This window comes from Rhinolophus hipposideros, assembly GCF_964194185.1.
Source record: "Rhinolophus hipposideros genome assembly, chromosome: 3".
Taxonomy (NCBI): Eukaryota; Metazoa; Chordata; class Mammalia; order Chiroptera; family Rhinolophidae; genus Rhinolophus; species Rhinolophus hipposideros.
Genome location: NC_138049.1, coordinates 92,382,306 through 92,523,912, shown reverse-complemented (window position 1 = coordinate 92,523,912; position 141,607 = coordinate 92,382,306). Strand labels below are relative to the sequence as shown.

The 141,607-nt window shown below is 39.4% G+C and overlaps 3 protein-coding genes and 2 pseudogenes across 5 annotated transcripts in view; 4 read left to right on the top strand and 1 right to left on the bottom strand.

Annotated features, from left to right (window-relative positions):
* Positions 1 to 4,430: 4,430 nt before the first annotated feature.
* LOC308494520 (kallikrein-1-like) lies at positions 4,431 to 5,039 on the bottom strand (annotated as a pseudogene). The gene has a single exon. The product of its transcript is annotated as a kallikrein-1-like (transcript).
* Positions 5,040 to 34,499: 29,460 nt separating this feature from the next.
* LOC308494074 (putative adhesion G protein-coupled receptor F2P) lies at positions 34,500 to 55,416 on the top strand (the record flags this gene model as incomplete). The annotated part of the gene is made up of 8 exons (XM_081041318.1): positions 34,500 to 34,571; positions 39,260 to 39,302; positions 40,005 to 40,156; positions 42,081 to 42,314; positions 43,287 to 44,648; positions 49,608 to 49,649; positions 52,878 to 52,937; positions 55,366 to 55,416. 8 exons carry the CDS (start codon positions 34,500 to 34,502, stop codon positions 55,414 to 55,416), a joined length of 2,016 nt encoding a protein of 671 aa, XP_080897444.1.
* A 12,847-nt stretch (positions 55,417 to 68,263) lies between these two features.
* On the top strand, positions 68,264 to 80,678 carry LOC308495887 (adhesion G protein-coupled receptor F4-like; the record flags this gene model as incomplete). Its single annotated transcript, XM_081044384.1, has 8 exons — positions 68,264 to 68,350; positions 70,348 to 70,402; positions 72,815 to 72,966; positions 74,169 to 74,420; positions 75,511 to 76,890; positions 79,112 to 79,153; positions 79,541 to 79,600; positions 80,631 to 80,678. 8 exons carry the CDS (start codon positions 68,264 to 68,266, stop codon positions 80,676 to 80,678), a joined length of 2,076 nt encoding a protein of 691 aa, XP_080900510.1.
* Positions 80,679 to 120,992: 40,314 nt separating this feature from the next.
* LOC308492126 (malate dehydrogenase, cytoplasmic-like) lies at positions 120,993 to 121,785 on the top strand (annotated as a pseudogene). The gene is made up of 2 exons: positions 120,993 to 121,496; positions 121,586 to 121,785. The product of its transcript is annotated as a malate dehydrogenase, cytoplasmic-like (transcript).
* A 14,215-nt stretch (positions 121,786 to 136,000) lies between these two features.
* OPN5 (opsin 5) overlaps positions 136,001 to 141,607 on the top strand; it is a gene marked incomplete at both ends in the record, with an annotated part of 27,475 nt that continues 21,868 nt past the window's right edge. The window contains 2 exons of the mRNA XM_081042281.1: positions 136,001 to 136,130; positions 140,082 to 140,201. Coding sequence (XP_080898407.1) covers positions 136,001 to 136,130; positions 140,082 to 140,201 — 250 coding nt within the window. The remainder of the gene's footprint in view (positions 136,131 to 140,081; positions 140,202 to 141,607) is intronic.

The following is a 141,607-nucleotide window of genomic DNA, read 5'->3' as shown; positions in this document are numbered from 1 at the left end:
TAAGCCCCTATTTGAAACCTGGAAACCAGGGGGAGGGAGGGAGACATGCCCCTAGGAAAGGCAAGAGATGCAGTGTGGGTGTTTTAGATAATATGAATTAAAGCTCTAGTCACCTCCCTCCTGCTCCTTCATGCCCTCATTAGCAAATTGCTGACACCCTTCAAAGGTGAGTAATCAGACATCACACACTCATCTTTACAGATGCGCAGGTGCATGTGCTATATTCAAATGCACAGTATTAAAAAAATGTCCTGAAATGCTTAATTCTACAAATAGAAATCCCTGTCTCGGGGGAATTTTTTAACACATAACACCAAGACACATATTTGTTAAATTAGGGAACTTTAGGATAAAGAATAATGGCCAAAAAAGAAAACGAGAGTTTTAATTGACATCACACCACAAATAATTAGGAAATGTAATTAAAACTACCACTGAGCAGGTAAGGCCAGAAGAGATCATAGCTGTTGTTTCAACTGCTTTAAATTACTCAGTGCTTTAGAAAACTGGAGAATTCCCCAATTAGTTTTATGAGTCCAATATGACTTTATACCTGATGACCACAGGGCGACCTCACTTGTGATTTGGTATCAGGAGATTTATCAGCCTTAATGCATTATATGAAATGATGAGGAAAAAAATGATCGTGTTGACAGGGCAGAGCCAAGCATTTCCTTTACTGGGAATGTGCTGAAGAAATCAAGGACAGTTTGGCCTTGATTCATGGGGACACCAACAAGTCTACCCACTATTGCACTGACACCATCAGTGCAAATATCAACAGTGAAAATAGTAACTGACATCTTAGTACTGTTATGAAAGTTTTGACCTTGTGGACCATGCACTTGAACTGTTGACCTAAAATAACCATACTAGGTCCCGAGGATAATGTTCAGTGAATGTATCGATCAATGAATGAAAGAGGATGTAGCCCATTTCTTTCACCCCTTGTCTTTACCCTCTCCTACCTTTTCTTCTTTATCCAAGGATTCAAGTTGAAATAGCTTCTCAAGGCTAACCACTATCCAGGGGCTCTGCATTGTGCTTAAAATGCTTTTAACATCCTTATTACACTAGGCTTTAAGTAGTCAGTGTAATTACCCTAAGGTTTATGGTAACATACCTGCACTCTAAAAATAGGCATCATATCAAAAACTAATAGCTAACGTTTGTATTGTTTACTATGTACCAAGTATTGTTGCAAGTAATCTCTTTAAATCTATGTCATCTATCCATCTGTATCTATATCTGTCTGTCATCTACCATCTACCTAAGTATCTCAACGATTCTATGTGATAGGTGTTATTTTTCACATATTAGGAAACAGGCTCAGAGAAGTTAAGCAACTTGGCCAAACCATTAAACTAATAAGGGGTGGAGCGAAACCCAGACAGGCTGGTTTTGGAGTTTGTGCTCTTGATCATACGCTATCCCTGCATAGATAATGTATAAGAAATAAACCTGAATTGGGAATGCCTTGTAAATTCTTTTATTCTCTGTAATCCTTTATATTATCTGAGTATCATATTTTTCCATTGGCAAGGGAGTTAGATAAGATAACTTACAAAGTCCATTTTCAGTGACCCCATAGTCTGTTTAGATTTCTCTGTGTGACACGGTCACACATCAGTTAAGATTTCAGGGAATATTCTTTTTTCTTAGGATACATCTGTTTGTAAACAAATGATTTTCATGGCTTTTCAGCAAAAACATCAAAAACCTTACATGGCTTTCATAAAGGAAATGTCCACTAGATGGCGGTCAAATAAAGCTCAGTTTCTGTGTATCTTGAATAAATCACAAATACCTGTAGAAGCTGCAAATAGAATCATGGAAGGTTCCAGTCCATTGAATTCACCCATAACTGAGACACAACCACTGCATTCTCCTAGCCCAGCCACTTCCTCGCTTTCACAGGATTAATTGAAAGACTCGAGGCCTTGGAATCTGGCTTTGAAAACTCTCTAAAAATTAGCAGCTGTGTGAACTTGGCAAATCAGTCAAATCTTGTCACCTTATCGGTAGGAGATCTAAAAAAAATTGTAGCTACAATTCAAAACCTTTCCCTCTTATCATACTCAGAGAAGAGAGAGAAAAGGGGCCATCCATGGGTGCTTCGTGTTTGCTTTTCCCCAGGAGAACAAGCACGTCACAACAACAGCAACAAAACCAACTTGCTCTTGTTTGTCAGTCCTTTTGGGTGTTGATGCCGTGGGGGCTTCTTGGACCTCACGATGCTGCCGTGGGTATTCCACCCTTCCTCACACATGTGACTTGCCATTGCCTGCCCTTGGTTCTCGGGAGCTGCTCCCGTGTCTCCGTGTTGTCCTGCGACATGTCCCTATATTAACCAGGCCAAAGGGAACAAATTCCCTCCATGGTTGCTTATGTATTGGTTGGTGCAAAAGTAATGGCGGTTTAACGGTTAAGAATCATTGCAAAAACCGCAATTACTGTTGCACCAACCTAACACGCTCCCAAAACAGTGAGCTCATGCTGTGGGCTTCTTAGTGGTGGAATAGGCTCATTTTGCCACTCTCCCCCACCCCCACCCCCCAAGAGCCTAGTATAATTCACATAGAGTTGGAGTGGTTAGTGCAGAGTACATGGTGCCATGACCGTGCCTGAAAAAGCAGATCCATTTTCAGCTCAAATTCTAAGCTGAAAACCACTTTTCTCTCTAAATGGACGTTCAGGTGTCCACCTCATGGTGATGACATGACTACAGGGTCACAGAAGCAGAGTATAATGCTACCTAAGAAAGGACATGGTCATCTGAAAGACTTAGACACTGGAACATGTGATGTAGGATGAGAGAGAAGGACAGCCTCACACGGCTCTTTCCACTGACCAATAAAATAACAGCCAAGCCATCTGCACTGCACTTTGGGGAGAAGGAAATCCTTCAAAGGATATCAGTTGGTAAAGGCTCAGAGATGAGTTATTTTGAGCAAGTGACAAAACTAATGATTATCCATGTTTCTTCATAGAGGTAAAGGTCCTGGAGTACGAAAAAGTAACGCAGGACACAGGAAAGTGTTCAGATGTACAAGGGACCACCTTGTTCTCTCCAAGATTATCCCGTCCCATGGGGAGAGGGAAGGAAATGGAGAATGAAATAAAATAATGTATATTCATTTTAATCCATTGCATATGTCGGTGTATGTCAAAGGTGCTTTGTGCCTGTTGCTTTCATCTTAATCGAAATCTCTTGTTCCCACTGATGGAGGAAATAAAATCTGTCATTCAAAGGCAATAATCTCACCTGACATAAATTAATATATATATAAAATAACAATCAAAACAAAGTCCTTCTCAGGCTGTTTCTCCCCACTCCAGGGCCTTTGTTCTTAGTGTGCCATCTGTGGGGAAATCGGAATCCTGACAGCAGAACGTGAGACTGTGTGCTGTCCCTTAAGCCTTCATTGGCTCCCAGGGTAGTATCTTCACAGATCAGTTCTGGGCCTCCTGACCCACGGCCACAGAAGGGCTGCTGATCCTGACGAGTCAGTTCTTCAAGGAATCCCGCTGACAATGCACTTGGTTCCCACCCAAACCGTCAATAATGGGTCTCTAAATGCGGAGCCTTCCCATTCCATCCCGAGTCTTCCCACAGTTCTCGAAGTGTCCCCTAACGAACACATCCACAGATTCCTGGGTCTGGTTATGCCCAGGCAGGAAAAGAGAGATCGTTCTCTAACACTTGCCTGATTATACTCTTTCCTTTGCTTGGTTCGACATGAAGGAACATGCCGGGTTCCTCATGAGGCCTCTCCAGGAAGTTTGAACATCCCCATGACATGTCTGAGAAAATGCGACAGTTCCTTGTTCTTGGAGCTCCGGAAACATGGCTGTGTGTTTGTGCTTCCCTTCGCCTTTTTCCTCCCCAGCTGAGTACAGACCTGAGGAGATACTTGTATCTCATCTCTTGCCCTGCTCTTGTTCTTGCTGTCTTGTCCGGGGTCCCTCCTGTCCCAGGGCTGGAAGGTCTCTGTATTCATTTTCTATTGCTGCTGGAATCACCACAAACTTAGTTGTGTAAAACAAAAAAAATGTATTATCTCACATGCTGGACATCAGAAGCCTGATATGGGTCTCACTGCGCTGAATCCAGGGCTCGGCAGGGCGAGTTCCTTTCTGGAGGCTCCGGGGGAGAATTTATTTCCTTGTCTTTTCCAATTTCTAGAGGCTGCTCGCATTTCTTGGCTCAAGGTTCTCTTTCTCTATCTTCGAAGCCAGCAATGATGAGTTGTGTCATTCTCACATGCCCTCCCCCTTTTTGTGCAATCACATCGTTCTTGGACTGACTCTTCTTCTGCCTCCTTCCATTTTTATTTATTTATTTTCTTTGATGCATATTTGATTTGACTGGGGGTCAGGGACAGGGTGGGGGGCATTCAGGGGTTGTCCACCGTGGTCTCCTTGATTCACTATGGGGGGGGCACAAATTTGGTGATGACGCTGGGCATATTGGGTCGGCTACATGGGATGTGGCCCCATGACTTGATTCCTTGAAGCATGCCATCGCAGGTCAGCAGGCCCCCAGTCATCCACACAGGTGTCCTTGCCACTCGTCAAGTGTCCAGCACGCAGCCTGAGGTCTGTCACCTTCTGGGCGTGGGCTTCGGCACACGCATTGGATAGGAGTCCAAGGTCCACACACTGGAGTTCATCTGGGAACACAAATGGATGTGGTTCGATGTTGTCCTGGCCAGAAGCATAGCTGGTGCTCCCCAGTTGTGGTTCGTGGGTGGGTAGCCCGGGACCTTCGCAGCGTCTGTTATCTGTGCGGGCTCTGCCAGGTGGAACAGCATGAGTTCGTAGCTGTAGTCTTTTTCTGGATAGGTGGTGTGGTACTTCAGGAGGCTCAGGTTGAATTGAGTGTGTGGGAAGCTCTTACTGACGTGGACAAACCGTTTTGTGTCTTCCTGCTCAAACAGGTTGTAGCGACCCAGCCAGAGCTGGTCAGTACCGGGGACAGAGACGGACCAAGGGAATGAGGAGAGAAGAGGGGAAAGAGACAAGGGGCAGGGCAGCATGAGGGCAGTTCCCAAAAGAAACAAAGAGAAACAAGGGGAAACAAAACTGAGCATAAAAGGTTTAGATTCATAGATTATAGAGACAGTGAGAAAACAAAAGAATGTGACAGTGGGAAAGGCAGATCCGGAGACAAAGAAAAAGCAAGTGAAAAAGAGCTTTAAAAGGTACACGGAATGAGAAAGGCAGAGGGGAGAGCAGAGAGACAGGGGGAGCAGAAAGGAGGCAGAATGAGGAGGAGAAAAGACAGTGAGAAACAGACAAATGGAAGAAAGACGAGTGAAGAAACAACAGGGGAGGAGAATGAGAAATACAGTGGGAAAGGGACGGAAGAAGTAAATAGAGAGTATGAGAAATAGAGGCAAAGGATGCCGGGGGTGACAGTGTGTGAGAGAGAAAAGGGAGGGAGGACCCTCCTTTTTTAACATTCAGAACCCTTTTGATTACACTGGGCTCACCCAGATAATTCGGGGTAATCTCCCCATTTCAAGGTCCTAATTTAATCACATCTGAAAAATCCCTTTTGCCATGTAAGGGAGCATATTCACATGGCCATCTAGGTGGGCATCTGTGATATGAGCGATTATTCTGCTCACCACCGGCTCTGCTTCCTGTCAGCCTGAAAATGTTCCTATACCCCAGCCTCTGTTTCCCTGTGCTGTGGTGTTCACCTTCCCTTCTTTTTTTCTTTTTAAAAGATTTTTATTAAAAGTATACCTAACATACAATATTATTATATATGAGTTTCAGGGGTACAGCATAATTATTCAACATTTATATACCTAAAGAAGTGTTCACCATACATCCAACAACCACCTGACACTGTACCATGCTATCACAATACTATTGACTATATTCCCCATGCTGTACATTACATGCCCATGACTTATTTGTTTTACACCTGTGCAGTTGGACCTCTTATTCTCCTTCCCTTTTTTCCACTTTTTAAATTTATCAATTACAGTTGACATTCAATATTATTTTATATTAATTTCAGGTGTGCAGCCTATGATTAGGCATTTATATAATTTAAGAAATGATCCCCCTGACTAGTCCAGTACCCACCTGGCACTATACATAGTTATTACCATATTATTGACTATATTCCCTGGGCTTTACTTTACATCCCCAAGTCTATTTTGTAACTGCCAATTTGTACTTCTTACTCCCTTCACCTTTTTCACCCTGCCCCCCAAGCCCCTTCTCATCTATCACCCCAATAAATCTAGTACCCATCTAACCCATTCATAGTTATTACAATATTTTTGACTACATTCCTTGTGCTGTACCCTACATCCCCATAACTACTTTGTAACAACAAATTTACTTCTTAATTTCTTCACCTTCTTTCACCCACACCCCCAACTTTCCTCCCATCTGGCAACCATCAAAATGTTTTCTGTATCTATGTTTGTTTCTGTTTTGTCTGTTAATTTTGTTTTCAGTTTCCACATATAAGCAAAATCACATTGCGTCTGTCTCTCTCTGATAGACATACTCCACTCAGCACAATACCCTCCAGGTCCATCCAGGCTGCTGCAGATGGCAAGAACCCATTCCGTTCCATGGCTGAGCAATATTCCATAATATGTATGTCCCACCTCCTCTTTATCCATTCTTCTACCGATGGACTCCTAGGCTGCCTCCATATCTTGGCCGTTGTAAACATTGCTGCAGGGAACATATGGATACACATGTCCCTTCAAAGTAACATTTTGGGTTTCTTCAGATAAATACTCTGAAGTGGGATTACTGGTCCTGCTGCCTCCTGACAGCTCCCTTTAGGTTCAGCCACTGATAAAGCCTCGTGTAGTATGCAAGTTGTATGAGGCAGGGTCTCAGTGAGTCACTAGACTGGGAAGAGTTGTGGTCACCAGGTTAATGTAGACTCTGGTTTGGTGCCAGTGCTGAGCCTGGAGCAACTCAGCAAACATCTCAGAGCACATCAAGGCCAGTTGCCACCCACCTGGAGCCCATTGACTCTGGTAGTTTTCCAAGGAACAGTGCAATGTGGGAGGGGGCTGGCTGCTAGAGGAGAAATTGCCTATAGTGGTGCCTGAATTGGTGGGGTGGGATCCCCGCTGAGCCAGCAGGGCAAAATAGTGGAGCTCAGCAGGCCAATCAGATTCAGATTTGGCCTGTGGGGGCGGGCTCAATATAGGAAAGATGGCGCCCGCCTGCTGGCCTCACAGAAGTACCCCTCACTTGGAAGATGCCGACTGCCCTCCAGTCTTTCCCTTGGAGCCACACACCGCAGTCTGCCACCTGTATGTCTCCAAGGCCCTCCGAGTTACTGTCCCTCCGCTGGAACCCAAGGTGAGTGCCGGCGAGCAAGTGAATATGTGCTTCAGCTGTTTAAGAGGAAGTCTGGATTTTCTGCAGTCTTCCATCCCTGCTGGATGGTTAGAATCCTCACTTTTTTTCACAGCAAGATATTATGGGGGCTCCTCTTCCTGGCACCGGTACCCTGGGCTGGGTACCCTGATGTGGGGAGCTGGGGTCCTTTGCTCCTCTGGGGGGAACCTCCATAGCCGAGATATCCCTCCTGATTCTCAACCACCACAGGGAGGTTGGGGGCCATTCCATGTCTTTACCTCTCCTACCAGTCTCAACATGGCTTTTTTATACTTTTAGTTATAGGACTTCTGTTTGGCTACACTTCAGATGGTTCTCCAGGTTGATTGTTCTATAATTGAGTTGTAATTTTACTGTGTTCACAGAAGGATACAGTCACAGTGTTTATCCACTCCACCGTCTTGGATCTCTCCCACCTTTTCTTCTTTCTGGACTAGTGGTGGAAAGGCCTCAGGGAAACAATTCAACTCACAAGTGACAGAAAATATTTTCAGGGGGTGTAATTTAAAAAATCATGCCCAGTATGAAAATGATTTACTGGTGGAGTTCTCATGTCTGAGCTGGGACTGTACTGCGCTAGACAAATCCTTGGTAATCGTCATAGTCCCCTGAGGTAAAGGGAACAGAGAAGAGAACGAAACAAAGAACACTTTACATATTGTTTCATATGCAGTAGATAGCTAGACTGGCTAGACACTACCTCTATAGAGACCCGCAGCAGTCTCCCAGTAGAACCCCAAGACTGTGAGGCACCAAATGGGAAGTTCTAGATAAGTTGAAACTTTCATAGTATTATTACTTTTTATTTATTTATTTATTTGTTTGTTTATTTATCTACTTATTTATTTATTTTTTACTTTGTGTTGTCTGGTATTACCGCTGCTGCAGCTGTGGGTAAATGGTAGGCAGACTGCAGACTGAGATGTGGCAGAGCTGGCAGGGGAGCTCGGGGAACTCACCCACACCTGAGGGGTGGGCTGTGTCTCTGGGACAGCTTCTTGAGACTCACTTGCTTTACTGTTGTTTTTTGGTTCCCTGAAGTGTAGCAGTATCTTCCTAAGCACTTCTTTTCCTTCTTGCCTCTTTCCTCCCTGTGGTGTATTGAGAGTGGCAGGGCTTCCTGTAGGCTCTGTGATTTCTAGTCAGCTCTTGGCAGCCACCTGCTTTGGAGCTGCAGGCTGAGATTTTTGGTGACAGCTTCCTACTATTGCTCACCAACCCTTCCAGCAGATGTGTAAGCCTATAATTCCCTAGATTAAAACCCTTCATACTTGGAATACAAAGTGCTGCTTCTCCTTTAGAACTGAATTCTGATTGATGACAGTTTTTGTTTTGTTTTGCACTTTAAAAAATATTTTCATTGTAAAAACTTGGGAAATATCAGAGTATAAAAATTTCCTATAAGCCCAGTAACCAGAGAAGAGGTTGCAATTACAAACATCATAATTAAAAAAAAATATTTCCATGTTGTGTGTATATATATATGTTAGATATTTCATCATTGGGCACTATTCATTTTTTTCACATCATTATGTATTCCTCGAAACATGAATGTGCATGCTGTATAATATTTCATTGCATGGCTATACTGTATTTAACCAATTTCACTATTGTTAGGTTGTTGGACATTTACATGGATTTTAGTGTTTCTTTCTATTATAAATAAAACTGCAATAAACATTCTTTTACATGAATATTTGGACACATCTCTTATACCCTTAAGATAAAGATCTAGAAGTGACATTACCATCTGAATGAATGGTATGAACATTTTTAATGCTTTTGATATATGTGGCCAAAGTCCTCTAAAGAGGTTGTACCAATTTATACTCCCCACATCTCTCTTAACAAGGCTTATATCAGCCTGCATGGCCTATGAGTACCCTGACCCTCTATCCCAGGTTACCTGGCACAGTTGGTTTACTCTGGATGATAAAATTCAATGGTAACTCTAGCTATTGATGACATTAATCCAAATACATAGTGAGTTGGAGAAGAAGGTGAGATTAAAAGCCCCTTTAATAGGCTAATTCCCTGCTCTCCTCAAAATCCCTTCTGACCCTGAACATTGTCTCGGATTAAGCTTTTCCATCTCACCTTGACTTTTTCTCCCATTAGGATGCATTCTTGATCATGAGACATTGGGTTCCTACAGCTTAATAGTCTGCTAGAAATCCTTCCTCATTGTTTTCTTTGACCTGTCTGAAGGCAGAATAGATTCACAAGCTGGTACATGGCACTTTGATGCCTGATGTTTAAAGCACAGCCCAGTGTGATCTGTATCTATTTTCCCACTTTTTTCTTCTGTTATACTCATCCCCTACAAGGCACACATGCTCCGAGCTATACTCTAGCAATACTACTAGTGGTAGAATAAGCAATGGTAGTAATGGTAGTAACTGAAGTAGTAGGAATGTTAGTAAAGAGAGCTAACAGTTATTAAATATTTATGAAGTGCCAGGCACTATTCTAAGTGATTTTAATGGATTAACTCAAACAATCCTATGAGTCAGGTAATATTATCAAATCTTGTATTTGGATGCATGTAAAAAAACTTCAGTACAGTGTTATTTTTTGTCACAATGTCATAAATCAGGAGGTAGTCGGCCCAGAACTTGTGTAACTGCTCAAGGAAAGTACAAAGAACCACATTTTCTCCTATATTCCTAGTCTGCCTCCTTAGCACGTGGCTTTCATTCTACTTTCACAAAATTGGTAGTTATGCACCGTATAATTTCAGTCATCAATGGACGGCATTTACAATGGTGGTCCCAGGAGCTTATAATGGAGCTGAAAAAATTACTCTGCGGTTCCTAATGATGCTGTAGTTGTCGTAATATTGAAGCACAACACATTACTCACGTGTTTGTGGTGATGCTGGTGTAAACAAACCGACTTCACTGCCAGTCATATAAAAGTAGAGCACATGCAATTACAGTAGAAGGCTACACCACCTAGGTTTGTGAAGCACAGTCTATGATGTTTGACCAAGGATGAAATCACTGAATGATGCATTTCTCAGAACATATCCCTGTAATTAAGCGGCACATGACAGTATTGCATCTGAATCCCAGGCAGAAAAAGGGAAAACGGTGAGTAGGCTAAAGGCACAAGCCTGCTGAATCTGTTCCTCCCCATCTCACTTTCTTTTCATGGGAAAAACAGTAACTTTTTCAAAAACCTCACCCAGGGACTTCAATTACCATCTGATTGACCGCAACCTGGTCATATCCCCAGCTCTAGTTCCCAGGGTCTGTAGGAAGGTACATAGTTTAACAGAGCGTATTGCAACTCTGAAAAATACCAGGGCTTGTTAATAAGGAAAAAGGGAGAATAAATACAAGGTGGACAAATAGCCACATCTCCATTGACAGATGAGCACACTGAGAAAAGGAGAGGTTAACTAATTTGCCAAGTTCGTATAGCTGGTAAGTGATGGAGTAGGCAGAAGTCAAGCTCTAGCACAGTGAGTCTTTATGCTTTGAGAACCTCCCCCTCCCCCTGCAACAGTTTCTTTGACTCAGAAAATGCACTCATGCACATATACACACAATTCTGATACAGTTTTAAAGATTTTATGTACCTCTACAGCCTATTAATGGATACCATTTTTGGACCCCTTAGGTGCTCTGATGGCACTAAATTGAATCAATAAGACCTAAACCTGGTCTCTTGCAAAAGAAAGTTTTGCAGGATAGGATCTACAGACAATGTAAGGGGCAAAGGAAAGGTTGCATTTCAGTGTTTTTATTCACTGCTGAGTAGTTTCTTCCACACTTGAGCTAGGAGATAAGGGTTGAGATCTGGATTCTAACGTGGTCTTGTGTTCCCCATCTCAGGGACCTGGACCTAGATTTCATCACATCTTTGGATCTGTTTCTTCAAATGAAAAATTAAGAACTTAAATTTTAAGAGCTGTTTGAACTCTAATATAATACATACATTAAAAAATAGTGTGTTTACTGTTATTCCTTCTTGCCCCCCATGTCCCGTATGTGAGTAGTTGGTTATATCTCCTCTTTAAAGTTTAATATTGCTTGATCTTAGAGAATACTTCTTGTAGTCAACAAGTCCACAGTATCTACTTACGAGCCCAGCAACTCCTGTGAAGGCAGGAAAACTGGTGCTCCTACAGGCCTTCGCCTGAGACGGAAACTTGCAGGCCCCAAGCCAGAACAGCAGCGTCCACACTCAATAAAGGTCTGGGGAGGGGCATCTGGACGTGAAGTAGAATTGGAACAGTCAGTAAATATTAAACAAAACAGGAAAGCAGCTGAGAGGGCCAGTCCTTTAAAAAAGAAAGCAAGGGGGTGGATTGAGGTGAATTGATGAATACAATGAAAAGGAAATGCTTTACCCCTGGGAGTCAGTCACCACCCACCCCAGTCCCTTTCAGCAACCACTCATTTTTTTTTCCAATTAGTTTCTGGTGTACAAAGCAACATAGTAGTTAGACATTTACACACACCCCTTACAAAGTGACAATCCCTCTCCCCCAAGCTACTACTTCTCTGACATCTTATGTAACTGTTACAGTATCTTCGACTATCTTCCTTATGCTATATTCTACCTCCCGCGACTATATATATAAAATTATAGCTGACATACACTATTATTCTACTTCAGCCTCAAGTGTACAGCGCAGTGGTCAGGCATCTACACCATCTCTGAAGTGATCCCCTTGATAAGTCCAGAAATTTAGCAAGTGGGCTAATTTTCTGGTTGGTAATAACAATGTGAAAGAAATATAATAATATCCTAAAAGCCTAGTTTGTTCTGAAGAAGGGAAATGAGGTTATTGCCTTGTTAAACAATGAAGTTGAGGGAAGGTGAGGAGTGGGCAAAGAAGAGGGAATGTAAGTTAAAATTGGGAGGGTGAGTTTTAGAACTTTACAAATAAGTTTTCCTGATGGCTGAGAATTCAAACCTGTGTTAAACAATACTGGAATTGAGCATTCCTTCCTGTTCCCATGTGAAATAACACAAAAAAATAAGCATAAATAGTTTGGGTACTTGCTCTCCAAGAAATATTCAACCCTGGACAATAAACTCTGAACTGTGTGAAACAGCTTATTACCAAGTACAGCATCTTGCTCATCCAGACTCGCTGAATACATTTACGGTGTTGTACTCACCTAGCCAAGCCATTATGCCATAAACTCTGCCCAATCCCAACCAGTTCCCCAAGTTTCATGGCCTGAAGACCCTGTGAGTATCCACCCCTCCCTTCGATTTCCCTCTTCTGAAAGCTTTTAAGACGTCAAGGTGTACTCCTAAGAGATTTGACTTTGCTCGATCGATGGATTTTTCTGGTGGTCTCCTGGCAGTTGACATGTCATAAGTGAAATGATGCCCTTATTTATGAAACAAAAGTTTTAGTGTATCTTGTCAGAAATGAGGTCACTATATCATGTGAAACTGCCTTTATATTTTGAATTTTGGGTTAATGTTAATGGATCCTTCTAAAAATCTTGTGTCTAGTAATCCTTGAATTTGTTTTTTCTCTTGGAAATTCAAAAGGCTCACAGACCCTTTCTCTCCCACGTCAGTCTTGGGGCATCTCTTGCCCTCCTCCTTTCTCCCCTTTCTCCCACCCCCCAGAAGGCAGAAGAAGCTGACCAGAGGCTGATAGAATTTGAAGCCATGTTCTTTCCATGATGGTTGAAGTAATTGTGGCTATTAAATACATTTAAAACCAAATATTTACTATGTGTCTACAGTTTTTGTTTTCCTGAGGGATGGGGGATAAGCCGACAACCTCCAAATAAATAAATACGTTGATAATTAGAAGTTGGAATAAATGAACTGAGAGAAACAAAAAATGGTGTCGTTATTTAGGATTATGCGGTTGTTGGGTAGAAGGAGGGGGGAGCCTATTTAGGGAGAACAGTCAAAGAGGCCTCCTGTGAGGTGTACTGGAGCTAAGACCCACGAGAGGAGCAAGGCTGGACTAAGGAGAAGCAGGAGAGGGCCTAGGACCCAAAATTTAAGGAGACACTCACTCTCAGTGTCACGCAGGTGCAGTGAAGGCCCTCTGAAGGTTTGCTCCAAGGTGACTCTATTTCTTCATCTTACTATACTTGGCATGCTGGAGAGGAGAAATAGCCAGTCCCACAAAGAATTTGGGGTGTGTGTGTGTGTGTGTGTTGAAGAAAACAGTGGGGCAAAGGGAGAAGAGGCATGGCACAAGAAGGCATGAAGGCAGAAGAAACAGGAACAATGGCCCAGAGGTGGAACAGAGCTTGGTAAGCTTCTGGAGCTGATAAGAGGCTATTACATCTGCATCAGAGTAAGACAGAGGAAGGGCGGCCCCAAGTGAGTCTGGAAACAGGGACAGCTCCCCAGTATGAGGCAGGCAGACCTTCTTCTAAGTGCAACAAAAATAGATTTTATTTTGGGAAATGACATGACTGAATATATGTTTGAAATTTCTGGAAAAAAAACACAAAACAGATTGGAAGGAGGCAAGTTTAAAATCAGGGAGACAATAAGAAAATGCTTGTATTCATGCAGACAAGAAAACAGTGTGACCTCGACTGGATGGAGATAGAAAGACATGGGCGGATGCGAGATATATTTTGAAGAAGAAATCATAGGACTTTCTTACATGTGAATGTGGAGCTTAGAAGAGAAATGTGGCCTGGAGATCTAAGCCATGGACATGGATGAGCTACTCTAGGGAAAGAGAGGAAGGGAGGGAAGTGAGGAGAGTAAAGCAGAGAGATAAGGAGAGGTCTTGGAAAAATCCACACTCAAAAGTCCAGTAGAGAAGAGACCAGAGAGGAAATCAGAATGTGAGGAACACATGAATTTAGAAAGGAAGTGTTTCAGAAACCCAAATGTCCACTGATGGATGAATGGATCAACATGTGATATATACACACATGGAATGTTATCCAGCCTCGAAAAGGCAGGAAATTCTGTTACATGCTACAACAAGGATAAACCATGAGGAAATTATGCTGAGTGACATAAGCCAGTCACAAAAGACAAATACTGTATGATTCCACTTACATGAGTTATCTAAAGAAGTCAAATTCATAGAAACAATAAATAGAATGGTGGTTAGCAGGGGCTGCGGGGAGGGGTTGATGAAGTGTTATTGTTCAATGGGTATAGAGTTCCAGTTTTGCAAGATGAAAAAGTTCTAGAGATCTAGCTCCCAAAATTGTGACTGTACTTAACACTACTGAACGTTAAAAATGGTTAAGATGGTAAATTTCATGTTATATGTTTTTCATAATTAAAAAAAATTTTTTTAAAGAAGGCCTTTCAAAAAAGGGAGAAGTGATCAATGGAGAGAAAGCAAGAAGAGAACAGAGAGTTAACAAGCAGATTTATTAAGATGGAGAACATTTGATGACCTTTATACAGGTAGATGCAATTGCGTGGAGACAACTGGACCGAGAGAGAATTGTAAGGTAGGAAGTAGAGACAGCTTGTGTGTACAGTGCTCAGGAGAAGATTAGGTAGGAAGGAAGACTTGAGGCGGAGGCAGGAGGAACTATGGGAGACTTGTTTCGTTTCATTTTAGGAAGGAAGGTATTTGAGCATATTAGAATGTTATCGGGATGATGCATTATAGAGAGAGAAATTGATGAAGGAGGGAATAGGAAATCGTAAGGAATGCTGTCCTCAAGAGAGTCTGAGGAGAAGGAGACAGAGTGCCTGGACAGGGACAAGTTTTAACAGGAAGACACTTCCTCCAACATGACAAGAGGGAAGGAAGAGAAGGTGGGAGTGCATGCGAGTGGGTTTGTGGGTTTGGAGAGAAGAAGAGGATAGAGGTCACATCTGATGGTTTCTATGTTCTCTGTAAAATGTAAGGTGAAGTTGATAATGTGAAAGATGGGGAGAAGTTTCATCAGTGGTTTGAAGAGAGTGAATCTATGTCATTAGTCATCCAGGATCATGGAAAAACAAGCCTGCCCGTGAGTGACAGCAGGATTGACCAACGGCATGGAGGGCTGTGGAATTCTGTATAAGTTTAATTTAAAGTGAAACTACTGTATTTTATGTGGTGTCACATCTTAGACACACCTCTGAAATTGGGATACATCCATAGTTTTCTAGCATTGTTTCAAAGTTTAATTGTCAGCATCTTTTTTTTCTCGGTGGTTCAGTGAACAATGGGTATCATATAATTGCCGGCATCTTAGAGTCAGTGAAATATGGTGATTTTATCCCTGCCAGGTTCAGTTGCGTGTGTGAAGACAGGCAGAAAGCATTTCTTTCAGGGTTGGGTTTCAAAGACCATATGAATAGATAACAGCTTGACAATAGCTGTCAATCCCAAAGTGGCCTATTTGAGCCCACGCACATATAATATAATTGCAACATGATTATAAGCTATGTATCCTGAGGTGATCAGCTCTATATTATTAAAGTATTTCATCTGAAGTTTGGTCTACAAGGCCAATCTCTAAGATCTTCTACCAGTTTCAGACTCTATCATGAAATTCTCTTGTAAGTACAACTATCATGAAACAACAGTTCAGAATTCCTTTGCCAGGGTGTCCAATGTTGGACGCTCAGGGGTTGTTCCTTAACTAGAGGGGTGGTTATTGAAGAAAGGGTCCAGGGTGCTTATATCTCCATTCATCAAATATTTATTAATTTCATACTGTATGCCAAGCAGTTTGATAATTTTGGAGGAAATAAAAATAAACACAACCGGGGTCTCTGAACTCAAGTTGCTCACATCTGTTCTGAGACAGAAAAGAAACAAAGAATTGTCACCAGAGGTATTCATTCATCTAACGACTTGTGTAACGCATGTCTATTGAGATCCTGGAAAGCGTCAGGCACTGTTCTAGGACCTGGAAATGCAGCCCTGATAAAATCGACAAAGTTTCTGCCCCCATAGTCCTTGGGTGAGACAATTAACCAATTTCCAAATGTGATAATTTTGACTAATGCTATATATGAGGAAAATAAGTGGAGCATTATGGTGCTACTTTAGATAGGGTGCTCGGAGTATCACATAAGTTACTTTGGCACAAGTAATGGAAGACCTGACAGCGGCATAAGTCCTGGAAGCATGAATCATTTATCTTTAAAGCCCAGAGGTTATTGATGCCAGGCTGGTTTTAGTAGTTTAGTGGTATCATTAAGGACCCAGCTTTTTTCTACCCTTATTCTCAACATATTGGCATTTTCCTCAGGCTTATTGCGTCATGGTTGCAAGATGCCTGACATAGCAGCAGACGTTACATCCTCTGAGAGTTTCCAAATCCAGAAAGGAGAAAAAAGTGGAGGGAGAGGGACAAGATAATTTTTTCCACTCGTGTAGCTCCCTCATTTTATCAGGAAGATAATCCTACCTAGAAGCTCCCTCCTTCCCCAGCAGACTTCCCCCTAAAACTCACTAAACACAAATGCTCACCTGCCTACCTCTAATTCAGTGACCAGAAAAGAGGACTTGTATTGTCACATGGATTCAAAATAGTTATGAGTCATCAAATCTAGAGTTTTGGCAGGAAAACAGAATGACCTTGGGTAGGTAAATGATGACCGCCCAATCAGAGAATGCTTCTCTGAGAAGAGGTCATTTGAACTGAAACCTAAATGAGGAGGTGGTACCAGTCTTGAGGTGGTACAAAGAGGGGAACTGGGCCAAGGTAGTTGGTGAGGGAAGGTGCGACAGTGGAGGAGACTCTTGAGGACAAGAATTAGCCAACGGGGAAAAAAAAAAAAAAAAAAAGAATTAGCCAACGAGGTGAAGCTATGGGTGGAGATAGGTGGAGGCCTTTCAGGCTGCAGTAGAGGCCAATGGAAAAGAAAAGAGATGTGAACTAATTTTACATGAAGCTAGAGCAAGATGAGCAAAACAAGGTATGTCACAACTCTGGTGAAGGTGACTTCAAAGGAGAAGATTCAGATTCCAACACTATAAAATTAGTGGCTAGGTAAATGAATGCAAAAGGAGGAGTATTCAATTTCATCTCAAGCTTTGGAGGAGACTTCCTCCAAAAAAGAGACAGTTGGGTGAATCATGATTGAGGGCAAGGAGTTCACTAGCAAACAGAGTTGGGAAGGTTGTCCTAGGTTGTCCAGAGGCCTGGTGATTTGAAACAACATGATGAAAACAGTAAGGCATTACCAATGTATAATGTGTGAGTCAAGGAGAAACTGGTGACAAGGCTGGAGCCATGCTCGGAAGCTCTCCTTTACTTAGTTTAGGCCAGTACTTTCCTTTTAAAAAGTTGACAGTCTTAGATAATGATAGCTAAGTTGGTGTTTCGATCAGAGCAGTGTGAGTTTGGGCTTGGATGATCTCCAAGAACACTTGCATCTTTTACATTTCTGGTCTCTGGTCGATGCTCAATAAAAGTTTATTGAACACATATACTATGGACAAGCCTCAGTTTTTCCTGCTGCCAAATTTTCTCATCAACAGAAATTAGGTGGCCCAGCCCTGCATACTCCATGAAGTGACCTGGGACCACTGGTCTCCGTCACCCTTTCCTTGCTTTAAACTGACTGCTTTAGCTCTTAGCAGAGAAGAACTTGCACATTTTTCACATTTATGTTTCTTCTCTTTCTAACTAGATTATAAGCTGTGAGAGATTGGGGGTCATATTTTTTTGTGTAAATCAGTATGCCCACAAATATGTGGCACATTGGGCATATAATATTTTATATTATTGTGTATATCATTAGGCACGATAAAAATATTGAACTTTCCCTTCCGATGGATGGAAATGACTAGATTTCAGCCCCAAAGGTGATTCTCAAATCTTTGGTTCTCTCCCTAGAAGATCCAGAGCAATCCAGGAAGTGAACTAAGAACAAGGGATGAAAAATGTTACAGAACTTCTCACTGTGTTAACTTCTCACTATGTGAAAGAACTTCTTAGCGAGGGTTTTGAAAATTGCCACATCTTAGATAAACATGAGTATAGTTTTTGAAACATGGGCTTGGGAGAACTAGAAAGCCCATGAATACCAAAAACAAAAAAAACAAAAAAAACGTTGGAAAAGAATTTTGAGTGTTCAAAGTTAGAAAGCTACATCACTGTCTATATTGGCTTCCAGGAACCCTGGTCCTGGTGTCAGCCAGTAGAGGCTAGGTTATGCTGAGGTAACAAAGAGTTCCCAAATTTCAGTAACAAAGAGCAATAACCAGTAATATTTTGCTCATGCCCATCACAGGCCAACAGGGCCCTCTGCTTATCAACCACTCAGGGGCCCAGGCTGATGGAGTCGCTACCATTGGGAATTGCTGGTTGCCATGGCAGAACAACTTGCATGACCCCATCTCATCACAGGGAGCTTGGGAATTGCAATGCCATCTTGTACCTGGAACTAGAGACCAACTAGAGAACCATACTACCATAATCCTAGTGACCAGAAAGCCAGACAAAGACAGAACTGCAAGCATAGATACTTGTGTTTGCCATATCCCATTAAGGCAGATTGGTGACGGTGTTAATAGCTAAGGCCCAGTACCACAGACCCTGGACTACCACCATAGTTCTGGGTCCCTTGCCAAAAAGGGAAGCCTTTGCTTTCCGTGAGAGTCTATGTGTCACCTAGTGTGTGACTCATCCATTCTCTGGCTCTGTGCCCCTCCCACCGCAGGAGCTGCTCCCCTGCAGGACTGGTCTATCAGGCTGCAGGCCCCTGCCTATGGAGCTGGCTGGCTGTGCCAGGGCAGAGCCCAGCCTGACTGCCTGGGCCTGGGGATCTGCTATTCCGGACTAAATTGACTGCTCAGAGATATAGGTGCCCAGCCTACTGATTTGTGGAAAGATAGGACAAAGGAAAGCCACTGACAACGGCCTGTGTCTCCAGCTGCCAGGGATCGGGGCACATTTGCTGGTGACTTTGTCGTTGGCTAGACGCAGTGAGTAGTCCCACATCCCTCTTCTTCCAATAACTTCCTTTGGGGAGGAATTTCAGAGATAAGAAGCCAATTATGATTCTACAGTTTTGAGGCTTTGTAATTCGGGGTTTGATTAATAACATACGCAGTGAGTAAGTCTTAAAAAGGATTCTGGTAACTTGCAGGTGCTTTACATAATTCAGTAGAAGCATTCGTTTGGTATGAAAATAGTTTTGTTTTTATTTCTTACTCTCTGGTCCTCTGATCCCATCCAAATATCCGAGTCCAGGAAATTGGAATCGTTAAAGGAATTATTTTCTTTTTCTGATGCTCTAAAAGTGAGGAAGTACAAATGCAGAGGCGAATTAACTGTTTTTTTTTAAATCATTATTTCCTCTCGTTTAATTTTGTAATATTTTACCTGCAATTTTGACTTCTTATCAAGATCTCATCAGCTTTAAAGTCTCCTTGAATACAGAGGAATATTTTCACACCTTTACAAAAAAATCCTGCACTTCCAACGACTAACCTATGGCATTAAGAATTCTTGATCCTAGACACTGTTTTCCTCAGGTGAGACTTTCTCAAAAGGAATATAAACTGGAGGGAGGTTTCTCTTGGCTCATAGGCTTGTCCGTATTGTGTCATACTTTGCACTTGGGGAGAGAATGCCCAAATGTCTACATTTCCATTGCTTTTCATATTATTCCTTTAAATATTGTTATAATTGATACCTCTATTCCTTCTTTTTTTCTGAAGGATGATTTACATTTGCTGAGTGTGACTTTTGAAAGTTTAGTTTTGCTTGAAAACTATGATCCTTTGAATTTTGACACAGTGTGTTTTCTCCCTAAAGTAAACTTACAGGTAAGAGTGAAGCCTTGAATTTATCTCACATTATTTTGGGTTTATTAAATTTCCTTTTTCAAAGTTTATTCATTTATTCATTATTTATTATAACTTTGGGAAATCAATTTATTTGTAGCTCAGGAGAAATGATTTCAAATACATTTCTGGGCAAATGATGAGTCTTAAAAAACTGCAAAACTTGTATTTTATGCTTTTAGAGATTATATCCTAAGATCATACAGCCCCAAATCCCTTTTCGACAGTATTTACATCATATAGAGTTACAGGATCATGGTCTTTTTGCAAAATGAATGCAAATGTGTAAACAGAAACCAAGACTCTTCTTCAAAGATAATGAGATGAGCAAACAGTTCCAAGCCTGGTGACAGCTTGGTCTTTCCAAAACTGGACATGGGAGCAGGGGCACGGGTTGAGGGCGGAAGTTGTTTGCCCTGGGCCCAGGTGATAATGGGGTGCAGTGTCTATAGAGGATATTTCAAAATATGACCCCACCCCCAATAGAACCAACTACATATGTCTACCTTTTATTAATAATGTATTCTGCTGATTCTAAACCACGTCAGCAATAAAATACTGGTCGCCACTGGGGCGGACCACTTCCACCACCATCTCCCCCACCCTCAGTACTGTATCTGTGTTGTGCAAGATTTGACTTAATTTCACCAGTGGAAAAATGATCTACTTTAGAAAACAGTGGCTTCCTCCACAAAACCATAGTTTAGCGTATGATCTCATTATCTTTAATCCCATTATCCTGGGAACTCATGGGTTTTTTTGTTTTTGTTTTTTAATATATGTCTCTTAACATAATCTCGATCTCTCAAGTAAATAGATCCTCTGATTTCATTTTTATTTAGGGCTGAGGTTGTAGAATCTTACTGCCTCTGCGTATTGTCCCTGAATCTTTTGATTGCCATGAACAAGCTCCTAAGTCACACTACTTTAAGCCCCAAAGGCAATTTTATTATAATGATATCAGTGTATCTCATAGCACCCAGGACACGAAATACAGATCCTAGTGTCACCAGGACTCTCTCTCTCCCTCTTTTTTTTTTTTTTTTTTTTTAAATCTTTGTTCTTCTGGATGTATTTGCTTCATTTTATGCTGTCCCTCTTTCTGTAGTTGGGCTGTTCTCAATGACATATTATTATCACCTGGGTAGTTCTCAATTCTGTACATTAATAATTATATAAAATTGGAGAGTTAAAAATACTATTCATTCCTAGATGTTAACAATTAGCGCAATCTAGGTGAAGGGGTGTATTTTTTCACCTTTTCAATAGAAATGAAATTATTCAAATAAAACGTTTATTTGAATAATAAATATTAGTGTCTGAGCCTTACTGGCAGAAATTCTGATTCAATGGGTCTGGAGTAGGGTCTAGACAGTGGTAAGTTTTTAAAAAGCTCCCCTGGGAATCCTAGTGTGAAATCAAAGTTGGAAATTGCTGTGATGGGCTGCTGTCTTTTTTAGCTTCTCTAGAAGAGAATGAGTCCCATTCCTTTCCTCCTGTCAAAGTTTGAAATTTTTTGAGGTGAAGACCCATCAGGCCAGCTTGAGTCAGCTGCCATCCCCTAACCCAGTCAACTCTGGCCAGGACCACCTTCAAACTGGCTTGTGTGCGGTAATCATGGCAGAGCAAGCAGTTTCCAGACTAGTATGGCTAGGGTGAGGGGACAAAATAATTAATATAATAATAATTAATAATAACAATAGATTTCCAGTGTATTCCTCCAACAGAAATGCAAATTGGGTCCTGAACTGCTAAATCTGAGAACATCTGTCTGTTGATAATCCAAAACCATTATTTCTTATTATAGCTATGTTTCAAATTATGTCTTTGCTTTAAAAGAATGGAATGATGGAGAATTATTCTTTGTCAGTTTTACAGTGTTGTATAGCAAAATACAAATTAAATATATTTAACAACAAAAACAAACACTGTGTCCGTATCCGTGGGCCTTACAAGTTGCTATGCATAACTAACGTATGTTAATAAATACCATTCATGAAGGTCACTTCTAGGCTTAATGTTCCAGTTGCGCAGGTATACATTGTACTCCATAATGCCTCTGGTCTTTAAAATTTCAAATTTCCGTAAAGAAATTCTCTAATCTGTTAGTAGGCTGTGAGTCACCTCTCCCCTGCACCCCCCGCCAAATCGTCTTGTAGGAAATTCTATCTCAGTCTTGTCTGTGAAGGGGCTGCGTCTTGTCTAGGGTCTGGCAAGAATTCTGAGCATCTTAGTTAATAATATGGTAATAACTGTGTGTAGTGCCAGGTGGGTACTAGACTAACTGGAAGGATCACTGCATAAATTATATATTTGTCTAACCACTATACTGTAGGCCTGAAACTAACATAAAACAATACTGAATGTCAACTGTAATGAAAAAAAAAAAAAGAGAATTCTGAGAGTCTTAAGCAGTCTCCAATTGTCTTGTAGCCAGAAGAGAGTGGTACTGTCACTTCTCTGTAACCTTGAGCATAGAGACCTTTTGTGATGGTCCCTAAGGCCACAGACCTCAGATTTCCAGCCCTCCTGTACCCCGAGTCACCCACAGGAAGCCCTGTCACCTCTAGGGGCATTTGATTGCTGATGACCAGGGAGTCTCTGCTTTGAAAGGATGGTATTGGTGAGGGAAAGCAGGAGATACATGGCACTGATGCAGAATGGCTGAGTGTTTCCAGCTGGTTCTAAAAAGAGAACTGGGCTTCCAGGAGCAAGAACTGGACTTTAGGGGAGAGAAAACCTCTGTGATTTCTGAAGGAAACAGAGCAGGAAGAGAGAGGGAGAAGAATGCATGAAAAATGGAATAACAGTTTCCCAGGCCCCTGAGAAATGGCAGAGATTGGACCTGACCTGGAAAGTCTTTGGCTATTGAGAAAATAACAAGTGTGATTTCTCTGGACCCGGCTGCCAGAAAGGAGAGTGGGACACACATGTTTCAGTGTGGATGAAGCAGGGCTGAGCACTGAGGCCCCAAAGGCCAGCGATGATTGTACATCTCAGCAGAAGCTAGCAGAGAGGGAGGCTTATCCTTGCATGCTTCTCTCCGGATGCTGATGTCAGACTATCATTCCTGGGGAGAAAGGAAGAGGAAAAGAAAGAGGAAATGCTTAATTGATCAAAAGAGACCTAGTTTAAACTGCAAGTCAATGAATTTACCTTGTATGGGAAAATTTCCATCATTGGCTTCAACAAAGGCTCCAGGGCACATTTAATTTGGTTATAGTACACAAAACAGTTACATCTATTTCATGACTGCTAAATGTGTACTGCTATGCACAGTTGTCATGGTCTTTGTGGACTTGTCCTAAGTATTTTAAGTACCAATTGTTCCTCACTTGATTTATTCAGAATGCTGGTGGTACCTCTGAGAAGCACATCTCTCTCACCCCTAGGTCTTGGTTCTCCTTGGCTGTTGTCCTCTGTCTGGAATCTCATCCAAACCAGTTCAAAACTTATTGGATGCAAAAGTCTCTTCCTGCCCAAAGACCAAATAGCAAACAAATTGCCCTTGGAATAGAAATAGTGATGCCTTGGTCATTTATTTATTTATTTAATTATCCAGAAGAGAGTAAAATAACAATATTTTCAGGCATTCAAATATTCAGAAAGTTTGCCATCCAGAGAACTTCATGAAAGGAAGTTTGAAAGCATACATTCCAGCAAGAAGTAAAGTAAATACAGAGAAAAGGCACAAAATACAAGAAAGAATGTGAAATGTAAGGAACCAAAGGAGAAAAAGTGTCTTTTTTCAACTGAACTGGATGGAAATGTCCTTTCAGGTTTAGGAGTTAGATGGTTCCTTGCTTTCTTACTGCTTTTTAATTTTCTTAAATTTATTGGGGTGACAATTATTAGTGAAATGACATAGATTTCAGGTGTAGAATTCTGTATTACATCATGTATAAATCCCATTGTGTGTTCACCACCCAGAGTCAGTTCTCCTTCCATCACCATATATTTGATCCCCCTTACCCTCATCTACCACCCCCCACCCCCCTTACCCTCTGATAACCACTAAACTATTGTCTGTGTCTATGAGTTTTTGTTTCTCATTTGTTTGTCTTGTTCTTTTGTCGTTTTTGGTTTATATACCACATATCAGTGAAATCATATGGTTCTCTGCTTTTTCTTGTTTTTTAATTTTTTGAGGTCAGCTTGGGAGGCATTTTCCTCTTTCTATTTATATTAGAAAATAATTATTCATAATTCATATAAGTTTTTAAAAAGCTCATTCATATATATGAATTCATATGTATGAAAGAGCCATGAATAATTATTTTCTAATACATATAAGTGAGAGAGAGTACCAAATGTCAAATGATATGGAGCTCAAGTTCACAAAAATATCATGAAATTGTTTCAAAAGTAATTTGAAATTCCAGCTTATGACCTAATTTAAAAATACCTCTGAGAATGAATATGCATATTTTAGTGTAATTATTAAGGTATCGAGTAAAGAGGTTCATATTTTTAATCCCTCCACTGCCATGCTGATCAGAGGAGGGATGCCATTTAAAATTTCTCTCTTAAATATTCTCTGTTTGTGAAAAGGAAATAGAATTATTACTCAACAATGGGCATAATCATGAGGATTTATACTATATAAATATTCAAATTTAATGTTTTTATGGACATTCATAGGTCAGAAATCATTCGTATGTAATGAACTGTCACATATTTTTATCTTATACCTATTATATATTTTTATGCCGGGCTCTTTTACTTTTGAGTCTTCACTCATGTGAATGATATATTTCTGATATGCTTTAGTAGAACTATTAAGTATTGTAGCTTGATGCGTTCCATAGTTATCAGTTATGATAATGAGATGGATCTTATGGAAAATAAATGCTAAAGTCTATTGAACAATGGAGAAAATTTGCATTAATGGGAATACATAATAAATCTTGAAATTATATCTCTCTATATTTTTTTGGCTAAATGCTACCTAAATATCAGCTCTACTATCTCACTTATTTCTCTTCATTTCTAGACTTGTTTTTCCTTCTGTATTTACTCTCTTTGTTAATGTTATAAAAATTCACTCAGATGCTTAGTCTAGAAACATTAGCATCGTGTTTTCCTCTGCTACCTTTTCCCTAAATGTATGCTTACTCTTCTAAACCTAATTTTTAATAATATCCTGCTCTTCACTCCTTTTTCTTGCTCGTTTGGTCACGAGGACTTCTGAATCCATGTCCCTGCCATTTCCCTGGTTTCAGTCCTCAGTATTCGCCTGGACTAAGGAATGGCCTCTTTGTGGGCTCCCAGGCTCTTGTCTCTGCCTTCTAACCTACCTATATTGCTGGCAGAGTAATCTTTCTCAAATGAAATTTGATGCTGTCATTAAAGGAGTCGATGGGTGTCATTAAAGAACTCGAACGGAAGAATCCCATTGCTTTGCTCGGCATAAAACTCGCCTCATTTTGGCATCAGTGTACCTTTAGCCAATGAGCTACACATATTACTTTCTCATCACACACCTAATGCTCCAACTCTGTGACCTTCTCAGTCATCCCTGAACAGGCCTGTCTTTGGACCTGCTGCTTCTCTGCCTGGAATACTGTTCTTCCTTGCCCCCTGGCAAGGTCCTCATCAAATGCCACCTTGTTTGTAATGTTTCCTCAGATCCCCATAGGGAAAGTTTATCATTTTTTGCCATAGGTTTCTAAAGCATATTTTGTATACCTCAAGGAGGATACATATGACATTAATTTATACCTTTTATGTTATCTGTTTCCCTCCATTAGATTGTAGATTCCTGAAGGGCCAGACCAGGTCTGATTGTCTCTAATACCATCTCTGGAGGCTAAATTTTCATTGCATGAAACAGGTCCAAGGTATGTCCATGTTTTCTGAATGAAGAAATGAGGCCCACAGAATTTAAGTACCTTGTCGAATTTCTTAAAATGGATCATGACAGAATTGGGGGAAGAACACAGATCTTTTGACTTTCAACTTATTTCATGCTCTTCACCGATGTGAAAAAGTTTGTTTTTTCCCCCAATTATAAATCTAATTATTTGTAGAAAAATAGAATAGAGAGGGAGGACATGTGAAAAAATATTTTATCCTTTTTTTGTAATTGCTAATATTTTGGTGTCTTTCCAGTGTTTTTATTTATGTTTCCTTTTTAAAAATAATATTTAGAAATTAGAAAAACCTCAAGGATAAATATGATAATAATACATCATCTATATCTCCACCTCCAGATATGTTACCTGCTGTTAACATATTGCTATATTTGGTTCCAATCTATTTCTTACTCAATCCCTCCTTTTTAGACCATTCTTTTATTTGGTAGAAATAATACATGCTTATTATAAAGGAATTCAAAGAGAGCAGAAAATTTAAATGGTGAAAATAAAAGAAATCATTCCCAATTTTGCTACATAGAAATAACCATTGTTAATGATTAAATAGTATTCCAGGTATTTTTCTATGTATATATGTTTATGTACAAGGATATGATAGATTGATTAGTAAATATAAAGAAAAGCAGAAAGCAATACAATTATGAAAAGGAGATTATACTATATTTGTTATTTTAAGTAAAAGTTAATACATCTAAGTTTAAATTAAATAGGAGAAAAAGAAACAAGTGAAACCTAAGGGATAGTTGAACTTCTAAGATATTTTTCTCTTTTACAATAATATCTAGATATATTATTTGCTAGAAGATGTTTGCTAAAAGAAAGATTATGAAATATATTGAGATTGAAGGTAATAATTTTTAAAAATTCCTGTTAATTTTAGGCTGTGTGGATTTATTCCCTACTAGAATGATGAGGTTTTCGCACCATCATATTTCTTATTTTCCTTCCATTTCTTAATTTTAGACAGTTACATTATACTTTTACATCGATCTTTTCTCCTTCTAAGTTTCAGGGAAATGCTCTTGCATTTTATCTGAATACAATCTTGTATTTTTGGTTACACGTAATATGTGCTCTTCTTCAGGGATGGCAACTATCCTTGCTTTGGATTATCTTCATCTGTCTTCCATTTCTATTACCCTCTCTATTTGCATTTCACTTTTTCTTTCTCATCAGTGTTTCTGCTAATTAGCTCAAGTCTTTCCTTTATATTGATACTTTACTTTTTATTGTTGCCTCTTCTGTTGCTTGAAGTTCTTAGTTTATGAATTTCATGTTATTATTTTGATCTTTAAGGTTTTATCTGCTATTTTATCATTTCCTCCTAAAGCTCATGTGTAAAAAAATCCGAAAACATTCCATATTAACTTGTTTTGTGGTTTGAACTAAGTGTGTTTGTGTGTGTGTGTGTGTGTGTGTGTGTGTGTGTGTGTTGGAGTTTTTGGCCATTTTTCATAAGCTTTGCTCCTTTGTGTTTTTCTTCAAAACATTTCTTTATAATTTTTGCAATGTTTTGATGCATTTCCTTTTATCTTGCTCATGCTTAAATTGTTCTGATATACAGTGGGTGACTTCTTGGCCTCCTCTCTCTGTATGTGACACTGCTTTGTTTTTGGCCACGATATGGTTTGAGGTCTGGGCATTTTGGGCTTTATTCACTTTTCTGCATCCCAGGGGAATTGTAGGGGGAAGAGCTCAGTGGCAGCCCTATTCCTGGTATATCAGGTGAGCTCCCAGATAGAATCAGCCAGCACTCACAAAAGGATTTACCTGAAAAGGATTAAGCTAACAAGAATAAACTGAAGAGAATTTAATGAAGAGGATTTTTTACAGAGGTGTAGGCAAGGCTAAGGGAGCCAAGAGGAGATGATGGGGAAGCAGGGGATTAGGAGGAGTCTACTCCTAGACCTCAAGAGGCAAGAGGAGGGAATCACTGGATCCTGACGTGCATTGCAGCCTGCAAGAGACAGTGTCCAGTGGGAACGCTAGCCAGAGGAGAGCAGTCACTTCTAGCACGGTGACTACAGACAGAGAGGAAAGAGGGGATACATATCCCCACATCTCTATTCTCTCCCCCTCTGATCTTTGGATGATGACTTCCAATGGAAGAACCTAACTGAAAGCCAGAGGCAAGATAGTCTTCATAGGCCAGTTGCAGAAGTGGGCTCAGCTCTCTGTTACTGAGATTTTCTTAAACGCCCTGTACCAGAATTTACCACATTTTCCTGGGCGGTTTATCCCAACAGCAGATGTCACTGGGCTCCAGATTATTTTTCTGACTCAGGATGACTCGGGAGTCTTTATTTCACCAGAGAGAGTCAGTCTCTGTTCCCTTCCCCATTTACAGTGTATGCCTAACATCCAATTTCAAATTCTCCACTTAGAAGAGGAAAAGACAACCAACGGATTCTCACATTTTGATTTTTTTCTGGATTTCTGGATATTAATGAGATTTCTGAAGATTTTTTTTCTACTCTATCGTTTGGCTGAAAGGGGAAGAGAACAAGAGGATAAAGTTTAGGAGGTGTCCTCTGTTACAAACTTAAAATTTTTCGGTTTCCTTCTTTAACAGTTTTTGAAGTTATTCCCTTAAGTCCTGCCCCTTTTCTCATTTTGCTGTAATCAGTGGCGTTTCTGCTGGTTTTCAATATTTTTTAGTGTTGGGAGAAATATTCTATTATTAATTTCCATCTTGTTTTTCTATAGATGTGTATATTTTAAAGACAGCCTGTTAATGACTATTCTTCCCATTCACAGTATAAAATTGTAATATACTACCTCATACTAATATGTTATTGAACCTCTTTATAAATGTTGTTTTAATGTTTGTGCAATGTTTTTACATAGATTTATTTTACTTTACTATCTATTTTATTATTTGGCATCTATTTTGTTTTAATATACACATTTTTGCTACTGTATGTGCAACTGTCATCAGCAAGCTTGTACGTCATGCTTTTTTCTATACTTCAAGTTCTTTCTATATGACAGAGTCCCCAAAGTGCTGCAATACTACAATAGTTTGGGTTTACTTGGTTACCTAATATTCATTTCCCAATACTGTGAACTATTATAGTCTTTTAAATATATCTTGGGCAGCTGTTGACTCTCAGAGTAGATTCTTTCTTGGTTTTGTGGTGACTCACAAGGTAGGTGATTCTTGGGCACACCTTTACCAAGGGCTTGACATAGATGCCATCTGCACATGCTCATTCCCATTTACTCTTTACCTTCCAGGGGTGAGGAAACACCATTACTCAGCATTGCTTGAAACCTACATACAAAAGCGGAAAGTATCCAACTCAAAAGAGGCTTAGTGAAACTGGCTAAGGTTCAGGGGAACCAATGAGAATGATTTAAAGACTAAAAAACTGGAGAAAAGGGTGTGTTTACTTAAACGTATGGATAGGTAGCTCTGTGGGTGTGGTTTGGGGCACAGAGGATCATCCTTATTCCCAGGTATTTGGCCTACTGACCTAGGTTAGTGCCTAACTTCCTACTGTTGGAGAGATTACCTCTAGAAAATACCTGTGAAAAATGTACACTTACCTGGGATGACTAAAATTAAATACATACATACATATATATATATTCATTTTCACATGATTGACAGCTTATTTGATTAGTTAATTGTTCCTTCTTGGCAGTCAGAAGAATTCTGAAAGACCCAAGAAAGAAGGCCCTTGATATGTGACATTCAAAGGAGCAATGTCTAAGGAGGAAGATTCTAGATTGGAGCCAAAAGTGATACCCTGAGCATCCGGGCACAGCATGGGACATGACTCAGGATAAAGATAGAAGGAATTCTGGAGGCAATATTTAGTTTGTAAATTTCTTTAAGGTCATTTAAACCTAGATCTCCTTCCCTCTCTGAATCTGAGAGAGAGAGAGAGAGAGAGAAGGAGAGAGAGAGAGAGAGAGAGAGAGAGAGAGAGAGAGAGAGAAATTGAGATCTGCTCTCTTACATGTCCAGTGAGGACAGAAAGGAAGACGGACAGAATGATGTAGATAAAAGAGCCCTGGATCAGGAGTCAAAAGAGAGTCTGGCTCTTTTAATAACTTGGGGTGTGATCTTGGGAAGACCACTTATTCTCTGGACAATTTCCTCTTTGATAAAAAAAGGAAAATGATAACTTCTCTGCCTACTTCATAAAATTTTGAGATGTCAAGGTAAAAGTTATATGTGAAAATGTTCTGAAAAAATTAACCCCATGCAAAAAATCAGCTCTTTCTTATTTTCGAAAAGCCACATGACATAATGAAAAAAAAAAAACCACAAACCTGGGTTCAAATCACAAATATGCCGCTCAGTACCTGTGAAGTTGGGTAAGGTTAGCATCTAGCCCCTTGTTTTGGAAAATTGTGGAAGTGACCTCTGTTGTGCAGAATTACTCAGTAGCATTAAAAGAGCTAACGTATGCATAATGCCAGACACACAGTAAACAGACAACAGCTATTTGTCTTACTCTCCTCTTCCCTTCCATAGTGTCTGTTTTCAGGCAGGAGGGATGGGATTGGTCGTTGACTAGAGGTGAAACAGTGGGATGGCTAAATGATACATGCTACACCTCTGAGATCATCTGTCGCGTATCCCACAGTCTGTTGGGGAACTTGGATAGCATTTTGTGGATCTCACTTGAAGCCTCAGCAATTCATTACAAAACCTGATTATGTAAGCAGAACCTCAGACTGTCAGCTGGTGATTGAAATACTCCTGGGTAGCTGCTAAAGTTCCGTCTGGAGTTTTGTTTACCTTTGGTTGTGATTGCTATTCAATAATTTCTTTTCTTCCTAATCAAGATTTAAGAGTTCAAGTTGAAGAATTTTGTTCTCTCCCCCCCACCCCAAATCACCCTATGAAATTGCTCTGGTCCCTATTGCTTGTGTGGGTGAATGTGTGTTCACATTAAGCAAATGTTTGTTCTGATGGGGCCATCCACAAAACATGTCCCAGCGTGCAGCTCACATGTTTTCTTTCTGCTGGTTTTGTCTTTCATGAGTGAGCTGCGTCAGTTGCCTGTCAACCAATGTCTTCGGAGTGGAGGAATTTGACATAGAGATAGGGAGAGATATTTCAAAATTAAATTGCTAACAAAGATGAGAATCATGTTGTGGAATCTGGAACTTTGGAATACTTGTTGTCATGTCTAGTCCACTAGCTTTGACTTTGTCCCTAGGGACAAGCACTGTCGAAGTCCCTAACCCCTTTGGCAGTGCTTCAGAAGTCCCATTACACGGGGACTTCCCGAGGTGGTAATGAGACAGGGAAGAAGTCAGCCTTGTTAAATTTCTAGCTGTTAGGACATTGCTTGGAAATGAGGAACTTCTTTTCTCTTTGTTGAATAAACACATAAGTGAACATCTGAATCACATTTTTTATTTTTTTCAGATTTGGAAAGCAGGCAGCAGAGAATGGGAAAACATATTCTAGCTTGGATGGTTTGAAATGTTATCTCTTTGCAATCTGGTCATTGTACACTTCGCTGTTCCTCTTTTCTTGTACATATAAAAGGGGAGGGAAGCAGTTTCTTAACTAAAAAAAAATTCCAACACTTTGTGTTTGGAACATTTTATTTTGTGAAATTTCAGTGCTGATGTAATTGCTTCATGCTTTTTTTGGTGTGAATCACACAGGTGACTGTTTCTTCAGGTTGTATGTTTCTGAGAGATAAGCCTTTCCTGAAATGCATTCTATAATGAATGTTTTGTCTTGGGCTATGGGGAAACCAACATTTTCAAACATTTGTTTGAGAGGGAAGAGTTATACTCCGGGTATCCCTGCATATCAGGGAGGTGTGGGATAGCCTCGGGAAGGAGGTCTGAACCAGTACAGACCTGTGGCTTTTCAAAAGAAAATGGGGTCAAAGGTTTTGGTGGGGGATGGGAATTGGTAGGGGGAGTGAGTGGTCAAAAGATTGGACTCATGCTACTATTTTGCCACTACACCCTTTTGCTTCACCTAAACTTTTGCTTTCATGGAACTGGAAAAAGAGCTAATATGAAAAGGCTTAATGTGAACAAATCTGGAAGAAAAATGATTCTATTTAAGTCCAGATTAAAACATGCCACTTATTTAAAGAGCAATCTGTTTTATAAGCAAAATACAAAAAGAGTCAATTTCAGAAAAGATCCTTCTAGTTAAAAGAATAGAAAAAGAAAAGCTAAAATTGCAGTAAAATTAGAGTCACACAGTTGCTGACACTTGCGGAAAGATAGCATTCTACAGACGTGGTCCCAGTTCTTTTACGACAAGGACGACATGGATTGTGAAAAGACGTTAGAAAATTCTGGGCTGTAGATAGCAGCATTACTACCAAAAAAAAAAAAAAAAAAATTCTGCAATATCTAGTAAAGGTCACTAGTACATAATAAAAAGTGCTTATTTGTCATATATAGAAACATAATTTTAGTAATCAAAAAGCATTTTAATAACAATTATAAATTCACTATACTTAAAATTTAAAACAAAATGTCAATATAATAAAGAATTTTTCAATACAACATCTTAAAATTTTTAAGCAAATAGAATGGTCTTCATTTTGATTTGTGGACCTTAATATTTATTCAACTCCTCCTCCTTTTACTTTTTTAAATCTATTGAGTATATGGGTTGAGTAGTGTTAACTCTATGAATGTCTGTTGTCTTGTCTTTTCCTTAAATCAGTATTTATTTATTTATTATTTTAAAAATTTTAAATTAAATTTCTTGGGGTGACATTGGTTAGTAAAATTATATAGGTTTCAAGTGTGCAATTCTATAATATATCATATATATGTATATATACATATATATGTATATATGTATGTATATATACATATATATAGCATTGTGTGTTCACCAACTAGAGTCAGTTCCCTTTCCATCACCATATATTTGATCCCCTTTACCCTCTTTTGCCACTCCCCTCCCCCCTTGTCTTCTGGTAACCACTAAACTGTTTTCTGTGTCTATTATTTTTTTTTTATTCGTTTGTTTGTTTGTTGCTTTAATCATGTCTTGTTTATTTGTTGCCTTAAATCACTTTTTAAAAATTAGTTTTGAGTAAGAAGAAGAACATTCTATATTATGAGAATTTTAATATAAAGCAATACATTTTAGAAAAACATGGACTCATGTTCAGATTTTATGAGAATTGATGTCAACAAATTTATCAGTGGTTTTATTTTTTCCATTTTTGATGATTTTACGCAAAGCAGTAACTGCACTGGTGATGATTCTCATAAGTCAGGGTGATGATTTGCCTCCTGGAATTTTCATCCATTTGAATGAGTTAGGTTGGAATAAAGGAAGCAAACATGACTGCAATTTACTTAAAAATGTATGTCCATCTGGTTTGCTACTAAATACATTAAAAATGATGAGCAACAAAATTATCCTTTTGCTTAAAGAACTACAGACCTTCAAAAAACTGTGTTGACAATAGACTGGAACAGATAATGCAAAATATTTTAAATTATCATTGGATTTCAGGGGAAATTCAGCTAGGCAAGTATTTCAATGCAGTAAGCAAGATTTAAATATACATTCTGCTTAATCTTTGAAATAATGGCATTGTTTGCTACAGATTTATTCATGGTTTGGATAAAGACTATTTCATTTTGGCTGAAAATGGTCATCCATTGCAAAAGTCCCTGGCCTTTGTGGATGACAGCCAAGTCTTCTGACTCCTTCCATCTGAAAGCAAAGAAACAGCAAATGCCTTTCAAAGAGGATCTCACTCAGGAGGAAAAATATGAAAATTGTTAACATTTCATATGAAAATCTTCAACTTATACTAGTCCTCTTTAGAGCACAGAGCCTAAAGAGGACTCTTTAGACAAGATGTCAGTTCTTTCCGGCCACTTTCCCTCCCTCTCTTTCCTCTTCCTTCATTTAGCATATGGTGTGCCCACCATTGTGCCAAGGCACTGACCGAGATGCCAAGGAATCAATTCAGTTTTGACATCAGTTTTGGCAGAAATAAGTTGCTATCTACTTATGAAAATACAGCTCCAGAATTAGGTGGGAAAGAGGGACAATAGGCCAAACCTGGTGCTTACTCTCCTTCAAAATATGTTTCTAGGCTGAGCTTACACATAGGAATTCCAAGTCACGTTCCACCGTAGCCGCCCACATGTTTCTCAGCCCTGCCTAACCCAAGAGTGAGCCATCATTCCCGCTCCCTGAACACGGGCTGTTATTTCTTACACCTGGGCAGACAGCTGCTTTGGAGGGCTTCCCACATGAGGCATCACATGAAAGCTGACCCTGGAGGCGGGAGGTTATCTCACCAATGGCTTGCGCCTCTCGGTGCCAGCGGCTACCCTTACCGGCAGCCTCCCAGGTGAAGGGAATGGGGAACCACAGGGAGTCCACCTCAGGGACAGGGACTTCCAAGTAGACAGCACTAAGGCCAGAACCCAATCTCCTTAGCTGACTGGGTCGGCCGTGGCATGGAACTTTGAAAGCTTCAGATTGGAGACGTTTTGCCTTGTCATTTATTTTCAGAGCAGCAAGAACGGCTGTTCTGTGAAAGACAATGAATCATACGCTTTTGCTGTGCTGCTTAGTGTTTCTTTGGCCCACCGAGTCCTGCAGGACATTATGCCAGGTAAGAGAAGGGGGGAGGGAGGATGACATGGTGGGGAGAGCAAATGGAAAATAAAACTCATCAGTTAGCCAGATCTCAATGATCCTGGCTGAAGCGTAGGGAAAAGATGGTGGTAGAAGGGTTCAGCCAGAAGAAATTGCAACTACAGGTAACCCAAACCTATTTTAGCCCAAAGCTGCAAATGATTTTCCCACCAACTTTTTGTGTGAGTTCCTGGAATGAAATGCGGCTCAAATGATTTAAGGGCGATAAATTCTTCTGTCCATATCCTTTGATGGTGAAGTTTTCAGTTGCTTATCATCAGGACCGAGCCAGAGGCACTTGAAAATGTGGGGGGCGGTGAGGGTGTCACCACACCTGAAAGATATTTAATGGCATTTAGTGGGCAGGACCCAGGAATGGTCTGGCACAATGAAGTATTGTCCCACCCACAATGACATCTCCGTTGAGAAACCTGGTACTGAACACCATGGATAGGCTGGAAGGAACAACGTACAACTCAGATAATAACTCCCAAGATATTTTCTTGGGAAAAAGAGTATTATAATTTGACCACAAGATCAAGAAGGGAGCTTTGAAGTCAACTGGTGAAGCCTCACTCCCTTATTTGGGAAACTGAGGCCTGTGGTGTGGAATGTGACTTTTTTGAAGTCACATACGTACTTCGCTAAAGGGCCAAAGCCAGGACCTCTGTCTTCAGACTCTCAGTTTCTTGTTCTTTCCATTTTAATATGTGCCTTCTTAAGAAGAGCCTCCTTAGGAGAGAATGACTTTGGAAATTCTTTCTAAGAGTTTCCCAGTAATATTTCCTTTACTCTCCAAGTACTTTGCCCTTGCGTGGATTTCTCCATGACTCCTCTTCCCCCAACACTGAGCTAGTGCCTAGTTTCTGGGAGAGTTGAGAGACCCTTTCAGACAGAACTTTTCTAGGCGGCATCCCAACCCAGCAGCATGGTACTATTTTCTTCCTTCATTTTCTGATCTACATTTTCCCACAGGACAGAACTTGGAGAGTAGGCAGAGCATCTGAGGTTAGCTTTGTTTTCTTGATGATTGGGGATCACCTTGACATTCCATCCTTTTCTTCTGGTTAAGCAAGTTGCGGGATGCTGACCTTCTGGGTGCTCCCCATCTCCTGACCTGCCTACTCACTGAGGCAGCTCTGCAGGTTTAGCAGGTGACAGGGTTTCAAGTGTTTGTTTTTTTTTTTTCCCTTCACAGTATTTATTTGAGAATTATTGATAGCTGAAGCTAAAGTGGCTCATATTGGATACCGCCCTAGAAGTGAAATGACCAGGAGTTGTACATGGATGTGCTTTGACAAATTAACTGGAAAGAAGTGAGTCAGCTCCTTCACGTAAGAAGACAGGTTCCAGAATTCCTTATAAACAGCTCACTATGGCCTTCTGCCCCCATATATGATTAATACAATGTGATTTCACTGGATTCTGTTGAATGGGCCAAGTATTATCCAGAGTTGTTCACTCTTATGTGTTTTATTGTGGCGTTTTGGAGACAACGGTCCTCTCCGGATGGGCTTCGGGAATCTTGAGATGCTTGTAGTTCCACACCGCCTCCTCTGACTTCTCCACTTAGAAGTGGGTTGATTTGGTAGAAAGAGCAGCATTGTCGGAGTTAGGAGAGCTGAGTTCTAGTCCCAGCTCTAAGAGGAACTCCCTGCGTGGCCTGTGCAAATCACCTCATCTATCTACTCCTTGGCGCCTTGAACTTAGACTTTCTTTTTCCTTATCTGTAAAATGAGGGGGTTGGACTGGCTGACCTATAAGGTCTTTCAGAACTCTGAAAATGTTATTTCAGTGGAAAGAAATGAACTCCTCCACGTATATAATAAGGCTTGATTCCCTCGATTGTGAGGTGAGAAGTCATCTTACATCAGTACTTTAAGGGTGTCGTAGTCTGTGAGTCCTCAGTGATACCTTCTTCACCTTGGGCAGCCCCCAAATGCTCACTTCGGGGTCTCCATAAATTCTCATTCGGTAGAGAAAATGGAAAAGTCAGCTTTGTTTCTTGATAGAGAGAAGCAATATTGTAAAGAAGAAAGGGACATGAATTTCAAGTGTTAGTCACTCAGCTGAGTCACTGAATTTCTAGTTTCTTCCCTAGTGGTTGAGATCTGGGAATGTAAGTTGGAGTAATTGTACCAAGGCTCTTTCTAGCCACTAGAGGGAAAACTCCTGGGGCACAAATAGGGCGGTTCAGACTCACTCTCCACACACCCACATATATATACATGTACGTACATATGAGGTCTGACAATTAAGTTCGCGAACTCATCCTAGAAAAAGTGCTACTTACCTCATTTCTGAATATCATTACTGTCACCTTCGAAAGTCCTCCCCTTGGGAAGCGATGCACTGATGCCAGTGCTTAGTGGACCCTTCAAAGCAATTTTGGAACTCTTTTTCTGGAAGTGCTGTCTGAGCTGTCGTCATATTAGCCTTGATGTCCTGAATGTCACCAAAATATCTTCCTTTCAATATTTCCTTTATCTTCGGGTAAAGAAAGAAGTCACTGGGGGCCAGATCGGGTGAGTAGGGAGGGTGTTCCAATACAGTTATTTGTTCACTGGCTAAAAACTTCCTCACAGACAGTGCCGTGTGAGCTGGTGCATTGTCGTGATGCAAAAGCCGTGAATTGTTGGTGGAAAGTTCAGGTTGTTTTTGTGTTTTTCACACAGCCTTTTCAGCACTTCCAAATAGTAAACTTGGTTAACTGTTTGTCTAGTTGGTACAAATTCATAATGAATAATCCCCCTCTGATATCAAAAAAGGTTAGCAACATCGTTGCAACGAGTTCGCAAGCTTAATTGTCTGACCTCATATATGCCAGTATACACATACATATCAATATGTATATACGCATATACACATATATGTACAAGACACTGATCTAGCTACTTAGGGGGATATAAAGAAGCACAATATATTATCCATGTTCTTAAGGAACTTACAATTTAATTGAGAAGATAATGTGCACATATAAAAAAATTAGATAGTAAGATAGCAGGTCAGGTGCGTATATGCCATGTATTGAATGAGTGGTATGGGTAATAAATCTTACAGGAGCCAGAGGAAAAGATGCATCATTTAAAATTGGATTAGGAAAGGCTTCTTGTAGGAGGCAAATGAGCTTTGTATGTGATAGATGTTCAGGAAGCCTATTTTCAGAGAATAATAATGATAGTGAAAATCTTACATACCACTTTTAATATTCCAGGCCCAGTTCTAAGTGCTTTCCATAGATGATCTCATTTATTCCTCATAAAAATGATCTGAGGCAAGTGTTGTACAATTGTAGTACTATACTTCCTACTCTTTTTTATGGATAGGGAAACTGAGGCTCAGACGGTGATCTTTTCCAGGGTCTCGAGTGGCAGTGCTGGGATTTGAACCCAGACAGTCTGCCCCCAGAGCACACTCCTTGGCTTCTCAGAGAAGGGTCCAGTATCATATGGATGGGTGGGGAAAAGAAGGGCTTCTAATCAGGAGGGGTAGGAATACTCATGATAAGGGGGAGCCAGGTTTTGGGGGGGACCCCTCTTAAAGAAAGGGAATACGAAATTACAAATACAAAATTAAAGGAAAAGTGAATATTTACTTAGAATGACAGAACTAATCACAATAAATACTAAATTTAGAAGTGCTGAAGACTATTACATTCAATAATCACTCTGCATTATTCAGTAAAAAATTCAGTAAAATACCAGTATTTTTATAAATGAATGGTACAGATTTTTATTCCTACATTTTTGGCTGCATACTTGCATGTCAATAATTTTGTAATCATTTTTTCTATAGAGGGAATAGAAAGATTATTCAGTCTTTCCTCTAGCATTGCTGATTAACTTTCTTTTTATTATTCTAGGTTAGAAACATATCCTTCAGCTTCTCAATTCATTATTAGTAATGCCATATAAATATGTAGAACTGTTGTCAAATTTGGGAAAACCTGTAGCAAATTTCTTTCATTTATGATCTCCAAGGTATCACGGCATTTTCTTAGAACTTTTTTGTTTTGAGACTAATTGTAACTACTCCTAGAATTAATGACACTTGTGAATTGATGTCCTCGTGGTAATGTGGAAATGACTGCCAACTATATAAGTCCTATTAAATCCAAACTAAACATATATCCACCTCAGCTTCTACTTGTCCAGATTCCATAAATAGCTACACCTTCTCTAGTTCCATGCAAAATGAGGGAGAGTGTGAAAGAGGGGGAGTTAGAGTGGCAAAAAATAATGGTTTGAACAGATGGTGGTTAAACTATCTTGCTTTTGAAAATTTAATAAACCATACGATCATTTGAACACATTGCGAGATCTTCTCTTAGTGCTTTGAAGGGGCCCATACAAGCAAAGGATTCTGAAGCTTAACCTTCACTACCTTCCCAGTAAATCTTCCTCTGCTCATGAAGCATTTCCTGGATAGAATGTAGTCCATCCTTACTGGAGTGGAAAGAGCGTTCCTACTGAATAGCAGGGGGAGAGGGAGCTGTCCAGGCTGAGGGGAAACGGGTCATGGGACATATTTCATGGACTTAGCTTTTGATGGCTTCCTGGCATCCTACCTGATTCAGATGTGTTTGTTTACCCTGACTAAAGTGAATCTTTGGGCTGATATATCAACAATTGATTTTGACGTGAATTTTGATTTTTCCCTTTCTAGGCTGCCAGCAAAAACAAGGCGAAGGTGTCTGCCAAACCACATGGTATGTTGGCAGCAGTTACCAATCAAATGGAAGTTCTGTTCATGTATTGTAATAAAGGGCCATTCTCAGCCCTGTACTATGGTGTGGCAGATGGGACTCCTTGACGCCTTGCATTTGGACTTTCTGTTTAGTTTTCTCATATTAAATTGTACTGTTGACTCCTGCTTTCCTCTCCTCCCAGGACCCTCTGCTCTATCTTGGTCTGGAATTCTTTGCTATAAATCCTTTGGATTGAGCCATCTCAGACTGGGGCAGTAACTAGAACAGATCTGTGAGCACTCGTTGATGACGTAACTCATTATAAAGTTCTGTAGCTGGGAGGTTTCTTAGAGACCCTCAGGGCCAGTAGTCTGGGGAGCTCTGGAGAACTGAGGAGGTGCTCAGAGGGTTCCTGTGGGGTGTGAGAGTGACCTAGTGGACAGAACTGTGGGTTCCTCCCTCTCGCTTTGATTGGTCCGGCTCCACTTTTATCTAGTTTACACATTTGAGCTCTGGGTAAGATTTTGTTGGAAACAACAGTAGTGTGTCACAGAAATATATGACCATCACTGATCTATCTTAATGTTCCTCCACTTTACAAAGAAAATACACCTAATGTCCATAGGATTTATGTGCCTTCAGGTGAGGACACCTTTGTGACTGGCGCCTGCAGCCCAGAGCCCAGACCTCTCCATCTGATGCTGATACCTTTTATCTTCCCAGATGTATGCGATGGCGTCTGTGTGGACAATTCCCACTGCAGTCAACCTTGCCCTCCAAACACTCTGGGAAATATGGGGTTTTTATGTAGGCAGAAGAAATGGCACAAGATCACTGATACCTGCCGGACTCTTACCCCCCTCAGCATCTTTGAGGTAAGATCCTTTCTCTCACATGCAAAGTGGAGCCCAAATTAGCAATGCACATTGCACTGGATGAGAGAGAGAGAGAGAGAGAGAGAGAGAGAGAGAGAGAGAGAGAGAGAGAGAGAGAGAGAGAGAGAGAGCTCCAGGTGGCTGGTTTGCACAAATCCCCTCTCTTTAGGCAGAATGGCATTCTTAATTTGGGGCATGTAGTGTGTGCTCCAGCCTCCCACACCTTTCCTGACACAAAGCAACCTGATCTTTTAGGTCAGAGCTAGAAGAGCTGTCTACGATTATCACTTATCACGACATACTTTTCCATTTTCACTCTTAGCTCTTTAATACCCCAAAGCCTTTCTACTCAATATGCCCTTCAGTGACCAGCAGCACTGGCCATTTCTGAGAGCTTTTTAGACATTTGGAATTAGGGCCCCACCTCAGATCTGCTGAATCCAAATCTGCATTTTATCAAGATCCCCAGGTGAGTTCTGTGCTAGTAAGAGAAGAGAGTTGACCTAAAGGGAAAGACTTCATTGTCAAACAAATGAACACATTTCCACATACACTTAAGTAATTACACATTAAAAAAAAAATCAAATTCTAATAAATGAAATCAGGTCAGAAATATTATTTCTTTTCCTTTTGTGTCTTTTTCTCCTCTTCTAGTAGAGGTGTTACCTTTCTGAAGTTGAGCTCCTGATTGCTTCAGAGAAGGCAATGCTTTAGCGTTTCATGCGCCCTAACATTCCCATCCCATTGGGAGGCTTGGCCATACCTGAAGTTCTCCATCCAGACTTCAAAAGGCTGCCCACCCATAATTTGAGGGACCTGGGCAAAGGTACACACAGAGACCCACATACCATATGTCTTCATAGTTAAATGCTTTTAATCAAGCTGATGAGCTGCTAAATAAAATTATGTTCTGCCAACCTCCCATCCCAGATTCCATCCTGTCCCATGAGGATGGTGGAACGCCACGGCCACATGTCCATCACCCTGAACACAGGTGTCCCTTTGATACCTCTCAGGCCTATGAGTGAGCACACTGCTGACAGATTTAGGGAAGGCCCTAGAAATGAACTTGGAGTTGTCAAGTAGAAAATTCAGGTGTCTAGTTGCAGGGCCTTGGGTTCTGGGTAGGTATATCCTCTGGACCATGGGTGTGTCCCATGTGAAAGGGCAGGCTGGAGAAGTACCAGAAAGGGGTCCGCCAAAGCGACATTTGGCAATTTTTTTTTTCTGTAAAAACTCAATAGTAAATATTTTGTGGGTCGTATGTCTCTGTTGCATCTGCTCAACTCTGCAATTGTAGCACAGAGCGGCATAGACAATAGTTATAATGAATGAGCATGGCGGAGTCCCAATAAAACTTCATTTACACAAAGTAGGCAGCCAGCCTGGGGCCATCGTTTACCACCTCTGCTTTAAAGTGTGGGACCCAGAGCCTGAATCTGTGGGAGATACCATCTATCACTATTTTTTATCATTCTTTTATCTTGGTGTTCCAGTTGACTCATTCCAATCTAGTTCAGAATTTCTATTTTTACATTATGCTTATGTCTCATGCTTTGCCCCTTAGGAGGAATAAAACACAAGCTTAAATGGCACTAGAAACTTACTTATATGCACAGGATATACCCACAGTACACGTCCACAGAAGGGGTCTGAAGTGGTATGTGAAAGATAACAGTTGCTCTTTGGGAGCAGGGGCTTCCAGAGTAGGCAGCTGGCAAGCTGGGACTTCCATTTTCTGCTCAAACACCTTGGTGTTGGGCAAATTATTCCACAGCAGATGTGACTCTGAAAATGTCAGGTAGAAAAACATGATGCAACATACAATTGTGTAATAAGGCTGCCCTACATTTCAGTGAAGGTGCTTTTACACTTAAAGCAAAAGTCACATAATAAAGACTTCTTTCCGTTTGTCATTTCTTAGGAGAACTTAAGCTCGGTTTCACCATTCGCAGACAAGATAAATATAAATCAGTATTCCAAAAAGTCGGAGACCATTACAGATTTGTTGATGCAAAAGTGTCCTAAGGATTTGTCCTGTATCCTTGCGAACATTCAGCATTCTCCCCGGATCCCGGGAAATATCGCTGTCATCGTGGAGCTCCTACACAACATCTCCACAGCAGTAGTCACAGATGTCGACGAGGCAAAGATGCAGGTGACTGGCCTTGAGTATCTGGGGAGAACTTTTTGTTCTGTTTTAGGTGTTTTTGGTGGGAAAGGAAAGCAGGTTAGCGTATATGTGAGTTTTGGGGGTCTGAGCAGATCATGGTTTTCACCCCAGTATCTCCAACACCTACCTAGCATGGTAAGTGTTCACTAAATCTTCACTGGAGAAAGAATGAATACATAATGGAAAAAGGGAATACATTCAATCAACAAACATTTAGAGAGTGCACTTACTGCGTGCAGGATTGGACATTGGAGTAAGCTTTTCCAATGTATATTTTGGTTACTGAAAGAAAACCCCTGAGGACCATTCTAGGTCCTGCAGAGAGAGACTTTTCTCTGTGAGTCAAAACAGGTTGCTAAAATGGAAAAGAACTGACTGCAAAGAAAGCAGCCATACATCTCTGCTGCAGAAACGTGAAATGGATCTGGACCCATTTCTTTTGTTTTTGATCTTTGAAGTAGAGGGATAGTAAAAGGGAGGGTGACCCTCTGGGTTCAGCCTCCAGTTTGATACCTTCCCGTACAGGGTCCTGCACACAGTTGGGATTTAATAGATGTTAGTTATGCAGTGGGTACTCTGACCAGGGTAAGCGACTTGCTAGTGTCGCCCAGGTGTGAAGCGGAACTGCTGACGGAAGCGAGCAAGGTGAAGGCTGCCTTCTTGCCTGTCTCACTGCATAATTGCGGAGGCATTGCATAGATGGGAGGTGGGCAGCTCCCTTGTAGCTCTATCATCCAACTCAAACTCCAGCGGCACGGGAGTCCCCGGGGTTTCTCATCAAGATGCTGATTCTGATTCATTAAGTCTGGGGTGGGGCCTGATATTCTGACTCTTGAAGAGGTTCCCAGGGGATGTTTATGTCGCTGGTTGGAGGACCACCTTTTATAAAAGTGAAGCTTGAATGTCCTGGCAGAGTCAGAGAGGGGCTCAGTACTAATGCCGGTTCTTCATTGACAGAGTTACAGCACCATGGCCAACCACATTCTTAACAGCAAAAGCATCTCAAACTGGACCTTCATCCCTGAGAAAAACAGCAGCTGTGTCCTGCTACACTCAGTCAATTCCTTTGCAAGGAAGCTACTTGTACACAAACATTCCATTGACATATCGGATGTCTTCATTCATACTATAGGCACCACCATATCTGGAGAGAACAGTGGAAAGAATTTAACTTTTTCAATGAGAGTTAATGACACCAACACGGAGGTCGCTGGGAGGGTGCTGATCAGTAGAGATGAACTTCGAAAGTTGCCTTCCGCTTCTCAGGTCGTCAGCATTGCATTTCCAACTCTTGGAGCCATCTTAGAAGCCAGCCTTTTGGGAAAGGTCACCGTGAACGGGCTTGTCCTGTCTGTCATTTTGCCCAAGGAACTGAAACGAGTCTTACTGACTTTTGAAAAGATCAGCAAGTTAGAGGAGAGCAGGACGCAGTGTGTTGGCTGGCACTCCTTGGAGAGCAGATGGGACCAGCAGGCCTGTCAAATGATCCAAGAAAACTTCCAACAAGCTGTCTGCAAATGTAGGCCAAGCAAGTTGTTTACCTCATTCTCCATTCTTATGTCCCCTCACAGCTTGGAGAGTCCCATCCTAATTTACATCACGTACATAGGACTGGGCGTTTCTATTTGCAGCTTGATCCTCTGCTTGTCCATCGAGGCCTTGGTTTGGGACCGAGTGACGAAGACGGAGATCTCGTATTTACGCCACTTGTGCATTGCTAATGTTGCGGCCACCTTGCTGATGGCTGATGTGTGGTTCATCGTGGCTTCCTTTCTTAGTGGTCCCACGACACACCACGATGGATGTGTGGCAGCGACATTTTTTGTTCATTTCTTTTACCTTTCTGTGTTTTTCTGGATGCTTGCCAAAGCACTCCTTATCCTCTATGGAATCCTGATTGTTTTCCATACACTGCCCAAGTCCGTCCTGGTGGCATCTCTCTTTTCAGTGGGCTATGGGTGCCCTTTGGTCATTGCTGTTATCACGGTTGCTGCCACTGAGCCTGGCAAAGGCTACCTACGGCCTGAGGCCTGCTGGCTCAATTGGGACATGACCAAGGCCCTTCTGGCCTTCGTGGTCCCAGCTCTGACCATTGTGGTTGTAAATCTGATCACAGTCACGGTGGTGATTGTCAAGACCCGGCGAGCTACCATCGGCAGCTCCATGTTCCAGGAGGTGAGAGCCATTGTGAGAATCAGTAAGAATATCGCCATCCTCACACCACTGCTGGGACTGACCTGGGGATTCGGAATAGCTATTGTCATCAACGACAGATCCCTGGCCTTCCACATTCTCTTCTCCTTGCTCAATGCGTTCCAGGTAAGCCCAGACGTTTCTGATCCAGTCCAAAGTGAAAAACTTCAGGAATACGTTTTATGATCAGGAGGTTGTGGCATCATCTCACTTTATAAAACAAGAAATTTAGAATAGCATATTGGGTGAGGAAATAAGCTTTTGTTCCAGAAGGGCCTGTGTTCAAAACTTGACTCTCTCATTTACTAATGTGCAGCATTCTCTTGGGATATTTGCTTAACTTTTCCAAGCCATATTTTTCTCACTTATAAAATGGGTATAATCTACCCACTTCACAGGAGTGTTTGGAAAAATGAAATAAAATAGTGAATGGGAAAGCACCAAGTACTAAAATGTCCTAAAGTTCATAAATAGACTAACAGTAGGCTGAGATGTTACTGTTTAGAAATTAAACAATACCACTTCCCCCAAAATCTAGGTGTGTAACTGGAGGTATTTACAAGTGCACATTTACATATATTCTATTTAGAATTTTTAGTTACCATTGGAAACCACCTTATTTTAATGAAGCAAACCATACACAGTAGTATTAAAGACAGTTTGCCCTCTACTCTCCTCTCTTACTTCACCTCTGTGAGTTAAACCATGTTCACAGTTTCATGTGCCCTTGTCAAATTTTTTATGCTCATATACAAATATATTTTCATATAATATAGGGGTTAAAAAGCACTGTATAGTATTATGCAACTTACTTTTTCAGTTAAAAGTACATCCTGGTATTTTAACAGGTTACTATGTTCATCTATATCTATATCTATTTATAGATATACATATGTATATAGGGGGTACCACAAAATTATATACACATGACTTGTAGTCATCTTTTGTTATCAGTATATATTAAAGTGTTACAATTTGGATACATTTTTTTCCTTTCTTAAAATGTGCATACATTTTTTTGACACCGTGTGTGTGTGTGTGTGTGTGTGTGTGTGTGTGTGTGTGTGATCTTTAATGGCTTCATGGTATTCCATATTCAATAATTCTTTTCTTGATTGAAATTTTTTTCTTCATTTCTTTTCTGTCACAGTATACCAATGAGTTAAAGTTTATTATAGTGAATGTTAATCTGCAGATAGCAACTAATTGAAAAGAAAGTTTAAAATTTTTTAAAGACCTCTAGAATATTCGTATTGAAAATAGGCTTAATTTCAAATTAACGTTTTACCTAACAGATAATAGAGATTTTTAACTCAAATATTTTATTATTTTTCTCTTTCAAAATTTAAGTATAAATGATTTCATTTTGTAATGAGCATTTCAATGCCTTGAACATCAAAGAAAAGTTCATCAAAGAGAGCAATCATAATATTAATAATAGTAGAGGTCCCTTATCTTTGAAATCTGTTTTGTTACTTGCATTTCTATAGGATAGATTAATGGTACCCTGTATTTTTTGTATAGTGCTTAGGAATTATCAATTGCCTTACCCATGTTTATGTAGCTAATCTCTGGTAGAATTGAGATAAAAACCTAGTATTCTGAAATTTCTGTTCAGCATATCCCATTGTTATTTGTCATGAACTTAATGAGTCCATGTCTTCTTACTTCGCAGCATTTTCTTTTCCTTGTCTCTCTTGGGGCCATCTTAACTGTGATTATTGTTTTGGACTAGGCTGTGAGCAATTTTATTTTGGTACCATTAGCTCTTTCACCTGTCATAAAAGGATGAATTTATAATTTCAACTCAATTTCTGCCTCGACTTCTGGCAAGGAGGAGGGTGGGGCCCATTTAAGTACCAGGACCGATGGGTCAGCGAGAAGCTAAGAGCAGGATTTGGGTGAAGGGCAGACACATGGGCAGGCATTAGGCAGTGGTCTGCTGGAGTTGGCTTGTACCGGCTCAGGAGAGCTGACTATGATATTTTTAGGAATTTTGTGAGCTGGTTGTAAACATAGACTTCATTAACAATTAAATTACATACACTTGCAGTTAAATCATTTATATTAAAAACAAAGGTCATACATCCTCAAAACACATCACTTCCTAATTGTTTTCTACATTTTCTATGCTCTTGAGGTTATTTGTATCTATTGTATCTGTAGAATGAAAATACCGCATAATGATGTGCTCATCTCTTCCTAACTCCATGGTCAGTGAAGTCATGTTGCTAGATTTAAATCAACCCTGGTGGGAATATTTAACCGTGGAGACTGGTGAATGCTACCGTGTTTGCCCGAAAATAAGACCTAACTAGAAAATAAGCCCTAGCGTGATTTTCAATAAGACATCCCCTGAAATGAGCCCTACTGGTACAATTTAGGAGAATTGATTATTGCTTTGTCCCAGCATGTCAGTGAATCAGGGCATTCTTGGGAGGAGGGAAAGGACAGTCATATATCTAGTGAGGTGGGAGGAAGGAACAACTGCGTAGGAAGAAGCAGGGTGAGCAGAGTCTTAGAATGAACTGAGGCCGATGGAACAGACGGAGAAGTCAGACTCCTGAACACACTGAGAGGCCCAGAAGATGTAGGGGAAAGACCCTTTTAAAGGTTCCTGGTCCTCGACCCATGAAAGCACCTCCACCGGTTTTGAAGCTCAACCATCCCCATTACTAGGGGAGGATTGTCAGATAATCAATTCCTGCCTTGAATGCTGCTTTATCAATCCATAACTTCCGGTTGGTATCCTCTCTTGTATTTACTGAGAGTACCTCTGGGCTGGGTAAGGTGTGGCGACCCATATCATAATGAGGTCGTTTATAAACAACATAAATTTATTTCTCGAAGTTCTGGAACCTGGGAAGTCCAAGCTCAAGGCATGCGCAGGATTTGGTGTCTTGTGAGAGCTTGCTTCTTGCAAGCTCACGTGGTGAGCTTCCCCTCACATGGTGGAGGGGACAAGAGAGCTGTCTGGGACCTCTTTTATGAGGACAATAATCTCTTCCTTGAGGATTCTGCCCTAAAGACGTGATCACCTCTCAAAGGCATGCCAGCAAATACCTTCACACTGGGTGTTAGGATTTAACCTATGAATTTGAGGGGAGAGACACAAACACCCAGTCTATAGCAATAAAGCACACATTTTAAAACCTGGGAGAACACCCTGAGATTTATCGGTTCATATTGCGCTTTATGTACGAAAAGAGATGCAGAGGAGCTGCTACCACTGAATTCCTCTCAATCAGAAACTGAGCTTTATGATTACTATTTTCTCCAAATTTTCTGTGTAACTTTTTCCAAGGGGCCACAGATGAGTGTAAAGCGATCCTAGTGGAATAGTTCCTTGTTACATATTTACAGTTATACAGATGCAGATTACACAATAAAAAATTAAACATGTACACACAAAAATACATAGAGACATCATATTTATTATTTATGTTGTACCAAGCATTATGCCAAATGTTGCAGATATAAATTTAATTATTCCAACCTCAAAAAATTGAAAATCTTGCAAGGAAAGAAATTCTTCTTAGTCCTTGAGTTAAAGGAAAATACAGTTCTGTGGTGGTGGAGGAAATAGACTAGAATTATGGTGCCCAGATCTTTACAAAATTTACTTCCTGGGAAACATTCATGGAGATTCTGATTTAATATGTATTCCTAGTGCCCCAAACCAGACTGGCATGCATTTGTCCCAAGCATTTTTGTACAAATGATACTTTGTAACATGATGGATCACATTTTCTTAATATTTTCCTAGTAGACCAATGACAGGTTTCAATAGTTATCTTATAGGCTAAGAGTGTCACACAAAAAAGCAATCAGAGAGAAGCACTCTAAGCTTTGAGGCCCTGCTGGACTGGCTGAATGGAGAGATGTGTTTTAGTGCGTCTGGAGAAATGGATGAGTTGCATGGTCATGTAGGCGACTGTGAAGTCCTGCACCTCTCAGCTGAGCTTCTACAAATCATGGTAGCAGTGGGCTTGGTATTGTTTCTGCTGAAGACTACCTGGTTGTAACATCTTTATTATTTTGTATTAAACCCATGTGCTTTGACAGACCTCTGCCTGGGTAAGCGTTCCCATTTGATTATGAAATCAGAGCAGCTTAACAAGGGTGCCTAAATCAAAGGTCATTATCTCACTTCTCTTCTCAGGTGAGCCAATAGCTGAGTAACCACGCCTTCAAGAGAAATTTTGTCTGATGAATGTTGTTATCTATCACATTTTGAAAGTAGAGTCTCTGAGCTTCCTTTTCCTTATCTGCAACATGGGATGACTACTTAGCCTCTTTATTCCAGGGTGGGTTGTGCCACTACATATGAAAACAAACAAACAAACTGAAAACTCAAATGGACTATGATGGTAGAGGAATAACCTTTTGACTTTAATGGTGTCCATCTCTATGGATGACAAGAGATATGACAGCTAAATCATTCCTTCTATATCATCACATTTGGAGTACTTATTTTTCAGTTCCCATTATGTGCTTAGATACTCAATCTGTTTGGGGTCCTCGCTTTTCTGAGGATCCATGAACTTGATTTTTCTTTGCAAGTTTTTGGTTGTGGATGGGAGACGGAGACTGAGGGTGTTAATCAAAGCTGAGCATAATTGCTTTTGCTTTTTTCTGTGGAAGTTTTTTTCACTACTGATCCTTTAGCATCTGCAAGGCTGCCATCTATTGCCTAACATCTCCTCTGACTCTTGCTTGGACCATTATATTCTGGTGAGATACACAGTTCTTGAGCAAAACACTTTTATTTTGCTCAAATTAAAAAGAAATTCCTATAATATTTTTGTATGAATCAGGGACCTTGGTCTATTTTGTTTCCTAAGGAATCCCAAGTGTCTAAAACTGGCTGGCACATGGAAGGTGCTCAATCAATATGTGTTGAATGAATGAATGTATGTGTTGTGACCTTAAAATAAGAAAGTCAAAGATTAAATAACATTTTATTTTCATTTTGTTATATTTGTATCAGATACAAAATAGCAACTGATAATTAGCGCTGGTATTTCTTGTTATTTTTCTTATTATTTTATAAATGGCTCTTTTTCCCTCTTCTGTCTTTCTCAGGGCTTCTTTATCTTGGTGTTTGGAACAATCCTGGATCCAAAGGTACTGTAAAGTATTCTTGTTGTTTTTTTCTGCATTATCAGTACTTTGCCCCGAAATGCTTACTTGCAAAGTCCGCTTACTGAGGGTCTTTCAACTCAAGCATTTGTGCAGACACTTGAACAGGACAACACTCTTATTTATGATGCAGGTATTGCAAGCCATCTTTGAAGCTCTTATGGGTCTAAACATTTTATGTATATTAGTGCTAATCCTTAAAACAATCTTGGGTATTCTTATTTTCAGTTTTATGGATGAGGAAACAGATTCAGAGTCATTAAGTAGCTTGCACATGATTGCTAAAGAACCCATTCTAACCAGCTGAAGCAGAAAAGAACTTTATTCAATCTCCCGATATCATCTTTGAGAAGGTCACTCTTTGGCTTGAAAGCATTGAGGCTACACACTAGGAATAATTCCAATTTACAGCACAGAACTGCTCCAAATGAGACACCCTCCCTACTTTGCTGAACAAAGAAGCATAGCTCCCCCAAGCCATTGCCAGACAGTGGATGCCAAGCTAGAGTTGCTGCTCCTGTTGAATTAGAGATCACCTCCATCCTTCCCATTGGGGTCTCCTGGCACCTGTTTCTTGAATTGCCATGTCTGATTGGCTGAGCCCAGGCCACATGGCTGAATCTTAGCTACAAGAGAGGCTGGGAAAGTGAGTTCCTGGCTTCTACCTTGAAGAGCAATAGACTCAAAGAAGGGAATTCTCCAAATACAGAGAGTGTGTATAGGTAGTGGATGGTGAAAACAACAAATAAAAACTAAACAAATGAACAAAGCATCAAATGTTTAGTCAGGCTTCTAAGATCACCCTCTCACCGTTGTACTATACTACCTCTTGAAATGAGACAAGCAAAGAACTCTCTCAGATGTAGATGTAAATACCTTTACTGCAGGGTTTATTTTTTAATGAATTAACTAATTAATTAATTTTACTATCAATGCCATTCTACTATTAAGTTAATGTGAAAGGTTTGTGAAAGAGGCATTTCACAATTGTCCTTTCATTTTCTTAAGAGGATGCCATAACCTAATCAAATTATTCAGAGGTGAAAGAGCATTATTCTTTTAGTCTTGATATTTCTATGTGCTAGCTGTGTGTGCTATTGAAGAGTTCCTTAACTCTCATGAACCTCACTTTTCTCAATGATGTGCTTTCCCTGCCTTTTCTACTAGATTATGGTAAAGAACAAAAGTGATTTTCCAAGTGCAAACACATAGGAAGCATTTAAGGTATTAGTTAGTTGCATACCATATTATTATGTTTTTTATTAATCTTACACCACAACTAGTATTTGTAGCCAAAGCACCAGCAGCAGCATTACTACTTATTAGTGTACCAGTGTTAGGTCTTGTGAGATGTGCAAGGAACACTAAGACATGGAAGCTTCCACCAAGATCAAAACCTCTTACGTTGAAAATTATAATATTAAAGGTAAATGCTCAAAGGTGTCATTCTTCACAGACTAAAAGTTGTACAATAATCCCCTCTATCTGCGGGAGATGTGTTCCAAGACCCCCAGTGGATGCCTGAAAGCACAGATAGTACCAAATCTGATGTATACTATGTTTTTTCTTACACATACATTTTTATGATAAAGTTTAATTTATAAATCAGGCACAGTAAGTTAACAACAATAACTAATTAAAAAATAGAACAATTATAACAATATACTATAATAAAAGTTACGTGAATGTGGTTTCTCTCACTCAAAATATCTTTGTACTGTACTCACCTTTTCACTTAAAGGAAGCATTTACAGCTTCTCTTTGGCATATCGGAATTGCCAGCATCACGACTCATGCGCCTTGAGGCCATTGTTAAGTAAAATAAGAACTAGTTGAACACAAGCACGATACTTTGTGACAATCAATCTGATAACCGAGGCAGTACTAAGTGACTAAAGGGCATGTAGTACATACAGTGCAGACACGCTGGACAAAGCAAAGATTCACGTCCCTGGCAGATGGAGCAGGACAGTGTGAGACTTTTATCATATTACTCCGAACGGCACGCAATTTAAAACGTATAAATTGTTTCTTTCTGGAATTTTCCATTTAATATTTTCAGACCACGGCTGACTGTGGGTAATGAAAATCAAAACGATGGAGACGGAGGAACTCCTATATACACCAGTAGTCTTCAAACTTTTAGGATCGGTAAAAACCCGCGAGCATATATCCCCAGATGGGTTTATTATTAATTTACAAAATATGTATTATGCACATTATGAAACATGGAATTAAAGAAGGATGAGAGGAAAGAAATTTAAATAGAGGCTCCAGTGTGTCTTCACATATTTCAATGGAGTCTCGAGTGCACAGATCTGGACCCCAGGGAGTTCCTTCCCTCTTTGGAGCCTGTGTGTGACAAAGCATACTGCATTTTCAGGGAAGGAGGAAGTCACTCTGAGCGAGAGGAACTTAGCATACATTAACTGTGAAGACAGAACTGCTACAAGGCCTTGGAAGGTGATGACCATTTTGTACAGCAAAAGGGATAAGGGAGTAGAAATAAGAAGAGCGTGCCTGAATACCGCAGGAGAGATTTAGGGAAAATGACAGGATGATCTGGAGTCAGGGGTCATGAACTCAACTCCTATTTCTTCCTCTTAGTGGTTCATTGCCTTTGCAAACTATTTAATCTCAGAGTCTTTATTTCCTCAGTTGTAACCTAGGGTTAATAGTACCTATCACAGGGTTATTTTATGAATAAAATGAGATGACAGGTGTGAAAAGCATTTTAAAGTTATACAACAGATTACGATTGTTATTTATTATTTTTATTTTCTCGGTTCCAAAGGCCTTTGCTACGTTGTGTAGGATTTTTTTTTTTTTTTTTTGAACCATGGTTAGGCCCTCTAGAATGGGAGGTTTGAATAGTTGACAAACTCTTCAAGTACTCCCCCAAAATACTCCCAAAGCTCTGGTATGTCCAGGAATCCTCAACCTTGTGGCTAAGTGTATTTTGTAGATACTGGGTTCATGTTCAAGGCCCTGATTTTAAGTCTCCTATGCCAATTCCACTTTTCTTATCTCTCTGCATTTCCCCATCTTTTCCCTGACCACTCCACCAAGTAACTGATCCCTCCATATCCCACCAACAGGACCTGGCTGGTAACACACTCTCCCTCATCGCAATATTTGCCAGGCCCAAGTACATGTACTTGTGTCAATTTCTTATAATCTTTTAATTCTTAATTCCTTTCATTAACTATTCAGATAAGAGAAGCCTTAAAAAATCGAGTAAACTCTGCAAAATGGATCTCCAGAATATCAGAGGTAAAGGCTTTGTACTCATTTTTTTCATTTAAAAGTTGGACAAGATAATAACCGTGCGGGAGTTTCCGGCATATGATGTGTCGCTAAAACTATCACTTTAACGCTTATCGTATGGAGTTTTCAGACGTGCCGAGCGAGTGCTTCTTCGAACTGTTCAGATTCTTTCTGGAGTCCTGGGATCACATCGAAAGAGATGAAAGTAGACTTAAATGCATTTAGAGGAGAGTGACAGGAGGGCAGGTCCTTGAGGAGTGGACCTCAAAGCTTGTGGCAGGAGAGCTGGCGATGCAACAGCCATGACAGTGAAAAGTCTCAGGGCCCTGTGACAGCCCGCTGGCTCTTTACGACTCCAGTTGGTTGAACCACAGCCAAAGTGTGAAAATTCCAGGGAAACAAATTCGGACCCAACACCAAGCCCTTTCTAATAGATTTTCAAGAGGGGCAGCCTGTCATAGAGTTGTACTAGAAGGTTAGGGGCCTGTTCAGTTGTAGGACAGTTTGTATCCTCTTTCATTTATCCTCGGTCATTTCCTGTAATTCAGAAATCGGGTAGTGTTGTCATGCAAAGGTGCAACCCATCAGCTGTTTTGAGTGATGCAAAAACTGGAAAATTTTTCAATGATTGCCAAAGGAGATTCAGGGTTGACTCAGCATCAACAGCAGATGCCATCTAGACTTTTCCATGCCAACAGCGGACAGGATCTGCATGGGTTAGCATGGACTGGTGTTGCAGGAGATTTGCATGGAGAGGGATGGCAGCTCCTTCAAGAGGCTGGGCACCTGGTGGCCCTGGGTGACAGCATTGCCCGGTCCCTAGATGCCTTTCTTTTCCATTCCCTCTCCCTCGCTTTTTTCTTTAGCCCCCCTCTTCTCTTTTCTTTTTCATTCCTTCATTTTCCTATCCCCTTTTGCCTTTTCTCTGACTAAAGCTTTGATCTTGTTCCTAGACCTTGGTCTTCAAAACTTTGAGACTGCCGACCATTCTACATCCTGTCCTTCTGAAAAACAACACCCCCCCACCCCCCGAAAAAAAAATCCCCACCATGTTTTGCTGAGAATAAAGCAGTAGTTCTAAAGCAGTACTCACCCTTGGCCACATATCAGAACTAATCAGGAAGCTTCAAAAACATTGCCCGAGTCCCACCCCTGGAGGTTCTAATTGGATTGTGGCTTGGGTTTTGGGTGATTCTAATGTTGTCATTTGGAGATCCACTCAACTAAGCTTTCCTGAGGTATCCTAGCATTGTAAATATTTTCTTCAAACCAGCCCTGCTGATGTAAGTAATCCCTTACTACCTCTCTTTGCTTTGCTGCTGTGCTCTCAGCGGGGAGGCCTAACTCTTCCAATCCCTTCCAATTCAGTATTATTTCTTTCCTTATATGTTTTCAGTATTGATCCATTCATCCACCACAGGGAAATTCTGCTCTTTAGTGCTATGGAAAAATAGTCATTTTTCCCACTTTCTCTCTAGGTTGGTTTTTTTGTTTTTTTTTTTTGTTTTTTTTTAAAGATATGTCAGGATCCCAGACCTTTATTATTATCAGTTTGTTGATTGTCTGAGTCAGTGATTTTCAATGCTGTCTTCACCTTAGAAACACCTAAAGAGCTTTTTAAAACTACCACTGTCCCGGCCCCACCCAAGACAAATTTAACCAGCAAGTCTTAGGGGTAGGGTCTAGTCATTGTTTTTGTGTTTGTTATTTTTTTTAAATTAAAGCTCCCTAATGATTCTAGTGTTCTGTCAGGGTTAAGAACCACTAGTCTAGGTACTAAGTAAATTTATCCTAACTTCTGGCCATCCTTCCTTCACTCTGAATACTAGTTTTGGCCATTGCAAGTCAGTTTATAGGCCCAACTCAGAGGAGGTGGGCTAAGCATTTGTCCTTTCCTCTCCTGCATTGTAGGCCTCTGGTCCCTTGGGGGCCATCCTCTACAGTCCAGATTTAACTTTTCCTCCTTGCTCTTGTCTGTGCTCATGTGGCAATACACCAGTGAATTAATGTATTACCTATCTTAGGCTACATAGACTTAAAATACAAGGATATTTTAGACTCAGGCACATCACAAGAGGATGACAAAGTGTTGAGGATTTTAGCCCGCCAGCTGAGAAGGAGTGATTTGAGGGATAAGAGGCATTTTAGTGTTTATCTCTAGCTCTATGCCACTCAACTACCTTCTCCCGTCTTCCTCCCGAACTGGAGGCTCCTACAGGATAGAGATCCAGGCCTTTCCAGGGAGGAGGCAGGTGTCTCACCCTAGTCCGTCTCTGTGTTGTCAGTCGTTCTAGGTTCTGATGTAAAGACGGAGAAGGAGGAAGTGAAAGGCTAAAATAAAGTGCTGTAGGTGACAATTCTCCATGTGCTTTGAATCATTCTGATACTTGAAAACAGACCAATAATGATAACGCAATTATACTTTTGTCTTCAGCAGAACCTTTCTTCTGACTACTCTTGTCACCCCACCAAAGGGCCAAGTTAAGAAACCAGGCTCTACTCCTAATTTGGGAGGTGAGTGCAATGTGAGAGGGTTCCCATATACATGCGATATACATGACATTTCTTTTTTGTTGTTTTTTTAATCACAATTTGGTTAATTCTAAGTAGAAGTGATTTTTTTTTTGATTGAAATGATTCTCATTATGCAGTCTATTCACAATGAGCTAAGGTTAGAGATACATTCATACTTCTAGTGCTTGCACTACTGAAATTTTGGTTGTCCCTATAAAACAATTAGGCCTGTCTGAGGATGCTTGTAAATCAGCCTGGGTGGATTTAAGAGAGAGTGAGCAGAAGTGTCAGCTCCACATGGCTGCTCCCTCTCCTCCTCCTTGTCTCTAGTTCCCCAATCCCAAGACATGTTCTATGACATCAACAATATCCCCCGATTTCCCACTGTGGGAAATGAGAAAAGATCAAGGAATTATGATAAACACTATCTGTGAGAGGTTTCAGGGATAATATAGAAGTAAATTTACATTTGAAATAGTGTCTGAGAGACAGAGACATAAAAAAACACACAGAGAAGGTAGTCACAGGGGAAACAGAAATACAGAATCACTTACCGAGGGGCATGGTGACACACTGTTGGAAGAGAGCTATCGAGATATACAGACATATACAAATGGATCTTCCAACCCCTGTCTCCATGTCCCTCTAGATTTAGAGAGAGAAGACCAGACAGGGAGAAGGAGACACACACAAGACACCCACATTCACAGTCAGAGAGATGCAGAGAGAGGCCAAATGTTGCAGAGAGAGTCCCAGAGCAATGCAGAAAGAAACAGACACACATACACAGACTGTGATACACATAGAGACAGATAAAGAGTGACAGAGTCAGAAACAGAGAGAAACACTGAGATATGTAGAGAGGGCCTCCCACCCCATCCCAATACATGGGGTTCCAGCAGCCCCTGTGGCTGAGATCTTCTGCAGCAAGCCAGGGTCTGTACAGAGAAAGGAGCGTTTGCCAAGAGGAAAAGAAGTGGTCCAGCTTAGAGAAAGACAAGGTTTGTAACTCAGCACTTGTAGACAATTGATTACACCTGTTTCCTGGATTGCCGAATACTTGAAAGGGAGGAGACTCGCCATTTGCTAAGGGGGCTCTACCCAAAAGGGCTTATTGTTCCAGAAAGAGTGAACCTGTAAAGCAGTTGTCCTGAGGTTTCTGGGTCTTGCTGCTTGTATGTTAAAGCTGTGATTTTCTGTTCTTGACAAGGTCATACATTCCAGGAACGGCAGAGCCCCCAGGAGAAATGTGCTTATTCCTGTCTTCTTGCCTCTGGGGAGTATGGAGGAGCCTCCCAGGCTGTGGTGCTGATGAGAAGGCATGACACGCAGAAAGAATGGAAGGCCCCTCTGTCTACTTCTGTGCTGCTCAACGTTTCTCCCTCATCAGCTGTTAATATGTATGTGCCATGCTGGGCATCCGCAAAGGAATGGAAAGAAAGTGGGCCACAGCAGGACCTTCATCTTGTCGGGGCCTCCTGCTCCAGGCTGTGGGTCACCTTTCTCCTCAGGAAGAGTACACTGGCTCATCTTGGCAAAGGTGGCCTGGGATGTCACCTGGCTGGATTCTGTGGGTTGCTTAGGGAGGGGCCCTCGTGAATAGTAACCAAGAGTTGGACTGATTCTAAGTAGGTCATTGCTGGTTCTTGGTACAAAAGGAATCTTACTGCAAGCAGTCCAACCCTCCATGTTTAAATTGATTGCATGGCCAACCTGGCTTGGGCTTAGATGCAACTTCTTTGGCTTCAAATACATAGAGCTTTTGAACCAGAAAGATGATCATTTTAAGTGAAGGAGACTGACGCCTGGAGTGATGGGTCACAGCTAATCAAGGCTTGAGCCAGAGGCAGAAACCCAAGTGTGCAGGCGACCCGTCCAGGACTTTCTCCAAAGCCATGGAGCCACTGAGGGACTCTCTGCCTTCTCTGAAGATGTCGAATTAACCCTCACCAACAATAGTTTTTTTTTGAAACCTGGGAAGAGGAAAATATCATATTTCAAGTAGAGAGCCGCTCATTTTCTTAACCTTGTATGTGGACAAATTTGACATTCAAACCAAGAGCCACCTGATAGGAGAGCAATACTTCTATAGATAGAAGCCCTTAACAAAAAGCTGCTTTGTAAAGCAAGTAAACAGGCTGGCGCTTCAGAAGAAAATTAATGGATAATGAAAAAGGGGGCAATTATTCTACCAAGAAGCCTGTATTGATATTACATTACAAATGGGACCAGGAGACTTACTTTGTGAATGAGGGGGGTCTCTCTCTCAATCTTACCAAAAATTTCCTCTAAGTAGGGAAGTTTGAGAAAACCAAATATATTAAAGAGGTCAGTCAGAAGGTATACCGACCTGGATATTTAGTCATCTTCCAAGTGGCATTGCTCATGTGGGACAACAATTGTCCCTGTCTCACATGAAGTCAGAAAATGGTTTGAATTTAAGATTTTGCAGTATTTCCATAGGGTCTCTTCAAGGGAAGGGAGTGGGACAGGCAAAGCCTTGGTTCCTCAATGCAGGGATTTCGGTACGAGGAAATGTCACTCAGAGCCAATATGTTGAGGAGGAAATCGCATGAACCCACATAGTCATAAAATTATGAATCTAGAAAGCCTTTAGAAAAGACTGGGTCCAATTGCCTCATTTTACAGGTGAGCACAAGAGAGAGAGAGAAAGAGGGAGAGAGGGAGAGAGAGAGAGAGAGAGAGAGAGAGAGAGAGAGAGAGAGAGAGAAACCGTTCATCCGTATTGTGCATTGAGCAGTCACGTCTAGTATGAAAGCACACTCTACTCCGATGTACTCACTCCCAACAATAGCATGACGGGAAAGCATTCTACGTGGGGATTATTATTAACTAACACAGGCCCATGGACGCTAACAGGCACTCCGGAATTATTTGAGAATCCCTTGAACAAGCTATGCCCCGTCTTCTTCAGCCCACACCCCAGTCCACCCCATCCAGGAAGATATCAATGAACTACATGAGTTACGTTGACTGTGGAAGACTCTGGGTGGAAACACACTCAATGTCCTGTTCACAAACAAGTGACTTGGTCAGGTGGCTCAGGGAGAAACCGGTCCTAACAGGATCTAAGGCAGATGCTTGGTTAGAAGGCTTACTGCATCACGATCCTTGGCAAAGTTATGTAAATTCCTTAGACTGAATTTAGGCTTACTTTCCCTTAGATTTAATTTAGACTTAATTTTCTCATCCATAAATTCAGGAAAATAGAGCCTACCTCATCGGGTTGTTGTAAGCACTAAATGAATCAGTGTAGGTAAAACACTTACATAGTACTTGCCAAACAATAACTGGCCATTGAAATGTTGGCGGTTTTTATTAGAGTGACTGTGAATTCACGCACAGACACAGACACACACAACACACACACACACACACACACACACACACACACACACACACAAGCAAACACACAGCTGTGACTGTGAGTTTGGCTGTAGGTATTCTCACGGGAGTTAGTTCATTGACTTCTAAGTAAAAGCGTTACTTAGGGGTATCAGCCAGCAAAATCTGCCGAGCTTGCCATTGAAGGATCTTTTCGTTCGATGTTACCGTGGTTGTAATATGTAGATTCCCGCCTGGGAAAGAGTGTACATCATAGGGTTCAATTCAGGGCACACGGCATCCAAGCTTGGCTCCCCTTTTCTTGCCTACTCCATGAAAAGTCTTCCCTGATTAGTCCAACCAGAAGTGCCGATTCTCCCCACCTGATTTCCGATCATATTTATAACCTACAATATTTATTGTGTTATGTTGTTTGTTTAATTTTAGTCTTTTTGGGTGCATCTATTTTCTTTCCCGGATAAGACTGTAAACCGATGGGGGCGGGATTACTCTTGTTTGTTACTCAAAGCACAGAGCAAGGTGCCTTGCACATAGAATATATTCAATAAAGTCCTTTGATTACACAAAGGTTTGATGATTAATGGCTTTTCTAATTCCCAAATGACTCTGTACTTAATTAGCAACCTCAGTGGAAGTGACCTATTTCTACAAGCATTGCCTGCTTGATCTTCATTCCTGTAAAAGATGTTGCAAACTGCCTTTCACTTATTCTTTCTTATGGTCAACATTTCCCCCGGTAATATTTAAGTGGAGGTTCACATGACATTTGGGGGTTGGGAAGATATGTAGATAGAAAACACTAGAAGTGAGACTATTTGGTGGTGTAAAGGACAATCCAAACTGGCTACCTGTCCAAAGTCAGATCACGTGATGTTTCCTGCAAGGGGAGACTGTCTTCTGTGTCTGAATTCCCCAAGGCCATGGCCAGAGACAGAGCTCGGTAAGAATTCCTTGCTCCAGTCACTAAAAAAATAAAACAAAAATCTCTTTGGTGCTAAGATACGGATTAGATCATGATTTACTGATCAATTTCCCAGTCATTTTCTTTCCCCCAGGTTCAACGTCAGTACAGGCAAAACCATGCGAGCCTTTTAAAATTATCGACAACAGTGGCACAAGTTTGCATTTTTATCCCCCGGGTTCCAATCGCACCAGTGCAGGACACGTAACACAGGATCTCATGCGATCATCTGAGATACAGATGAGAAATTAAAGGACAAACATATGACTCATTTTACTGGAGATGCTTCAGACAAGAGAAACCTGTAATTTCTCTCAGGTGTGCTTGACGGACCCATTGTTGAATGAATCACAGACTTACACAAGCCTTGAAACGCCGGGCAGTTTTACAGTTCTCAGGTTGGCCTCTCACAGCAAAGGGCTGGTTTGCACCCGGGCCTTCTGGATATCCCTTTCAAAAAATGGAGAAGGATCATAGCCTCTGAAGGGGGATCGTGGGCGGTGCCAGGGCAAGCACTCGTGATGTGGGGTACAGCAGTGGTAAGCTCAGCGCCGACCTTCCTGCCAGGCTGGAGATCTCCTGGATGCTGTGAGTACACATGCCACACCAACACCTTTTTTTCCTGCTGGAGACAGGATTGTTTTTGCGTGTATTCCAGAATGGAGAAAATGTGTGATTGATGGTATTTTCTGGAATGCTTGATTATGTAGGCCGCTTTCTTAACTTTACTTAGGAATTGGCTAGCTGAAGCTTGGAGTATTTCCTGAATCCTTTGAATTTGTTTTTCTTTAAAAAGTCGTTTGTCAGTCTCTAATTGCTCACTCCTAAGAGTGCAAATGCAAAACACCTTGTCAGGCAATTAGACTCTGTTCTCTGATTGTCCCCTTGCTTGATAAATTGGATGAGCAAACTAGCATTCAATTCCCTTCCTTTAGGCTGGATGTAAAGCTAGATGTGTTTTTTTTTGGTTCGTTAGTTTTTGTTATATAAAGCAGTTGTTAGCAGTTTCTTCTTTTAGTGGGGCAGACAAAGCTGTCTTTATATCAACTTACAGGGAAATATTTCCTTCAGTTAGAAGTTGCTAAAACTTTTCTGCAAAGGCGTGTCCCCTTGTTTTGCATGGCCCAAACTATAGCACTTAATGGTTTATATTTCTTATACTCTGAGGACAACTGTGAGAGTGCAAAAATGTTGCATCGTGAGGTGGGATTTTTTTTTTTTTTTTTTTAGCGTCAGCACTCCAGTGAGGCTTCTTCATGGAGCTGAGCAATTGCCTGGTATATCAATTTCTTTAAAATCATATATATATCAAAATAGTTGGTGAGATCTTGAATGCCTTCCAACTCTAAAATTATGTGATTCTTCAAACTTACCGGAGTCTGAATCCAGCCTGCAATTCTCTGAAGTTACGAGCTACAAAGAGATTGGCGGGAAGCCAGTAAAATAGATGAGGATGAGATGTTTCTGATTCTAACAGATCTTTTATATCTTTCTTTCTTCCAAGGCTCTTAATGAAACAGCTCATCCATGGCAAGGGAGAACTGGTAAGAGTGACTGCATATATTCTGTTATTGAGGTCAAGAAACGCACAAACAACTTCTTTAGCTGTCTGACTATATAATCAGGGTTCTAATTACATGAGTGGAGTAGATGGAGCTTACAGTGATGAAATTAGGCTGAGGGGAGCAAAACATATACACACATACACCTCCCCCAAAAATGTGGGTCACCTAACTCTAAGTTCCTCGCCCGTTAACCTTTCAGAACTGGTCCTTCCCATCAATGGGATTGGCCAAGGAGTATGAGGTGATTTGTGACTTAGAAGGTTAACAAATAAGTAAGAATACCCTCTCCCTCTCGCCTTGGCGTGAAGTTCAATGGAGAGAAACACTTTGGGAAAGTGTCCACTTAGTGTACAGACATTCCCATCCAGGTCACCTTAGGGTGTTTTGCATGAAGGGTTTTGAGAGATCACACCTTTCGACATATTCCGTCCTCCCTGACTGCAGTTGCGGTTCCCAGGCTGTACATTTTCTTTGTGAGTCCTGATGCCAGCTCTCACTCAGCGTGTTCAGACAGGTGGGGAGTGCCTCAGTCTGTGTGAGTCATCTCCTACACCTCCATCAGAAATACGCTCCCGGACCCACACCAACGGATTGTACTTTTCAATTTCAACTCATTCAGAATCTCAGCTCTAAGTACAAGGAAGATGGGATAAATAGGAGATGCTTGCACTGCCATGCCCATGGCAGACATCACTAATCTGGCATAACATTGTTTCTTGCTGAACTTAGATGTGACCTTACGATCCTTTTTCACATAAGGCTCTAGGTAGTACAATAAAGATGAGAACCATAGGATGCCGAGAACAATTGCTGCTTAAATTACCACGTTCCAAAATTATCTAGAGTTGCAAATAGCCTTACCTGCCCCTCTGAGATAGAAAAGGGGTCTTGTGGTTTTTAAAACAAAAACTTTAGAAGTTGGCATTATTCTCTGCAGGGGTCATTCACTCATTCATTCGTTTATCCACCAATGTGTATGAAGTATCTCTTATGTGTCTTATGCTCTCCTGAGTGCTGGAGGCAGGAAAACGTCCCTCCATGTTCACCTCCTTACTAATGGTAACCTGATTTTTTTTCCTATTCTAGGTGCAGCCTAATTTCTCTCAGGCTCTGAGGCTGAAGTGCCAAGTCTTGTGCTTTCTCATCATTAGAGTTACAACAGCGGGATGGGAGGCTCCCACTGCTGAGAATTCTCTGAGATGTAGCTCCTGAAACACACTTCTTTCAGGTCTGGTTATATGTTCCTTTAAGCCTCTGAGGCCAGACAATGCTGTTTTCTCTCTGTTAGAGCAGAGAGCCTGGATTCCATTCAGAGAGAATGCTGTTTACTACCACGTGGAAAACAAATAGATGGTAGTGGGTAATCACACATTTTTTTATAATGACACACAGAGAAGGGCAGGTTACGGAAGGAGGGAGGAGGAATTTGGGACACTACTTTTATAGGTCCTGAGAAGCTGCCATTCCAGGTTGCTTGTTGCTTTTATCTCTGAAATGTCATCTTTCAAACACTTTGGGAACAAGCTATGGAGTTTCCTTTATTGAGCGACTAATGTAAAAACCAGAGGGAGTTTCTTTGTAAATGTCAGATAACTCTTTGTTTACCAAATAACCACAGATAGTCTCAGGCAGGAGTTCTTTGGAATCATGTTTTCTCTTTTTTATTCTCCATGTGTGAGTCTGTCTTTCCTTCCCTTGTGATCGTCCCAAACTTCTGATCTCCATCCCACCTGTTCCTGAGAATGATGTTGCAGAATAATTCTGACTCATTGCACAGATTAAAGATTACCTGTCTATTGCTGCTTTTTTCCAGGATTCATGAAAGCCAGGCCTATTCCTCTCTGATGGGTCACAGTGTGAGTAACTTAAAGGAGCTCCTATGAGGGGATTGGCACAGGGACTGGCATGTGGTAGGTGCCCCGTCAATATACCCGGTGTCTGAGTCTGGATAGGTTAATGTGTTACACTCCAAGGTGACATCTTGTCCTGGAACAGCAGCCTTAAATTCCCCCATAGCACTCTTTTTAGTTTTTTCAAATCTAAATTTTATTTTATTAGTTTCAGATGTACAAAACAATGTAATCGACATTATGCTAAGTGAAATAAGTCAGACGGAGAAAGACAAACCCCATAGCACTCTTGAGGATCAAGTACATTTGGTAAAACCTGGGTGACACTGTCTTTTTATTGGGAGAATTCTCAGAACCTTTGCTGTGTGTGTGTGTGTGTGTGTGTGGGGGGGGGGTGCTGGTGGTGCTGGTACACATTGTTTCCCAAACTGATCTAACCACGGAACCCTTGGTCTTTTGTGAGATCAGTGCTTCACAGACACACACTTCAGGACATAATACCTTACCCAGGTACAATAGACACCAAACTGTATATTATTTTCCTACTAAGAGTAGAGCAGGCAGACTTTCTGAATTCATGGAACATTTAAGTTGGTGTGTACCAGTGTCCTCAGTGTTAGGGTTTTCTTTCATCTTTTATTTCTTTAACTTTGGTGCCTGCTACAAACTGTTGGTAAACAAATGGTGGATAATACTGGGGGTGCCAAAAATGTATACAAGTGGACACTTTGGTCAACATTGCTCAAGTAGTGGTTTACCATAACCAGAAGTGTCTGGACGCTGATGGTAACCACTTTGAGCACCTCTTATAATTGCAGAAGTCAAACGTGACTTGCATTCATCTTTTGTTATAGGTATATATTGAGTATTAAATTTTAATACAGTTTTCTTAAAATGTGTATACATTTTTTTGGTCCCCTCTGTATGTGTCAATCCCAGGTATGAATATACATGTTACAACACTATTCTGTCAGGATTACGGCTTCCTGTTTTGATCCCACCCCCACTGTGTACTAAGATCTTGACTGATTGATTGATTTTTAATGTTCAACATTTATTTTATAGATGTACATTTGGGGTCCATAAGAATGTGAGATCCTAGGATCTTGATTTAAATAGTCAGTGACAGTTCTTCCCATCAGTGTTTTCCTTCCACCAAACCCAAGGGATTTATGGAACTAGAGATTTCACGAAGACACAATTTTTTGATAAATTGAACATACTGTAGAACCAGAAGTTTATAAATGGTATAAAGATAACTTAAGCATAATGTACATAGAATAACTCTGGATTCTCCATGCAGGAAAGGATCTGGTATTGACCCCAGCCACTCTTCACTAGCAAATAGCCAGAACAGTTGGTCTTGGTTAGGTTCACACTGGAAAGTTTCTTCTGAAGGTTCTGTCCATGTTTTGCTGATAGTCTTCAGGACAATCCACACTCTTCTTGTCACATTTAACTTAATATTTTTGGATTTTGTGCCCTTGTTCTTTTCTTTTCCTCGTTCTTTCAAGAGATAACTTACTACTTGAAGACATGTGCTAGGTGTTGGTACTTTCATTGTACTTGCAGACATTTTTCAGTTTGGAATTATATAAAACTCAAAGTTCACTTTAATTATTAAGTCTTTTATCAATGATAACTCTAAGAAAGTGGGCTTCCTCCATTCTGTTCTATAAAATAGCAACCTCTGATTATGAATTAGGCTGGCAATGCTTCTTTTTTAAAAAATTTTCCATTCTCACAGCCCTTAAGCTCTGCTCCTTGTCTGCTCTGCAGAGCATTCTGGCTTTTGGCCTTAGCTGATGGGAGGGCTTTCATTCAACTCTCTCTTGTAAGAAGAGACATAACCCAATTGGGGCTAATTTGAAAACATTATCCATCTGACCCCTGCCTGCCAATCAAACTGGGCAAAAATAAAAATGTAACTCCTCTTGGGTAACATTGTTCATCACCCCCCAAACCCCCACATCCATATATTTATAGTAACTGAAGGAAATTTACCATGTAATTATCATACCAAATGGTATGTGGGTTATATACAGCAGACTGTAATAACATGAACGATCAAGTAGCAAATTAACCGAGACCTTCCAAACAGCCAACACAAACAGCCAAAGTTTGTGTTTTTTTATGGTTATGTTTATGGTTTTATATTGCATATATATTTCTGCTAGTAAATTTTTTTTAAGTTTATATGAGCACATGAAATATATCATTATTCTATAATGTTCCACAAAGAGCATAATGATCTACAGAAAATGCCATGGTTATTGACCCTTTACTCCTTGAACACCTTCAGGATCTGTGGACTTAGAGAGGGTTATACTGAAAACATAGAGAGTAAAAGTGGTCCTTCTCTGATGCCTTAGAGAGCAGGCATTATTATTTATAAATGTCTGCCTTTTGGCTCACCTTCATCCATTTAACTGTGCATTTCAAACCATGTTCTCCAGGTTGAGGAGAATTGCATTTATCCTCAGCATCAGTCCTATTATTTGGTCCTGAATGTAGGTATCTTTTCTCCCTGATACAGGTACCTGGGCAAAGAGATTTCAATAGAATTGTGAAGAGTAATGAAAAGAAAGGATCAAAATGACCACTTCAGTGGGAAAAGTGAACGATTTTCAACTTGATAATGAATCTTATAGTCCACAATTCTGTTTTCCAAATTGCAGGTTACAGTCCATTTGATAGTTGTGAATTCAATTTAGTTTTGTGAATTCAGTTTAGTGGGTGGCAACCAATTTTTGAGACACTGTCAGATAGAATAGAGTGGAATACAAGATAAAAATCATGGGCATATCTGAATGTCTTGATAGGTATTTTTTACAAAAGGTTTTTAAAATATATAAATTACATATTTTTTTCAGTTTATATAGGGATACCCATCTATGTACATATATATATATATATATGTATATATATATATGTGTGTGTGTGTATATATATATATATATATATATATATATATATATATATTTGTCTATACATACTGAGTCACAATGTAAGATCTGTTTCTTATTGTGTCATGGTCAAAAATGTTTGAAAGCCACTGGTATATAAGTGAAACACATGGATACATTTAAGACAACCTATACTGGTTCTTCTGGTATTTCCTTTTGTAATCATCACTTAAAAATTTATCTGAACAATATTAACATTGCAAATTGCTTAGTGTACCCATCTACCAACTTGCTGAATACATGAGAACTTCTTTCCACCCACACTGTAGGATAATGAATTCTGCATGCATATCTCAACACCTATGCAAATCTATTACTACACTTTGCCTGTCATTCTTCCATGTTCACTTTCCCCTGCTCAGACTTGCTCTACAAGATGGTGGTATAAATCAAAATACTTTCCCCCTGTTCAGTAGTTAGAAACTCAAACACAATTTTAAACTCAAAGAAAATTTGGAAACCTCCCTGGAAGTGCTTGTGAGTCGTCATCTCAGCTAAAGGCTCACTGGAGTCATAAAAGTCCATCTTAGCCTTGACTTGATCCAGAATAAGTCTGACCCCAGTTCAAAGAGTTTTGTCTGCTCCCTGGCCACAGATTGCCTTCTGAGCCTAGATAGATCAGAGTTAGTTCATCTCCATTCAATCACAAGGGAATTTATGTTTGCTGAAGTCTAGGTGTCTGCCTGGCTTTATTCAGTAGGTACAATATGGGGATAATCTCTCTTCTCACTACTGGTTTGATGTGTCTGTGTTCCCCAGTGGACACCCTTTATGGAAAGGACAGAATCTTTTACTTCTATAACCCCAGCGTCTAATACAGTTCCTGGCAAACAGGAAGCACTTGATAAATGTTGGTTGGGGAAATTAATGATCATCCTACATTTTGTGAAATTGGTGAGAAAATAGGCTCAGTAAGGGTCAAATAGTTCACCAACAACAGAGACAAGATTCTTAAGTCTTGTTGATTCTAAAACTCATGATGTTTTCGTTTTGTCGCATCTGTACTACCAGGAAAATCATTCTAAAGAACTTTCTTTCCAGTAAGGGGAATGAATGAATGTATATTCATTTCATTTTAAGTTACTTGACTCCACTCTAGGACTGGTGCTCAACAGGGGCAATTTTCTCCCCTAGGGCGCAGTTGACATTATCTGGAGATGTTTTTAGCTGTCACAACTGGAGAGGGGGCTGCTCCTGGTAACCAGTGGGTAGAGGCCATGTGGGTAGAGGGATGTTGCTAAATAACGTGCAATTCCTAGCACATCCCTCAACAACAAAGAATTATCCAGCCCCAAATGTTAATAGTGTCATCACAGAGAGACCCTGCTACAGAGATTAAGGATTCCTCTCTATTTAGACCACATGGGTTGAACTCCTGGCTCCACCAGTTTTCACCTGGGTGACCTTGGCTAATAGTTGCTCAAGTCATTATACCTCAGTTTCTCCATTGATAAAATAGGATCTTGTATCATATGATTAATTGAGTTTAAAGCAAAAAAAAAAAAGGTTTAGAACAAATAGAAGCACTTGATAAATGTTACTTACTATTAAAAAAAACTAATGGATTAAATAAGAAATGATGCTTTGGTGAACATACATCTTTCCAGGTGCTTCCATCATTCTTGTCTACTGTTTGTAGAAGGGGCAACAGTTGATAGATAGTCTTTCCTTTTTGTACATTTTAGCTGGCTTGAATATAGATGTTGGTGTCCTTTCCTGGGGTAGGTTATTTGGTATAAATATCTCAGTACCCAGTGGAGTCACTAAGTGGTTGGTTAGTCTGTTAAGTATTGTGTTAGTTCTATGCTATTACCGTGTTTTCCCAAAAGTAAGACCTGCCCCGAAAATAAGCCCCAGTGAAGACTGTCAGTCAGACGGACGCATTTAGTACATTATGGTGATGTTCTAGAAGAAGAAGACATGACTGTATTTGAAGAAATGCAGATTGTTGTACATGAAAAATTGGACATCCCCTGAAAATACGCCCTAATGTGTCTTTTGGAGCAAAAATTAATATAAGACCCGGTCTTGTTTTCAGGGAAACAAGGTATCACCTTTAGTTGGATCTACTTTCATTCTCTGTTGCAGGTGAAGATCCTAATGTGTGAAAATGAAGTCCCAGGCAACCATGATTTGCTGTTTAATGTTATTTCTGGCCACAGACTGTTCTCACAATAGATCTAAGATCCACACAAAAGTAAGTTTGAGCCATTCTTATGTGACCTTATGAGAAAGGCAGCAGTTCTCCTAGCTGGCTAGATTTATGATAAATAACGTCATTTTAAAGAAATTTTCAAATGACTACAATTTTACTCTTGTTGATAGTAGTTTTCTAAAGACAGGAACAAGGAAAAGTTGAGAGGTGGCTGAGAGTTGCAACAGGATAGTTGCAAGGTGTAACATGGTGCAATAACAACATGGTAGAAAACTCACTTTGTACGCCACAGAGAACGTAGAGAGGCAGCTGTGGAGAAGAGGAAGTAGAGCCATGAGCCACTTAATGACAGGGATACGTTTGGAGACATACATCGTTAGATGATTTTGTCATTGTGCAAACATTACAGAGAGCATTTACACAAACCTACTTGGTGAAGTCTACCACACACCTATACTATATGGTGTGCACCATTGTGTATGAGGTGTGATCAAACAATATGGTGAATGTTTAAATTAAAATAATTATTATAGTAAAAAATGCATTGCCATTAATCCCCCTGAAAATACTCCCCCTCACTTCAAATATACTTATCCCACATTCTGGCCACTTTCTGAAGCAGTTCTGGAAGTCCTCTTTCCTGAGTGTCTTTAGTTGCACTGTTGTGGCTGCCTTGATGTCATGAATTGACTCAAAACGTTTTTCTTTCAAGGTCATTTAGACTTTGGGGAAGAGTCAGAAGTCACGGTGTCAGATTCGGTGATAAAGTAGGTGAGGACACAGCATAATGTTTTTATTGGACAGAATTGCCTTACCAGAAGCGATGTGTGACACGGAGACTTGTTGCGATCACAAAATTTGCTGAATGCTGCACGGGGTGCCATCCAATGGAAAGGCAGGGATCTTCAATATGGGAAGCGGTGCCTTGAACTGTCATAGTGTGTGAGAAGTTTCAGCTTGTTCAGTTTAGTCAGTCCGGTGTGAGCTACAGTTGAGAGAAGGGGTGTTTTAAAGTGTGCTATAAATCATCCTCCATCATGACAATGCTCCATGTCACACATCGCTTCTGGTAGAGCAATTTCTGCCAAATAAAAACATTATGGTGTGTCCTCATCCACCTTATTCATTGGATCTGGCACCATGAGACTTCTGGCTCCTCCCCAAAGTCAAAATGATTCAGGACATCGAGGCAGCCATGACAGCACAACTAAGACACTCATGAAAGAGGACTTCCAGAACTGCTTCAGAAAGTGGCAAGAACGATGGGATAAGTGTGTTTGAAGCGAGGGGGTGTATTTTGAGGGGGAATAAAATGGCAATGTGTCTTTTACTGTAATTTTTTTTTAATTTAAGCATTCACCATATTGTTTGATCACACCTGGTCTGTGCTCCTTGTTGACTGAAATGTTGGTATGTGGCCTATGACTGTCCTAGCTTGGCAGTTGAGCAATTTAGGTTCAGACCTTAACTTTGAATCTCATTAGTTGCACAAGTTGCTTCACTTCTCCGAGTCTTAATTTCCTTATTTATAACATGAAGGGTTTTTTCTTTCTTTTAGATAATCTTTACAGTTCTTTATAGTTATAAAGGAGTTTGTGAATCTATTATTGCAACGTAATGCTTATTCCTTGTATCTGCTCATTCCTTTCTTTATGAGGTAATATGGTGTCTGGCAGCCCATATTCACTCCATTTCACAGGTAGAGCTAATACAGGCAGAGAAGAGCTTAGTTCTATAATTGTCATCTCTGTGTTCTCCCTGGATACTTAAACTTCCCCAAAGATGTACCCAATCCACTAAGCTGACCTTCAGAGCTTAGTGACCACTGTCAAGTTTCATTGGAGGGCACTGTGCTCTCCATCCCTGTCTCCATCCGTGTTTCCTTCAGCAAGTTCCTGCAATGTTAGCACATGGACCTGCTGCATTTCCTTCCTAGTCCTGAACACATTTTTTCTTCATGCCTACATGGAGCCTCTAAGTTGAGATGAGAGAGGAGAGTCCCACAGTAAAGAGGACCTTTGGGAATTTATGTTTTACAGGATGGAGCTAAACTTCAACAACCTGAAAGGAAACCCAAGACTGAGAGAATACAAGGTATGTGGTTATGGGACAGTCTTCTTCCAGTTGAAGACTGGGCAGAATAAAGGAAGGGCATTGATATGGCATGTCCCCAGACCACAAGGTTTCAAATAGAATAATGATCTCTAATAAGTTCTCAATGCCTACCAGTATTGATAGAGTTTTTTTTTTCTTTTACAATTATACCATTATCTATGGCAGAGTCAAGAAGCAAGTTGGAAAATATTCACATGTGTTCTAGAATAGTAGATTCGTGTTCATTTTAAAACCCAAAAGGGAAATTTCAAATTAATGAGCAAACAAGAGGCAGAAGGGGGGAAAGAACAGGATTCATTTATTCCTTCATTCAAACATATTTTGGGTGGCTTAAATGTAAACTCTTTGGTGCTGAGAAGTCTACGGAATTGATGCCAGAAAGGTTTTGTATTGGCCAGACTGGCCACTCTTGAGAAGTGAGAGAAAACTACTAATGTAATCGTTAGTAGTAAGATAATGAAATCATGTAGTTCTCACCCAAATGGTAAGAATGACTGGATTCTGCACAGTCAAGTATATTTTTTGGTGACACATAAATCTCTACACAGATGTGGAATTGAGAAAGGAAAGTGGAGAGAAAGAGAGCTAACTTTTATTGAGCATTTATGATCTCAGTGCTGCATAAAATGCTGTCTCATTCGATGTTTGTAACAACACAATGGCATCATCTACAAATTTTATGGATGAAGCAAATGAGAATCACGCTCGCTTAAACAACTCGCTAAATTGATGCATTGGGTAAATGGCAAACAAGATGCAAACCCACTTGTTTCCTTTCCCTGTGAATGGAGTCATCCGCTGAGCTGTCCATGTCATAAACATGGGTGCATTCCTTGACTCACAACCAATTGGTCATCACATCTTGTTGATTTTGACCCCTTAATAGCTCTCAGCACCATTTACTTCTTTCCAGTCTTTGCCAGTATCCTAGGGCAATTCTTCTCAGGAATACTTCAACAGCTTCATTCCTGGGTTCCCTGTCTCAAGTTAATCCACTCCAACCATGGGTCAAATTGGGCTTGCCACCAGTTCTTGTAAACAAAGTTTTTTGGAATACAGCCATGCCCATTGATTTACATATTGTCTTTGACTGTTTTCATTCTGCAAGGCAGAGTTGAGTAGCTGTGACAGAGACTGTGTGGCCCACAGTGTTGAAAATAATTACTCTTTGACGAGTGTTTCAATATTTAGCAAATAAACATATAGGATGCCTGGTTAAATTTAAATTTCAGTAAAACAATGAATAATAATGCATGGACCATACATACCCGAAAACATTATTTGTTGTTGATCTGAACAGCTTCAGTAACACCTCATTGTTTGTGGACTCGGTATTTGCAAATTCTCCTACTCATTAAAATGTATTTGTAATCTCCAAATCAATACTCACAGTGCTTTCGCAATCATTCACAGACATACGCAGAATAGCAAAAAATGGAGTCAGTAAAGGCGCATGTATGTTTCCCACTGAGGCTGAAGTAGGTGGTGCTCTGCTTTCTTGTTCCATCTCTCCTAATATTCACAAGTGTTCTCTCTGCAGTGCCATGTGTTTTGGTTTCTGTGTGCTTTTGCTGTTTAACATGGCCCCCAACTCTAGTGCTGAAGTGCTGTCTTGTGTTCCTAACAAAGCTATGATGTATCTTATGGAGAAAAATACATGCGTTAGATAAGCTTTCTTTATAGGCTATCATGAGTTATAGCACCATTCCCTGTGAGTTCAATGTTAATAAATCAGCAATATATATCAATATAAGGTGTCTTTGAGTAGAAGCACACATAAAACAAATACGTATATCGATGTTGACCTGTTAATGAAAATGCTGTGAGTGCAAGCTTCCGGGAACCTAACCTTATATTTCCCTTAGGAATGATGGTTCAGTATTTGCTCATTCAGTATTTGTGGTGGTGACTTCATAGAAAATAACTACTGCAAATAATGAGAATTAACTGTATCAGAAAATAATTTAACTGAACTTCCTGTATTTTATTTGCTATCCAGCGGGTCCTGTACAGAAAACTTTACAGATTCCTGCTCTACGCTATTGTTAATTATTTTTCAAAAACAAATGCAATCATGTTTTCTGGTGACCCCCATGTTAACATGCATGACCTAACCGCTGCTTTCCTCCTCCTCATCTCTTGCTGCTCTCCCCTCAGATGCTCTGAACTAGCCTTTATGAATGACGTGTGATCCCTCCTTTCCACATGCTGGTCATTCTGCCTAGACATCAGCTTTACAGTCTGCCTGGCCAGTTTTACTTGTTGCTGAGGACAATGTCACATCCTCTGGAAGCAACCCCAAATCTCCAGAATGAATTTGATGCTCCAACCAGAGTGTGGAACTGCTAACTTGGCTTCTTTCTTTCTTTCTCTCTCTCTTTTTCCTTTCAGAGAAATGCCATGGACCCTGCATCACTCCTTCCAACTGCAGCCAGCCCTGTGCTCAGCACTTTCGTGGAGAAATAGGATTTACATGCCATCAAAACAAGTGGCAAAAATCAACCGAAACATGTACTAGTCTTTCTGTGGGAATACTCTTTAAGGTGATTAACTTGCATGTTATTGGCTAAATGAGTCAATCCCCCAGGAAGTGATGCAGACATCTTTGATGTGTCCTATTCAGCATGACAATAAGTCTCAGATCTGGTTTTAGGAAAATCTACAGAGTAGGTTCAATTTGTCTCTTCTCCTTCTTCCCTTACCTAAACTCTAAGGTACTCTCCTTTCTCCCCACTCTGCCTCTCTCTATTTGTCCCTCTCAGAATTTTTTCTCAAAAAAAGTTCTGAAACTCATTTACACAATAGTAAATGCTTGGAGGTTAAAATTTTGTCTCTAAAGATGGATTTGGGTACCTCTTGTGCTAATCAGTTAATCAACTAAATGTGTCTAGAATTAAATTCATTTTGATATTTTTTTCTAATACTTTCAATCGTTTGACCAGAAGTGAGGAGAAATGTATGACTCAGAGAGAATAGAAATTCAATGACTACAACAAATCTCAGTTAAAAGTAAAATATCCTATATTATGTTCTTTCACTGAACCACCATTTCCGTCTATCTTCTCTCCAAACCTGTAGCACATGGATCTCTGCATTTCCTCACATTTTAACAGTGTGTTTTTAAAGGTATTGCCATGGAGTCTTTGTCACTTAGTATAGGTAGAGGTTCTTGCACACTAGAGGTATTCAAAAGTGAAATAAATGAAGTAAATTATTGCTTTGACTTATCCAAAGTCACATTGTGGGAGACTCTAGGTAAAAGTGTGAAGAAATGAGCACATCATTTCTTCTAATTAGTGAAATCGTAACATTTTGCAATTGCAGTTCCTTTGTCTGTTCCGTGTTTGACCTGCCAACCTCCAATCCTCATCCTCCCACTGAGATTCCATGTGGCTCCTCTTACAAAAAACCAAAATCTTAAAATAAATAAATATTGTTTCTAGAATTTCTCCACATCTCTGGAGAAAACTGTCTTGTTATAATCCTTGAGTTAAAAATCACGGTCCTGCAAGCCAATTCCAATAGGAAAAGTCATATCCTCTTGAATTTTGATAGAATCTTCTGCCTATTTGTGACCCCACCTTACCCTCTCAGTACTTCTCAGCATCTAAACTACTTTTTAAGACCATTTACTTCTCTGTCTGTTTTCCCCATGTGGATTATTTGTGCCTTTATCTCCTTCAGTCTGACACGTTAGATGCTTAATCACTTTTGAGTAAAACAACATTTTTTTTTTTAAAAACAGGACTTAAGTAGTGCATCACGCCTTTCCATCGCAGCACCATCTATTCCCCTGCACATTCTTGACTTTCGAGCTCCAGAGCCTGTCCAGAGTGTAGCACAAGGAATCCGCATGAACTGTCCACTGGACTATGCTTGCATTGTTGATGCTGTGAAATCCTCAGAAGCCACATCTGGAAATATTGCATTTATAGTGGAGTTATTAAAAAATATTTCTAAAGATTTGTCTGATAATGTTACCCGAGAGAAAATGAAGGTAGGTATTCTTTGTTAGTGCCATTAAAAAGCTGACAATTTTTTTTCAAAATCCTGCACTACAACAGTTTCAAATGTACTTTGAAAGAATTGCAATCACCACAGTGATCATAGCAAAATAATAGGCATTTCATTTTAATTTTGCATATTGATTCATTCTAGTTTATGGAAATTGTCAAGAACTGAGAATGTTTTTATACATATTTTTGTACAGACTTAATACAAGGGTGCCAAAAAAATGTATACACATTTTAAGAAAGGAAAACTGTATTAAAATCGTAATATTTAATATATACCAATAATAGAAGATGAATACAAGTCACCTTTGACTTCTGCAAATTACAAGAGGTGCTCAAAGTGGTTCCCATCAGCTTCTAGACACTTCTGATGATGGTGAACTACTGCTTGAGCAACGTTGACCAAAGTATCCACTTGTGTACATTTTTTTGGCACTCCGGGTATATTCAAGAACATATCACAGAGTGATGGCGGTGAGCAAGACAATGTGTACTCTAGTGTTTCCAAAATTTCATTCTGCGGAACATAATTGTTCTGAGAAATGTTAATAGAGCTTCTATTTTTAATTGGGAGATGATAGCACAGCAGATGTAGGGACTCTGAGATAACATTAAGCAGGTTCCCTTATGGCAGCACTTTTTAGAGCTTTTAATGTGTTAATGAACTTTGGCACTCTTTATTAGTGTGGGGGATATAGGCATATGGTATGCAGTATTTCTCAAACTTAGGTTACCATAGAATCTGCCCCCAATGTCCTATATTAAACAATCATTTATATCTCATGGAAACTTGGGTTATACAGACTGCAGTTTGGAAATGAAGGACACATAATAAAGCAGATAAACTTTATTTGTGATTCATTTTATTTTCAATGTATTTTATTTTTAACATTCTTTTGCTTTTCTTCCTGTGCTTCAGGCTTCCTAGTATGAGATTCCAAGAAACAGTACATATAAGGGGAAATATGTCAAATAAGATCAGACCATTGGGTTCAGAAATTTCAGACTGTAGAAATTGACTTTGTGCAATACTGTGTAGCTCTTTCATATAATATCCACTTTTCTCCATTGTAGAGCTATAGCGAAGTGGCCAACCACATCCTGGACACAGCAACCATTTCCAATTGGGCTTTCATTCCTGACGTGAATGCCAGCTCGGATTTGCTGCAGTCAGTGAATTTGTTTGCTAGGCAACTCCACATTGGCAAGGAATCTGAGGACATTGTGGATGAACTGTTTATTCAGACAAAAGTGTTTCCCATTAACCACAATACCTCAGAGAAAAGTTTCAGATTCTCCGGGAACATGCACAACACAACGGAGGATATCATAGGAATGATAGAAATTCCCAGGCATGAGCTGTGGAAGCTGCCACCAAATACATCTCAAGCCATCAGCATAGCTTTTCCCACCTTGGGGGCCGTTCTGAAAGAAGCCCACTTGCAAAATGAGAGTCTTCTCAGGCCGGTAAATGGTTTGGTCCTTTCGGTGATTTTACCAGAAAGATTACAGCAAATCCTACTCACATTTGAGAAGATCAATAAATCCCGGAATGTCCGGGCCCAGTGTGTTGGCTGGCACTCCCGGAAAAGGAGGTGGGATGAGAACGCGTGTAAAACAACGCTGGATACTGCGAACAGAGTGAAATGCCGGTGCAACCACACCAATGTGGTGATGTCTTTTTCCATTCTAATGTCCCCCAAATCTATAGATGACAATATCCTGGGCTACATCACCTGCATTGGGCTCAGCGTCTCCATCCTCAGCTTGGTTCTTTGCCTGCTCATTGAAGCCACGGTGTGGTCCCAGGTCGTGGTGACCGAGATATCATACATGCGTCACGTGTGCATTGTGAACATAGCCGTGTCCCTTCTGGCCGCTAATGTATGGTTCCTTGTGGCCTCTAACTTTAACAAAAAGGTCCTGGACCACAACTGGTGTGTTGCCATGACATTTTTTAGCCACTTTTTCTACCTCTCTCTGTTTTTCTGGATGCTCTTCAAAGCCCTGCTCATCATTTATGGGATACTGGTTGTTTTTCATAGGATGCTGAAGTCCCGCATGATGGCCATTGGCTTTGTCATTGGCTATGGGTGCCCACTGATCATAGCTGTCACCACAGTTGCGGTCACAGTGCCAGAGAAAGGCTACATGAGACGCGATGCCTGTTGGCTTAACTGGGACAATACCAAAGCCCTTTTAGCCTTTGCCATCCCGGCCTTGATCATTGTGGCTGTGAATCTTCTTGTGGTTTTGGTTGTTGCTGTCAACACTCAGAGGCCCTCTATTGGCAGTTCCAAGTCTCAAGATGTGGCCATAATTATGAGGATCAGCAAAAATGTTGCCATTCTTACCCCACTGCTGGGACTGACCTGGGGTTTTGGAATAGCCATCCTCATAGATGGTACTTCCCTGATATTCCACATAATCTTTGCCCTGCTCAATGCTTTCCAGGTAAGTTCCAAGAGGGAGACTGATTTGATTAATTAATATTATTAATACTTATTTATAAAATATTATTGTTTTATAATTTGTGATTCTGGTTCTACAATCAAAGATGGCTATGATTTAAAAATATAGAGCATAAATGTTCCTTCCATTTCCCTGCGTATCTTAGAGGCATTTAGCGGTGGTGTCTCTCACCCTATTGATTGATTATCAAGTTGTATTTAGTTGGGTAGGAATTTCCTTTCTTTCCTCCTCACTGATCTACCTGTATCCCTTCTAAAGTTTCAATGTCAGAAGAAGTTGACCTTCGCTTATAGAGGACTATTCTTTGGTCAGGAGCTGTGAGTCTGCCCTCATGTGTGTCATGCCTCAAACTAAGCACAGTTTTTATTCTTTTTTTATGTAGTTTGAGAACTCAGTGAAATGAGTCATTTTCCATGGTGTGAAGAGATGCCCTTGCCATTCTCTTTGGGTGTTCACCTGTCATGTCTCTTCCCTGCTAGTCCTTGTGATATAACTGTAGGACATTATTCATAGAAATAGATCTTGCCACATGTTACCTGGTCCTGGGAAAGTCACTTTTCTCTGGTCCTCATCTGTAAGATAAAGAGATGGATCTGAAATGATATCTATTTTCTTTTCTTCCTCAACATATTGGTTTGCATGATTATCTCTCTATGAGCTGGTTTGTTCCATCTTGCACATTTGGGAAACTGTCATTAGCCAGACTGCTTTGCATACCTATGTGTAATAGAAAATTTGGCAAGTTTAAATTCTTAATTATGGTTTTAATCAGCGGTTGGCAAACTATGGTCTGCTGCCTGTTTTTATAAATAGTTTTATTGGAATACAGCCATACCCGTTCTTTTACATTTTGCCTATCGCTGTTTTTGAGCTACAACGGGAAAGCTGAGTTGGTTGTAATAGAGACTGTGTAGCCTGCAAAGACTGAAATATATATATTCTGCTTCTTTGTAGGAAAAATAAAAATAATTAAAGTAGTATTGAAATGAAATAAATATAACTGCATAATATAGCAGCAAAGTATTCTTATTAACATAGAATTTTAAATAGTCACTACTTCTGTTAGTCACTACTTTTCTATTCTTTTAGAGTCACTACTACTCTATTTAAAAAATTGATACAAAATATAAAGCAGACTAAAGAAATATCAACTCAGATCAACTATATATCCTACTGATAATTCTTTAATAACTATGGAGAACATTTATTTCACTCTCTTTCATTGCTTTAAAGAGAAATCTTTGACTTGTTTCTTCCTTCCTTCTTCTTCCCGCCCTCCCTCCCTCCATCTCTCCCTCCCTCTCTTCCTTTCTTTCTTTCTAAAATCAAAAGCTCCTGGACTCATAAATCTCCCCAATTCCTGAGGAGATTTCCATCAGTTACTCTGGTGACTGACGACCTCATCCTACTTTTACTTTGCAACTTAATTCAACCTCAGAAAGTTTTCTTCTATTTTTTTCCAGATCATTTCTGATTTTTTTCTTGATAGAAATAAAAATGCTACAACATTTGTGACTCACATTTAAAAATTTCAGTGTTCTTCTCACTGTTTCTTCACTATGCAACTGTCTATAGAAACCCAGGCTTCCCTCCACTCTCCTGGCAGGATCTATATTTTTCTTACATCTCAACTCCCACCACTTAAAAAGATTGACTTCCAATTATTGTTACTTTATAGGTGACCAAATAATTTAAATGTGAACAGACTACAGGTCTCTGTAGTTTTCACTCTTTTTTATGCAGAACCTTCTTCTACCAGCTCAGAGAATCTGGCTGCCTATGTCTTAGCTTTTAACTCCAACTTAAAGTAGACTAGAATACCTTTCATTTTTCTCAGGTATCTTCCATGATTGTGACTTTGAGTTACAAGATTCCATGTCATGTATTACTGTCATTATAAGGAAGAACAACTACCTGAATACTTGGGAAAAAAGTAAATGGATTTAATAAGGTTGAAAACTCTGTCCCACATGGGTAGCCATTCAATAAATATCAATAACTGTCATGAACAGACATGATGACCCTCGTTCTTTGAGGTATACTCAGAGAAAGTATTTAATATGTTTTTATCTGAATCAGTACAAACTGACGTTTCTAATGTTTGATAACGGTCCTAGAAAGTATATAGAAGAGTGGTAGTAATATCATAGCTGGGATATCGTCTGCAAAACTGTCTTCATGCTTCTGTTGAATTTTGCCACAGGGGTTCTTCATCTTGCTGTTTGGAACCATTATGGATCACAAGGTAATGTGGATTTGTTTTACTCATTTTAGATGATTTCCACGTGGCGGAAAGCATAGTTCAGGGGAGTTGGGTTTGTGGGGGTGATACAGGGCATCAGCTATCAGGGGGAAAGAAAAGAACTATACTTTCTCATTTTCTGCACTTCCTTAAGTCAACAGGGGGCTGTATGTGAATATAGGTGGTGAAAAGAATTGAAACCATAATCACAATTTTAATCTTAACCATAAATCTTGTTTATAACTACACCTCAACTTTTATCTAAGTCTTATTATTCACCACACGCACTGTGCTAAGCCATCTGATGCTGCTTCTGCCGGGACAAAGTTTCAGGACATGGGTCTGGGCATTGGGAATGTTGTCATTTCTTCACCGTCATTGCTTCTTTAGATAAGAGACGCTTTAAGGATGAAGCTGTGTTCACTGAAGGGGTCATCAAGGGTAGCAGAGGTAAGCCTCTCCCTTTCTGTCTCAATACTGAAGGGTCAGTGTCCTCAGCAGACTCATTCAGAGATAAATATCATAGCTTAGTATTCAGGAGGTGTTAGCAAAGAGAATCATTAGGGCATATCTTCATTCATTCCTTTCTCATTCAACAAACCTTAGAGTAGCCTGCTAAAGCTTAAGATGAGCGTACTATACCCCTCAAAAGGATTTTCTACGTTGGACATATTTTAACTTGACATTTGGACCATTGAGGTGGGACAACACAGACCCATGTTCATAAATTCATAAAATGTTAGTACACAGAAATAAGAGATGAGTTAGAAATGAGGTTCTAGTCTACCCTATACATTTCACAAGTAAGGAAACCAAGGCCCAGAATACTTGAAATTTGCCCAAAGCCACCCAGCCAATCATGAGAATTAGCATTCTTTTTGTTCAGCGCTCTTTCAGTAAACCACAGTCCTTTGGATTGAAGTATCTGTGTATTTATAGATCTCTAAGATAACTTTTGTCTGAGCTGTCTGTCTTTTAAAATACCAACTCAAATTGCTATCTTTGCTATATTAATTAGAAAGAAATCATTTACTCAACCAACAGTTTTTCAATAAGAACTATTTCCTCAAAAACAAACAAAAAAATTTCTGGACACATCAGGAATTAGCATTAATGTTAGCTAGTATTGAGTGTGACCTTTAACATATAGTTCACCAATTCTACAATGGGCATTTTATTCACCTTTTAACATTTCTGAAATTGGAATGTATTTTACAATCAATTGCATGTCGTGGTTTAATTGGCAAAATTTTTCTTCTTTTTAGTGGAATATAAAAGTAATGAGGTAGCTTACAATGGTAGATTCAGTGACATATGATAATTTAATTCTGTGTAGCTTTGTCAGTTTAGGTAATTTTCTTCATATCTTCATTTCTACATGTTTATCTCTCAGCAGGCATATATATAAATATAAATATATGTGCATATTTGTCAATGCCACTACTCATTGACATCACTGTTATTTTTCTTTTGCATTTAGAATGCATCATTAAGCCCAACCAATGGATCTAAATTAATGAATCGTTGAGGATGAGAAGACGTGAGTATTAAAAACTCAAGGAGAACTTTCAACTGCAAGTTGTGACAAACTACTCATGTCCCTTGTGAACAAACTACTCATGTCCCTTGTGAACATCTGTGATGATAGAGTAAGGTGGGAAGGGAACAGGTAGACATATCTTTCAGAGAATGAGAACATCTTTTAGCCCAACACATACATGAAACTACGCACATCTTCTTTAAAACCTATGTCACTTCAGGTTACATGACCAAATCTTAAGCACACATTTTTTTTTTTTCCTGTTCTCTCAGTGAGAGGATGCTGTCATCACACCTGCACTGATACAGGATACATCCTCACTCATACTTAACTCCATCTTGTCAGTGAGTGGTGATGCTTATAGTAGCCTGATTCTTGAGAAGGAAGACTTAATTAATTGAAGCCACAAAGCAAAACTCTGTCTCTCCCTAATGAAGTTGGGGCCCAGAATCATTCCTAAGGGGCTGTAGGTGGAGTCGTGGCAAATTAGTTGCCTACTCACTGCTAACCTCTGAGACATTTCTACACAAGTGAAATCAGGGGAAAACAAATATTAGGCAGCCATTGAAGGGAAGAAGAAATCGCAAAATGGCAGCAAGAAACCCAAGAGGTAATTAGAGAATGTTGGCTGGGATAATCAATCTTGGTAGGATTTTTGTCTTGGAGAGGTTTCATGGCCTCTCTGCATGGATATTGGTGAGTCTCAGGTTTTTTAAACATCATCTAGGAGCAGGTGCATTCTCGTTTACATTCCTTTCCTTTCTGAGTCAAGGCCCATATATTGAATGATGGGGCAAAGAGAAAGGTAGAAACAATCTCATGGAACCAAAGACACTGTGAGTTGGAAGAACCCTAAAGGGATCTCCTGTGGTACAGATCCTACAAACCCGATGTTGTGCTGGTGTGGGCCATTGCGCATGATCCCAGAGAGCGGGAGAGAGAGTAGGAGGGTTCTGTCATATACATTGACTGGCACATGTAGGAGGCTGGGAAACCAGAGGCGACACTGCCATATTATCCTTAATTAATCATCCTCATGTTTATATTTTTATATTACAACTTTAAAAAGGGGGAGATAGAATATAGTAGACCTTTACAAAGGTGAATCCTCCCAATCTCTGCCCATTTCCTAGCCCATAGGGTTCCTCTATGGTGGAATATCATTATAATATTTCTTGATTAGTTTCTAATTGAGAGGTATCTGTTAAATGTTGATGATCTGTTAGATGATCTGTTAAAGTAACCTTTCCATTAAGGTCCCAATTTGAGCTGTGAGGAAGTTTATTAGACTGTCTCAGCTGGAGAAGGCCCTTCCTTCCGCAGATCAGATAACCAGCCATTCTAGAGAAGAGAAGCAGAGGTGAGGTCTTATAACCAGTTAGTAGGCATACCTGGTTGGTTGTAGTAAAAGCTGGAGAAAACCAGTAGAAGCCAAGGTCAGGCTCTACACTACTTACTAGAACCGGGAAGGTGACAAGGCTTAGACCCATATTAGGAGGAAATGTAAGAAAAAAGTGGGAATGCACTAACAACTTTCCCCAAAGAAATCCACATAACTCTTCAATTTCCAACTTCTCGTTTTGAACCTATGAGGTGGGAGATGAACTGAGGATTACATTCTTTTAGTACAGCCTTCTCCAGTCGTGCTGGACCTATTGAATTTTCTCAGTAATTGGGGCTGTGCTTTTCACATTTGGATGCATGTGGTATCAGAAGAGCTCAGGAACAATAGCTGGCACTGTGACAGACCATATTGGGGGCCCAACAAGCACTGAAAGACAGGGACAGGAAATTCACACTAAGTCACCCTCCCAAGTTCAGAATGGAGAACTGGAAGCATGAGGGAGGTCTATGAACTGAGATTGGGGCTCATCCATGGGGTTTAGGGCATAGTTACAGCTCAGCGACATGGGGTATGTGGTAAGAGCAAGGCAAGGTCTCAGCCCAGGGTAGGGCTAAGCCATAGGGAAGAGGCAGTACTTCAGACCTTAAATCAGAATACAAAGTTGAAGACTGATGGGGTCTCAGGAGGTAGGCAGAATTCCAGTGCTGAGAAAGGGGGAGAGAGGTCTCAGAACTGGATTTCCAAAGAACTGAGATCCCTGACGGTGGGAGGAAGCTCCTGCTACCCCAGTGACCTCAGGCCAGACTGATCTTAGAAATAAAGTTGGGATAGACTTGTCAGGAGGTCCTGGGGTCAAGAAAAGACTGCAGAGGTGTGAAAAATGGGCAGTTTGCTTCAGGCATAGATTTTAATTGAGGGACCCCATCCAGTAATTCAGAGGAGGGAGGGGCATGGCATTCTTATAATGAGGCCACAGCTGCACAGCGCCCTCTGTTGTTTGTATTTGGGCCTTTAATATGACCCAAACAGAGCTGTTGCACCCAGTGTGATTTTAGGGTCACCTGTTCTGTTCCTCTAAAATCTCTTCCGTACATTTGTTTATGCCTGAAATACACCTAAAAGGATACAGAATTCTTCATTCCACCGTAAAACACGAAGCAGATTGAATAAATACCTCAAGAGAAGCAACACTGTTTTCTGTGTAAATTCAGAGCTGTAGAATCATTCTAGAGACCAAGCCTAGATTGTGGAGGAGGGAAAGCAGGCACTGACCACCGAGTTTAGGGTTGAGGGCACAGCATGGAGAAGACACAGGGCACAGATCAGTAAAGCCGGGAGCATAGCGTTCTTACTGTGTGACCTTGAGGAAATTGCTTCATGCCTCTGTGCCTCCATTCCCTTATCTGTAAAATGGGGCTAATAATAATACATACACGTACCTACCAGGATGGTTTCAGGTTTCAACGGGTTGATACTCTTATAATAGTGCCTGGTTCCAATTAAGTTATCAATAAATGCCAACCATTGTTTTCTGTTAACCAGTGCTTGAACCATTTTGCCTAGGCTTCCCCATTGCTCATGGATGTTGTATGTCCTGGACTGAGAGTTGAGCCCCAGGAGAAGGAGGCGGGAAAGCAGGCTGGAATGAGAAGGGACAGTTATGCTTCCTTGGGAGACTTTCCCTTCCTGCCAGGAGTAATACCTAAGTTTTCAGTCTGGAAATGTTGGCTGAGGAAAAGTGGAGGATAACATTTGGTGACTAGGCTTTAAGGAAGTGGATCTACTGACCCTTTGACCTACCCTTGACCTGCATGAACCAGCTTCTTGGTCAACCTTGGCAAGATTAAGACTCAACTTGCAAGCCATTTTATGACTTCTTGGCAAGCCTGGGGCTGTTGAGGCCCTGCTGGACTTGGTCTGCTGTGACTCCTGAGGCCTGCTCTGTGTCTCCATGGGTTCAGGCATCCATCACTCTGCATGGATCCTGGGCGTTTTGATGGACAGGGGTTAGATCCAGTTTCAGGGGTGGGTGTGGGAGGTGGGGTGGCGCCTGAAACTCTGAATCTACTTTGGAGACAGTTAAGTCATGGTAGGTTTCCTAAAGATAGGGAACAGAAGAAAAATACAAGGACTTTTTAAATATGTTTATTATTTTAGTTTATTATATTTGGATCTTGAGTAAAATTAATTTAGCTCCTAGGACATTAGTTTCCTCATTTGTGAAACAGGAAAAAAATTCTTGTAGATATTAGTGTGTGTGTGAGTGTGTGTGTGTGTGTGTGTGTGTGTGTGTGTGTGTGTAAACCACTATGTATATAAAAGATTCTGGTTGTTATTTTAGAAATAAAAATGAAAATATTTACCTTTCATGACTTGCTCATCTGTGGGTCCATTCAAGATTGGTGTGCCCATTGGTACCAGTGAGACGTGAATCTAACCTCAAGATTTATAAAATTGCCTGAGCAGTAATTTATTGACTCACCTTTCCTTCCTGACTCTTGCTACTATAAAAATGACTTTTATTTCTCTCAAGCCAAGATCTAGAAATTCCATAGCATCCAAGCCAAATCATTGCCTTTAGTTTGGTAGATTTATTTGGTACAAGAACAAGGTGAAATTAATAATGCCCTTATGTTAATAGCAGCTAGTCTCCTTTCTTTTCCATATTTCTCTAAGCTCCCCATAGTTTTAGTACATATTAAGGGGAATATGCTGCTGAGTTTAGTCAGTTCTGCAATAAAAAGACATATTCGTTTCTAAAAATCACCATAGGAGGATAAATTGGCAATAAAAACCACAGAATTTATGGAATAAATGGAACTATGGATATAATATGCCAACACCTAGGTATGAACCTTAGGCAGAAATATCTTGGCCCCAAGCAATGTAGCTTGAAGATAAATTTTCTCCTAAGAATTTTTTTTCCTCTCGATAATTCTCATCTTGGACACAACTCAGTGACTCAGTGGTTGTATACCCCCACTAAGAAATCCATTTCCTCTGCTTCATGTGGCCAGGTGGTATTTTATCATCTCTTTCCACCCTTCCACATCCCATTCATTCCATTAAGAGGTGCGGCTGAAAGTTTGCATTACAAACAGAAGGGGGTGGATTTTACTTGGTGTTTGATTTCCCAACTCAGTTCTTCAAGAGGTAATAATCTGCTCAGGGAGTGGAGAATTGGTTTCCAAAAGATACAGGATCTTTGGGAAACAGTTGGGGAGTGGCACCACTAAAAGAGGCAACCAGAAAATGCAACTCATATTCTAAACCTTTCCCACAACTTCCTCTGGGAGGGGGCCTGTAAGACTTAAGAGCCTTCAGTCCAGGGTAGGATAAGCCAGCAAAGGAAAGATTTTAGTTGGTAAAACGAAGAATGATGAAACTCATTAAATAGGAAACAATCAAGTTACAGAACACATTTTAAGACAGAAGCCCACTTTGTTAATACATGCAAGTGGTCTATGAAAGTCAGGGAGTGAAGAGTGAACATCTCAGCCTCTGGGGCTGGGGATTTTGGGACAGGGTAGGTGTGGATTGAGGCTTTTCTCTTAAACGTCCTTTAAACACAAGCAGTGTGGGCCCGTGGAAAGAAGATAGGTTTTGGAGACAGCCACATGTGTGTTTCAATTCTATCCTTCCCACGTTCTGATGGGTAACTTGGGCAAGTTACTTAGTCTCTAGGAGTCTCCCACTTTGCTCATCCATAATACGGTAATATAAATATAAATATGGTATTGAACAGAGTAAAGAGGATAGTGCCTATGAAAACACATGCCCCAGTGTCTAACACATGAGAGATGCTTGAGAAATGTTAGCTTCCTCTCCCCATCCCCTATGTCCTGGAGATGGGAGTGTGAGTACATCGCTTTTTCTTTAAAGGTGCCTTTGACTCTGCAATGAGTGGGGTGATTGTGTGGACTAGAGAAGTGGAGTCAAAGACTTACATATTAGGACTTTAATTAGGCTCAAGAGAAAGAGCTAGAGGATACCTTCAAATGTCCTTCTCTTGGGTTAGCCTGGTTATAGGATAGGACAGGGGACAGAGTTTCAGAGCAAGATACCTGCTTCAGGAATAAAAACTAAAAGTGGATCTGGATCTTGGTGCCAGAGAGCAAGGAACTCTATATGGGATAATAATTTTCAGAGTAACAAATTGTGGAGAAGATAAATTCTATTCTTGATTGACTTTAGTTAATTAATTTCACAATCCAAAGCAAGCTTTGTGGAAGGTTAGTGATAAGGGTTATCTGTATGCTAAAATGACTAAGAGTGTACAAAGGGTTCTATGGGGAGAGATGTCCTCACATTCACATTATAGTTAAGAAGATAAACCATTAAGACAGGTAATATGAGCCATTCAACATCTTTATCTGTTTATCTATAAAATGGTAATAAAAGCATGAGCCCTTTTTACATGCTGTTATGGGCTGAGTTGTGACCTAAAATATATATATATATATATATATATATATATATATATATATATATATATATATATATATATTCAAGTCGTAAACCCCAGTACCTCAGTATGTGACTGCATTTGGAGATAGGACCTGTTTAGAAGTAATTAAGTTAAAATGAAGTAATAAGAGTGGGCCCTAATTCAATATGACTGGTGTCTTCATAAGAGAATATTAGGCCACAGACAAGTATAGAGGAAAGATCATGTGAAGACACAGGGAAAAAGATGGCTATCTGTAAGCCAAGGGGGGAGGCCTTAGAAGAAACCAACCCTGAGACACCTTCATCTCAGACTTCCAGCCTCCAGAGTAGTGAGATAATAAAGTTGTGTTGTTTAAGCCATGAAATCTGTGATATTTTGTTATGGCAGCCATCACAAACTAATACACATACACAGAGAGTTAAAAAAGAAAAAAAAAAGAATTTTTTTGAGAGTAATTTTTATCTCACAGCAAAACTGAGAGGATGGTACAGAGTTTTCTCACAGTATATGCCCTGTCCCTCCTCCACACACAGCCCCCCGTGCCGCAACTATCAACACCCCCACAAGAGTGGGACATTCGTTACAACTAATGAACCTATGTTGACATATTATTATCATCCAAAATTTGTGGTTTACATTAGGGTTCACTTTTGGTGTTGTACATTCTATGTGTTTTGACAAATCTATGATGACATGTATCATCATTATAGCATCATACTGAGGATGAAATAATAATATCACAATATTCTAATAAAAGGGCAGATTTAATTTCAATCAAATCTAATCCAAATATTTCTTGAAACTGACTCTGCAAAGAGCTTCAGAATAGCTGTAGAGTGAAAATAGGCAAATAAGATGCTATGCCATACCACAAAGAGTTTGCTGTGGAAATGAGTCACACATTTATATTCTGAACGCAGCCATCTTGAAAAAGCCTTTTGTAGTGGATGCTGTGATACGCTGCTGAGATTCTCCCTTCAGAACCGAGTCACGCACTCCTCCAACTGCAACACTCCAACAGGAGTGTTGCTGGCTGATAGCTCACAGTTGAGTTCATCTCCAAGTATTATTCTCTGAGGACTGAAGGAAGTTGCCTCTCCCCAAGTCATGCCAGAGGGACCTAGTATCCAAAGACTGACTGATGATGCATGTAAAGGCTCAGCTCCCTTGCCTAAACTTGGAACATTTCTGAAAGACTACCTCAGCTCCAGAGCTTCCTGTGGGATCAGCTGAGGCCTCTGTTGTGACTGCAGCACAGTTCAACCCTCCCTCTTCCCTCTCTTGTTTCTCTCAGTCCCTCACGGGTGTCCCCAGGAATATTCCCAAATAAACTTCATGCTAGCAAATCTGCATCTCAGAGTCTGTTTTTCAGGGCAAGTGACCAATGACACCATTCATTGTCTACTACTTTTATTAATACACTAAGGCTTTTCTTTGCTCAGAGTAAATTGTAATTGACAGCCTGAATGTTCTGCATGATAGACTGAGGGAATGTTGGTGAAATTTTCTAACATTTGGTGACTTCCTATAGAAGTAGGTCTCACTTTTTTTTTTTTTGGTAAGCCAGACAGCAGCCAAGGTAATCTGGAATCCAAATATTTCAAGTTACTCAACCATTATCAGAGACCTGCCAATTAACGATCTTGCAGGCTGCTAGGACCGCATAAACAGAAAGTGACCTTGAGTACTGTCACACAAGCTGATTACATTTTGAGATGTGATTGCCTATCTGAGGAGTGGGTAACCAGTTTCTGAAGAAGCCCTGAAACCACCATGAAAGCAATCCAGTGCTCTTCTTCATATTTATAGAAAATCAAGGAAAAGCTCAGGTTCTAGAAACTGCTATGAACTCTGAGGGCACATGAGTGTTACTAGTCATGTGACTTAAGGGAAGTCATAACCGTTCTGTCCATCTGTTTCCTCACCTGTCACTGCGGACAGAGAGGAAAGAAGGTTGGCTGCAATCCTGGATCTCCAATTCCTTGACCTACTATTGTCAGAAGCTCACAAAGAAGAACTGCAGAAGGATGTTTCATCCTTTTCTCTTTCTCATGAGCCTTTTTATGTGCAACCTATTCCCATGTGGGAGCCAGAGTTGATGAACTGGGCCATACCATGTACCTGGGATCTGCAAGGACAGACACCTGATGTCCTGCTAGTTGAAGGCTACATGTCCTGCTTGGCTTCCTTCCTCTCTAATCTTGACTCTCAAGGTCCCAAATGAAATCAAAGACAAGTACTTCAAATATAAGCAAATATTTCTCTGTAGATCTTGGAGCAGTGACCTAAGCTCCAGGCTCCAGGTTTCCTACTTAAGCTATTTCTGTGGTCAGTGGAGACACCTCTCACCTGTGCTGTCTGCAGAGGATCTGTGTTTCAGCCCTTTCTTCCTTTCCTCTGTTGCTATGATACTGAAGCCTTTTGCTTATCAGCTCAGCTCTTCTCACTTCTGAGCTAATTCCAATCATTCTGGAGAGCATGCTCAGAATTTCACATGCACCTAGGATTAGGGCACAGGATTTGAGGCCATCAGTCTGTTTCAGGTATGCCGAGGATGAGTCCTGAGTCCTGGGTGTCTTCAGCCTGTTGCTGTTTCCTTTATCTTCTATACTGAAAAGGTCAGTTTACTGAATATCTGTCATGTTGTGACAAGTGCCCTGTTGTGATGTCTATCTTACAACACCAGAGCCCTGACGCCACCTCTGGACAGCTTCATCTTTGAAGGCTGGCCCTGTCCGGGCTGCAGCCCTATTCCATTGGTCATCCCTTTGGGACGGATTGTCACTAATTATGCATGATTTGGCTGCTGCACCCTGTGTACTATTCTAAACCCTTTAGACACTGCTCGTGGCCCAGGTTCAGTGCCAATTACCTAGCTGCTCTGGACTCTGGGAATTGGGTGGTTATTCACTCCCTGTGGAGTCAACCCAGCTTTTCTTCCTCTCCTTCTCTGTTAGCTTCCTCTGCTGAGGTCTCAGAATACTTCACAGAAGAGCTGCTTCTTCCTTCGAACCCTCATCTTTACCATCCCATATCCTACTGTTGCCATCTAGCTCAACTCCTGAAGGGAGCTCAGTAGAGAAGATCTTAAAAATAACAAGTTCTCCCCAATAGGGTTTTGTAAAACAGAAAAAAATTATTTATTATTTTATGTTTTATGTTTTTATTAGTGTATAACAAGGATCTCCAATATGTAATGGACCTACTTGGACTTCAGTGTTTTTCGTCAGCTGAGGTCACTTGATCTTAAACTTCAGGATCTGCCTTAGGCTTTAGGACTGACTTTGAATTTAAGATGAAATATAAGAAACCTTTTATGAGCTAGATGATTCAATAGATAATTAAACTTTTTTTTTTTTTTTGACCATGTGCTCTATCTGTAGCAGCTGGGCTTCCACCTTTCTCTTGGAACCTCCTACTTTCCACATTGTACCAGCCCTAGTAATAAGCCTGTCCCTGTGCTGATAGACTTCTCTGATTTTACGGCCACGTTAGCCTGGATTTCCACCTTGCTCCATCCTTCTCCTTTCCTATGGGACTGACTCCCGGATCCTCCCAGATCTTAGCCAATGTCTGCTCCCAGATTTCCTTTACCACATTCTCACCACTTAGAAACCCCTCTTACCTTCTATTGTAACTCCCTCTTGCCCAATATTTGCTTAAACTACCATCTATTTTTATTTCCAAATACATTTATTGATTTAACATTTGTTGAGCATCTACACTAAGCTTATAATTGTGAACAAAATCCAATCCCTGTCTCCAAGGAGCCTACAATTTACCGAAGGAGAGAGATGATTGAACAGGAAATATTAGTAGAAGATAACTCTGAGAACAATATTATTTAAATAAGCCTATTTTATCCTCACAGGAACCTTATGAAGAAGATATTATCTCTATTTTATAGACATGGGAAGTGAGGTTCAGATAGGTTAAATAGCTTGTCCCAGATCACAGAGACAGGAAGGGAAGAATTAGGTTTAGAACCCAGGTCAGCCGGACTTTGTTGTACTGCTAATCTCCACCTTGTGCAAAGATAGGTCAAAGTACAGTTTGTTCACTGACACACACACAAAAACCTGCTGAACTTTTGTTGGAATTGCATTGACTTTACAGAGCAGTAATAGCTTTGCAAGATTGTGTCTTTTAATTCATTAACATAATTTATCCTTCCATATCATTTTTTTTATCCATGACTCTTTATATTCTCTACATGTTTTGCAGTTTACTGTATAAGTGTCTTGAATATTTTTCATTAGATTTATTCTTAGGTATTAGCTCTTTAAAAAATATTTTTGGGAGAAAGAGCAGATGATGTCATAGAAATGGTGGCATGAGGTGAGCCTCTTGAAATCTCCTCTGGAATTTGAAACAAATTGAAGAGCTATAATTCCACAAAGAACTACCTGCACAGCAGACAAGCAAGGCTAAGAGATGCACAACTGAAATAATCTAAAGGTGGGCAAATTGGGTGAGCAGGGGAGGAGAGAAGCAGGAAGTGCAAAGACGTGAGCCACACAGGCGCAGGAGTGCAGATGGAGCTCCGAGCTCCCTGCATTTTGGAGCTACTATAGCCATGGGAGAGGGAAGAATTCGGACAGCTAGTGCTCCCCATATGGCCCACAGTGCCGCCTAAAGGATCAGCATACAACATGGCTGAACCCAATGCTCATGGCAGAGACCCTCGGAGCAAAGACTGAGGGAAGAAGGGTAAAAACAGCAGTATAACCGCTCACTGCCAAGCAGAGAATGGAAGGCTTAGGCACTGAGCCTAGCCACCCCTTCCCATCCTCCCAGAACTCGCCCCACCCAACCCTCCAAGTATTAGAAGTGGAACGGTAGCAGTGTCAGATCAAAAGAACAGAATATTTGCAGTTCTGAAAACTGTGACCCACAGCCATGGACTTGCAGCCCTAGTTCTGGCGAAGGGGAGGGAGTCCTGGGGGCTGTGCTGGTGGTTGCCACCATTGCTCACAGCCATCTCTCACAACCCACTCTGCCCCTGCCCCCACCTACCTGGGCAGATCCACGCAATGGTAAACAGAGCCACTGAAACACACAGGCCCTGAATCTGGGGCAGGAAGAGCTTCGGAACTTCAGAAGCTTTCCACATCCCCCAATGGACGCAGTGCCTTGAGACCCAGGCAACCTGTTCACAGAGAAGCCCACCTTCCAGGGAATCCCCCCCAATTGTGTGAGAAGCCAGAACAGTGCAGAGAAAATATAACACTTACAGCGTGAGAGAGAATTAAAGGCTACAGTTGGAAAGAAAATAAAGCATTCCACCAACATTTACTGGGAAGCAAAAAAAACACCACTTCCTACCAACCTGTTGCAGAACCCACTCCTGTAGATGTCTAGGAAGAGAAATAATAATTCATTAAGTTCCACGAATAACCAAGGTAACAAGGCAGCTCAGAAAGAAAATGAAAAGTCTCCAGAAAATGAACTTAAAGACATGGAAATATATGACTTAAATGACAGAGAATTCAATATTGCAATTCTGAAAAAACTCAACGAGCGTCAAGAAAACACAGACAGGCAGTTTAATAAACTCAGAAACATAATCAAAGAACAAAACATTTTACCAAAGATATTGAAATCTTAAAAAGAACCAAGTAGAATTTCTCAATAAAAGAATGAAGAATGAAATAGCCAGCTTAGGTAATAGAGCTGACCAGATGGAGGAAACAATTAGTGACATCAAAGATAGAAACCTGGAAATGACACAGATGGAAGAAGAAAGAGACTTGAGACTTAAAAGAAATGAAAGAACTCTACAAGAACTTTCTGACTCTATCAGAAAGAGCAATATAAGAATAATGGGCATACCAGAAGGAGAAGAAAGGGAGAAGGGAACAGAGAATATATTCAAACAAATAGTCGATGAGAACTTCCCAAACTTGTGGAAAGAACCGGATCCTCAAATCCAAGAAGCAAATAGAACACCTAAATACCTCAATCCCAACAGGCCTTCTCCAAGGCACATTGTATTGAAGCTATCAAAAATCAACAACAAAGAAAGAATCCTCAAGGCAGCCAGGGAAAAGAAGATGGTAACCTACAAAGGAAAGCCCATTAGGTTATCATCCAATTTTTCAGCAGAAACTCTACAAGCCAGAAGGGAGTGGACTCAAATATTCAAACTATTGAAAGAGAGAAATTATGAGCCAAGAATAATATATCCAGCAAAGATATCCTTTAGAAATGAAGGAGTAATAAAGACCTTTCCTGACATAAAGAAGCTGAGGGGATTTTCTAACACATGACCTGCACTACAAGAAATACTGAAGGAGACTATTTGACCAGCATAAATAGGGATAATTTCTGACAACAAAAGCATAAAAAGGGGGAGAATATAGATCTGAACCCGCATAAGGAATGGAGAAAGTAAGCATGCTGATGAAAATGGAATACTCTACATATGAAACTTTCTTTTACACCAACTTAATGGTAACTTCTCAAAAAAATTCCAGAACTGAAATATATAACCTAATAAAAGAAGAAACAGAGGGAAATATCATAGAATACCACCACACTGAAATAATAGACAGCAACAAAAAGGCAAAGAAACAATGGAGACACAGTCCTACCAGAAAACCAAAGATAGAAGGATAGGAAATCCTCACATATCAATAATCACCCTAAATATAAATGGACTGTACTCACCAATAAAAAGGCGTAGAATAGCAGATTGGATCAAACAATTAAACCCAACCATATGCTGCCTCCAAGAGGCACATCTCAGCTACAAGGACAAATACAGACTCAAAATGAAAGGGTAGAAATTGACACTCCAAGCGAATGGTATCCAGAGAAAACAGGTGTAGCCATACTGATATCAGGTGAAACAAACTTCGGGATAAAAAAAGTAACAAGAGACAAAGATGGACATTTCATAATGATAAAGGGGACTATATAACGAGAAGACATAACAATCATCAATATTTATGCCCCAATCAGGAAGCACCGAAATATACCAAGCAACTACTAACAGAGCTAAAGGGAGAATTGACCAAAACAATTATTCTGGGGGACCTAAACACATCATTGACAACTATGGATAGATCATCCAAACAGAAAATAACCAAAAAAAACAGCAGACCTAAATGACACATTAGATGAAATAGAATAATTGACATTTATAGAGCACTTCATCCTAGAACATCAGACTATACATTCTTTTTTACTGTACATGGATAGACCATATACTGGGACATAAAAGAGTCTCAGAAAATTTAAGAAGATTGAAATCATACCAAGCATATGCTCTGATCATGAGAATATAAAAATATTCTCAAATATAGTATTTGAAATTGGATATCACTGCAAAAAGAAAGCAGAAAAAACCACAACTATGTGGAAATTAAACAACATACTTTCAAAGAACAACTGTGTCAAAGAAGAAATAAGAGGAGAGATCAAAAGACACAGAGAAACAAATGAGAATGAAAATACATCCTACCAAAATTTGGGGGATACAGCGAAAGCAGGTTTTTTTATTAAAATATTTTATTGGGGAAGGGGAACAGAACTTTATTGGGGAACAGTGTGTACTTCCAGGACTTTCATTTTCCATGTCAAGTTGTTGTCCTTAGGTCTTAGTTGTGGAGGGCGCAACTCAGCTCCAGGTCCAGTTGCCCTTGATAGTTGCGCCCCCAGGTCCAGGTCCAGTTGCCATTGCTAGTTGCAGGGGGCGCAGCCCACCATCCCTTGCGGGAGTTGAACCAGCAACCTTGTGGTTGAGAGGATGCACTCCCACCAACTGAGCCATCCAGGAACTCAGTAGCAGCAGCTCAGCTCAAGGTGCCGTGTTCAATCTTAGTTGCAGAGGGTGGAGTCCACCATCCCTTGCAGGACTCCAAGAATTGAACTGGCAACCTTGTGGTTGAGAGCCCACTGTCCCATGTGGAAATGGAACTGGCAGCCTTCTGAGTTAGGAGCATGGAGCTCTAACCACTTGAACCACCGGGCCGGCCCCGAAAGCAGTTTTAAGACGGAAATTTATATCATTACAAGCCTATCTCAAGAAACAAGAAAAATCCCAGATAAATAACCTAACATTACACATTAAAGAACTAGAAAAAGAAGAACAAATGAAACCCAAAGTCAGCAGGAGGAAGGAAATGACAAAAATCAGAGCAGAACTAAATGAAATAGAGAACAAAAAGACAATAGAAAAAATTAACGTGACAAAGAGCTGGTTCTTTGAAAAGATTAACAAAATCAACAAACCCTTGGCTAGACTCATTAAGATAAAAAGAGAGAAGACACTAATTAACAAAATCAGAAATGAAAAAGGGGAAGTTTTCACGGAAACCACAGAAATACAAAGGAGCATCCAAGAATAATATGAAGGACTATATGCCACCAAATTCAATAACCTAGAAGAAATGGACAAGTTCTTAGAAACATATAGCCTTCCAATGCTGAACCATGAAAAACTGGAAAATCTAAACAGACCGATCACCAGTAATGAAATTGAATCAAAACCTTCTCAAAAGCAAAAGTCCGGGACCAGATGGCTTCACTGGTGAATTCTAGCAAACCGTCAAAGAGGATCTAATACCAATCCTGCTCAAACTCTTCCAAAAAATTGAAGAAGAGACAGTACTCCCTAACTCATTTTATGAGGCCAACATTATCCTGATACCAAAACCTGGTAAGGACAACACGAAAAAACAAAACTACAGACCAATATCTCTGATGAATACAGATGCAAAAATCCTAAACAAAATTCTAGAAAATCGAATACAACAATGCATTAAAAAGATTATTCATTACGACCAAGTGGAGTTCATCCCCGGGTCACAAGGATGGTTCAACATCTGCAAATCCATCAATGTGATACATCACATAAAATAAAGGACAAAAATCATATGATTCTATCAATTGATGCAGAAAAAGCATTTGACATGATGCAACATCCATTTATGATTAAAACACTTAATAAAATAGGTATAGAAGGAAAATACCTTAACATAATAAAGGCCATATATGACAATCCCTCAGCTAATCTCATAATTAATGGTGAAAAATTGAAGAAGGGCTGGCCCGGTGGCTCAGGCGGTTGGAGCTCCATGCTCCTAACTCGGAAGGCTGCCAGTTCGATTCTCACATGGGCCAGTGGGCTCTCAACCACAAGGTTGCCAGTTCAACCCCTCGAGTCCCACAAGGGATGGTGGGCAGCGCCCCCTGCAACTAAGATTGAACACAGCACCTTGGGCTGAACTGCCTTCCAGATGGCTCAGTTGGTTGGAGTGAGTCCTCTCAACCACAAGGTTGCTGGTTCGACTCCCACAAGGGGTGGTGGGCTGCGCCCCCTGCAACTAGAAACAGAAATTGGACCTGGAGGTGAGCTGCGCCCTCCACAGCTAAGACTGAAATGATAACAACGTGACTTAAAGTCCTGGAAGTACACACTGTTCCCCAATAAAGTCCAATAAAATCTTTACCAAAAAAAATAAATAAATTGCAGAAGACACAAAGAAATGGAAAGACTCCATGTTCATGGATTGGAAAAATTAACATTGTTAAAATGGCCGTATTTCCCAAAGGAATATACAGATTTAATGCAATCTCCATCAAAATTCCAATGCCATTTTTTTAAAGAAATAGAACCAAAAAAAAAAAAATCATCAGATTTGTATGTAACCACAAAAGACCTGGAATAGCCAAAGCAATTCTAAGAAAAAAGATCAATGCTGGAGGTATCACACTCCCTGCCTTAGGCTTGTATTACAGGAAAACAATAATCAAAACAGTATGGTATTGGCAGAAAAACAGACACACAGACCAATGGTATAGAATTGAGAACCCAGAAATAAACCCACATAAATATGGACAGATAATTTTTGACAAAGAAGCCAAAAACATACAATGGAGAAAAGACAGCCTTAAATGACAGCCTTAAAAGACAGCCTTAAAAGACAGCCAATAAATGGTGCTGGGAGAATTGCAAAGCCATGTGCAAAAGAATGAAACTGGACTGCTATCTGTCATCATGTACCAAAATTAATTCAAAATGGATCAAAGACCTAAACATAAGACCTGAAACAATAAACTGCATAGAAGAAAACATGTGTATTAAACTCATGGACATTGGGTTCAAAGAGCGTTTTATGAATTTGACTCCAAGGGAAGTAAAAGCTAAAATAAATCAATGGGACTATATCAAACTAAAAAGGTTCTGCACAGCAAAAGAAACCATTGACAAAATAAAGAGTCAACCGACCGAATGGGAGAGTTTTTTCAAACAACGCCTCCAATAAGGGGCTAATATCCAAAATATATAAGGAACTCATACAACTCAACAACAAAAAATCAAACAATCCAATTAAAAAATGGGCAGAGGAACTGAAGAGACATTTCTCCAAAGAGGACATACAAATGGCCAACAGACATATGAAAAAATGCTCAACTTCACTAATCATCAACAAATGCAAATAAAAACCACAATGAGATATCACCTCACCCCAGTCAGAATGGCTATCATCAACAAGACAAATAGTAACAAGTGTTGGAAAGGATGTGGAGAAAAAAGAACCCTCATATACTGTTGGTGGGAATGCAGACTGGTGCAGCCGTTATGGAAGGAAGTGTGGAGGTTCCTCAAAAAATTAAGAATAGAATTACCATATGAGCCAGCAATCCCTCTCCTGGGTACCTACCCTAAAAATCTGAAAACATTTATCTATAAATACAAGTGTGATCCAATGTTCATTGCAGCTTTATTTACAGTGGCCAAGACATGGAAACAACCAAAGTATCCTTCAGTAGATGAATGGATAAAGAAGTTTTGGTATATATATACCCAGTGGAATACTGTTCTGCCATAAGAAAAGATGAAATAGTACCATTTGAGACAACATGGATGGATCTTGAGATTATAATGCTAAGCGAAATAAGTCAGACAGAAAAAAGTCGAGAACCACATGATTTCACTGATATGTGGTATATAAAACTGAAAACAACAAAAGAACAAGACAAACAAATGAAGAAGCAAAAACTCATAGACACAGACAATAGTTTAGTGGTTACCAGAGGGTAAAAGGGGAGAGGGGTGGTAGATGAGGGTAAAGGGGATCAAATATATGGTAATGGAAGGAGAACTGACTCTGGGTGGTGAACACACAATGGGATTTATAGATGATGTAAAACAGAATTGTACACCTGAAATCTATGTAACTTTACTAACAATTGTCACCCCAATAAACTTTAATTAAAAAAATATTTTTGGTATTATTTTAAAAGTATTAATTTCTAATTGTTTATTCCTATTAATAAAAATAAAATATGATCTTTGTATGTTGCACCTACATCTAGCAAATTTGCTAAATTTATTTATATATTCTAATAGCTTACCTGTACGATTTTTTTCCTAGCTATACAGTCAAGTTATATACAAATAAAGATGGTCCCCTTCTTTTCTAATACTTAACATCTTTTTTCCCTTGTCTTACTGTTCTTATATAATTTCATTATTTGAATAAATGAAGGATAATTAGAGTGTCATAGGATACACTTTTCTCTGATTGATTTCACAAGTTTCTGTTGTCTTTACCATACTGGGTTGTTCAGCAGTGGCCCTTATGAGGCCTGCTCTCTGAGGTCAGCCAGAGTTCGGAGTGGGTGGCGCCCAGAGATGCTGAGAGTTGGATCTGTGTAGCTGTATGAGAGCTTCTCTCTATGACTCATTTATTAGTAAGGGTTTCGTTCTATTCTCCATAGCTCACCGAAGACTTGTTAGCATTGTTTTGTATGTATGTATTTATTTATTTATGTATGTACAGACAATACCTCAGAATCGAGAAAGAGAGACAGAGAGAGAGAGAGAGAGAGAGAGAGAGAGAGAGAGAGAGAGAGAGAGAGAGAGAGAGAGAGAGAGAGATTGCATTTTGTTAAAAAGCTTTCCTGAGGTTTGTCCTGTTTTTCAGCTATAGTACCTCCAGAAGCTCTATCGTGTCATCTGATATCACTATGAGGCCGGTGAAGTCCTCATAGCAGCTGGAGAATCAAGTCATGGTTAACTTTGGGTAAACCTAATGCTTACTTTACTCCTATACTGGAAAGATTAGTGTTACAGGGGGCTCACAAAGTAGCATGCAGCCCCCCATTCACAAAGCCACACTGTCATTAACCTTACAAAATGCAGTAGTCCCCTTTATCTGTGGCTTCGCTTTCTGTGGTTTCGGTTACCTATGGTCAACCATGGTCTGAAAATATTAAATGGAAAGTTCCAGAAATAAATAATTCATACCTTTTAAATTGCAGCTGTTCTGAGTAGTATGATTGAATCTCTTGCCATTCTGCCTGGATCGTGAATTATCCCTTTGTCCAGGGTAAACACGCTGTACATGCTCCTACCCCTTAGTCACTTACTGGTCCTCTCTGTAATCAGATTGACTGTCGTGTCATCACAGTGTGTACGGTCAAGCAACCTTTATTTTACTTAATAATAGCCCCAAAGTACAAGAGTAGAAATGCTGGCCATTTGGATATGCCAAAAAGCAGCTGTGAAGTGCTTCCTTGAAGTGAAGAGGTATGTATGGAAAGGAAAAAACAGTATATATATATATATAGGGTTTGGTACTGTCTGTGATTTTAGGCATCTACTGGCGTTTTGGAAGTATTCCCCATGGATAACGAGGGACTACTGTTCTTCCCTTGAGCCTGTCTTTGACTTGTCAAATGCTGATACCTCATCCCAAATGACAAATCAGATCTTGACATTTCAGTTCTTACTTCTTACTTAGTGGGGCAATCGTGGAATGTATAGGATTAAGGCTCTTATAGAGCATAAGGCTGTATACTTCAGATTTTTAAGTTTATGGGCATTAGACAGGTACTTCTCAAATAAATTTCTTGACTTCATGGCTAATATTTATTGACCAGTAGAAATATGGGAAAATGCACATAAACATCAGTATTTCTTTCCATAAAGAAGAGGATAAAGTCTATAGAAAGAAAAATGGGGCTAGTTAGTGACTGAGGATCAAAATTCTCACTAGGTTTTCTAACTAGTACAAAGCTTTCACCAGTGTGTCATTTTTTCACCTAGCATGCCAATATTACTGCATAATTTTGAACAAAAAATTGAGATAGTGTATGGCTGGATAGTTCTTTCTATTTATCTGTGTCTGTCTATTATATATTTACATCTAATAGACATACAGTTTTAAGCCATGTACTCAAGTGTATGAGAAATGTTTTCTAAAAAGAATGCAATTTGATCATTTTGAGTCTTGCTTTGTTTAAGCAAAAATTTTGTATATATTATACATAATTTTGATGTCATATATATATCAAGTCCATTCAAAGGAAACTTTTCCCCTCTAGGTCAATTTTAATCAGTTCAGAATATATCTTCCTTATCCCAGACGCATGCCTATCTTCCGGAGAACCCATTTAAATTCTAGGACCTTCCATAAGCTTTGTGCACCAATGAAAAGGAGACCTCAAATCCTCAGGCATGGTCTCTCACATAGTGACCCCTACTGTATATCTTCTGGCCCTTGGGCTGTTATCCTTCCATGCTGACATGTGCTGAGATTTCTGTGAATGTATTTTGTCCTTGGTCTATGGTTTGTCTCACTTCTTTCTCCTCTTCTCTTTCTCCTAATTTCCATGCCTTTTTCACAGGTGCATGGACAGGATTCAGCTTTTATCCCACGACTCTCTGAAGTCATGCAAAACTACCTTATCCTTATCTTCTGACAACCTCAGAGCCATTTCCACTCTACACTCTTTGCCAGTATAGTATGGAGAATGTTTGTAAGTCTTCCACCTTCAGAAATTCCAAATAGGAGTCCAGACAGGTCTCTCTTTCCTTGGAGCCCCAAATTGATCATCTGTTTTTTCTCGCCACTCTCTGCCAATCTGGGGTCTAACCTCAGAGCATAATATCTGTCTGAGACACCCTAGTAAATGATCTTCCTGCTTCTCCATCTCTTCTCTCTCCCACTGTCAGGAGAATCCTAATCTATTCTGTAGATGGAAACACCCATTTTGAAATTGGAAAAAAAAAATTCTTCAAGTAATATTTTTAAGTCTTTCTGTCTAATCCACAGACTAGGTTTTTCAGAACTAAAATGCTATGTATTTGATGTTTGATTTAGTGGTAGTGATTCTAGCTTGAACTTATGTGCACTTCATGTCTATAAGCCAAGCGGGATGAGAAGCAAATGTCATGAAGTTAAAAGGGATTTGTATGTGTGAAAAACATTGATTAATGACTCACAAATCCATTCATCCACCCATTGATCCTCTCAATACTCCAGAAAAAAATGTTGAGGGTGCCATTTGACTTGGCCATGACAAGGAAAAATATGAAAAATCAAGACATTTTAGAACACATGGTAACTGTGGTAGGCAGAACAATGGCCTTGAAGACAAATGTGTCCTATTCCCTGAAATCTGAGATTATGTTAGGTTACCTGGCAAGGGGGAATTAAGGTTGCAGATGGATTTAAATTTGCTGATCAGCTGAGCTGTGAAAGGAAAATTATCTTGGATCATCTAAGTGGGCCAATGTAATCACAAGCATTCCTATAACTGGAAGGAAGCGGTCAGAATCAGAGATTTGAAGATGCTACACTGCTGGGTTTAAAGATAGAGGAAGGGGCTGCAAGCCAAGTAATACAAGCAGCCTCTAAAACCTGGAAAAGGCAAGAAAATAGATTCTACCTTAGAGCCTCCAGAAGGAATGTAGCCCTGCTATTAACTTGATTTTAATGCAGTTCTGACCTGCAGGACTGTAAAATAATACATTGTACTGTTTTAAGCCAACAAAGATTAGTAATTTGTTACAACAGTGATAAGAAACTAATATATTAGCTGTTAACTACATAGTCACACAAATAATTTACTGGCAAATTAACTAAAAACTTGGCGAACCCACAGAGCAGACAATTGATTTTAATAAATTAAACACTTAGGTGCCACCTGATAGCTGATAACTTAATGATTGACTTGAAATGACATCAATTTATAGATATTCCCTTAAAAAAATAGAAGTACTATTCTCTAAGCATGACACTATGCTTATTGTTTGTGATCAAATGATTTTTAAAACATATTGAAATTATTCATTCAGATTACTAAATTATACAGTGGAAAAAAAGACTCAACTTTTTGACATTCAGGAATATAGCATTTTATTGCAAGGACAGGTGACAGAAAATAGACAGCCAACGAGTCCTGCCTAGGACTCATTAGCCAGTGATGGTTGGCTTGGGGAAATTTTCACTCCACTCAAACCTTACTTCATAATGTCTACCAGACTTCTACTCTCATGGTCGTTATGGGCAATTAATATTTTCTCAACCTCATATAATATATGCAATATATTATTAACAATATAATATATGCAATAATATATTAACTATGCAAATATAGCATTGTTTTAACCAGAAGTACCCCTAAACTTTTCCTATAGAGAAAATCTGGATCTGTCTGGGCATACATGACCTTGTCAAAAATGCTAGGTACCGCTCCCTCATTAGCACAGCTCCTATGAAAACACCCATAAAGTAACAAGTTTTGGGATGTGGAAATGTTAGAGCCCTGTGCACTGTTGGTAGGATTGTAAAATGATGCAATTGTTATGGAAAACAGTATGGATGTTTCTCAAAAAATTAAAAATAGCACTATCATATGTCCCAACAATCCAACTTCTGGGCACATGTCTTAAAGAATTGAAAGCAGGGTCTCAAAGAGGTATTCATACATCCATATTTATAACAGCAGTAATCATAACAGTTAAGAGGTGGGAGGAACCCAAATGTCCATTGATGGATAAATGGATAAGCAAAATGTGACATATACATACATTGGGATATGATGCAGTCTCACAATGGACGGAAATCCTGTCACACGCTAAAACACAGATGAGCCTTGAGGACTTCATGCTAAATGAAATAAGCCAGTCACAAAACTCAAATACGAGTACTGTATGATTCTACTTCTATGAGGTATTTAAAGTAGTCAAACTCATACAAACAGAAAGTAGAAAGGTGGTTATTGGGGCTGAGGGTGGGAGGGGGGTTATTTAATGGGTCTAGAGTTTTGCAAGACGAAAAAATTCTGGATATGTTTCACAACAATGTAAATATACTTAACCCTACTAAACTACACTTAAAAATGATTGAGATGATAAATTTTATGATATGTGTTTTTCACTACAATAAAAATACTGCAGGTAGTGGAGCATGCAGAGTGCAGGATCAAGGATGGCAAACCCACCTCCCACAGGTCATATAGGTCTCTGGCTGAGGCTCCATGAAGGTTCTTGTACACGGGAAGGCATGCTGGTGACTATGGCTTTTGAGCAGGACCTACATCTCAGAGTGGGCCCTATTCAGATGGTCCCAAGAGCTGCCTCCTTCTTGCCATTTTTATATGACTCAACTATAAAGCATAGCTTTAACCCACTCATCCTCTACCCTAATGTTCTGCTAATCACTGAAAAAGTCCAGTTCTCCCATCAGCCAAGGGTTACTTTCTGCTGATACAAAGATGTGGTCACATTATGCTCAGATATCCCCATCACAATTTTTCATATTATTTATAACTTTATAATACCCCCGATTCTAGAGGCTGAACTTACTCTCAAAACCTATTTTAAGGGATCTTACCAGGACTTGAGATGACTTAATTCTCTTAGGCTTTTCACCAGCCGACAGTATTCCCTATGTTAACTCTTCAGAAACATAGCAAGTGGAGGTAAAGAGCATTTAAGACAACATACTAGTTCCACCTTTTGCCTGCTGTGTGACCTTGGGTACGTTACGTAGTTTAAGAACTGGCTACTTGGTCATTCTGTTTTGGTTCTTATCCTCTCACAGTCTAATTAACAACAAAGTAACCTGAGTGATGTCATGAACTTGATCTACGTTATGCCTTGTGTTTTTGATGTTATGCCTTGCTTGTGTTTTTGAAATTTTGTTTAAAGAAATTCTTTTGTACCCCTAGGTCACAAAGATAGTCCCCTACATTCCATCTATGGAAATGGGTTCTCAACTGGGGTTGATTTTGCCTCCTGAGGCATATTTGGCAATAGACATTTTGTCACAACTTGTGGAAATAGGACTCCATTGACATTTAATGGCTAGAGTACAGGACAGCCCCAAGAACAAAGAGTTATCTAGTCCCAAATGTCAATAGTGCCAAGGTTGAGATGCCCTGAGCTATAGTCCATTCTTGGACATTATGATATTAGGTAGGAATACAGTTGTATTTGTTTTTACCCATAGCAACCCAATTTTCCCAATACTTAGTCTTCAGATTTCCATATACTCTCTATTTAATATAATTAATGGTAAGTGCTAACATTTATTTAGAGCTTAAGATATACCAGGATCTTGTAAGTGCTAGTGTAAATATGAATATTTTAATAATTCTCCCTCAAATCATACAGATCAACAAGGAGATCAAATAAAATCACCCACAGTGCACATTTATAACATAGAGATAGCACTGCAAACTTCAGTTTACAGGCCAGTAGGGAAATATTCATTTAAGACTAGCAAAGCTGTCTCCAGAGCCTGCATTAGACTGAATGTTCAAGGGAGATTTGCGCAGAAGAGAGGAGAAGGCAGTGGGGTCTCAGTGGCAGAACAGCATAGGTCATGTCAACTAGGATTTAACTTCCAAAGGAGGGAGACCTAGGCCAAAGCTCAGTGAAACAAAGAACTGGTTATTGGCCCGTCAGTCAAAGGGAAGAGCCTGGAAGGTAAGCAGGAGCCAAGGTGGCCATCTTAGGAAGGCACTAGTGCTGGGGGAGACAAAAAAACATAGAGAAGGGAGAAGTATCTCTTGGAGGCCTGGAAGTGAAGGGGAAAAAAATGAATCAATAGCACAAAAGTCCCTTCTGAGACAAGGGATTATTAAAGAATCAGAAGCAGATAGCTAAAGAGGGTATGGTTTATTGAAGAAATTGCACTTCACTGAAGCAACAGGTAATAGCCCCATTCAGTGACATATAACTTCCATTATATGTAAAGAATTTTTAAAAATTGAGAAGAAAAAAATGTATAAAGACATGGGAAAGATATAAAAAGACAGTTCACAGATAAAGAGCTTTAGGACCCTTAGATGTATGAAAAATAGGCTTAGCCATACTCATAATAAGGGAAATGCAAATTAAAACTACAATAAGATACCATTTGCCAAGTATCAGCTTTTGGTAGTACAAATATTTGACAACACATGCTTTTGGTCAGGCTATGAAGAAATGTGTATTCTCATATATTGCTGGTTGGAGTAAAAAGTAGTGTGACCCCTACGAATTTGGCAATATTTAACAAAAATACACATGCCTTTACCCCTTTCCTCTAGTACCATTTATAAGAATTTAGTATGATAAAACACCTCCTCAAATATTAGACAACATATTAGTAAAGTTATTCATTGATGCTCTATTTGTATTGCAAAAGACTGGACTCAACCCAAAAGTTAATCAGCTAAGGACTGGTTGAGTGAAGTATGGTACAGCTTCACCATGGAGTACGGTGCAGGGATGAAAAGAAACAATAAGTAAAAAACAAGGCACCAGTTTCTGGTCAAGATGGCGGAGTAGGTAAATGCTGTGCTTACCTCCTCTCAGGAGTAACTAGCCACAGCAGTTATATTAGTGGCCAATGGCTCACTGGTTACAGCTGACAGCCATACAATCACAGTTGATGGCCATTTACTACTGGAGTGAGCACCTTTCCACGTGAGGCCAAAAGCCTGGAAACTGCACTCCTTGCTCTGTCCCCACAGTTGGCTTAACCTAGTTGTTGTTTGCCAAGCGTGTGGGAGCAAGCGAGAGAGGGATGAGGGAGTAAAGGGTGTATGTTAAGGATTGACTATGGAATTTCAGCCTGGTAAAGAGGGCAGTGAAACTATCAATAAGGTGACAAACAGTAAATAGATGTTAGTAGGTGTCAGTAGGGTGGAAGGATAGTTAGCACGAGGTATTAGAGGACAGAGATTGGGACGTACACACCTGAGATTATGGAGGCACTACAGCTCTGTAAACGATGGTAATAGTGAGGTCTTAGGCCCCGACCGTGGCAGTAGCTCAGGTGAGGCAAGCCTCAATTACAAGCATATTGAAATTATTAAGGATTAGGACCAAAGTAGTATCAGAGTGAGTGATTAACGAAGGGTCTTCTTGGAAAATGAGGAGGAATAACTTGCGGTCAATAGATGACAGTTACAATGAGTTCAAAATAAAAGGGAGGAGAATAGCCTGAAAGCAACATGAAGCTTAGGGGTGGGCAAGGAGGACACTTACTCCCTTCTAGGTCTAGAGGAAAATGGTCACTACTAGAGTTGACTGCAGGACACAGCGTCTCCCTGAGGACCAGGTTTCTGTTGGAACAAAAAGGTGAGGAAACATTTAGAGAAGAGGATGACAACAAAGGGGATTTGTCTTCTCTGAGTTGCTGTGAATCTAGACAGTGCAGCGGAAACATCTCAGGATCCAGGGAGAGGTAGAAAGCAGGGACAGAACTGGGGATACTCAGAGCCTTATGGAACTACAATGTAAAAGATGAGGGGTGACCTTGGGATTTGGGATTTTGAGGTTTTTCTTATAAACAGGGATAAAGCGAATAGTGTGGATTCAAGGGAAGGAATGGTGGTAAGGCTTTGACTAGATTATTGGGCAGGGTGAGTTTCTGGAGCCCCCTCTTTATTCCTAGTGGTGGGGTAGGAAGTAGAAAAGGCCAGGGAAGACACATTCTTCGACAAAGTATGTCAGCTCTTTTTCTCCACTGGGGGGTTGGGCACTACTCCAAGGGTATTTTACTCTCTGACCCTCTTACAGATGTCTCGGAAGATTTCTGGAGATGCAGATGTCATGCCAATTGCTCCTCTTTTATGGGTCATAAGATAAGGGTAAACGGTGTCATCATGTTTCCACGACAACAAAGTATGAAGTTCAAATAGCAACAGGCCAGGAAACAGAGTTCAGTTCCCTTAAAGAGAGGGCCAACCTAACTGATGGTATCTGTTTAATTGACTAAAGTTTACCTTTCTGTCACAAGAGGCATTCAGTGCGCTGAGAACAATAGAATCCTGAGTTCTTCCTCATCAGTTGATAGTGTCTGCTACGTGCCTAGCACTGTGCAGGGTGCTGCACAAAGGAGTAAACACAGTCTGTCCTTGAAGGAGACTCAATTCGGAAACAATGGAAAGCGTAGATAAAGCCAGGGCTGTTCTGAGGGACACAGGCTACAGTGGAGAATGTTGAAATTTATCATCATTATTTGTCTAGAGTATAACTTTCGTTAAGTATCAGCAAATCAAAAACCAAAACCGAGGGGTGGCTGATTAGCTCAGTTGGTTAGAGTGGGGTGCTCTTAACAACAAGATTGCTGGTTGGATCCCCACCTGGGCCAGTGAGAGCTGTGCCCTCCACAACAAGATTGAAACAACTACTTGACTTGGTGCTGATGGGTCCTGGAAAAACACACTTAAAATAAATAAAAGGTTAAAAAACAAATAAACAAACAAGAAAAAAACCCCAAACCGAAATAAAAAAGACAGAGATTGATTTCTGTTTCTTTGTATTGTTTTCCTGCAGGCATTTTGGAGTTTTCAACTGATTATTATTATGCAGATTACATATACATTGCAGCCAGAAATGGCAATATGCCATAATGGAAGTATTTTTCCTGCATTATTAAGATCAATGTATTGAGAGCTGAGTATCTGTATTTTATATGTCCATTTTGATAGATAATCACAAATAGCTAAGAAATTATAAATCAGGGGTTTAAATTAATTGATTTCAGAGTTTGTATGGCCTATTGTATCTCTCCTGTGATCTTTTTTTCCTCCCATCTTGGTCTTGCTCTGATACCATCTCTCGTGATAGCAATTATATTGCTGAATCACAGTCAAACACAGGGACTCATATGAGTGGGCCATCTAGAAATGTTTGTCCTATTTTAAGAACAAATTAAAAGTTGCTTCAATTGGTGATGTCTAACTCTTTAACTTAGAAGAGAGAAAATATTAATAGGAATCAACTGCTTATTTAACAGGTCGAGTGGTCTGTGGTGTCCATGGGAACGCTTCAGGACAAGCCGATTAACATTGAGATGTGTGGAAACAGGATCAATAGTTTTCAGTAACTGAGGAAGATTACCAGAAGTCAAGGGAACCTTTAACAAGGGCTGTGCAGCTCTGAGCCCTGGCCTGTCGAGCACTTGGCAGGCAATTGAGAAAGTCTAATTGTGCTTGATGATGAGTCATTTTACACTATGGGTACACCTCCGTTCTCCATGTTCCATTTTAGGAACAGTATAACTTGCCCCGCCAGAAATTGCCTAATTTAAACCCTGATTCTTACCTCTGTGAATCAAAATGACTCAGAAAGGGCAAATACAATATTCACGAGAAGTCACTGATTATTTCATTTTTCACATAGCTTCTCTTCTCAGAACTGACTCCGTGTGTATAGAAGAAACACAAGTACTCGAGAACTGAATTTGGGTGGCAAGGGGAAGAAGAAAGTCCCACAGGACAAGAAGTCACATCCTACATTTTTCTCTTACATGAGAATACAGGGTAGATTACTTTAAAATTTATCATCAGAGTTTTAATTATACACAAAAATAGAGTATTAATATTTTAAAAGAAATAAGAATTGCTGCCCTTTTAATATAATTAAAACATTGATAATGGGGGGGCCAGTTAGCTCAGTTTGTTAGAGAGCGGTGCTCTTAACAACAAGGTTGCCGGTTCGATACCCGCATGGGCCACTTTGAGCTGCGCTCTCCACAACTAGATTGAAACAACTACTTGACTTGGAGCTGTTGGATCCTGGAAAAACACACTTAAAGAAAAAAAGTGAAAGAAAATCATTGATAAGAAACAGAAATAGAGGTTATATATGTGTGTACAGGCATACCTCTGAAATAACTGCAGGTTTGGTTTGAGACCTCTACAATAAAGCAAATATCACAGTAAAGTTAGTCACATGGATTTTTTTGGTTTCCCAGTACGTATAAAAGTTATATTTACACTATGCTGTAGTCTATTAAATGTGCAATACCATTATATCTAAAAAAACAGTGTACATACCTTAATTAAGAAATACTTTATTGCTAAAAACAAGTACTGACCGTCAATTAAGCCTTCAGCAATTCATAATCTCTTTGGTGGTGATAGACTTGCTCAATGCAGGGTTGACAGACACCTTTAGTTTGTAGAAACTGAAGCACAACAAAGCAAAGTACAATACAATAAGGTGTGCCTACACACACACACACATGCACACACACACACACACAGATACACACACACACTCTTTTCTCCTCTACGTTCAGCTCTGACCTGCTGCCCATCTTCTGTCCTCTGGGCCTGAGCCATTCCCCAGTGCCCAATGCTGAGACTCATTTTACTCCTTTTTGATGTATTTAATAAGCACAGCCTCGATTCTGCAAAGAAGATTTCAGAACTCACAAAAGCACGACGTATTGGTCTATGAAGTGAGGAACAAGCAGCACTGAGTTGTTAGACAATCCACAAGACATCCTTTGTGCCGGTATCCAACAGTGATGTTGACAACAACAGCCTGGGATCACCTAGAATGCAATAGCTAACATTTCCTATTTTTGTAGAACACTTTCCAGTTTTGAACCTCCTTTAATATATATTATCTCATTTGGCCCTTACAAACACCGTGTGTGATAACTAGAGTATACATTTTTATTTCCACTTTGTAAGGAATCGGAAATAATGAAAGCTCAAGTGATGTGCCCAGTATCAGATGATTCTTCAAATCATGTACGTTGACTCCTAATCTAATGATAGGTATAAATATATAATACACAATCCAAAATTTTTGACCATAAAAGTATTAAAATCTCTGAAATAGTGAGAATGAAAAGTGAAGTCCTTTAATTATCCATAAAAGTTACATATCTGAAACACACATATCCCCTGGCTAATTGTATTTTAAAAATAGGTTGTAATTTCTAATGTATAGATTATTATTCCTTGATTCCTTTTACGTAATTTTATTTATAAAGTTAGGTCGTTTACTTGAGGCTTTTCTTTTTTCTTAATGTAGGCATTTACAGCCACAAATTTTCCTCTAAGGACTGCTTTTGCTGCATCTAGATTGCTGTTTATTATTGTTTGCTATAGTTCTCTGGGACACATGATGGCAGCACAGTTGGCTGTTGGAGTTCGGTGATTTAGGAGTCTGTTCTTTAGGCAGCAGTTGTAAAAAGTTGGGGTGCCAGCTGTGTGGACAAGCTCCTTCCCAGGAGATCCCAGCAACTTGGTTTTACTGTTGGAGTGAGCAGGGGGGAGAAGGTGTGGAAGTGCCCCCTGGCTCCCCTGGGCTCTGGGGAGGATCACAGCCAGCCCCTAGATGTGTTCTACTGTGTTTCCCCGAAACTAAAACCTAGCCAGACCATCAGCTAGCTCTCATGCGTCTTTTGGAGCAAAAATTAATATAAGACCCGGTCTTATATACCTGGTGTTATATTAATTTTTGCTCCAAAAGATGCATTAGAGTTGAGGGTCTGGCTAAGTCTTAGTTTTGGGGAAACACGGTAATTAAAAGTTGAACTCTCAGGCAGCAGCTTGTAAAGTGTGTAATCAAACCCTTTTCAGGGAAAGACTGGGAGATTGGAGCTTTCGCCTTCTCTGTCTGTGCTCAGCTCCAGAGGCATAGCCTCTGCAAGTGTTTGCACGTGTATGTCTTCAGAACTGCTTATTTGTTTACTGTGGTCCTGTGGGACTCGTGAATGCAACCCTGTTGGACTTTGCAGTCAGGCAATCCAGAGGCCCATTCTTAAGGTAGCAGCTGAAGAAGCTGGGGTGTCAGGCTTGTGTACAACTTCATTCCAGAAAGATATTGGTGACCTGATTTTATTGTTGGCGTGAACCTCTTTGATGCCTTTTAGATTAGCTGTTTTCTGGTATATGTCAGGGGGTCCCTTTCTCATTAGTAACTTGTTTCCATATTAACCGTGGTATGGGTTAATGACATAGCGTCACATTTCTTTATACTAGCTGTAAAGGTAGTACATATTCATTATCAAAAAATTGGGCAATATATTTGTTTGAAAAATAAAAATTACTCATCTAGAAGATAACCATTCTCTACATTTTACTGTATTTTCTATTGCCATTTTATTCCTATCCAGACATGTTTAAAAAAATGTAGTGAGGATGTACTGCACATACCCATTGTGCATTATTAATTTTCTTATCCCATAGTTATTTTCCTCTGTCATTAACATTTCTTTGAATATATTTTAAATTGCTGTATAATGTTTCATACATACATAATTATGTAGGCACACCCCTATCATCAGAAATTTATCCTATTTCCATTTTTTTTGTAATTGTAAACACAATTTGTATTTGATTTGTAAAGATAAATGAGCCAAAATATATATTGGGTCTGGCAGCCACTTATGGTGTCACTGAAACCCTGCTGCAAAGAAGCAGCATGCCTGGACACCTTCCCCCAATCATTCCTATACCATGCGAATATTACTGACATAACATAGGTTACTTTTATAACAGTAGTGATATTTAGAATTAGCAACTAACTCTTTAAAGTGAAAAACTTATTATGCATTTTGGTATGAATGTCACTTCTTTTCACTTTTAATAAGATCAAGTGATATATAACATTGCGTAAGTTTAGGAGTACAACGTGAAAGATATGTATGCATTTAAATTTCTAGGAGAAATACATTTTAGTTGGAGGAAAGCAGATTTTAGTGTGCTTTATGTGTCAGGAGTATGAATGGTTTTATTAGGTACTTCTGGAAAGGTGTAAGTCCGTGTAAATCCGCAAACTAGGGCACATCCTTTTGGAAAACTTTACAGAGGTCTTATAAGGACAATCAGCCCACTCCTTTTCTTTCAAAGTATTAAAGACAAAAATTAATAGTTGGCTATGACTTTAGCAAGTGTGTTTCAGAGAAAATACACGCATAATTGTCATTAGTGTTTTGGACCAGATGAAATGACTAGGCTTTATATCTAATTTTGGGGGTCTGTGATTTGGTATAATTATGTCTCTTTGCATTAAGTTGTTCTTGCTAATAATAATTCATACTGCACATGTTACTCTTGCTATTGCAAATGATATAAGGATTTATATGACACGTTGGGGAAAAAAATCCAGCTAGTGTTCAGTATTTATGTTTGGAGCACCAAAAAGCAACTTCTGTTCTCCTCCCAAATATGACAGTTTTTAGCCAGGTTACTATCAAGATAACAAACAAAGATTTAAGATAAGGATGGTGCCTTTCAGTGAAAGAGCACGGGTTGGAACATCTTGTCATTTTACTTGATGCAGTTATCAATACTTTTATCTGCTTGGCTTTTGTCAGGTAGCCGTCCACATTGACTTGTTCACATTCATAGCCAGTTTTATGGAAATCACAAAAAGTTCATCTTGTGATGCACTGGTAAGCATACATTTATTCTCCTCTTTGCTAACTTTTCTACATTAGATTTCCATTTCTATCAGTCTCCCTGTGATGGCTGCCTATTCAGTGAGCTACAGCCTGACCCTCATCTCCTCACCTAATGTCTGGACCCCAAGAGCAGTGAAGAGGGACAAAGGGATGCAGAGGGCCAGTAGGTCATCGTTCTGGCGCCCTCCCAGGACAGGAGGCCCGTGGTCAGAAGAGCACTCTCCATGGCTTTCAATTAGGTCTCCTGTGTTTGTGACTATAAAGTGAATGAATGAATCCAAGAGGAGGCAGCAGCCATTATGTTGTAAATCACCATATTCTTTCACTAATAAGTTACAAGTTAAGATAAGAAGAGAAAAAAAATGAAGAATGGTTTAGAAAGAAGCAGAGCTAATAGGTTATGTTACAGGATCTTGACAATAAATCAAGTAGGCAAATTTAATATTTATTTAACCTCTTTACTGGGAAGTTTTTCTTCACGAATGACTGCTATTCCACAAAGAATTTGAGGTCGCTCAAAGGAAGAAGACAATAAAATAAAAATGTAAATGAAAAATGAGGCTAGAAAAAATATTGACAACATAGCAAGGCCAGATGAAAGGAAATTTAGAAAATAGTTTCTGTGCTGTTCATCATCCTGAAGTTACAGGGAGAGAAGAAAAGTGTTCTTTGGTTCTTGCTACAAAGACTCTTCCAGTGTATTAATGGGAGCCTGGTGCTCTGGGGAAGTTTACTGTAATTCAAATTCCTCTCCCTAGTAAGCCAATGTAATCTTTTCTCTTTAAATAAATACAGCTTTTTGATGGCTCCTTGCTTATTATCTTTTTTGCTTATAATATTGAACTTTCTGATTACTGCAAATGATTTTTTTTTAGCATCCAATTAAAAGTTTAGACTACTAGGGACTTTGTAGAGCACAGTTCTAAATCAGCCAACTGGTGGACAATATTCACACTTTCTTGGTCTTTGCAAAACAAGTACTGAACGTGCAAATATAAAGAAAAGTGTCAGTTTCTATAATGGCTTGTTTTCTATCCTATTTCTGCATGTGTTGAACCCAGATGAACCTGAATGGTTCATTTGCTTCTGACAGTAGCTTCTATTTTATTTTCTAAAATAGAAAAAAGAAATAAAAAAGAAAAAGAAAAAAAGAAAATCCTTTACGACTATCCACCGATTGGCCCAGAAATTAAAGAAAATATATTTTATCGACTTATGAGTCCTAATAATTACTTTGTTAACGATATCCTATTAAGCAAATCCCATTATTATATTCCAGTGGTAGAAAGTTCTATTTTTTGTCAGTAAATACTGAATTATCATTTCAGATTTCCCACCAGTATGCATTAGAAATTAAGTGGAGCCGTTAAAAAAAATCAAGTTGGAAAGTTTAAATTATAATGCTACAAAGCAACAATAATCAAAACAGCATGGTATTGGCAGACAAACAGACACACAGACCAATAGAACAGAATGGAGAACCCAGAATCAACCCACATATATATGGGCAAATAATTTTTGACAAAGCAGCCAAAAGCATACAATGGAGAAAAGAAAGTCTTTTCAATACATGGTGCTGGGAAAATTGGAAAGCCATGTGCAAAAAAAAAAAAAAAGAAACTAGGCTGCTATCTGTTACCATGTATGAAAATTAAATCAAAATGGATCAAAGACATAAATGTAAGACCTGCAACAATATACTGCATAGAAGAAAGCATAGGAATTAAACTTATGAACCTTGGGTTCAGAGAGGATTTTGTAAATTTGACCTAAAGCCAGGGAAGTAAAAGCAAAAATAAGTGAATGGGATTATATCAAACTAAAAAGCTTCTGCCCAGCAAAAGAAACCATCAACAAAACAAAGGGGCAACCAACCGAATGGGAGAAGATATTTGCAAACAACATCTCCAATAAGGAGCTAATATCAAAATGTATAAAAAAAAACCTCACACAATTCAACAACAACAAAAAATTCAATTAAAAAACAGGCAGAGAACCTGAACAGACACTTCTTCCAAGAAAACAAACAAGCTGCCAACAGATGTATAAACTTCACTAGCTATTAGGGAAATGCAAATCAAAACCACAATGAGATACCACCTAATACCTATTAGAATGGCCATTATCAACAAAACAAGTACTGTATTTTGCTGTGTATAATGTGCACTCTTTTGTCCAGATTTGTGAGGGAAAAATAAGGATGTGCATTATACATGGGTAGTACTAATTCTTTATCTATATAAATGTTTTTAATTCTTTTATTTATGCTTATGAATTAATAATGTATCTCTAGAAATCAACGATATCTGTATGCAGAATAATACCCTGGAATATGATTATCGGTTTTGTTGAACTTACGATGAACTTGCAATGATGAAGAGTTCTTGGCCTTCTATGATATGTAAACATCGTAAATTCGTTACTGGTACATAAAATTTCTTGTACCTTGTATCTGCTCTTGTGTTTTGCAATTATTTGTTACATAAAATTTCTTATACCATAATATGTTAAAAATAAATGCAAAAATTTCTTTATAATACAAAAACCATGTACCTGAATGTAAACAAATGCAAATTTGAATTAAAAAATTAAAACAAAAGATTTTTGCCCTAAAAGTTTGCGCCAAAAACATGGGTGCGCATTATACATGGGAGCACATTATACATGGCAAAATACGGTAATAACAAGTGTTGTTGAGGCTGTAGAGAAAAAGGAACCCTGAGACACTGCTGGTAGGAATGTAAATTGGTACAGTCACTATGGAAAACAGTATGGAGGTTCCTCAAAAAATTAAGAATAGAGTTATCATAGGACCCAGCCATCTCTCTTCTGGGTACCTATCCCAAAAATCTGAAAACACTTATCTGTAAAGGTATATGTACTCCTATGTTCATTGCAGAATTATTTATTGTGGCCAAGGCATGGAAACAACCGAGATGTGCTTTGATAGATGATTGGATAAAGAAAGTGTGGTACATATATACAATGGAGTATTAATCATCTATAAGACAAGATGAAATACTGCCATTTGCGACAACATGGATGGATCTTGAAACTGCATTAAAATGATCTGCTCTTCTAGAGAGGAAGATAATCATCTAAAGATTCTACAGTATTTCATACACAATGGTTGATACTTAATCAAAAATTACCAGGCATACATATCAAAAGAAAAGAAAAGACATGGAACAAATGATAAAAATACAGGAACACAGATATTGGAATTAATAAACAGTCATTAAAAAACATTCACATGTTCAAAATTTAAAAACAAGACAAAAAAAAATTACCAGAGAACTAGAATCAATAAGAAGTATAAAATGGAAATCCTAGAACTGAAAAACCCAGCTGAAATTAGAAATGCAATTGATGATAAGTGAAAAAGTAAATTGGACACTAATATCGCTTGAAATATATAAAGCTGAAAGAAGTAAAAAGAGAAATAAACAGTTTCCCAACAACAGTGAGAGATCTTAACATACTCTATTTTTGATAGAACAAATACAGAAAATTAAATAAGAATATAGATCTGTGCTGTGCAATTTAATAGCCACGAGTGATACATGGCTATTAAATACTTCAAATGTGGCGAGGGCAACCGAATCCTTGAATTTTTAACTTTATGTATCATTTTAGTTAATTCAATTCAACTTTAAAACTGAAGAAATATGAAATAGTTTTTGGTAAACACAATTTTATTGTTTTGGTAGTGTTGCATTTCACTTTTGCTATTGCATTGAGCAGATATTATTGTTGTATGTGGTAAATGTGTCAAGTGCTTGCACCAGTTCTACTATTTTTTTTTTAAAGAAAAAGCTTATATTTTATTTTGTTTATTTTTATTTTTTATTGGGGAATATTGAGGAACAGTGTGTTTTTCCAGGACCCATCAGCTCCAAGTCAAGTCATTGTTTTCAATCTAGTTGTGGGGGGCGCAGCTCACTGGCCCATGTGGGAATCAAACCAGCGACCTGAGTGTTATGAGCACTACACTCTAACCAACTGAGCCAACTGGCTGCCCCCAGTTCTACTATTAAACATAAAGATCACCAATCTAGCTGGTGTCAAAAGATTGCTTAAGTTGGAAGAATTTTTTTCTGCCTATCAATGTAACATTTTAATGTGTTTATTTGAATATTTTATGCAGACAGCAAGGATTAAAGAGTTTGTAAATTACATTATACTTAAATCAATGTTTAATTATAATGTAATTAGTTTTTAACTTAAAAAATTAATAAGGAAAACATTTAAAATGTAGAATTAAGATGTCCTACAGGTGCAGAAATGAGCAGAGATGCAGAAACTTGTATTATAATGGAACATTTGGGAAAAAAGAACAAGAATAGAAAAATAACACTTATAATTTTACTGCCTGGAACAAACAGTTTGCTATATTTTTTCTTGCAAATATTTATTTTAATACTGGTGACTTATTAACTTTCATGAAGCTCTAAAAGTTTAATTTACATGTGTAATATTTTACTATAAGCATTTCTTCATGCTATTATATCATTTTTATACATACTGATTAACATCCTCCAGTATCCCATGACATGGATGTACCAGAGCTTAGTTAATTATTCTCCTCTTGTTGAATTTGAGGATTGTCCTCTTTTTGGGGAGGGTAGTGAGCTTCCAAAACAATGACTTAGAAGATCTTTACAATTTAGTATAATAACTAGAAACAAAGAAAATTCAATAGAGATACATGTGTAGTCTTTTTAATTAATTAATTTCTATTTTATTTTATTTTTTTAAAGTACCAGTAAGATACCAGGAGAGCTGACATGAAAAGGACCTAGGTACTTAATTTAATTGGACTCTTCGTGAGATGATAATTGTGACTTGTGATATTGTGATTTATAATAAGAAATATGTATTGGTTTTCCTTATCTTCCTGGTACAGAGCTCCAAAAACCCTTGGGATTTCCTAAGAGATGAGAGCAATAAAAGTGTCTATTGTTATGTGAATGAAGAGACTTTTTGAAAGCCGGAAGTAACCTAAAGATGTGAGCTGGTTGCCAGTGGAGCTAATTATTAATACTTGATTAGAGGCTGGAACTTTTAGTCCCATTCTCCAACCTCCAGGGAGGAGATAGGGGCTGGAGGTTAAATCTGTCACCAATGGCTGACGATTCAATCAATCATGCCTATGTAATGAAGCCTCCATTCATATATCTCCTGTCTCCACAAGGGTACAACCTCCCTATTATCAACATCCCTCACCTGGGGGGTACATTTGTTATGATTGATGAACCTACCTTGACACATTATTATCATCTAAAGTCTGTGGTTTACATTAGGGTTCACTCTTGGTGTTGTACATTCTATGCGTTTTGACAAATATATAATGACATGTATACACCATTTTAATATTGTACAGAATAGTTTCATTGCCCTAAAAATTCTCAGTGCTCTGCCTATTCACCCCTCCTTCCCCCTAACCCCTGGTGACCACTAATATTTTTACTGTCTCCATAGTTTTGCCTTTTCCAGAATGCCATATAGTTGGAATCATACAGTATGTATATATTGTTTTGGATTGGCTTATTTCACTTTGTAATATGCACTTGAATTTTCTCCATGTCTTTTCATGGTTTGATAGCTCATTAATTTTTAGCACTGTATAATATTCTACTGTCCGAATGCATCACAGTTTACTTATCTATTCATCTACTGAGGGATATTTTGGCTGCTTCCAAGTTTTGGCAATTATGAGTAAAGCTGCTATAAATATCTGTGTGAATTTTTTTTTTTTGCGTGGGCATAACTGTTAACTCATTTGGGCAAATACTAAGAAGCATGATTGCTGGATTATATGGTAAGAATGTGCCAAACTGTCTTCCAAAGTGTCTGTTGCAATCACTTCTTGCTTCTTTCTCTGGCACCTCTAGCTTTCCTCTACTTTTTAAAAATTTTTATTGTGATAAAAAAAACACATAACATGAGTACCCTCTTAACAAAATTTTAAGTGTACAGTGCAGTATCCTTAGCTATATGCACATTGTTGTACAGCAAATCTCTAGAACTTTGTCCTCTTGACTGACCATCTATACCCAGTGAACAGGAACTCCTCATTTTCCTCTCCTCCCAGCCTTTGGCAACCACGGTTACACTATCTGTTTTTATGCGTTTGAATTACTTACCATCCTCATATAAGTGACCACACAGTATTTTGTCTTTAACTACCATATGATCCAGCAATCGCTCTTCTGAGTACTTATCCAAAAGAATTGAAAACAGGATCTCAAAGAGATGTTTGCACTCCAGTATTCATTGTAGCATTTTTCTCAATAGCCAAGAGCTGGAAACAATCTGAATGTTCATCAACGAATGAATGGATACAGAGAATGTGGTACATATATACAATGGGATATTATTCAACCGTAAAAACAGAAGAAAATTCTGTCATATGCTACAACAAGGGTGAACTTTGAGGACATTATGCTACATCTGTTCTTTTTATCTCTTTTTTTTCCAACACCCTGCAGTCAGGGAAGCGAGATAAGTAGGCTTGTTAGAATTGTGTGTAAAATAAGAGTAAATAGATGCATGGATCTGATCAAATAGATTCTGTGATGCATACACCCACATCTATGTGTATGTACTTTGACACTTTTCTTGATTATTCTTATCTTTTATTTTTATTATTTGTAGTACACATTGTTACATCATTACAGTCAGTATAAAGAATATAACTAGGAAACAAGAATAAGCAAAAAAATGTTTGCATGAACTGCACAGTGTTGAAAATATGTAGTGAACAGCAGTAACAATTTACATAAAATTTGTAAATGCAATCTATTGTTCAGATATTATTATGTAGAGGTCCCTGCAAAAGTTTAGTTTGCTGTTAAAATAAGTTTTGAGGGTTGATAGATTTTAAAAATTCTGTCATGTGTTATTATAGTATTTTTTTTCATTGCATGAAAGTGTCACCTGAGGGGCTCTCAAATTATGTCTGAATGAACATTTCAGTTGGTACTAAAATAACTATGTCTTAAAATACCATTTACTTCACTCACTCACTTTTTTTCCCTCTTTGAAAATCTCTGTGAAGGGAAGTGTTTCTGCACTTTGCTCCCTGTAAATCTCCAGAGAGCCTACTCAATGAGAACTTAAATAAATTCCCTTCAAAATACACACTGACCCAGCTTTTTTGCAAGTTTTTGTATCTGACATGCTTTATGTTTCATTTAATCACAACATTCAGGCTTTACACACTTTCCGGGGAACTAGACTAGAATACATAAATGCGCCCAGTAATACCGCAGCTGGTTTTGACTCTCCATCTTCCTTACTGCGTCATTTGGGAAGGAAGCATTGGGTCTCTGAATGATAAACCAGGGTGCTTGACAGAGTTGTATGGGCTTCAAGCAAGGAATAACCGCTTTTAATAACCTAACCTATGAGCATGCTTAATTGTTGATCAAGGATCAAAAATTTTTTGAACTTAGCTTTTAGAACTGTTACCTTATTCATACTTACAAGATAGACAGGACTATTAGGCAAATACAGCCTCTCTCCTACACACACACACACACACACACACACACACACACACGTAGATTTGGCATATAGTAGCCACTCAATAAACAGGAATTGTTATCATCGTCATTATCATTTTTAAACTATCATCTTAGTCATTGGGTGAAAATAATTTCTTTTCGATAGTAGTGATACATTTCTCTATGAGGTACTATTTAATCTTTGTTCCTCCTGATGAGAAATTTGTCTTGTTCTCATTATTTTAGAGCCTGTAGATCCTTACTGATATTTTATAATGTGTGCAGCTAATTTCATGTGTAGCTGGTTTCATATTCTATCGTGTTTGGCACATTTACCTGGAGGACATAGGCTGTCGTGTTGGGTCGTCATGGACAGCATCTTACCTTACGGCTGGGGCACGTTGTGACGTGGAAGGCAAGGGGCTAATGCTCTTCCTATTTCTTGCTTTCCTGATGTTTTGTCATTGCTCACACACACTTACTCCTGAGGAATTCTTTGCTTTAGGAGAGCTCTGTTTCATGATCTCTTCACATCACTATGGAAAATAAGTCAAGGACAACTATCGTTTCATATTAGAGAAGTCAGTAGTTTCATAATCATGGATGTGTGTTGATCAGAGTTACCAGAGGGGTTTTAAATAACATAACAAGACCAGAATTAGAATCCCCAGTGGGGGCCAAACACATGCACTTTAACAAACTTGATAAATGATCCCAAGGTCCAGTCAAAATTTTAAATCACTGATCTAAAGCAGCAGAATTAAAACTATACGTACTCCCACTGTTCAATCAGACACTGAAGCAAATTCCATTGGATATACAGTTCCATGGACTGATCTTTCTTTTGGGAAATATTTTAATGGCCATTGATGGGTCTATTGAGTGTTGTTTTGTTTTTATTTTGTTGATTTTCATTTTTATCATTATTATTTACTTTCTTCTGTTTACATTTGCTCTTTTATATTTTAGTTTCTTAAGATGGAATCTTGTATCATTGATTTGAAAACCTTCTTAAATTATGTGTTTATGTCCTTTTGATGAATTCATCCCTTTATCATTGTAAAATGACCTACATTATTCCTTATAATTTTCTTTGCTCTGCAATTTAGTTTTTCTGATATTAATATAACCACAACAGTTTCCTTTTGATTAGTGTTAGCATGGTATATCTCTTTTTCATCACTTATTTTTTAACCTATTTATGTCACCATATTTAACGTGCATTTCTTACAATCGGTTCCATGGTAGAAGTGACCTGACTTGCCCGAGGGGCTAAATTTTGTCCATACGGTTTTGTCCAAAAGAGTCCTTGTGACTAAAGCAGCTGGTCAAATTGCATATTCACTGCTGTAAAGTACTGGAAATGGATGTGTCTTTGGTAAAGACCAGCTTGTAATTCTTGTGCTGTTGGATATCACTTCCATGATGGGTGTCCCGGGTGGTGTCCTAATGGAACTACAAGACTATATCCTTTTCCTCCTGAAAGATGTCATCACAACAAATAAAGAAAAGATTGCCTTCAAGGACCTGCAGGTGGCGATTCTTGTGGGCTCCATGCCAAGAAGGGATGGCATAGAGAAGAAAGATTTGCTCAGAGCAGATGTGAAAATCTTCAAATGTGAAATATGCCAAGAAATCAGTTAAAGTTATCATGGAGGGAAACGCAGCCCATACCGGTGGCCTGGCTGCCTCCAAATTGGCACTGTCTGTTCCCAAGCAGAACTTCCGTTGCTTGACATATTTGGATCACAACCGAGCTAAAGCTCAGATTGCTCTTAAACTTGCTGTGTCTTCTGATGATGTGAAGAATGCCACTATCTGGGGAAACTCTTCCTCATCTCAGTATCCAGGTAGCAACCATGGCAGGGGGAAACTGCAAGGAAAGGAAATTGGTATTTCCGAAGCCCTGAAAGATGACACGTGGCGCGAGAGAGCATCAGCAGCATGGCACTGCTGTCATCAAGGCTGGAAAACTATCCAGTGCCGTATCCGCTGCGAAAGCCATCTGTGACCACGTCAGACACCTCTGGTTTGGAATCCAAGAGCGAGAGAGATCTTGTATCCACACACATCCTTTGTGTGTGATGTGTCCTTTTTTTTCTGGCTGCTTTACAAGTTTTCTCTTAATCTCTGGTTATAAGCATCAGAAGACACTACCTCTGGTGCCCATTCCTATGGTATTCCCGATGACCTGCTCTACTCATTCCCTGTTCTCATCAAGAGTAAGACATGTCAGGTTGTTGAAGGTCTCCCTATGAATGATTTCTCATGGGAGAATGTGGTTCTTACTGCAAAGGAGCTAACAGAAGAAAAAGAAACTGCTTTTGAATTTCTTTCCTCTGCCTGACTAGCCACTGTCACTAAATGCCTGAAAACTGAAGAATCTAAATATCCTCTTTGACTCTAGTACCAAATAAGAACAATGCTATACTTAAATCACTTGTGAAAAACAGCACATTTTAAAGATTGTGCGCTCCTTGGTACAAATTTGTGACAGTTTATCATCATGCTGTTAGTGTTGCATTTTAAATAAAATGTGAACTTGGACAATTAAGTTCACGAACTCATCCTAGAAACACTGCTGCATACCTCACTGCTGAATATCATCTCTATGGTCCCCTTTGAAGTCCTCCCCTTGGGAAGCTATGCACTGACACCAGCGCCTAGTCCACCCTTCACAGCAATTTTGGAACTCTTTTTCTGGAATGGCCATCAGAGCTGTCGTTGTATTGCCCTTGATGTCCTGAATGTCATCAAAATGTCTTCCTTTCAATATTTCCTTTATCTTTGGGTAAAGAAAGAAGTCATTAGGGGCCAGATTGGATGAGTAGGAAGGGTGTTCCAATACAGTTATTTGTTTACTGGCTAAAAACTCCCTCATGGACTGTGTTCTGTGAGCTGGTGCATTGTCGTGATGCAAGAGCCATGAATTGTTGGCAAAAAGTTCAAGTCGTTTTTGTCTAACTTTTTAATGCAGCCTTTTCAGCACTTTCAAATAGTACACTTGGTTAACTGTTTGTCCATTTGGTACAAATTCATAATGAATAATCCCTCTGATATCAGAAAAGGTTAGCATCATCGTTGCAACAAGTTGGCAAACTTAATTGTTCAACCTCGCGTACATCGTATATTCAACTGAAAAAAAAAAAGAACATTTCTTCTAGGCAGCATATAGGTAGCTCTTACTTTATTCTCCAATGAGACAATATCTGACTTATACTTTTGATGTTTAGACCATTTACATTTAATGGGGTTATTGATATGGTTAAGTTTATGTCTCTCATCCTGCTATTTGTTTTCTACCTGTCCCATCTGCAATGGTGAACTTTATGTGTCAACTTGACTGGGCCATGGAATGCCAGGTGTTTTGTGAAACATTATTCTGGGTGTGTGTCTGAGGGGGTTTGTGGAAGAGATTAACATTTGAATCTGTAGATGGAGTAAAGCCAATTACCCCTCCTAATGTGGACAGGCTGCATCCAACTAAAGGCCTAAGGAGAAGAAAAAGACCGTGTTCCAGTAAAGGAAGACAGCTGCCTGTCTTCAAGCTGGGACTCAGTCTTTTCCTGCCTTTGGACTTGGACTGAAACTTTTACCATTGGTTCTCCTGATGCTTAGGCCTTCAGGTTCACACTGGAAGTGTACCATCTACTCCTCCGCTTCTCTAGTTTGCCTTATTCCAGATCTTGCGACTTCTTAGCATCCATAATCGTGTGAGTCAACTTCTTATAATAAATCTCTCTCTCTCTCTCTCTCTCCACACACACACACACACACACACACACACACACACACACACACACACACACACACACACCCTTTTGATACTGTTTCTCTGGAAAATGACTGCTACACTAACTAATACACTAATCTTTGTTTCTCCTTTCTCTTTTACTTTCATGATACCATCTTAGTTCCTTAATTGGCTTATTAGCTACAATGCTTTGTTTGGTTATTTTAGTGCTTGCTTTTAGGAATTATTATATGCACTTGAAGTTTATCTTCAAGTGGTACTTTACATGTAGCATAAAAACTTTACACTATTATACTTCTATTTTTTCACTCCTGTTTTTTGTGGTATTTTCATTTGCTTCACTTTTACATATGCTATACATCTCATAGGACAGTTTTTTTATTTTTGCTTAAACAATTACATTTCCAAGAGATTTAAGTAATGAGATGACAATCTTACATATTTAGCCACATGATTATATTCCTATTGCTTTTCATTTCTTTGTGTAGATCCATATTTCAATCTGGCATCATTTTCCTTTTTCCTTAAAGAATTCCTTGAACGTTTCTTACAATGTGGGTGTGCTGGTGGTGAATTCTTTCAGCTTTTGTATGTTTTAAAATGTCTGTGTTTATCTTTGCTTTTAAAATACACAGTCTCTGGTGGATTCTAGATAAATATCCACACCCCCCGGCCCCATTTACTACTTTGAACACTCTGTTCCACTGCTTTTTCTCTTGCATTGTTTGTAGTAACAAATGTCCTATCATCGTATCTTTGTTCCTTTGTGTGTCATGTATCTTTATTTTCTGGCTGCTTTAAAATTTTTCTCTTAATCTCCGGTTTTAAGCAAATCAATTATGATGTGCCTTGATATAGTTTGTCTTCATGTGTCTTACACTTGGAATTTGTTCAACTTTTTGGATTGTGCATTTAAAGTTTTAGTCAAATTTGGAAAAAGTTCAGTTATTATTTCTTTGACTATTTTTCTGCTAAACCAACTCCATTACACACATATTAGGCCATTTGAAGTTATCCTATAGCCCAGATTCGCTTCTAATTTTTAAAATTTCTGTTTTCTCTGTGTGTTGTCTTTTTTGAGCTTCTATTGCTGTTTTCTTCAAGTTCATGAGTTTTCTGATCTAGTTTGTCTAATCTGCTATTACTTCCATCCAGAGTATGTTTTTTTTTTTATCTCAGACATTATAGTTTTCATTTTTATAGGCTTGATTAGGGACACTTTTATATTTTATATTTTACATGTCGCTAGTTAACTTTTGAACATATATATGTGATACAGTCATAATCATTGTTTTTATGTCCTAGTCTGTGAATTCTAATATCTGTGTAAGCTCTGGATCAGTTTTGAATTGTTGATTTATCTCATCATTAGAGGTTGAATTTTCCTGCCTTTTTATGGCCCGACTCCATCTCTTCAACTCAGGGAATCTGGGTTCTTTCTCTCTGAGTCACCCCTGGAAACTCTCTCAAGGCAGAAAGCTGGGCAATTATGCACAGGGTGGACAGGGGACACACTGTACAGGTATCTTTGGAGCAGAGTATGAGGGAAGTGAGAGGGAAATCCTTGAAGATATCTGAAATATGAACTTTCCAGCCAGAGAAAGGAGCAAGGCCCCAAAGAGGAAATAAGAAAAATTAAACGATTGTTAGCTATCACAAAAGTTAAATGTTGCACTCATTTATTTATCAAGTAATTTGATACGGGTTAGGGATATTCGAAATAATTTTTGTACATCCCTTAAAATGATTAAGATTAAATTCAGTTTTGTTCCCAACTAAGATGGAAGCAATCCTTTAAAAGCACGGATCCATGGAGCTGAATACTGGCTAATATTCTGGAAAAAATGCTATTAGATATATTAGTCATTGTAGCTTACGTGACAAGTTAGATGATTTCAGTTTAGTGGATGCATAGCTTTTTTTTTTCTTCCTTCCTGTATGTAAGGAACATTCATTGAGATACATTTTTACAATGATTGCTTTCCTTGTGTAAAAGGGGAAACAATTCTGCATCTCCCTTGATGCCCAAGTTTATATGTGAAATCCCAGGGAGCAGCATTAACTCACAGCCATCTGCATGAGTATTCTTGGTGGAAGGCCAAAATGACAGACAAAGGAGATTAAGGAAAAATAAATGGAGAAGGAAATCTTCATTTATCAAAATCTGGAGCCCAAGGCTTAACAAATAGCTTAGAAGTTACAGTTGTATTGAAGAATCAGAAAAATAGCACCGTGACTAATAATCGGAAGAATGTAGAGGCAAGAGCGGTGAGATAAAAACAAATTCAAATTCTTACTCTTTCTTTTTCTCATGAGGGAACGAGTGAACTCTGTCAAGTCTCGCTGCACAGGATCTCTGTAACCTCATTCGGATTCCTTTCCTCCGGGTTCTAATGCTAATATGGAACTCGGCTTCTTCCCCCTTCTCATTAATGAATTCATTTAACAAATATTTACTGAGTGCCTGCTGAGTACACTTCTGATACTCTGCTTGGTCCTGATACATCATTGGTGACCCAAGAGACATAGGTTTTGTTCTCATAAATTTTTCTGTCAGGCCAAAGGACACAAATTAAAACGGTAGTTGCCAGTTTTACAAAGGAGAAGTTTAAGGTTGTTTGGGAATATGTAACAGGAGAACAGAGTTCAGTGGACCAGGTGCAGGAAAATACTATTGTCCTGGTGGCGGCATCATTGAGATCCTTTTGGCTGAGACCCTAAGTTGTGTGAGATGCGCAGTATACAGGTTCTTGTCTTGGGTTGGATACCAGGGGACCCAGCAGAGCTTAGGTGCTGGATCTGGTTAAAGGAACCTTGTCCTAGGCTTGGTTCTTTTACCAACCTGAGTATCCTTATCGAGCACATCTTCTCACTTCCATTGGCTTTTGAGTTTGAGTTGTTTGCCCAGCTGTAAAATAGGGATTTACTGACACAGATTTGGGAAACATTTAAATCCTATTAATGGTTATTGGACAGGTACTTATCCCAATTGTAATTAAATAAAGTTTTTTTTAGTGACCTTGCATCTCTGTTAAACTGGGAACTATGAAAGCAGGAATAAACTTTGCCTGTCTTTTTCCTGTTGTATTCCCAATCCATGCTGGGTTTCCTAGCTCATGGTGGACAAACTGACACTCACTGTTTTCTTTTAAATTGCTAACATTACCCCTATTGTTTAATGGACTCTATTATATTGCATAGAAGATGCCAACATTTTTCAAACTACGGGTGTCTTCCCCCTTGGAATTCCAACATTTGAGCCTCTCGTTGGACAAGTAACTCTTACTTTCTGTGGCCTTTCGTTATCTTTTCATGTAGATTCTTAGTGCAACTAATCCTGGAACTTGGGTCTTCTGAATCCACAGTCAGAGATTTCATTTTATGACAAGCATGAATATATATATATATATATATACCTGAAATTTTAAAAATGGGATCATATGATTGGAAAAGCACAATTATTCTGCTTTATAAAGATATTTAAAACTGAAATTATATTAGAAAACTTCAGAATATTTCTTTTGTAGGGGCTGGTCTGAAATAATCTTGTTATCTATTAGGAGGCTTGCCTAAAAGGATTGTGTTTATTGATGCATTACATTTTTTTTTCTCTAAAATAAGTATAATTTTCCACTTTTCTCCATGAAAACTTATTTGAAGCAGTGTTAGTTGTGGATTAAGGGTTTGTTCATTGAATTAATCAATAAGCATTTAATAAGATTCTATGAGGAGCTAAGTAGTATAACCGTGTGCTAACTGCTCAATTTCTCTGAATCTCAGTATTCTTATCAACACCACCATGATAATAACAATAACGGATCTCAGAGAATGATTGTTGTGGAGTGGGAATGGAACAATGCATGTAAGACACTAATCAGCACAGCACCAGTTATAGGAAGCGGACCTGTTCAATGCTAGATATTATATCCTGTGGGTGCTTCATGCCAAAGAACAAAAACCTCATTTTTAACCACGACAAATCTTTAGAGCTATAAACCAGGTCAAGACGATGTGTTAATTTTTATGCTTTAAAAATTATTTGTGAGCTTCTCTTTTTCTCTTTTAGTAGTCTTTCTCAAACATGTATACTGGGTAATTGAAAAAAGCATGTTTTGATTTAAAAATAAAAAGCCAAGCAATAAAGAGGACAAACAATTAGTAAAAGCTTTAGGATTTAATTCTTGATTATTTACAGATTAATCTGAGACTTTTAAATCTGAAAAGTAAAAAGCAAGTATATGGTGTCGTAAAGTATAGTCAGTAAACAGTACTATTCTCGTTCCTGATCAATTATAAGAGCCAAGTAACTGCTGCTGGGTTTTTAATCACCAATAAATTAAGCTTCCCAAAATTGCATCTCTCCTCATAATTCAATAAGATGAGATTATTTTTTCCAACGATATGATTGGTCCTTTCTACAGAGGGGCGGAGAGAACAGGACAGTCTAGAAAATGAATACTTTTCACTTGATAATGTTTAAAATCAGCTGAAGTACAGAGTAACTAGAGTGTTGCTTTGGAAAAGACCAACAGGAAGGCTTTGCAAGATCTCAGCAAATCCAGCCTGAGAAGCCCTGGGAAAGAAACTTCTTTTTGGCAGGTCCTTCAATTGGTGAGTTTTAACAAGGGGATAAAAATAAAAAACAACAAATTCTAAGATTTACTTTCTGGAAAATAGGACTTTGAATTGCATGGTCAAAAGGAATTATGACGATAGCCAAGGCATGATTCATGGGGCAGAAACAATGGTTCTTAATTCACTTTCAGGGGGTTCTCCCTCTTTTTTGTGGTTGTAAGAACTAGAAGTAAGTTAGAGCTTGTCTGTTAGAATCTTCATTCTGAATACCACTGTGTAATTGATGACGTTGATTGGATTTATTTCTCCTGTTGAGTTTAGGCCAAAACCTATCAACTAATGCTTATCAACTTATGCTTGAAAGGCATCTCAGAAATAGAATTTTCGTTCAGGAGTAAGGCAAGGAAGGAACCCAGGAGTAGAATAATGAGTCTGTAAAATTGCAGTTTCTGATCTGCCTGAAGTACTCTGAGTTTCTTGCCAAAGTAACTGTGTTTCTAGTCTATTTGTTCCTCCCATTTTTTTTTTTTTATCCTTGTGTGGTATGGTTCATTTCTTTTTTGAGAAAGAATGAATAGGCTCAATTGCTGAAAATTCTGCATATTTTTTGTGTTGTCCATTATTATTACTGAGGACAGCTCCATAACTAGAAATCACAGCTACCATGATGTGTAGAGATGTATGAGCTCAGAGTTGGAGTACTTTGAATTTAAGAAGTAAATAGGGGATTTCTGACCACTTTTTCCAGTTATTTTGTTTTCTTAAGTTTCTTCGTACAGTAGAATTTGAGGATTGGAGGAGGAAATAAAACGTCCACAGTAAGGGTCCCGATCAAAGCTGTTTCTGACTTGTGAAAGATTTGCAGATCCTAATGATGTCAATGGGAATCCTGAGGTTCCAGTTTCATCTCTGGAGTTTACAGTTTCCCGGATGTTCTTGAGACAATCTCTAAGCCAGGTGCTACCTTGAATACCTGCAGAGGTTTGGGCTATTTGAGTGCTTCCTTAGGAAGGGCTCTGGGGTGTATGGGAGGTCCCCTGGAGGAGCAGAGAAGAATGAACCCTAGGCCAGAGCTGGGCAACATAGTCTGGTAGTTGAATTAGAGACACCTCGTGTTGAGGGCTGGCAATTAACGTTGTAATTATCATATGGAATTTGTACACTTTGCCTGGGAGAACTGAGTTGGAGAGAATGTGGGATAAATTAATTTGAAAGCTATTATTAAGAAGTTCAAAGGAGGAGTGATGGCTAAAATAGGACTTATGTGACAGTTGACACTTTTTAAACATTAATGTTAACAATTTAAGACAATATTAAAGCAGACCTGTGTTGCTCACAATTCTCCCATTACCTTAGATATATCAATTTGCTTCAAGCTGAACTGCTTGCGAATAAATTGACATAGAGGTTATTATTCTCAACAGACAACGCTGACACTTTTTTACATGGCTTAGAAGATATTGAGTTGAATTGATTGCTCTCTTGCTGGCTTGGCTCTGTAGAGAAAAATGGTCTTCTTTCCTTCTTTTTCTCCTCTTTCCCTTTTCTTCCCTTTCCTCCCTGCCTCCCTTCCTTCCTATGCTTCCTGCCATGTTTCTAGTGGGTTGAAGAGACTATGACTATTTTCTTTTCTTTTCTAGCATCACATTGAACTATGGCAGAAAAACATGAAGAGTGTATGTGCATTTCTGTTTGACAGCCAACCTCAGCTGAGTACTAGTTTGCTTTGTGGCTGTGAAATTGCCCCTGTAGAGAAGGCAAGACTCTCATTAGCACTAATAGATAAAGCTCAGTTCTCTGGCAACTTGCATTGGGGCTATTTCAGCTCCCAAAAGATTTGTTTTATTTTTTGATTGCTACTTTGTTGAAGTGCTTACAGGTTCCCTTTGAATGCATATATAAAAATATTCATATTATATCTTTATATACTCCAAAATAATCCAAATCTTTTCACTAGAATACAGATTTGACCTACAACCTATTAGTAATAGGTACAACCTAGTAGTATGCTTGACTCACATTAAGCACCTGTAATTGTTGACACAGAAAGAAAAAAATCATTATGAAGAGCAGGCTTACGCTTATTGAAGTTACAGAATACTCAATGAGCAGGAAGAGACTCAATTACTGGGGAAAAAATACCCAGGGTCACCTGGGCCTTCAACCTGTGGCTGACACACATCTGAGTCCCAGGAATGAGCTTCTTTCTACCTGTGTGGTGAGATGTTCAGGGCCATGAGTTCTCTGCAGAAAAATCTTCTGTCTCAGCTTCTGTGAGGCACCCCATTAATGGCAAAGCCCCAAGGGAAGAAGTTCAAGGAGTTAGTAGGGCCCTGCCACATAATCTGTGGTCACAAAATATTTATATGAATGAATGGGTGAAAAATTTCACTAACATTATAAATAATCTGTAACAAGTCTTTTATTAAAAAATATAGACAATAAATATTATAAGAGTAACATACCAATGTTCCACAATTAGAAAATGGAAATATCAAGTGCCCTCTCCATAAAGAGTAAAGAAAAAAAAGTACTTCTAACATCACTATACATATCTATGCAATCACTATGCATAATTAAAAAATGTTAACCCTTCCACATATATCGTTCGATATAGTTCCCTATACTTTTGTTCCAAATGTTTCATAAGTCTGATAATTAACTTTTTTTCCTCCACCAGACATATTGTGACTATTCTATGATGACAACAAAATGTATCCACTCCATTTCTTTAGAGAACACTTTGATAGGAAAGGAATGAAGGGATAGCATGAGACGCTGTGGTGCTCAAATGGGGCACCACATTTAGCTTCTGCAGGAAGCTAAAGAGCAGAGAGAGACTAGAACAAAGGAACTAAAGAAAACTCACTTCCTGGTGTTTAACAAAGTCGATTCTGGACACAATAGTGGACCCAAACCTGCTAACCTGCAAGATTGAGGTGCAAGGAAGTTTTGTCCTGAGTTTTTGGCCCCTCACCGTAAAACACTAGCTTAAGCCAGTGGCCCAAATTTCTGAAGCTGATGTCAAAATGAATTTAACCACAGACCGTTTCTCCTGCAGGCTTATTGTGAGTAATCCTTGAAGACTGTAGTAAAAATGGACAAACTCCCCCTTGACAAAGACCTACATAAACCATCCCTAGGACTCACACATTTTTAAAAAACCGTCTTGCTTACATTTTATCAGGCTTCACACTAAGAAATTTTACCCCAAAAGTTGAGTATTCCAGTTCTTGCTGCTCATCTTTCTTCCACATCCTCTCCCTAGCTCTTAGATGCTTCTTTGCGAACGTTCTGGACATTTCATGATCTTCCATATTCTTTCAAGGTTACCCATGTGTTACATTGTTTCCAGCTCCCTCCTTTGTGTCATAAGCTATATGACACACCTATTTTCAACTCTACTGGCTGCTTCCAGGTACCAAGTGACTAATTTCATGAACTCCTTTATGTTAAAGTTTTCATGGGTGTTGATAGATTCACATCTTATGTTCTCACATGGTATATACCTAGAAATAAATTTTAAGGTGGCAATGCCTTAAGGTAAAACAATGGTAACAGTTTCGGCGGCCAGAGCAGGCCAGTGGGGAAGCTCATTTTGGGCAGAACACTTTCAGACACTTTGTATAAGTAGCTATTTCAAGTGCCCATGCTTTTGAGGCTCCCACCTTAAACCAACGAAAGTGTAACAGGTCAAAGGGAAAATTTGTTGCCTCACATTTCTGGCAGCTAATTCTAAGACTGGATAAAGTCGAACAGCATTAGACTGTCATCCCTGATACTAATTTATGATATTTATTTCCTATTAGGAGGTAAAACTTTGCCATTCTCTTTTCCATAGCTGCTAAATAGTCATTTTCTAAGTCCATTAAGTTTAGACGTGTTGAGGACTTGGGTCTGGCTATGCCTCGATACCCCTCAATTTTTATTGTGGAATCATAGAGAATTTTTTTTCAGGTTAATCCTAGTAACTCAAAAATATTTATAACTTTTATATGTGAGGAGGAGTGGGGATGTTTTCAGATTTTTCTATAATAAGCTGTTATGAGAATAATCTTAAGAAGTATTATTTATGGTCAAAAGGACCATTATTTAGCACATGTGAGGGCAGTAGAGTATATTTTCTTCCTTAAAGGATTGTGCTACTGTGAATAATCATATATAATTTACTCCAAGAGGTTCACTTTATGTCTTTGCATAGACTCATAAATTCAGGAGGGATCTTGAGAAGTCATTAATTTTGTTCTTCACTTTTAGACAGGATGCTTCTCTTGCAACCCCCTTGAACCTTCCCTGACATATTAGATTCTTCAAAGAAGTACTTCCAGTTGTATGCAGTGTTTCCCCAGCAACCCCAAAATTCTTTATTTTCAATTTAAAGTTAAGTTCCTCAGATGCAATATACTTTTAGAATTCCCATTTCCAAATGCATTATTTCAATTCTTGATTCTTTGATGCAGTTTACTCTAGCAGCATTTCCCCACTGACCCTCTTGGAAACGATCATTTTGCAGCTATCACAGTCTCTGGAAGTTGTCCCCCATGGCATCTAAATAACAACTAGGACAAAATCAACAACCAACATACAAAAGGGCAAAACTAAGTGTACAGGTGAGTCAGAGGCGCTGGCTGAGAACAATTGGTTTTGATTTAGGATGCTATCCCAGGTTGCTGGGCGATGTGGTCATGAGGCTCGGGAGCACCTGGAGAGAGAGAATGGGACACTATGTGCCATAGGCAGTCTTCAAACACAGGAGGGAAGAAAATAACCCAGCAACCTGATTTTATTTACACAGGTTACTCAGGCCCATTCAATGCAGAAAAAGGAATTCTCTAAAACTGATCTCTGAGCAAATAGAATCATGACTACTACCTGTTGCATTCATTATTGTATGTAGACCAGTTAATGTTGTTCTGGTCACATTGCTCTTTCCTGCTTTTATGCTTGTCTGATGATGAAGGATAATGATAATTACCCATCACCTATGCTCTTTCTCTATGCATTAGTACCGTGTTTCCCTGAAAATAAGACTTAGCCAGACCATCTGCTCTAAGGTATCTTTTGGAGCAAAATTTAATATGAGACCAGGTATTATATTACCCAGTCTTGTATTATATTAAAATATATTGAAATTTTTGCTCCGAAAGATGCATTAGAGCTGATGGTCTGGATAGGTCTTATTTTCAGGGAAACACGATACCTTCCCCTTTTTCTTTAAGACTAACAGTTATTCTGTGCATATGAAAGTAAATAAAAGGAAGGATTAAGTGAATGAAGCATGATTAAGGACCCCTCCCAGTATCTTAGGGAGTGGAAAGAAAAGGGGCTCCTTTCTCAAGTCGCTCTTGAAGGAGCCATTCTCTGTTCTGAAAGATGTGGACTTTGGACAGGGTCCTGAAGGTCCAGTAGAATCTAAATAGACTAGAAAGAAAGGGAACAGACACTATATATATGTAGGGGGAACAACACGTGCAAAGTGTGGAGTTGAAAATGAGCCTGTAGTGTATGAAAAAAAGAGTCCCCAGATGGCCAATATATTCAGGGTTCTCTACTTCCTTCCCTAATATTGCCTGAGGAAATTGCCAAGTCATGTGTTTGAAAAGATTTGGAAGCCTCTACCCTCAAATATTTTATTGCCAAAATCGAACAATAGCGTAATATTTGATAAGTGGGTCCAGAAAAAAACAAAAAAAGAAAGCCCATAGATGATGTGAAGACCATCTCTCCTGCCAGGCACGCTAGGCCCTACAGAGCAAATCCCATTTCACCAGGCCACTTCTCACCATCATAGACTCTGTGCTAGTGAAGCCGGTCTTCTACCCTTTACGTGCTTTATCTTCATTTTTGCCTCCAAATATTTGCTCATGTCATTCCCCCACTGAAAATACCCTGCACAAAGCTCACTGCCTATTAAAGCCCCTCAACACTCAGCTGGATTTTTGCAGCATAGGTATCAATACCAACATACAGAGTTTTACGCTGTGTAAGGCCTCGGTGACCTCCAGAAATAGAAAGAACAATTTTTGATATTAAGACGCACATATACACACATGCAATATAGTGAACTTCTCAGATCATAAGTATTTGTTATTTATACAACGTAATTATTTTTTGCTTTAAAAAAATTTTTGTCTAATGCCAAATAAGGCAGGATTTTATTGTTTTACATTCTTGTATTACTGTTTTCTCATGGCTGCATTTTGTTTCTATCCAAAATGATAGTTATAATCCTTGAGTTTAGGTAACATGATATACAGCTCGTATCTTACCTCATAGCACTGGGTTAATAGTAGATGTTGAATAAACACTCCAATTGTTACACAAGCATACATTTATTTAGCATAAAACCCGGAGAAAATCTGTCATAAATAGTTATGTCTTCATGGATGAGAAAATTTGGAAAAAGTAAGTGTCCCAGCACGTAATAATTAGAAAGGGCTTCTCATGGGCAATGTGCTTTCAAATCCAATATCCTATTGTTTCCAAAGCAAACATAAGCAGTGGGTAAAAACTATAATGCCCCATTTTATAGATGAAGTGAGAGTGGTCCAGACAGTTGAAATAATCTGCTCCAGATCAGAGAGTGAGAATCAGAGCTGGATTCAAACCCTCATCTTATGATTCTGAATCTATAATGGAGAATAGGACTGGGCAGCCAGTGGGCAGGGTAATCTGTGGGGAGGAGAGAATATACCAGAAGAAGAGACAATCCAATGGGAGTTAGGAGTTCGGAAGATAAACTTGGACTTGAATCAGGGCTTAGAAAGGGGCAGGGTTGGCAGCGAGAGCTTTCTCCTTCTAGAAGCTTCACTGCCTACAGCTCCTGGGAAGGAGGATTTTGAATGAACACTAACCACGTGACTGTCCTCCAGCTGTATGTGGAAGTGGACAGTAGCTGCAGCCAACTGGGCACCAAGAGGGTAACGGGTGGATTGAGAAGTCCTATTTCAGCTGTAAGTTGGCAGTTAGCAAGGGGTTAAATATGTGTCTTTTGGAGATGTTGATTGCCATCCTTAGACATCACATCTGCTGATCAGTTAGTCTGTCAGCAACTGTGGGGCACACAGCTCGAAGTTCTACCTGCAGGCTGACCAGCTCTGCCCAAGTCACTTCCTAGAGGTCTGAGCAGTGACATCTACTGGTTCCATTAGAAATAAGCAAGTTCAAAAGCAGTTGAGGCATCCACATTAGTATTTCTCCCCCTTTCCAAACAAATATAGTAACTATCATTCCAAAGAAGTCTAGATAACAGCAGGAGGCTGGATCTCAGGAACAACACACTACTCCAACTGTCAGAATACGAGTATTGTGTGACATGTTTGCATAGGGTCCATCAAACTTTCTGTAAACATTAGAAAATCAGAATTTGTTAGAAACACTAGAAAGGCTCCATGTGTCTTGGGAGTTCCTCATGGCTCAAAATTTCATCCTGGAGCAGGAATGAACAAATTTAGGGAATGGATTTTATGGGATGGGGGTGGGAAATAATGAAGTTGCTTTCTGCTCAGGAAATTTGGAAGCCAAATCTTCTTGTGGATGAACCTCATGAGTTACAAACAAGATTGAACACATTTCTAAATGGACCCCTAAAAGGTATCCTTGAAAATCTGGCTCTTAACTTTATTTAGTGACATTTCTATGTTCCTTTGTATTTAAAGCTCTAGTAACCAGCCCTATTTTTGCTCTTAGAAAAACTCTAAACCTTACTGAACATATAATTGATAGAGATTTTTTTCCTGGGCAATTTGAATAATTAAAAAAACTATGCACTGGCAAATTTAAAGATATTTTATATATTTAAAATATTGATGGAGTGATCTATCATCTATCTATCTATCTATCTATCTATCTATCCATCTATTTGTCATACATTTCATACAATATCTTCTCTTAGTTCAGATCTTTACAAAAACTGGTAAGAATCAATAAAATGGGTGGGATTTGGCCTTTACCTTCATAGTCACCCAAGAGAGAGTAGCATGATGAAGAAACAGGATAATGCTGGCTTGGATATTCTGTACAATGAATAACTGAATACTGACATCTTTGGACCATTGAAGAAAAATGTTAACATTTTCACCAGTTATTAATTAGAGCATCAAGCATGACTCTGGGAACTTGATTTTCATTTTACCACGGGGAACATTGTTGTGAGATGGTTCACCTTAGCCTATTCAGCTTTGTTGAGATCTCTACCAATTTGCTTTTCAGACTCTTGGTCGCTTGAGGACACATGGCACTCAACCATACGGTCCTGCCTCAGGACGAGGGCCGGCCACACTACCTTCGGAATGGGGATCCCTTTGCTTCCAAACTTTCCTGGGAAGCGGATTTGGTGGCTGGCTTTTACTTAACAATAATTGGTAAGCTTCCTTAATTTTTCTGTGGAAAAGCTGCATGTAGAAAATTTGTGGGGTGACATATTGATTTTGTACAAAGATTCCAACACTCATGCGGATATTTTGTGTGGAGGTGAAAAGTGGGAGGAAAGCAGAAGATGGGGTGGCATTCTGGAGTTCAACAAACATTTCATAGAAACGACTCTCTCTATTATCTTTATTTTTAGGGAAAAATATTCCCTTGATAATCCAAAGAAGTTTTACAGCAAAATAATTTATCTTGAGACTGCCTTTCATTTTCGTTGCCTTCGTAGTTGGTTTGTCTTCTGAATAACAAAATCAATGATAATGAGCTCTTCTTTAAATAGAGTGCTTTCACTTGTGAAACAATACTGTAATATAATCAAACATTCTAAGCTTAGATTGGACCTTAGCAGTCATCTAGTTCAGCATCCTCTTTTCACGGCTGAGGAAACTGGCCCTGTGCTGTAGTGATGATGGATTCAATGAGTTTGCTTCACGTAAAGTACGGTTACGTCAGGAGAGCATCATTAAGTGATTTTGGGAAGAGCTGAAAAGACGTAAAGGTAATAAATGGAAGTCAGTCCAGGGTCAAAGGCTTTTGTGTATAATCCATGACATGGTACTTGTGCTTCCAGACTATGCTATCCAATGCAATGGCCACATGTGACTCCTTGAACTGTGACTTTCCCAAATTGAGACACGCTGTAGTATAAATACACACCAGGTACTGAAGACTTAGAAAAAGTAATGTAAAACAGCTCATTGATAATTAAAGACAAAATGACGACATGTCCCACACATACCATTTTGGACGTATTAGGTGAAATCAATATATTATTAAAAACAATTTAATAATATTTTTACTTTGTTTAGTGTGGCTACCAGAAAAAAATAAAATCTGAATGTGGCTCACATTTCTGGTTTACATTTTATTTCTATTGGACAGCACTAGTCTAGGCAATTAGAATGCATCCACCATACTTTCCTTAAATTTAAAATTGTTGTTTTAAACTTGAGCAACCAGCATGCAGGTGGGTTACATCTTTAGGTGTGTCTTCTGCCTTTAATCTTTTCAAATGTTGGGTCAAGCTCTCTCTCTTTCTCTCTCTCTCTCTCTCTCTCTCTCTCTCTCTCTCTCTCACTCACTCACTCACTCTCTCTCCCTCCCTCTCTCTCCCTCCCTTTCTTTCTCTGTCTCTCTAATCTATTTTCTACTGGCTAAGAATTTTATTTAAACTCCCGAAATTAGCAAAACTCACTAGAAAAGTCTGGAGACCCCTTTGTAGTCATTGCTGGAGGCAAAAGGAATAAAATTGAAATCAGAAATCCTGCTGCAAAGGGATTCCCTGGGTCCTTGGCTTTATTATTAGTTATTACCAAACTGATTTAAATTCAAATCTTTATAAATGGACCTCCATGTCCTTTCAAACACCAATAGATATTGAGAACCCATTCTTTGCTACTGTTTAAGTTACTGGGAAAACAACAGTGAACAAAATGGGCAAATTCTCTGTCCTCACAGGGAACTATCTGGCAGTAAAAGCCACATTGCATTTTTATTAAACATAAGTATTTTCAATGATGAGAAATGACAGAAAAATAGACATCTCATAAATTGAATTTGTCTCAATCGAGAGGAATGAATAAAAAAGTAAGATCTTTAACCTTAGGGATTTCCCCAGATGACACGAAACAGGGAGGGAGAGCAGTCCATTCTCCACCCTGGCGTGAGAGATGGCAGGAAGAGAGGCAAAAGGGGGTGGGGGGACCCAAAGAATTTCACACTTGATGTACCTGAGGTTGGACAGAAAATCAAGTCATTTTCAAATGAGTGTGCTGAGATGGAGCTAGAAAAGGATATCCAAAAAGAGTCCCCAAAACAAAAGGAACATCAAGATGACTCAGGGAGCTGGGGGTGGAGCTTAAGACATGTTCTAGAACATGTCAGAGTCAGCTGGAGGGGCTTGGACTCATCCTAGACCCAGCTCTTAGGTTTGGTCCTGTGTCTATTTTTCACCCCCTCCTAGGATAGATTTGTGGGATGTACCCAGATTCCTTTTAAGGAACCAGAGTGGAATGACATTCTCAGTGAGCTTTGTTAAATACTAGAAGTCTTAGGGAAAACTGGAAGACTGCTGAAAAGATAAATCAAGTTTGAAATGGAGGAGAAATAAATTAGAGACCAATTCTACCCTCTACTCTTTTACTATAAATACTTAGTTTATTAAGTCTACATATGAGATTTAAAATTTTTGTATTAATAGAAAGATTCAGGATTTTGATAAGCTACAAAGTCCCCCCTTTAGTCTTTACCTTCTTAGAAATCTTATTTTCCTTTAACTATTCTTAAAAATAAGTTTGCATCCTCTTGATACCTCCTACGGGTAAGATTGCCTGTGGGAATAAATCCATATGCAGCTCATAGAGAGTTGACTATTTATAGACAATGCTTTGGACACTGGGTAAAGCCTTATGAAGCAGAGTTAGTAAAGAAAACTTAAGAAAGGAAAAATCAATGTTCTCAAAAGAGATGTAGAAAGACAAAGGGTGTTTAAATGAGCTTTGTGTATCAAATGCATATGCGTACTTATCGTTTTTAGTCTTCTTGCATACAAAGCAAATGGCATCTGTTTATAATTTTTCAAGCCACGTATTTGCATTTTAATTTCCCAGTGTGCCTTGCTAGCTGGTCTCCTTTAATAAGATGCAGTCTTCACATTAGTTGGTTTGCTCTAGAACTCCATAAGCTCTCCTATTTTTTTCCTCTTCTGTCTTAAGAAAGCTAAAGGGATTTTAAGGACCATTAGGTAACACTACTCCAGGGACTCAGAACTTCCTAAGAACACAATGCAGTTAGTTCCTGGTGGTTTCATACCATCAGCTGAAACACACATTTCTTTCCTTGTCCCCCAAATGAATTGTGGTGGAGAAGTAGAAAGTAAAATAGAAAAATCTGGGTTTCTCCTGTTAATACTCTCCTTATTCCTTACTACTAAAGGCAGCTGTACCAGATTCTCATTTATACACAGCTACACTATGAAGCAAGAATTCCTGAGGAAATCTACTCTACATGTTAAGCTATGGAAGTAGGTGTATTCTTTTCTTAAATAAAGTCAGTAGGGATTGGGTCTTTTTGGATTTAAACTGGGTTTGTAAGAACTTTTTAAAAAAGTTTCATTGTAATTCCAAAGCCAATTAGTTATTAATGAAAGCATATAAAAAAGTGGGAACACACTTATACCGTTGTTGGTAGGTTGGTGGGTTGAGGGTCACTTTCTCTCCCTTTGGTGGGAGGGGGAGAGCCCATGTTATCAGTTGTCACCCACTTCCCCTTGATTCCTAATCCAGTAGCAGCTGCAGACACCCAGTGTCCACGTGACCGAAGGAGGCAAAAGTCCTGGGACATGTCTCCAGGAGATGACCCTTTTCTTACAGGGGGTCATGCCAGCCTTCCCTGGTCTCTGCCTCTCCTGGATCCCTCAGGAATCCACAATGATAGTGAAAGCAACTAATTTGGTTTGGGTCACTTCATCTTCAGAATTTACCAAGAGCCAAGGGGTTGACCCTCCTTATCAGAGGGAGGGCATTCTATAAAGCCAATACTCCATAAAAATGGCTGAGGCAAGACTCCACCCCAGGGGCCAGTACAAGAACTGACCATCGGGAAGCCCACACCCTCCTAGCTTCACTGGGAAGTTAGTGGTTCCCTTTTCTGGGTAAGTTCAGTCTTATAATCCCTGACTCCTATCCCTTTGGAGGCCACCCATCCCTTGCCTGTCACTCATAACTCACGCTTTTTTTATTTCATCTTTTCAATTTAGATTTTTATTTAGAGTCCTCTCACAACCCTCTAAACCTATGATGTCCATTTTTGAAATTGAGAAGTGTTTCATATTCAAGTGAACTTTAAATCCTAGTTTTAACAATGGGAATTTATATTTTTCTTTGTAGGGATTCTGTCCACAGTTGGAAACGGGTATGTCCTTTATATGTCTTCTAGACGAAGGAAGAAGCTGAGACCTGCGGAAATAATGACTATCAATTTAGCAATTTGTGATCTGGGGATCTCAGGTAACACAACCGTGCTGTTTCTTCTTTGGGGATTAGAATTATGCCCCATTCTAAAGTCCACCTTGGCTCAGAGATCACCCCCTACTGCCATCCCCTTTTGTTTCTCCCTTCACAGGTCATCTTTACAGAGTTTGTAGTAAGTCAACGAAACGTTTTCTGGCTAAAGAGATCATTCATTTAACATTTATTGAGTTCTTTCTATGTGCCAGGCATGTTAGATGCTAAGGATACTATTTGGAATAATACAGGATACCTTAGACACCTCAAAATGTAGACACTATCTGATACAGAAAATAGAGACTTACAGGTAGGCTGTAGATCAGTGTTGTGAGCTTCGTTGCACCCCTTCCACCCTCATGGAAATCTGATAAAATGAACCAAGGGGGTAAGTTCTGTAGGGTAAATGATAAGTGAAGACAGTCTGAGAGGTGAATATAGGAAGAGAGAAGAGCTGTCTTGCTAATGACCCACTTAAGTGTGACTTAGGGACTGACTGCAAGTGTAGGAAGCTTTGAGTTCATGGGTTCTCAAAGTTGGCTCATAAAAAAGTCATATATATATATATATATATATATATATATATATATATATATATTCATGGCTGGGTTTTTTGATTTAATTGGTTGAGAATGTTACTTGTACATCAGAATATTTAAAATTAGTAGTTTAATGTGAAGCTAAAATTGAAAACCATGTCTTTGGCTTCTGATAACCCATGAAGTAGAAGATGGAATACAATTTCTCTTTAACTGTAATGCATTTTTACAAATATGATTGATTTGGGGTAAGTCACTTCCCTTTGCTTTCACCTGTAAAATTCCAGGGTTGCCTAGATACAACCTCGGGCTAGTTGGCATATAGTCTTAAGTTATTAGAGTTGGGGAAATGGAGTTTGAACAGCACACATCAATTCCTCTTTACGCTGGGAGCATTTTAACACTTTCCCATTTAAATCTTCCCCTTTTAAAAGTATCTTCTGATATTTGTTTCTCTCTTCACAAGGGGATGTTTCTGCCACTGCCAATTTCTAAAAACAAGGCTCAATAATCAGCTTCTACCTATTGAGTCACTATTTGTCACACAGCAGTAGATGTGTTGCCCTCTTACTGAGAATTTGGATAGCTAGGTTAGTTAGAAAGGTTTTACTCAGTGTGGACAGACTTAAATATCATGAGCTCTTATGGGGAATCAACATGCACATTAAGAGGAGTATGACATGTCAGGCCCCTTTCTGTGACATTAGTTAAGATGAACCCCAAGGAATTATTGAGGCGGCCAAATGGCTGCCGTTTTAAATATTGCCACACGATGGCGCTGTCGGAACATGTATCGTAGCTTTCCTGGGTCAGCTCACCTTGCTGACCCCTGCTGGTTCTCTGTCTGGTACCGAAAGGAAAATGCTTGAC